General features: G+C 39.4%; 4 protein-coding genes across 18 annotated transcripts; 1 reads left to right on the forward strand and 3 right to left on the reverse strand.

The window, feature by feature from the left end:
* Nucleotides 1-14,075: 14,075 nt before the first annotated feature.
* Nucleotides 14,076-16,522, reverse strand: snai2 (snail family zinc finger 2). Its single transcript, XM_085805594.1, has 3 exons — nt 16,280-16,522; nt 15,544-16,065; nt 14,076-15,065 (listed from the first exon to the last, which is right to left on the reverse strand). Exons 1-3 carry the CDS (start codon nt 16,356-16,358, stop codon nt 14,884-14,886), a joined length of 783 nt encoding a protein of 260 aa, XP_085661720.1. The 5' UTR covers nt 16,359-16,522; the 3' UTR covers nt 14,076-14,883.
* A 5,431-nt stretch (nt 16,523-21,953) lies between these two features.
* sntg1 (syntrophin, gamma 1) lies at nt 21,954-55,104 on the forward strand. Its single transcript, XM_085805595.1, has 19 exons — nt 21,954-22,368; nt 31,548-31,883; nt 32,598-32,647; nt 34,825-34,959; nt 36,414-36,470; nt 36,678-36,735; nt 36,834-36,877; nt 37,324-37,365; nt 37,690-37,792; nt 38,429-38,511; nt 38,815-38,945; nt 39,926-40,055; nt 45,690-45,728; nt 47,387-47,503; nt 48,521-48,592; nt 49,262-49,414; nt 49,590-49,682; nt 52,970-53,080; nt 53,174-55,104. The coding sequence occupies exons 3-19, from the start codon at nt 32,621-32,623 to the stop codon at nt 53,354-53,356; spliced, it is 1,578 nt and encodes a 525-aa protein (XP_085661721.1). The 5' UTR covers nt 21,954-22,368; nt 31,548-31,883; nt 32,598-32,620; the 3' UTR covers nt 53,357-55,104.
* A 1,839-nt stretch (nt 55,105-56,943) lies between these two features.
* On the reverse strand, nt 56,944-73,480 carry pcmtd1 (protein-L-isoaspartate (D-aspartate) O-methyltransferase domain containing 1). 8 transcript variants are annotated; one of them, XM_085805604.1, is made up of 7 exons: nt 73,244-73,428; nt 72,199-72,424; nt 64,784-65,251; nt 64,228-64,330; nt 63,316-63,487; nt 60,689-60,812; nt 56,944-59,769 (listed from the first exon to the last, which is right to left on the reverse strand). In XM_085805604.1, the coding sequence occupies exons 3-7, from the start codon at nt 65,088-65,090 to the stop codon at nt 59,396-59,398; spliced, it is 1,080 nt and encodes a 359-aa protein (XP_085661730.1). In that variant the 5' UTR covers nt 65,091-65,251; nt 72,199-72,424; nt 73,244-73,428; the 3' UTR covers nt 56,944-59,395. The 8 variants fall into 8 exon arrangements, with proteins under 8 accessions (XP_085661730.1, XP_085661727.1, XP_085661726.1 ...); XM_085805601.1 differs by having other exon boundaries at nt 72,254-72,424; nt 73,240-73,428; XM_085805600.1 differs by having other exon boundaries at nt 72,254-72,424; nt 73,236-73,428.
* Nucleotides 73,481-77,282: 3,802 nt separating this feature from the next.
* On the reverse strand, nt 77,283-118,437 carry st18 (ST18 C2H2C-type zinc finger transcription factor). Of its 8 annotated transcripts, none has more exons than XM_085805611.1 (23): nt 118,207-118,437; nt 117,030-117,204; nt 98,935-99,050; nt 96,372-96,423; nt 95,522-95,552; nt 95,092-95,279; nt 90,788-91,498; nt 89,931-90,065; nt 88,959-89,049; nt 88,771-88,863; nt 87,999-88,207; nt 87,488-87,687; nt 85,312-85,557; nt 84,086-84,195; nt 83,429-83,491; nt 83,048-83,116; nt 82,656-82,718; nt 82,006-82,086; nt 80,394-80,615; nt 80,136-80,224; nt 79,931-80,034; nt 79,687-79,830; nt 77,283-79,526 (listed from the first exon to the last, which is right to left on the reverse strand). In XM_085805611.1, exons 1-23 carry the CDS (start codon nt 118,258-118,260, stop codon nt 79,386-79,388), a joined length of 3,387 nt encoding a protein of 1,128 aa, XP_085661737.1. In that variant the 5' UTR covers nt 118,261-118,437; the 3' UTR covers nt 77,283-79,385. The 8 variants fall into 8 exon arrangements, with proteins under 8 accessions (XP_085661737.1, XP_085661736.1, XP_085661734.1 ...); XM_085805610.1 differs by having other exon boundaries at nt 79,687-79,833; XM_085805608.1 differs by having other exon boundaries at nt 79,687-79,833; nt 117,024-117,204.
* Nucleotides 118,438-121,647: the final 3,210 nt, after the last annotated feature.

Here is a 121,647-nt window from a genome sequence, read left to right on the forward strand (position 1 = left end):
GTCGGTGTAAACATGGTTTGTCAGTGACACTCAGTGATACACACTAGTTTTGTTGTCCATGTTACTTTCACCACTGGTAGTCGAAGCTGATAAGACGCAATCAGGGAGTGACAGTGTGTGTGCAAATCATTATTTCCAAAGGTCCCACAATGCTACAATGCAAACCCAGAGTTTTCTAACTGAAATGGAGCCAGAAATGTTCCCAAAAGTGTCAGTTTTCGGACGTCAGGCGTAAAAGTAGCAGAAGTGGTTGTAGTGTGGATTCAGCATATGTATGTTAGAGTTCAATAGCATTTAAAGATGTACATTTATCTGCATTTTTACCAAGAGATGAGAGGACTGATACCATCTGTGTGAAAGCTGGCAGCACTGGCAACATGCAGGGGGATCTGTGAAACAATCCCAGCAACATCTCTATAGCTCACAATTAATACATTACACTGTATCCAGTTTGTTTAATCCGCACAAACTCTATGAAGAGTGTGAGGGTTTGAAAGCAGCACAGTCAATACACAGAGCCAACATAACCGGCATCTGGATTCATGTTTATCATGCAGACATGAGAGCGATATCAATCTTCCCATTCAGCTCTCAGCAACAAAGAGAATAAGCGGATTTCCCAAAATGTCAAACTATTCCTTCAACTTTAGAGAGACGCATTGAAGCTCCTGCTGTGTCAGGCCATGCCTTGTACAAACTACAGCTTTATGTATTCCCTGTGGAGCCTCCTCCCACTGCTTCTCTGTCACAGTCAGCCATGTTTTTGATCCATCTCCCCCCGCTGATCATAAAAAGAAGATTTTGCTTCATTAGCTGAGGGGGGCCCCGGAAAAAACAAAGATTGAAAAGGTGCAGAACTAAGAGGATCCATCATGGCAATTTAAGTGACCCACAGGTACGATAGGGAGCCTGCTTGTGAAATATTTTACAGTCCACATTGGTTTAACTCTTTGCTTGGTTAACCAGAGATTACGAGAAAATTATCAGAGGCTGGAATTCCAGACTGTGCTGCACATGATAAGAGAAGCTCAGCAGTTGTAGAAGATAAAAGCAGAGACACTCACCAATGAAAACACCACAAGTCTTATCAGATTGCAATAGACTTTGTAGATCCTCACTAATCTGTGTGTGTACTTGCTTTGAAAAAGCTTTCGCTGTCACATTAACTCTCAGCCATATGTGATTCCTCACCTTGGTCTATGTGGAAATTCACATCGTTGTTTAATTTGTGGACTAAATCTTCTTTTTTTTTATTTGTGTGTATTGATTTACATTTGTTGAAATTAGTTGTGTGCTTCAGTGCTGTTCAAAGCAGATGGGCAATTACTCTTTTACAAGCGAGAACATCTATTAAATTTGTATAGCAGTCAAGTTTAACTGCAGCAAGTTGAAAGAGAGAGTGACAACATGAACATCCTTTGGATTTCTCTTTTAAAATGCGCCTCTTCAAAAAGTAGCAGTCGACACAGAGAACACAGGATTTCATAACATCGCCCTGTAATACGCTCAAATGATGCACATGATTATAAACATACACCTCACAGGATATTACAGACGATGCAAGACTTGTTTTTTGTGGTATTACTTTGACAGGGAGCTTACACATCGTCCCTGACAACTGCGCCAGGCCTGCAGGGGGATGTCTGGCCTTTTGCAAAGCACCAATCTCCAACGTCATTTTAGTTCCAGATTGCAGAGTCCGTGCTCCGGTATCTGCAAGGCTGGCTCACTACAAGGCTTCGGCAGTATTATATTGAATCTGACCTTTGGCTTTCATGCTAATATTGACATCATGATTGTGTTTGTAGTGGGAGAAAGAAGATGGTAGGACAGGATATATGACTAAAGCATCATCATGTGTTGTGATAGTTAAACCTGACAGCCTGATATATAAATCTTGTTTTCTGTCTTTTCCCCCCCCCCAAAGTAATCTGAAGGCTCACAAAGTTAATTAGTATTCTAAGAGCTACTAAAACCATGTTTTGGCCACTGGGCAGGTTGAAGGGAGGGAAATCTCATTATCAAACTCTCACCAGTGAGCTTGAGCTGTGCACGACCACTGTTTTTGAAATGACTCTGAAAGATTTAGGCGTGTTTCTGAAGCCCTTATTAAAATTGCAGCTGCTGAAATGTTACTAGCAATGCAGCAAAAACCAGCATCTCATCCTAATATATTATTTTGCAGATTGAGGATGTTTCTGATGGGCAGTTTGAACTCCAGATTTGACTGACATGTTATGAAACGACACTGCATAAAGGATTAAAGCAGCCTACATGTCTGGTGGGGAAATTCGACTTCTCACTGTCAGTAAACACCATGAAAAGACCAAAATCTGTCAGATTTGAGTTTTTAACAGGACCCAAAATACAGACAACAACAATACACCACAATAAATATATTTATTTACTTGCAGGGAAAACTGAGGACGAAACAAAGGGCATGGACACAGGGCTGTACAATGCAGATGAACCGACAAAGGACGATGGGAAAACACTGAGGTTAAATACACGAGGAAACGAGACACAGGTGGCGCAATCAAGAGCAGGTGAGACACATGAGGTAATCACAGGAGGGAAAGCAGGAAGACAAGACAGGAACTTCAAAATAAAACGGGAACTAAATAGGGAATGAGATAAACCATGACAGAAACCAATAACAAACTGATTCCAACAAACATTACCTGTGTTTTCAAAGTTTATTTTGCAGTGTTTAAAAGATGTTGAGTTACGTCTGTACTCAATACACCACACTGTAAATCGATCCCACATTCACAATACTGCTGCTGTAAATATTTAAAAACATGCCAAACGTGTATCAGTCCACAGGTGAAACTATAATCCCCATAAATCCACCTTTTACTCATTTTTTGAGCTGTGTTTCTAAAACTTCACTCACTTTTTAGGGAATACCTAAGTCTGTTTTGTTTTAAAGAAAGCATGCATTCATAAATATATTCATGAATTTTATGTATCTGAATTTAAAGATTTATGTCGAACCAGTAGGCCTTGGGCTTAGTTGAAAAATGGGAAAGTATTAAGAGACACTACTGCACTATACGACTCTGGTCTTGTCATGGGATTTGTAGACAGTAACAGAAATATTTACTGTTATTGAATATTGCCACTCTTATCCTTTAACTTAATCGTTTTGGGAAATAAGCGTATTTTCTTTGTCGCCAAGAGTTAGCTGAGTGCAACAAAGAAATACACACATCACATAACCGTCTGTAAAACCACAACATGAAATCATCCAGATTTTATTTTCTACAGGTTAAATAAACAAGATGCAGCAAACAGTATGTAGTTATTAGAATGCTTTCAAATGTTTTATAAGTTGGTCCTACCTTTGGACACAGCAAGGTTAGCTTTTTCTAAGCTAAGCTAACAAGCTGTTGTGTCCTATTTTTCATATGGACAATGAAACAGACTATTTTATCATTTTTAGTCAGTGGGTCTTTATCAACCCCCAGAAACAAAGTGAATAGAGAATGTGTTACTATGAATTAACATGCTAAAATAACAACTTAAACATACTTTTTCTTTGAATTATGCAACAAAAGTGTTTTGTGCTTACAAATTGCACTGCTTAGCTAAACTAGTCTTGGATGTGATACCCCGCAGAGAAAAAAGCACAACGGGCCTGTGCTTCTCGATAACAAATTATAGGACATTATTGGCCATGGTCTTCTTTTAACACATCATGCCCATGCAAGCAGACCCCCTTTGGGAGCTCTCCTTGTCTACACCACATCCTAGTGAGTAAGAGCAGCTCCAGACACTGATGAACTCCAAGGCCCTGCCTACTTCTCCACACCTACCCCACCGTGTCATCACGGTCAGGGCTACTCGCTGAGCCGTAATTACCTCAGGCTGACACACACAACAAGGGAGATGCCTTCAAGTAAACACAGTCCAGATTCTGGCCAAGCTTACTTCAAAGCTGGAGCATGCTGATAACAAAGCAGACCCTGGAGAGTCGTGCTCTCCCCTCCCGCGGAGAGGGTGGCCGGGGCTCACATCAGGGGGGGTGGTGGTGGTGGTGGTGGTGGTACGGGGGTGTAGTGGCAGTGGTGTGAGAGAGAGGGAGAGGAGGTGTGAAGTGGCTTTTGACAGCACAGCACCTGCTGCGTCTTCGCAAGCAGGCAGCTCCACGCCATTTGTCTTTGCTGACCAGTTAGCATAGAGCTGAAGGGGGTTAGGGGTTGTTCAACCAGGGGGCATGTTGATAGGGAAGGCCGGTGGTGTTGAGAGAGGTAGGGGGGATGTTGCTGTGTGATCTGACACACCTTCTGTCATCCCAGTGGAACATTCCAGCTGTATGTGGCAACTAACACTACTGTTGTGGGATGATGACGTGTCCGCCCCTACAGGCCCTTGATTCATATCCACCGCCATGCTCGGCGGCATGTCTCATACTGACGCTATCATCACTGATCTCAAGCCAGTGGTTTTTTCTGTGTCGCCTCAATCACAGAGGCCTAAATTAGTGCTAATCTAAACGTCATTAGCATTATCTCCTAACACAATCCAAATGCTGCTTGTTGCCTTTAAAGTTGATCCCACATCAGTCAGTGTCTTCGTGGTCTTATCAGCTGTGGGTTTTCTCTGCGGTTCATGACACAGTTGGATCAGGTCTCCTGTGATCAGTCCACTGGAATGAAGGCATCGGTGCAGACCAAGCAATCTCCGAAAATACTCAAAGGCTGCGGTGAAGGCAAAGGAATGAACCAATGACAAGACAATATTTATGACAGGGAAGACTGTGACCACTAGTCTGGAAACACAAACAATCTGTTTCATGAAGGGGGATTGTAATATTGATGCAGTGTTTATAAGACTCAAAATTGTGAAATGTCGCTCCATGCAAGTGTTCAGCTGGCTGCTATGTTGTGTTTGAAATCTTAGAGAGCTGAAATATTTCCAACTCCTCTTGAAAAACAGGAAAATAGGAAGAGCAAGTTGTGTTCAACATAAATAAAAACAGGCAGTCCCTGAGGAGGTTTCACTTCACTGTGGACAGCTCTGTTGGATCCAGTTGTAAACATTGTTTCTGTCTGTTATGTCCCACTGATCACAGAGAAATCTTGCATAACCTGTTAAACTGTATCACCTCTGTAGATCCATTATTCTATATCCTATCACCTCCATTGTTACTTTTCAGAAACTGCACAAAAGCAGATAGGCTATACAACTATCAGTGTAAGTAAAAGTAAAATCAAAATACAGGCAGACCTCATGCTCTGTTATTTGGAATCACAGACAATTATAAAGGATATCCAACAACAGAATAATTTATTGCATGGTGAACTTTTTTTAACGTTGGCCCCGGTTCAACTACTTGGCTTCTTGGCTCTTAAGGCTGAATAAGTAGCTCAACTGGAAACTGAAACTGAGAGAAATCAGGAAATCCAATGCTGATATGCCCATTTGATTTTGCTGCGGGGGTTAGTACTCCTCTAGAAAGCATAAATATCACAAATCAAGAATATGAGAATCCAGCTGTCAAAGCCTCACAGTGTTAAGAAATGGATGTGTTGAATATGTGTAGTAGGCTATATTTTATGTTAGTTTGTCCATATAGCCTTGATATTTTTGTTGTACAGAGAGATATTTTAGCCTTAATGTAGAGACAGTCGGGGAGTTTCATGGTAATGTGGCCTTTAATATTACAGGACCTTAACAAATATTGATCATAATATTAATCATCATAATCTTCTTTCTTACTAATTACTGGTTCATAATTTTTCCTCTTGGTGTCATGAGCTCATTCTGATAAAACAATCTCAGAGGGAAGAGTAATTTTTTCACAACCGGTTGACATAGAAGATGTGAAGAGTAAGTACGGAAAGAGCAAATATCAAAATCTTTAATAGGATTCAATTTCAAAGTAGTTAATTCAGCATATTTTACCACCAAGTGAAGATTTTATGTTGAGCACTTTTCACTGCTCGGCTTCGGTGTTACATTGCACAACATCTTACAGGTGTTGCTGTATTTCTAGTTATGACATTTTAATGTAATACAGCTGCTGTGATTTATGACTGGGGTATGTATTATTCATCAGCAAAGGTACAGATTATCTACATAACTTTTTTTTATATATCCACTGAGATCCTTGCCGAGCAAAGGAGTCCTGCCCATCCCCAGAGAAGCTTCTCTGGAGGTTCACGTCCTGTTGAGGCTTGTCAGTAGAGTACAATACCCAGAGTCTGAATAATGTGGCCGGGAGCTAGTTTATTCAAGCACCTTTTGTTTGCGCTCCATACTCACCTTTTCCCTCCACTGATGATCAGATAACCACTAGACAGAGGGAAGAAAAAACAGGCCATCTCTAGAGATGCCCTAGCTGCCAGTGGCTTTTTGCAGAATGTGTCACAGTGGATATTGTAGACTGATTTCATAGCATGTCATGGTTTGAGGCAAACATGCACCATCTAAGAAATCCCAAAATATTCCTCAAAGCAACATATTCAAGTCTTAAATGTGATGTGGATGGCGCCTAATACCACTCAGAGGCCCGATGTCATGCCAAACTATGAGGCGGGCCCCTAGAGTATTCAGTTTCACTATTTACCCATAAGTTAAGGGAGGTCATGCAGTAATGTGTGTGTCCCCGAACAGCTGCTCTTTGATGTCAGTACCTGAAACTCAACAGGCATACACAAGGTCCTATGACAAGCACTCACAACTGTGATCCAGTGTTTTTGAAATGCACATATTTGTTTGAAATTCAGATGACAAGTTTGATACCACTCTTCTACTCAATCTGACCACTAAATATAAGGCCTAGCTAAGTTTAGCACAAAGAATGGAAACAGGGGGAAACTTTGAGTTTGGCTCTGGCTAAATCCACCTACAGTAGCACCTACAGACCCATGGATTCATGGTTGGACCTGTTCATTCATTCACCTGTGCATTAGAGTTGTAAGTGAGTCCATTAGGTGGGGCTACACAAGGTGAATGAATGTTACTAATAAGGTAACTCAATGGCGATTTTCCAACATTTGGTGCTGACTCAACTTGACTCAACTTGGTTTTGGTGACAGTACTCTTTCTCACCTGCAGCTTGTATATCCTCATTGTGGGGATGTTACTATAGTGATGTTGCACACCTTCTATGACATCATCTTTAATGCAGACATATGAACAGAGCAAAGTCTGCACCTGTGGGTTTCCTTACTGAGAGTGTAGTACCATGAGCAGTGTGAAAAATAGTGAGTTTGTTCAAACTGTAGAGGAAATTCTCTCTGACCAACCTTTTGCTATCCCCTCAGCTTTCTGCATGGAAAACTGCAGATTTGAATTGAGTTTGCCACACATGGTAGAAAATGACAAGAAGATAACCCTCCTGCCTCACCACACATTTATATTGTATCATTCTTATGATCTAAATCTTGGCAAGGAGGAGGAAATAAATATTAAATTATTCCTCTGAAAAAAAAAACACACAAGAATATCACACCCCATTCTATTTATTGCATTTTTAAATCCTTTAGTAGCCTCCTGCTCCATTTTTAATACATCTTGAATAAGTGGTAGTAGGCTAAGCGTCAAATCAAGATCCTCTGTGTTGTAAACAGCATCTCTGTTGTGTTTTGCTGTTTTGTTGATGCTGTTCATGCTGTTGCTGTGGTGGAGAGTAAAACCACTTAGAAACGGCTGGTGGCCAGACAGCTCTCCCCACCCCTGATTCATCATAATTAGGTCACCGGCTCGGTCTGCTGGCCTCTCAGGGTTCATCTCACACTCATACTGTCACATACACATGTGCAGCACCGACACAGCTCAGGGATAATCAGTGATTGCAAATAATGCACCATGATGAACGGGCAGAAGGCTTCATTGTATTTACCTGCAATCTCTTTTTAACCCAATGCACATCTTTGTATTGTCTTGTGAATCCATCTTCAGAGAGTGAAATTAATTAAAGATAATAGCTTTTACCTCACACCACCTCATCAGTGGGCATGAAAACATTCTTTACATTCAGAATTCATAATAGCTTGAGAAACAAAACACACATTGAGATGCACTGTGCTTCACACAATCAGTAAACACAGTGAGGATATTAATCTGAATAAATAACTTTGGACACAGCTGTACAATTAGAAGGCAAATCTAATTTCCGCAACGGTTGTTTGGTCTTTTAAAGTCTGGAGCATTCTGTTTTGTAATTTCTCCTCCTTATCTGGATATGAACGTTACGCAGCCACAATTGTGATTGGACCCAAACAGCTGGTAAATATGCAACGGGCTTAGACATGCCCACTGTTAATTTGTTCCTCAGAGCAGAGTTGATTGTAAAATTGTATAATCACCTCTAAAAGCTGAAATCCAGAGTAAGGGGCTGGATGCAGACTGTGCCCAGACTGTGCAACACACAAGCTGGATGAAAATGCCTTAAATATCCCAGGGGCCAAGCAAACAATGTGTGCAACATGTACCAACTCTGCTTTTTTAAAAGCTCTGATGCTTGTTTTTCATATTCCTCTATTCTCAGTATTGTTTTGTTCTCTTTTTCTTTTTGCATCACTGTCTTTTGCTGATCCCCTTACTTTTTTTTTTTCTAATTTGGTGAAAGACAAAGAAAGTGCTGGTGCCTAAAACTCATTATGATAACCAATTACTGACGACCTACCATCTTGTTTGAACACAGACAGTAGCTATATATGAAACTCCAGAGGGATCAATTTACTTCTAACTTCTGATGGCTGTCAAAACATCCCCTGAATGAGGCAAACCAACTTTTGTGTTGTCTCACTAAATGAGGAAAATATTAATATTTCATGTTTTTTGAAAATGCTGCTGCTGAAAATAACGATCAAAACAGTCTTTGTGAATACAAAATGAAATACTTCCAGGGTGATCTATTTATGAAGATAAGGTAGAACAGGTGGTATGAAAATTAAAAATGATTGTGCAACAGGGATAAGAAATAAAACTAAACCAAAAAATATATGTAATTACACATCTTTGGTCAGTATATTTCCTTTTCTAAAAGTTTTACAGGTCAGGCAAAGAAAACTTCTCACTTTTCATTGACACTGGAGTACAAACCCGGACTTTTCAAGTTAATCGCTTTGAAAATATTTCCTGTGGTTGTGTGTGTTGACATAGAGGATAGACAGATTAGAATTTGTTTGAATGAGGATGTGACCTTGCTGGATTATCAATGGATCTTGATTGAAATTGTAGTAAATCAAAAATAACATAGGTACATCTGACAAAGAAGATGCTCTGAAACGTCCTCTGCATGGACCTTGTGGTGAGGCTGTTTTATTTTCAATCTCAACTTTACACCATCATCAATGAGAAGCCTTTAAAGTGCTAAAAATACATTTGAACATCTGTAATTCCATGACAGCTGAGCAAAGTCCACCTGATGAAGATCATGTTATAAAACTGAAAGCATCAGAATGGGATTGTTTTTAAACTACTACGTCCAAACTACCAACTCAGAGTTTGTAGAGATGCTAGAGGCACTGAAGCAGTTGAGTCAATTTGACCATTAATTGGAAATGTTGACAACATAGCAACAAATTATAATTTATGACCCAGAGGGGGAAAGTCGGAGTCGGCCCAAAAATTGAGCCCTGAGGAGCTCCAGATGTTATATTCGCCCAGGTAAAAAGTGAGAGTTTCCACTGGTGAAATAAAAGTTTCTGTGTGAGAGGAGGAGATGAATCAGTGAAGCGAAGGGCAGGTAATACCACCCAGCGCTCATGGCTTTCAAATTCAAATTGGATGATCAACAGTGTCAAAGGCAGCTCTGAGGCCTAAAAGGATTAAAAATGAGCAATTTGCTGCATTTGCTTCTCAAAGAATGTCATCATCATTATTCAAATTAAAAGCAGATTCTCCCCACTTAGTGTGACAGCGGCTTCACATGAAAACCACAGGTCTCCAGCACCACTTTGTGAAGTTGACAACCATTCAGAGGTCCCTGTCAGAATAGTATTTGTACATCTGACGATCGTCCAGCATCACCTTGTCCTGAAACACAGCAGAGAGGACTCTGTGAAAATATCATTCATCTGAACAGACTCTCGTCCTCGGGCAAAGAGACTCAACTCTGGACAACTTCACTGAAATGAACTGACGTCTGTGTCATCAGCAGCAAATAATGTGGTAATATGGTGGTAACATTTTTCAAGGTTCACATGCACAGGTCTGACATTAAAGGTTATATTGAATTCAGATAGAAAAGGCTTGACTGAACCCCAAGATTAATCACAACTGAAAAACAAAAGATAGAAATAAAGTCAAAATAGTCAGACAACACTTTAACTTTCCAAATTTCAAATAAATAACAGGAAATAACCTAACCATAACCCTTTAATTTGTGTTCATTTGATATTTGCCAGCAACTATATATAGACAGTTAACAAATGATCAATAAAACAGTATTATATTATTGTAATTAATATTTCCATGAAATGTTCTGAGGCTAACATAGAGCTATAAGTGAAAGCTAGATTTCTTTCTTGGATCTTACTATGAAATGAAAAGTGTTCATTTGATCATGCTTATTTGTTATTCCACATGTAAGTAAATTAGAGAGTGTCATGATGGAAAAACTTTTGAAACACTTTTGATTTAATTGATGTTTAAATCAGCCTTTGATGTATTTTATTGCAAATCAATTAACAGATTTAAAACAAATGTGGATTTTAGACTCTGGTACTTATAGCAAAACAGAAATGTTACATTGTCAGCTACTATGTGTTATATTTGTGTTAAACTATTTGTTAAATGTTTACAAATAGTAAAACATATATGAGGTTGAGAGTGAAAAACTTCCATAAAATAGACAACTTTCAACCCATCTAATCATCCGTGGCCACAAAGGACCACGTTGTTTACACAGAAGATGTTTTACAGCTGTGGTCATGGGGTTTAGTGGGTTGAACATTAAGGAGGAAATACAATCAAGTAAATATGATCACAGGATCCTTTGACAGCTGACCCCTGCACAACAAGAAGGCAACGAAAAGAGACCACAAAGCTATTGATTAAGACAACACAGCCTCGTCTGTCTCTGCTGGACCCTTCACTTCAGCGTTGTTAATGACACACCGCAAAAAATCTTTTCTGACCTACATGGGGAGTCGGACATCATTATATATGACTGTAGTCTGCCATACATCAAACAGGCGGACAGTACCTTATTTCTTCCTTAATGCAATTTTTAAAAAGTCATTAAACAACAGTTTTCAGCTTTTAAATGAACCATTTTACTTTAATTAGATAAATACGTAAGACTGGAAGAGGCACAACAAAACTTCAAATGAATTCATCTTCCCTGGTGATTGAATTATACTTCCTCAGTCTGCACGAATCCAATTTATCAACAAATAGAGCGCCGATGCAATGGACGCCACACAATTAGAGGCAAACAGTATTATCTGGAGAATATGCACCTCCAGCTGAAAAGCAGCACCATCCTAACTAGCTACCCAGTCAGTTGAAGAGAAAAAAAGAAATGAAATGAAAGTGAATAGTCTTTAACAAGATGCAGGAACTCAATAAACAGGGAAACATTCCTCCAGGCAGTCGGACTAAAGGGGAATATACAATCATCTCCATTCTGATGTGGTGGGGTTAGGGAGGAGGGCAGGGGATCACTTCCCAGCTTGGACAATCATACCTCAGAGGACACCCTTAACTTTATTTGTTCCACTTGATGACCGTAAAGGAATCATACTCCCTGATTCACCATAAAGTCAGCAGCTCTCTGAGAGTCCCGCTTTGCTGCAGATCTACCACGCTGCTCTCTGAGGCTGTTCTGGATTTTCATTTCACCCTGGGGGCACTTCTATGTGCACAGTGAGGACATTTATTTTACATGTGATATAATGTGCATGATAAAATGAAGAGTAATATGAATACAGGCTATAATGACGGTGAGAAATCACATCAAATTAAATGAACGGACAGCTTGAGGACGACGGCAGAAATATCCTACTTTGTTCTAAAGCTGCAAAAGTCGCCAATTAATCAATTATCTGATTGACAGAAAACTTTTGGCAACCATTTGGATTATCAATTAATTGTTTTTAGCCCTTAGTCAAACAAAAATACAAAACATTCCCCAATTCCAGCTTCACAAATGTGAGAATTTGATCCTATCATATTCTCATATGAGATTAAATAAAATATGTTTGTCTGATGATCCAATGAAATAAGCTCTTTGAATACATTGCCTTGGGCTAAGTAGAAATTATTAAAAGGGTTTTTAAATACAATTTTACAACATTTTAAAGACAAAATTGAATCAGAATCAATCAGTTGAGGAAATCATCAGCAGTATATGCTGATGATTTCCTCAAGATGACTGCAGCCCTGATTTGCAGCATATATGATAATCAACTAAATTCATTGCTCAGATATAATCATTGAAGTTGGCTTTTGGGAAAGAACAAGTCTCATTTCATCTTATCTCCACAATAGTTCAGTAAAAGTGAGATTTTTTCATATATAACTGCAAAAACACCCAGAGGACATTTTACCTGCACTTGGCATTCACGGATAGACACACCAGTGCGACTATTAACAGCCTCCACACCTAACAAATATTAGATCTCACATTCTTTAACACGTACTCTAATAGCCATATGCTTTAAAACAAACGAGTTGCTGCTCCCTCGCCTCCCCTTCTCCTCCTACTATCATCACAATGGCTGAATCAAATATTCATGTTGGAGGGGAAAGCATTTAACACGTTGTTGTTATCTGAGAAATCAGTCATGCAGTTAATTGTTGTTGTAACAGGGAAATCTTGCAAGATTATGAAGCTAATTGGCATTATGCATTCATGTCTTCTTGCCTCTCTGACATCAGCATGATAAAATGTTGCCTATGGAAGGAGAGATATGAGATTCTCCAAACAATAGTGAGGACACACAGCTCCAGTATCTCGGCAGTATTAGAGTTTAGAGTGCCCTCGTGATGGCACTTTGCTTTTATGAGGCAAATGATCTGAGTAACATGGACCTGCTGCTCGCAACATTTCCACACTGGGTCGGAGCAGAGGCTCTCTACAGTATCAGTAGACCTGTGGCTGTGATTTGTATCCTCCTGGTTGCACCTGCTTTTCAGCCAGGTTGAAGAGCCCTGGAGCCACCTGGCCCAAACCAAAGCGCCGCGGTGAGCACCTGGAATACCTTGACGATGACTCACATTGAGGAAAATCTACCTACAGGGGAGTTCAGCCCCTCGCAGCCTGAAAAACAAGTGTCTGTTTGTCAGATCACATCTTTCAGGTCAGCAGCTCTTGGGCATTATAGGGCAAATGGGAACACACTCTGGGGTCTGTTAGAAAGAGTTTAACTTTGACTGTATCCCCCAAGGCGCTGCACTTTTTGTTTTCAGTTCTCTATCCGCTACAAGTAGACAGCATATGGTAAAAGACAACAAAATGTAGCTTGAGGAAGTCTATTTAATCCATGATGGCAACCATCCCAGAATTCAAGGAGGTTGTCAAAGCAAATGCAAATGAGGGCTTTTTGAGAAAACATATTAAAAATCTTGATATCCGAGTGCCCTCTGCCCCGGCACTGATTGTCGTGATTGAGCGGGACGATAAGAGAGAGACAGTATTCCTCAGGTTAATTTGATGACATGAGTTGCGAAATTAGAATGACTTTGAATTAGAGCTACGCCCTCACATTTTAAACTTTACACACACTTGGGTAAAGAAAGAGTCATGTGCCCTCAAAGGGTCTAACAAGTGAGTGCAGATCAATATAGCTAGTATGTGTTAAATTTCAAGATTGTTTGATGTCTGGACAGGTTCACAGGGAACAGGTTGAGGCCTGATTCAGAGCTGAGTCACCTCTCCTCTCTTCTTATTTGTTTTTTCTTTCATTTTTTTTTCTTTTTTGCACCATCCCAATAACATGAGATGGTGCAAACTGGATTAAATATCATACACATCTGTGGAGGGTTATTCTGTTTGAAGCTTGTGACAATTAGTGAATCTTGCTGAGCCCTGCTGAAAGAACCAACAGCTCAGCAACAGCAGCAGAGAGAGAGAGAGAAGACTTCACAAATGAGAACGCACCCCAAAAATTATACAAAATGTCATGAAACTTTATTTTTCAAAGTGTCATGAGAAATATGAAAATATCAAAATCATTCAGCATCACAGTTTTCACTGTTAGTATACAATCATGTCAGTCACGCTTACATTCAATATATAAAAATATAAAAAGAAACTGTTGTTCAAAAATACATATTATTGCCAAGTAAAACTGAGGCACTTGAGAAAACTTGTATTGCTATTTGAGTGCTGGCAAACCTGCTTCTAATGACTGTGCAAAAGTTATAATAATTTCTCCCTAAAAACTAAGTTTGCACTTGTTCCCTAAGTAACAATGGCTTCAGTATTCCTCTGGTTATATTTATTCTGTCATTCATAATGCGCCCTTTGGTATCGTTTGTGTGGTTTGTATAAAAAAAAAAAAGTAAAAAAAAAAAAGTGGGAGGACTGCAAAATGACCATTCAGAGACATTGGTACAAACACTGAAGATAACATTGTGAAGGCATATAAAACATTCTAGACATGCAGAAAAGTGCATGAATAGCACAGGTAGGTGAGTACATGGTTTGACAAAGCTCGACAATGATTGCAATCACAGAAACACTGCTTGAGACGAGAAGCACGTGAGCACAGAGCTATTTCGCACTTTGAAATGAAATAGACCGGTGGTAGAAAAAAATAATAATAATAGAAGTCTGTACGTTAGGGATCAACCCCCCCACCCCTCCTCTCTCTCTTTTAGGATGTGATTCCCTGACAGTTCTCCATGGGCTTGGAAAAATAAAGCAATGGAGGGTGGGTGGGTTTTCTTTCTGCTGGTGGAAAAGTATCCCAGTTCAGTTCAGTGTGCTACACAACAACCAGATTCCTCATGCTTGTGCAGAAGAGACATCCTGGAGAAAGTTTTGGAGCAGTTCTTGCATTGGTATTTTTTCACATCCGAATGGGTCTGTAGGTGCGCCCTGAGATTGGACCTGTCTGCAAACGCCCTGTTGCAGTGAGGGCAGGAGAACGGCTTCTCTCCTGTCAAGAAATGAGAAGGGAGACATCGTCAGTGATTGTGCACAAACATTATCTCAATACAAATATTCACAGAGGCATGGTGGCCTGTTGTGTATTTAGCCTGTTTTTTTTCTTTTCTTTTTTCTCTTGTAGCCCATTCTTTGGCAGAAGGCGACTGTGCTGAGTATATTCTCTTGCTGACATGACATTTGTCAAAAAAAAAGAAAAAAGGAGGCAATATTTTTTGCTTTGCAACACAAGCAAGAGTAAACCTAGAGGAAGTAATATCAGTCTGAGTTTTTCACAACACCAACTTGCTTTACCCTCTCTACAGAACAGCTGTAAGCTCTGTAACAGCTCCTACTGTAGCTGCACAGGCTATTAAATTATGCATTAGGCTGAACCTGTACCTGTGAAAGCTCACAACAACTTAACTGCCTCCTCACACATGGAGGCCCCTCTCTTGTCCTCCACCACCCCCTCCTCCCGAGTCACTCACCGGTGTGCGTCCTGATGTGTCCTTGGAGCAGCCACGGTCTGGAGAAAGCTTTCCCGCATATTTTGCAAACACAAGGCAAGGTGTGAGTCCTGATGTGCATTTTGAGAGCTCCGAGGCTAACATACTCCTTCTCGCAGTATTTACAGCTGAAGGATTTCCTCGTTTGGGCGTCGCAGTGCAGCTGTTTATGCTTGAGCAGTCCAGAGTACGTGGAGTAGGACTTGCTACACAAACTACATTGGAATTTCTCAGCCTCCACTCCGTGAGGGTCTGTCAGCTTGGGCAGCAACTGCTCGTCCTCATCACTCCTCGGGCTTTCAGAGCCGCTGTGGTCTTTAGAGGAGGTGTCGGAGAGCGATGAGGGGTATCCAGAGATGGGGGAGAGGTCACTGGGGAGCGGAGACAGCGGCAAGTTGCTGGTAGTCCACACTGTGATGGGGCTGTAGGCTGCCGGGCTCAGGATCTCCGGCTGGGGGATGACAGGCAGGGGAAGGCCCTTGTAGATGTGCGGCGTGAAGAACACTGGAATAGAAAAGGCAAAGTTAAAGTCAAGCGAAAGTGATCGGATGCTGACGAGCGCAGAAAGTGGGCGAAGAAGCTTTTAAAATGTCAACTCCTGCGAAGTAAAAAAAAGAAAAGAAAAAAGAGACAAACTATGTATCAACTTGATATCATGTCAGAAACAACTTCTGCAAATCAAAGTTACACTTTGTCCTCAACTTTGAAAAAACTTTACCTGTTGGACTTTCCAATTCACTATAATTTGGCTTCTTTGCGGAGTTTATGTGTTTCTTGACCAGGAAGGAGCGTGGCATCTTGGAAAACAAGTGGACAACTTTGGCAAACTTTTTTTTTTCTTTCTCTTTGTTCTTGTTAAAAAAAAATACAGCGGTGAACTTCAGTTTAGTGTGTGAAGACGGAAATCCTTATTGCTTAAGTCCAGTGGAGTGTCATGATGCAGCGCTGCGCTCTTGGAAACAGCGCACTGAGTAGCTGTAGAGCTGTAAATACTCCCTATCAGGTGCATGGGAGGAGCCATTCGCTGTCATTTACATACTGGGAGCTCAAACCAATTACATCTCGCCTTTACCACACAAGCTTTAAAAAATGTGCTCTTTGCCTACAGGAGGGTGTGACCTCCCGAGGGGCTGGGTTATTGCACCGTTCACTTTAGTTAGACAGGTGCCTTGTGCTACACTTGTGGGTGTCTCGGGGATGTGAGTGTGCAAGTGTAGGCACCATGGCACCACGCAGTTGCCATTGGTTGTTACCCAGATTGACAGCAAAAGCAGCAGAGTAGAGCTGTTTTTTTTCTTCTTCCTTTTTCTTTGTATATTCCTTCAACCTCAGACATATCATGAAAGAATAAAGTGTTAGAGGAAAAAAAAAAGAAGAAGACATGCCTGCAGGGAGAGGTAGACAGGATTGTTTAAAATGCCATTGCTAATGTAATCATAGCACTGTGTGCACTGTGTTACTGATGACTGTTGTGTTATAAACCTCTGGGGACTTGATTATCCTGCATGGGTGGCACATTTGAATTGGAGAATACTCCCACCACCACCAGCAGCAGCCTTAATGATGATAATGATAATGACTGGAAGACGGAAGATTTGTCGTCTACGTGTTTAGATATTTTCACCCCCACATCCACTGAGGTGACAAATCTGTGGCTCCATAATAAATGGACAAAGCAGCCACACGGAGCAAAACTGCACTGTGCTGCATCCACATTGACATTCTGTGCTTGGCCAAACGGATGGCCCTTTCCTAATGCAGTTGTGTGTGGAGAAAGCCACACATTTCCTTGCCAATAATGCAATAAGGCATTCCTCCTTGAAATGTAAATTTAAGTGTAGTTCCCTCTCAAGGTCAGACATGATATCATAATCAAATTTACCCCCCTTTGCTGCTGCTTCTGCTGCTTCTGCTGCTTCTGCTGCTGCTGCTGAACTGGATGAGGAGTGGCAAACTTAGCAGTCTACGCCCCCTTGTGTTCAACTGGGCTCCTCTGAGAGAGAGAGAGAGGCGTGAGTTGTGTATCCAGAAGTAACAAGGCAGAGAGTTAAAAAACAAAAACACACACAAAGGCAAAGGCTTAGCTATGGTGATATTGAAAAGCAGCTCCTAGAGCAGTTTGATTGGCTAGGTCAGCAGATATGAAAATCTCTGTCTGGAGCAAGCCTTAAGTTAATTGTGAACCGCTTATCTTATCTAGAAAACATAATTGCAGATCATGAATAGTTTCCCTTTGTGCCCGCTTGGATTATAAAAGGAAGGGAAGGTTATCTGCGCATAATAACTCCCGGCTACTGTCACACATTTAGTGCTCCATATGGCAAGCAGGGGTGGCTGAGGGATGATGGTGATCCAGTGGAAAACACTGTGCACCATAAAAGATGCTGAAATCGGTGTCACCCACCAGTAAAAGCCATAAAGAGGAGAGACCGTGCACCAGGTGAAAATGTCATCTTTCAGATTTCATGCTTCTGTCTGTTCAGAGCATGTGGATGGGGGTGGTGGGGTGTAGTAAAACCAAAGCAAATTATATCACACAGTGTGATTAGTTAGCAGGAAGGAAGCTGTGTATTCGTGGCTCTGCAGGATGGTGCAACACCAGGGAAAATGTGCTCAATTAAACATGACCAGGCTTTTGACTCTGGTCAAGCGCAGGTAACCTTAGTTGTCTTTAAGCAGCAGCAGCATCTGTTGAACACAACATGCAGGTGTCACAGAGGCTCCCTTCAAATCCAGATTTTGGAGAATTTGTTGAAATCAAACTTGCACATTGGCCATTATTCACTGTCTTTGTTTACTTTTAAAACACCTTGAACAAACATTGTTTAAGGGATAGTTCAACATTTTGGCATATTGGCCCATTGCCATAATCCCTATAGTCTTGTCTTTAATTGTCGGTGCAAGCTATTTTTAGAACGAAAGAAAGCTCCAACAACTCCAAAACGCTCTGGTGGACAAGTTGTGACCTACAGATTCACCACGCTATGAGATAATAATGGAACGTTACGAGACAGAGTTGTTTTAGAGGTATATTCATGCAAAACTGCTGATGCGTGTTCCCATCGGGGGCAGTTTTTCATCAAGCGGTCTCTGCATTTGCCTCGGAAACAGCTCTGTCTTGTAACGTTCTGTTATTATCTCATAGCGTGGTGAATGTGCAGGTCACAACTTGTCCACCAGAGCGTTTTGGAGTTGTTGGATTGTGTATTTGATGAGTTTGATGAGGGAAACCAAGAAATCCCATGAGCCTCCATAGCATAGCCCTGAACAGCTCGCGGTTCGGCTCCACCGTTCTAACAATAGCTTGCACCGACAATTAAAGGTAACAAACCTACTGCGACTATAGGGATTATGGCAATGGGCCAATGTGCAAAAATGTTGAACTATCCCTTTCAAGTTGCAGTACTGACTAATGAACAACTTGGATGAAAACTGTCTCATATTTATACTGTATATATATTTTTCCTTTGTTGTAGTTGCATTTCTATCCCTAATTTGTTTTTGTTTTGTAATCCCATTTATCTTGTCTTGAGTTTTAGGCGCAGTCTTTGTATAAGCTTTTTGCTTCCAACTTCCTCTGCACAGTCTTTTGTTTACTTTAAATCATGTATATTAGAGTATAGGGAAGTGTTGCACACATGTGAATGTCTTTATGTACATATATTATCTTTTGTAATAAATACATTCTTAATGTGCAAAACAACAAAATAAATGTAGAGCAGGGATACAGTAAATACAGAGAGGCCACAAAGTTACTTGGCATCTGACAGTCTGACAGTAACATTAAATATTCATGACTAAATAGCAACAATCACAGTGGAAGTTTTAGAAAACAAACATCCTTGGGTAATCTCTGCTTTGACTGCTGTGACAGGGCTGTGTGGGTGTGCGCTTTGATCAGATTTGATTGACAGTGGCCTGAAAACATGCGCGGTTACTGCCATCAGATTGTGGTTCAAATCCTCACTGACGCACTGAAATATGCAAGATCACCTTTTCACAACTGAGCCCTGCCCACATCAAACTGGCCACAGTGCTGCTGCCTTTTGGGCGAGGGTGAGGGCGCAGCACACAGAGCACAGGCACCATTTGAATTGGTATTAACACTTGATAATCAAGGCACAGCAGGTGGCAGAGATGCTCAGTGTTTATAGAGACATTGCTGTTGCTTTCCCATCTAGACTCACCCACTACAAGCCATACTAAATATGTATTCATCAGTCTGTATTGTTTGCATTGCCGCTGGTACACTGGGTATTTTGTGCCACCTACTTGTTGCACAGAGCTGTCAATCCTGCGTTGGTTTTGTGTGTCACATTGAAATAGTGTGAAAAGCATGTTGAACTGGAACAATCAGGTCTCGTCAGAGTCTGTTCCCCTGAGATGTCTGGTTAGGGTTATGATGAGGTAAAGCACTGCAAAAGACGACTGCTTGGATTTAGGCAAAACGTTCTACGTTCTGGTGGATATTTTTCATTCATGTATGATCACCTGGAATGAAGAATAATTGTGTTTTCTATAACTTATAATGAACCTTTCATATCGACATAGGGGCGGGTCTCCCTCCATTTTTTTTTACAGGGTGGACAAGCCAACACTGACTCTAGTGAGAGCAGTGTGCATTTATATCTCACATGAGCACCACATTATGTTCCTCTGCACGCCTGGAAAAGGAGGCATGAAGGAAGGGGGATTGAGTTGGTTGCAATTTGCAACCCCAAGATATCTCAAAATCCTACACACTGTCTGGTACTTTAAGGGAAATGGGAAATTATTATCGATGGGGAAATAGTCTTCACCACATCACCAGCACAGTGCCAGTCCAGTTTTGTGGTTGGAATCTCTCCACTGTTCATCACCAAAATAATTCTCACTTTGTGAGATTTTTTTGTTTGTTTTTTTGTTGACCCCCCAATTCAAAAAATACACTTTTAGCAGGAATCAGTAGGCTTTCATCAGTGCCAGCTCTCCTCTCTGCATGGAGCTCATTGACATTGCTCTTATGCAAAGTAACAGGGGCCTGGGAATTGCTAGGGCATTAATAGTGACTCAGCAACCCGTGTGATTTAGTTAATACATCTGATAATGGAACAATGAATCTTTCATTGATGTTGACAAATAAATTGTATTTATTGCAGATCGGTTGTATCATGGCCGGTATCTGATCATTAATGGACTCACTGATCTTGATCTAGCGTATCAGTATCAGATTGGGGCATCGCTGAGTCAGAGACAAGGTTGAGGGTGCAGTAAGGTCAAATGTGAAGCTACATATAAAAGCCATTAGCTGTCTGTTAGCTTTGGTTTGCTAATAGGTCACAGCTAAGCCTTTAGGAACAGGGTAGGAAGCCTCGCACTCTTGTAAGACACTTATAGAGGTTGCTGTAGTAAGTGTGAGATGTGATGTCACTGAGCACTTCCATTCATCATCTCTGAAAGACACCACCCGCCTCGCTGTGGAGAACCAAGGCCATCAGGTCAAAACTGGTCCAGGGCTGCAGGAGGGTTTTATTTTTTTTTAATTTTTTTTTTACCTTTACTAAACCAACCTTTCAAAATAAAAGACTCTATTATGTCTTGAATTGCACACTCACACAGTTTATGAATAAGCACCGCCTGCAACATGCTGCTGAGCTTGGTGGGCAAACATGAAAACGTCAGAGGAGTCAGCTTGCATCATTTGGCGAGAGAGGGGTGTGGGGGTGGGGGGTGCAGCCGGATCTTTCAGCTGGCATGATGACAGCATGGAAAATTAGGTGCACCTGGTCAGCCTGCTCAGCTGCTCAGGCGAGGGCCCTCAGGGGAGAGAGTGCAGATACTACTCAGTGACTGAACGCATATGTAGCCTACACTGTGCGTGTGTGTTCATTGACAACACAAACTGAGTCATGAAAGGTCTGGCTGAGCAACACCGAGCAGATCCACCCATGCTTTTTCTTCTTTCTTTTATATGCCACTTAGCACAGAAAGTTGCAGACACACAACCACACACATTGGCTTTCAGAGTAAAAATTAACTCTCCCATTACTGTAGTGTTGAGTGCCATGAGATATTCTTTATGCATTTGTCTTTTAGGCTACTGCACATCTCAACTGAAACACACACACACACACACACACACACACACACACACACACACACACACACACACACACACACACACACACATGCAGGACCGCAGTGCAAGCAAATGTAATTGGCGGAGAAAGGAAATTAAAAAAAAAAAAAAAAAAAGCTTTGTGAGATGTTAGTGCGTGTTAAGTACGGGTGGGACAGATGTGGGACGGAGCCGCGCGGACGTCCCCGTGAACAGCAACAAAGTAGAGCCATGTAATATTAATGGAGCCGGAGTTGTGCGGGTGCCTTGGGTAAACGAAGTCGATTGACGCGCGCGTTAAACCAGCCGCATGTGATTTCCAGCTTCAGTCATTTTGGCAGCGCGATGCGAGGGGGAGAGAGAGAGACGGACACGGAGCTGTGAAACCGGACCCTCTGCCAGAGATGTCGACGGACAGGAATCCCTGAAACCGCCGCTGCCCAGGAAATATGGACAGATCTGGTTTTGTGTGCGAGTGCGGGCTGTTTTTCTGTCGGTTTTTGCACATTGCTACAGTGTTAGTGGACCAGGATGCCGTGTGGGCGATGCTGCCACAAGGGATACATTGTGATTTCGCAGAGATGTTTTAGCAACCGTTGCATAAATTAAAAGAAAAAGAATAAAACAAAAAAACAGACAAGCCGGCACATGAAGGATTGGAGTCCAAAGGGATCTAATAAGACATCACCACCTGTTACTAGAAAAATCAGGTAAGCCTCACAGACCTTTATTCGCTCTACGGTACCTCCTAATACAGTGCATGATGGACGTAGGTAGTTAATTATTATGCCAAACACCCATGAAACGAAACATTAATCCATTTGAAATGTACTTTTTGAGATGCAATCTGCTTTAATGCTGCGCACCAAGAATTTATGTCCCAACCACCTATATGATCAGATGGCTGATAAAGCATCGCACCCCTCTGATAGTCACATTTGTGTGGTGCACTGAGCTGAACAGTTTACTTATGATGGGCCTCATGATGATACACGTTTATGTTTTAATGTATGGTGTGCAGGAGCGGGCAGGGAGGATATGTGGGCTTGCTTCTTGCAGGAACCTTTTCCATTGCCTCAGTGCAGGTACATATAAGCATCAACCCGCAGTTCCTCCAGCCAGTGCAGTGGCAGCAGACCTCTTTTTTTATCCACAGAGCTATTCAGCAGCGTTAAAGTATACTCCCTCTTTCTCTCTGCCTCTCTCTCTCTCTCTCTCTCTCTCTGTGTCTCTCTCTCTTTGCACTGGATGCCAATAATCGAAAAACATTCAAGAATAGGCCATTTTATAGCTCAAACGTCACTGAACTATTCACAAATCGCTCATCAGTCCTGCCCCCTTGTTTCTGGATCCTCAGCATCAACGTCCATCAGAGATAAACCTGAGGAGTATTTCAGCTGCTGCTGCTGCTGCTGCTGCTGCTGCTTGTCCTGTGTTTTTTATTAGCTTTGCAGAAAGCTCCTGAATCTTCTACTGTTTCACTTAATTTATGTTGCTTCTCTCACATCCCGGTGTGGCAGGGTGCTTATAAGGCAAGCTTGTTTCTCTCTCTCTCTGTCTCTCATTGTGGGCTACATGATGCAGTTTGTTTCTAAGAAACCCACTGAGATGCAGAAATCAGACTTCACAATAACGATCTCAGGTCTAACCTCTCGGCACAGGAGACTCTGTGCTCATGCAGGCATATTGAGCTGAGTCGAGCTGGTCCATTTCCTGGTCATAGGTCATAGCAATCTGTTTGATGTACTGGAGGTCGCACTTCCTACTGAGGCAGAGACGTTGACATGTCATTGACGATTTTATGCCCTCGCACATGCATCCCCTTCCCTCCCCTGTTTCTGCTTAAAGTCCTAAATCACAGAGCAGTTTGGCCAGATGACAGAGGGACAGTGACAGAGGAGCAGGCCTGGGCGAAATGGTGTCAGTCACATGATCTGGTCAGTATGAGAACCAGGGACAACTTGTTTGAGTCCTTCACACTGTGTTGCAGTCTGGATTGGCTGATAATTGAACAGGGGGATGACTTACTTCAAAGTTTTATCATCATGATCTAAAGCACTGTGGCATCATAGTCTGGAAACAAAGTCAGCACTGCACAACATGGAGTTCCTCTGCACTTTATCTTCCCTACTTAGCTAATCGATAATCTGCTGTTTCTCCTGCAGCTGCTGAATCCCAGCATCAGTTGTTTAATAAAAAACCCAGACTGGTTAAGATGTCTTGAAATGTGTAAGTGGGATGAGGTGTCCTACAACATCTCTTGAAGCAGTGATTGTACATATTAGCATGAATAATGTATGTTAGCACATTCAAAGTGCTGTTACACCCAGCATCACGCAGCAGCTTGATATGTAATAGAGTTGTTCTGAATAATCAAGGATTACACTTTCAATACTTGGAGTGAGGCATAATTTCATTTTTTAATACCATGTGTGGCTCTATTCAGTGATTTTGACCATAAAAAGGAGTGCTGTGCTGGGAATGATGCACAAAAAAAATGACAGCAGTGGCAGTTAGAGACAAATTAAGAAGTAGCAATAGCAAAAGGGAAAGGAAAGAGTAAAACCTGAGACACATGCAGCGTTTTGTGTTTTCAAGAAAAGAAACAAGTTGGAACCTGAAAATAGAGCAATCCTGTAACATATTCCTGCAGCAATTGTACTGGCTAAAGGGCAGCTGGGAGAGAGAGCCTCCAGTATGTCACTGTAAGGTTGGACATCTTCATTACAATCTAGCCCCAGAGCTTGACAGCAGAGAGGAAAATGCATCGCACCTGATGTTTCTGTGGGGTTTTTATAGCAACTGTTTGGTCGACCATCCATACAAACTGCTCCAGATGTTGAATTCACAGAGGAGAAGCCATATGCTTTCGTTGCAGCGTGATGTACGAGCTGCACAAATAAAAGCAACTGTAGATAGTTCTCTCCGAGAGGGTGCAAGAGAAATATATTAGTCGTCTGTGCCATGAAGTCACTGTCATGCAACAAGAAAACCATTAGTCTGGCTTAGCGGAGACTGATGGCTAATGAAGCGAATGCACACCAAACTCTTGTGGCGGGGAAGATAGAAGACACAACTCTCATTTATATGCGCCTCATATACCAGCCCATCTGATTTAGAGGTTCAGGACTGCAACACAGACCAACGCACTGAAAGCTACACGTCGGTGATAACTTCCATAAGAAAAGCAATAAGGGGTTAGATTATACATAATGGTTTATGATGCTAACAGGCTGCTTAACATACAAGTAAAAATAACACCCTCATAGATAACATCTGTACCTCCAGTGCTGTATTTCTGTTGAGGACAAGCAGTATTTTCCTTTATGCTTTACAACCTGTAAGTAGCCCAGGCTGGACAATTTTAGGTCACAACTGATTAATGTGGACAGTCTGCTTATTCGTTAAGCACTGCTGCCTTGACAGCACACTATACAGTAGCAGCTCAACCTTGATGGAAGACAGTCTTGTGGACGGTGTGTTGCATTGCTGTGTCTCTTTGGAGCATTTGAAATTCACTCAACCATTAACTTCACACTTGTCATTTTTTGCTTATGACAGCAAAACAAACTATGTTGGTATCATAGTTTCTGTTGACTGTAACAGCTGTAACACGGGCTGCATCGATTCATTTTTCAAGTTAAACATGAATACCAAATATTCCCTGTTTTCAGCTCCTCAAGCGTGAGGATTTTATATCACGGTAAATCTAATGTTTTTTCACAGAGTTAACAATTTATTGATCCATCCACAGATGAATCAATAATTAAAACAGTCATGAGTCGCAGTCCTACATTTTACTGCTGGAAATGACCCTGAGGGAACCATGCAATTCTTCCAGGAAATGAAAAAAAGAGAAAACTTCCTAAACTGGTGCTTTTAACTACAATACAATTTACAACCTTTAGGGTTTATGATCTACAGAACTCAGTTTATCTCCCTAAGATAGCAATTTGTTTCATGTCACCCAGTTTGAATTCATAAATAATTTTCCAAAGCTATTGAGGGATAGTTCTATATTTCCCTGCTTTATATTTAGTAAGGGAGCAGATGTGCCCCTCGAATGTGTATAGCTTTATTTCAATGTAGCCTAGCCTTCAGCGATATGCTGAGCTTTTTAATCCTTTCATGTACTCCACTCACAGCGTGGGGCCATTTCCAGGCCTGTGAGCTTTTTTCCCGGAGGGCTGCTCAGGCCTCATTGGTTCAAACGACAAAAAAAGCCTATATGCATACGTTTACAGTATGTCACATGCACTCATTCATATATAGTACATTTACAAGAATGCTAAAATTCAATAAAGGCCATGTGCTCATTTGCTGAGGCTAATTAAGACCCCCATGTAAGATAACATGCTTGACTTGCCCAATCCAGTCATCCACAGGCAATGCACCATAATATCATTTGTAGAAAGGAAAAAGAAAGATTACAATCCAATTAAGGAACCTAGTGAACAGGCTGCAGGATCAGTTTCTTCTAGCTATAGTTTATTATGTCTATTTCTGCTCCCTGATATCTAGTGATATAACAGGGAACCAGTTTGTGAAATGATTCTTACTGATTTAAGTTGGCACCCAGCTGATATCTGGTGGCTCCCCATTGCCAAAACCCATACATCATAGTCAGGAGGGTCAGGAGCTCAGTCTATAAATGTGTCCATCACTAATTTACTCCTCTGCCTATCATTCACGAGCATCTGGCATGGAGAGCGCCACTGGCTGTTACCGGAGCCGCAGTCGTTGACTTACGAGGTAATGAAAGACTTATTTTTTTTGACAAATGCTCTAAAAGAATTGAAAACACGATGAGATGCTCTTTTCCATTTTGCCAGGATGATCGATCTTGAACATAATCTGAAAGAAAAGAGGGCGAAGTAGCACCTCCAGCAGCACCACAGCACAGGCCCTGTTGAATACAAGATGTGCTCTGTAAATACAGTACTGTTCAAACAGCTGCCTCTCGATATGAGTGCATTCACCCACTAAGACCGGGGCGTTTGGTTTATTAATGTGTTGCTAATTGTCAGGTGAAGAGGAACCTGCAGACCTCACAGGTTACAACACTATTCTTTACATTTAAACCATGGAGACCTGAAAATACTAGTAGACAGAAAATAAATCTGCAACAAGTTTAATGATCGCTTGATTTTTAAAATCAAATACCCCACTTTATAGAATAGATATGTAGAAATGTGCAATGACAATAAAGCATCTTACTTTTACTCTTTTCTGATATATCGAACAAGAAAATGTTTTTTAGACCAAAAATTTGAAAATTCACTGGTTTCAGCTTCTCATGTGTGAATACTTACTCTGCTTTTTCTTGGACGTCTTCTTAAGTGGAGCTCATGTGGAAACTCTTGATGACTATTTTCCAAAATTTGTGACATTTCACAGACCAATTGTCATTGTGGAAATAATTGGCAGATTCACAGATTGTGAAATTGATCATTAGTTGCAGATGGCTACTAATCACAAGTCACTGAGCAATGAAATGTTGCATATGTAAATAGTCTTTTGTCCTCTATGATAGCAAATTACACATGCACTTTAGACTCTGAGAGCATGTGGTCAGTGTTGCTGATATTTTTTGACCATAATGGTTTGATCATTCCAATTGTAATTGTCAATTGCAGGCTTTAAACCAAGCTGCAAAGAGAAAGATGTTTATTCTTTTCCCATGGCCAAAAACAGATTATAGCACCCACACTGAAATCAAGCTCAGTTCCAGCCCATACCTGTAGGCTACTACACACCTACTAACCAGCCACACAAGCTGTAAGCATTAAAAAGTATTGAGACGACTATTGTATGACATCATCATGTGAAGAATACAAACAATGCTAACGTTGTTTTTCTCTCAAGGCAATAATTGTGATAATTGCAGCCTCCGCACCAACTCTGTAACACTGTTTCAACAAAAAAGGCTTTATGAAAGTAGGGTTTTATGGAAACCTGTTGTTATTAGACAGCATCAGTAAAGTTAATACCTGACACTGTTGTAATGATAAGCAGGCTTTATATGAACATATTACATCTCACTGGCATGTATTTTGTATTACCAGAGGTTACAATGCAAGAACTGAATAACCCGAACATAAAAATACAAACACCGCACAAAGAAAACCGAATTACAAGCAAGCTTTATTTATATAGCACATTTCATTCCACGTGGAAGCACAATGTGCTTTACAGAACATTCCACAGGGCAGTTATAGTCAATAAAAACAGTAATGGGCCACCAAAAATCAAGATTAATAAAAAAATAAAAAAATAAAAATAAAACACAGTTAAAACAATAAAACACAGTAACAATAAAAACAAAAAATTAAATAAAAGTAAAAGTAAAATAAAATAAAAACACAGTTAAAACAATCAAAGCGTAAAGGCACAGCTAAAAAGGAATGTTTTCAGATCTTTCTTAGAAGATAATAATGTTGGGGCGGTGCGTGGCGCAGTGGTTAAAGCGGCCGCCCCATGTAGAGGCTGCGGTCCTCACCGCAGGCGTCCCCGGTTCGGGTCCCGCGTCGGGCGGACCTTTCCTGCATGTCATTCCCCCTCTCTCTGCCTCCCCCTTCCTGTCTATCTCACTGTGTGCTGTCAAGTAAAGGCAAAAAAGCCCAAAAAATATACTTATACTAAAAAAGATAATGATGTTGGGGCGCATCTGATGTGCGATGGTAGGCTTTTCCATAATCTTGGGGCATAGTAACTAAAGGCAGCCTCACCAGTTTTCATGCTGACCCTGGGAACAGTCAGAAGGCCTGCTGCTGATGGCCTAAGGGTCCAGGGTCTACCTGCCTCATAATATGAAAGCATGTCTGACAGATACTGAGATGTCAGATCACGCAGGGCCTTAAAAATCAGGCTTAAAATTTTAAAATCAATTCTAAAATTTACTGGGAGCCAGACCTGAGAACGGATCATACTTACTTTTTCTCGTTAAAACTCGAGCAGCTGCATTTTGAAGCAGCTGCAGTCGAGCGATGTGCTTTTGTGGTATCCCAGTGAGCAATGCATTACAGTAGTCTAGTCGATTTGATATAAAAGCATGGATGAGTTAACCCAAACCCGAATAACCCAAACATAAAAATACAGAGAACACAGCACTGTGATAATTGATCATGTAAAAATTCAAATTGCTGTCGAGTGATAACAAAATAGATTTCTTTGCAAAATAAGTGATCAGAATCATTTCTGTGCATTTTCTGTTATCGACAAAGGAAGAGACTAGATAAGGCAATGACAGAGGGACAAGAGAAATGTAATTTTGTTTTATAATCTAAAATTGGCAAATCTGTTAAATTTAGTTGTGTGTGTAATACTGTTGAGGCAGAGTAGGACTTATTTGGGCTGCCATAATGCCTGATCAACATGGTCACTGGCCAACTTAGAAAGCTGCACTCCCAGGCACCATATGTTCCAGGTCGGAGAACAAGTCAACATACAGTAAGTGAAAACCATCTCAATTTTCCTGTAGTAAAACTACATTTGCTGGAGCTCTCTGCAGACAGCTGCTCCACCTGCATGTACAAACGGCCATTCATCATCCTGTGTGGGCCACAGCTGTCCTCAGGTCTAAGAGATGGAGATGTCAAGTTACAATCTCCACATCAACCAGGCACTCTCACTCTGCTCCTCTCGCTCTATTTCCTGCCATTGTGTCAAAGACAAGAGCATTATATGAAGGAAAAAAAAACACTGCTTGGCAAATTGGCAGGACTGAAAATATCTGATGGGGTAGTTGTAAAGGGAGTTACGCTGACTCGACTTAAAAGGCACAAAAGGTTCGGCTAATTTAATCTTCGGATTCTCATGAAAAAAAAAAAGAGTGCTCGCATCTTCTGACAGGATGTTCAGGAGGGCACCTGCAAAGACAAAGCGCTCATCTCAGACCTGCAGACACATTTTTCAGCTGACCACGTGAACACATTCATTTTTAAAGAAGGTCCACAAATGATGTCAGGATTTTCTTTTACATCCATTAAACAGAGCTGGCTCGACTCCGACACAGACAGCTCACAGTGTAGGCGCAGTTGGAGACAAAAACTCTGATTGTGTCTCTCAAATTGAATTTCCAAAGTCAATAAAGCTCAAATAACAAATCTATGAAACAAACACACCTTGATATACATTGTAAAACCTTTTAATATGTTAAAAATACAATGCACATAGGCTATAGAATATGACTATAGTCATATTTACATTACCCACATATTACTATATTGAACTCAGGCTGCAGCTAAAGATGATTTTCATTACTGCTTTTATTAATTTATCAGTTAACCTATTTGCTGGATCTATGAAATGGTATAAAATTGTGAAATATGCCCCTCATGTTTCCAGAGCCTAACGCACCTTTACAAAAATCCAAACATACTTGATTTGCAATCAAGTAAAACAAAGAGAAGCTGGGAGTCAATGTCATGCTACAGTTTTGAGGAAACATTAGTTGTAAAATCATCCCCAAACTTAATTCTTGAGCTCACTTAGAGCTGACTCCATGAGCAGTGGAAAGTAATGCCATTGTTAATGTTAATGTTAATGTTACTGTCTGCCACATTTTTCTTCAGCTGATGTTAGCATGCTAACAAGCTGCAGATTCATTTGACTATTAGCCTACAGCTACATATCAAATTAGCAGCACAATTTCTGTCTACTAGCCTACTACCCTCATCATACAATTAATATTACAAGTGTTTTTAGTGAGCCTAAACCTAGCCAAAACAAATGTGGTCTAATGAATATAATTTCACCAATTCAGCCCCAAATTTTCAAACATCTCTTTGTAAAATGCAGCATAGTCAAACAGCACCGTGACACTGTTTCAACAAAAAAAGCTTAATGAAAGTAGGATTTTCTTCAAACCTGTTTTTATTAAACTGCATAAGTTAAGCTAATACCTGACACTGTTGTAATGATTAGCAGGCTGAACACATTACATCTCACTGGTATGTATTTTGTATTACCAGAGGTTACAATGCAAGAACTGAATAAACCAAACATAAAAATACAAAGAACACCGCATAAAGAAAACCGAGTTGAAACCTTGACTTGAAGGTCAAAGTTTTCTCTTTTTTTTGTTTAATTTCGACTATTTTCATGGATCTTTAATTTTTTGAAGATGCGGTGAATCCTTTATTTTTGTTGCTTTCTCCCCTCTAGCGCTCAGACAAATACATTTGCAAGTTTCATTAGGGGTAGTCTTTCCATACAATCACAAGTTGCTGATTTAAGTATGAAATGTAGCTTGAAATGCATATAGGCTGTAGGTTTTTTTTTTTGTAATCCTGTAAAACAATGATCATAGTAGCAACACTGCGGCTGAACAAGGAGGTGCCGTGGGAGCCAACAATGCATACTAACGAGCAGGATTTCTCGAGGGTATGCTGTTGGAACTTAATAAACACTTTTGAGAGTCATTTGTGCTTGGCATACAGAAATCCAAGAAATGGAAGAAAATGAGTTAATTGCATTTTGGCATTCGTGCACATGAATCCACAGGTTTATTTTTATTTATTTTTTTCATTTAGTGAAGCATTCAAGAGGATCCTCTATCATTGACTGAGAGATGGGATTTTTTGAGTTTTCTTTTCAATCCCTGCTTTTGTTTCGCCCCCCCCCCCCCCCCCCCCCCTCTTTGTACTGCTGCTTATTTGAGAAATAAATATGTGAATTGCTTCTGACTCAACAGCCCACATACATGCAGCAGTTATATTGACATCACACTTATCTGTGTTGCTGGCAACTGTAGATTGCATCTTTTCAGCCACAGACAGAGGCATTTAACAAACAATATCCAGCTTTGTTTCTCAGCTTCATTTGAAGACTTCAGTTTTTTACTTTGTTTTTTCTTTCTCTCTCTCTCTTTTTTGCTTCTTCTCTCCAGCTCTTATCAGATCACAGCAGCTACTCACCTGCAAGTGGGTTTAGTATCAGTATGATACCTTAGCCACATCCTCCTGTTACTGCAGCACAGCCACCAATTAAGCACCGCCAGGACTGAAACCTCCCTGCACGATAGCCCCATCCTACTCCTCGGCATCAGCTCCACAGGGAATAATCTTGCAACACCTACAGCCATCCAGGAGAGGTGACAGCATCGCTCAAAGTCTTTGACAGCTATGATTTGGGGAGGCCCTCTGCTACAGCTCAGACCAGGGATCAACTCACTGCTCGATGGCTAGACCTCACCATATGAAGAGCTGGGGGCCTTTCTGCTGAGGTAAGTCTCCCACTGCCTCTGCAGCACAGGCTCTGTTGAACCATGTTTTTTGTTCTGCACTTGTTTTGTCGAGTCAAGTGGCAGTCACGTCTGATTAAAAGTGAGTGGAACTGGTTTATGTAAATGAGGCGCTCACGCAACATTCCTGGAGACTACTTGTGTATCTGTCTGTATAGAGAAAATCAGGTGTTTAAAAAGGACGGGGTATTTATTAGTAGTGTCACGCCATTATTTTCTAAGCACAGTACCTCTCAGGTTATGGTGCTTTTATTGTGGTGTTTTCTCCTGCTGTGGTTCAGTTTTATGCTCTCTCCGACGCGGCATTGGTTGCACTTACACAGTTCATTTCTGGGAGCACTGGATTCGATATTGAAACATTTGTAAGGACACCTGGGTTCTCACCTTTTTCTAATGAATTATTCATTAGCACTTAATGGTCTCTGGTTTGCTCCCAAGATTGCTCAATAGGGATTTTATTTTATTTTATTTTTTATTTTTGCACAGTTGCGTTTGAAAGAGGCACATTTCAGTGAAACATCTACTCCGTCGTTGAAGTTCTAGATGAGAAAGGCAGGACTATAATGAAAGTAGGCGTGCTGCTAACAATGCTGTTTTAAATTGACTGCAGTTTGCTGCAGCAAGTCAGTCATGTCATTAAGCATTTGCCTCCACAGTCTAACTCAATCTTGTTTCTTTTTTTCTTCTCCTTTGCAGTATCCCTCACTGCATTGTAGCACATGGATTTCAAGACTTCAAATGAAGAGGTTGGTAGAATTCAATGATTGTAACAGTCTGACAGGGAATTGACTATGATTATAGAAACTGTTTGACATTTCCAAACGCTGGAAAGCAACATTAAGCACCACAGCACATCTGAAGGCGTGTGGCTACAGCAGTACTTAAGTCCATCATACACATGCATACTCCGTGGGTCCCCGTTTCCTTTTAATGCATGCATTGTCACACCTGTACAAATAACTGATTCACTCTGGCTGTTAACATTAGCAAGCCATGTTGAATAGCAATAGTATAATCATTCATTAACACTTCTAGCAATCTGCTTTCCCTCTGATTATTTCCCCTCTCGCTGTTTTTTGTTTCTTCTTTGATTTTACTTTAATTTTTAAAATGACATGTACAGCTTTACACATTCACCTAGGGTCCTCAATTAGCTTGGAGACATATTTAAGGCGGAGTTGGACTGAACCACATGTCGAGCCTCTAATTTTAATACATGCAGAGCTCAGTGGCACCCCTCCTCCGAATCCCTACTCAGATACATCAATCATCTTGCTCTGGGCTCTGACACTGAGTCACTGTCTTACTGTATGTCATAAAAAATAAAACATCCAAAGATAAGTTCAGTTGAAGCATGATCCCAACAGGTACTGGCCCAGTCTAGTAAAACTTATAGTAAGAAACAACGAGTCTGCTGTCTGTCTAGATATAGGGTGAGATGTTAAATAGTAGTCTTGCTGTGCAAGTCCACACACGCTGGCTAAGGTTTGTTTGTGAGCACAACAGCAAAACTGATCAAAACACAACAGTAATCTGGTCATACTGCAAAACCTACTTCACATTTCAAGCATCTCAAAATGATTTAATATTGTGTAATACTCATTCTAGAGGAGCGGCTGTTGTGATACAGGGAATTTAGTGTCACATTTATTCAACCTGTCATAACTTACTTATAATTCTTCAACATTCATTTCAAAATTGCATTAAAAACAAACAAACTACTTTCAGGCTTGGTCTTCCCCCATATTGTGGTTTGGTGAAGTCCATTGTTACTCTGTAAAAGGTCATGTGCACCCTATCAGGTTGGAGGTGATGATTGGGATGATAATGGACGTGTTCGGGGGGAGAGAGATAAGGCTAATTACACACAATGGAAACACAACAACAGGTCCAACAACGCTCGACCACGTGAGACACTGTCTGACCCGTCTTCGCACAGTTATGGCACTACTGCCCTCATTTTGCTCAGCTAATGACTCTCGCACACACATTACTTCAAATAATGTGAATTAATGCCCCCCTCTCCCCTCGTGTCATTCCTCACGCTGCAGCTGCAAGCGAAGGCTCATTTCTTCACATTCCTCATTACAGGGGTATGCTTCATAAACTGACTTTGATTCAAGTTTGACCCGCGGTTGAGATCTCTCTCTGCGCGAACAGCAGCCGCGCAGCCGGCTGTCTGCTTAACTGATGATCGGCGTGTCCCAGGTGACAAGGATGCTGACAGTGGTGGCTTCTTCTTTTTTATTCTTTATTAGCAGTCTTGTCAGGTGAAGGTGCTTCTTTTTATTTAGACCTTTTTAAGTCAAGGACAGGACAGGCATTGCAATTAAGCGGGTAGGGGGGGTTTGGGAGGGAGGAGGATATGCAGAATGCAAATTTATGCGGATTAGCATGTTTTAAATGGATCATTGGAAACACACACAGTCTTCACACTTGCTTGTATAAAAGCAGGGAAATTCAAATGTAGAGGGCGAGCATGATTCTAACCACTTAATTTCACAGCTTCTTAATTTGTCATCATCATCATCATCATCATCATCAGCCTTACACATGGAATAAGTAGCCTAGGTTCTTTTCTCTCTCAGAGTGCACGCAGGGGAACAAAGTGTTGACTCACAAAAGCTGCCTCTCACACACCCTTCTCATTATTTAATAACACAAACAGTTTTCATATGTTTTTTTCCTTTTTTCTTGTCTAAATATGTGTTTATTACTAATAGTGTTGATTATTGTTATTTGTTCCAACATTAGACATAACAAGCAAAGTAATAAAAAAAGAAAATAACAGACACCACCAAAACTGTACTCTAATTTCCATGTTCATCCTGCAGCGAGCGCTCTCAATGACATTTCATTTCATGGCCAGTTAATTTAGTCACGGTGAGATGATGAATGAATTTATCTCTCTGACTGTTCGCAGACAAAGACTGGGATTTATTTGATGCAAGAAGGTAATGAGGAGCCGTTTAATATTCGACTACACTTGGCCAAAGATATTCTGACCATTCAAGAACAAGATGTCATCTGTGTGACAGGAGAGCCCTTTTATTCAAGTGTAAGTAACACCTCTTGCAATTACTGAATGCTGCTTCACCTTCATACAGTAGCATGCACTGTGCACAGCAAAGGTTACAGCACAGCGATGCAGAGAACACCGTGAATGTCAGCTAATGAAAAATCTGCATCAGTTAATCTATTGCTCATAAATCAAATGTGGCTATTAAATAGTGATTCACCCGCGGGATCATGATGTATAGTCTTTTACATTTTACATTCCAAAGAAGGAGTTCAGTTCCCAGCACAAAATGCGTTGAAAATACATTTCAATCACAGTCCTTTGACAGCCTCGCAATATGTCACAACGTCTTTACAGCAGATTGACAGGCTGCCACAATCCATCCAAAAAACATGTGAAATCGCAAACACCCGAGGCAAATTCAACATCAAAATCTATTAAGAAACATTCCCACAATAAGACAATGTTACACAAATCCATAGAATACAACATAGAAAAAAGAGACAATATTATATTAAGATAGAATAAAAAGGTGATGGGACAACAACCAGCCCCAATCTTATTTCCAGACTTTGACATCGCAGTGAGATGTGAGATGTGAGATGTGGATTGGCCTGATCCTCCCTCCTCCTGTCTCAGTTTCACTTTCACCTCCAGCTTTTTTCAATTCCAATTTCTCTCTAACATCCTATGGATTTGGACAGACTGTGTCAGGTTTTACGGTTGTTTCCTCCCCAACTACTGACACTTTAATTGTCTCTTGTGTTCTTACAGTAACTCAACACTTCTCTGATTGGTTGTTGCAGCCTGTGGCTCTCAAACAAGAAGATGTTGTTCCGCATCATGAATTTGATGCCTGCGAACGTCGATAATGTTGCATTTTCTGTACATTTAGTGCTGAGACTGTGTGAGAATCCAACATGTTCTTTGGCAGGATTTCATTTTTGTGTTTGTTAGTTTCAACCCATTGTCTCACACAGCTTTTCTTGGATGGGTTTAAATATTGTTAGTGGCAATGCTCAGTTGCAATGAAGAATTTGATGACATTTAAACATACTCTATAAAGAGATGTGCGCAATATTACATTTTCAACATCAGTAATTGGCAAGGTTTTGACATCAAAGTGATGGGCTCAACTGTGAAACAACTACATGTTGATCATAATTATTAATTTCTACAACCAGCATATGAAGAATGGCAACATATTAAGATTATATCATCATATGTTTCCGCTGAGCATCTAAAGATACTGTTAAATATTGACTGCTTCCTATTGAAAAAATAAGCTGTTGCACAGTGATTCCTTTAAATGTGCTGCACTCCACAGAAACAAATAAGCATAGTATGTTGCATCATTTAATCAGCAGTGTTGTTTTGTGATAAATAAATTCTAGTTTAGAGACAAACAGTTGCCCCCATTTGTTCTGTTGTGTGAGCTCCCACAGGTTCATCAGCCTGAGCTCATTTGTTGGCTGTAACTGAATCTCTTCCAGGAGAGGACTGTAACGATCAGGAGGCAGACGATTGGAGGGTTTGGCCTGAGCATCAAGGTAATTTAGATCCTGGTTGATTAGACCACTCCTCCTGAGCTCTTTAAATTAAGCCTGAACAAGTGTTATTGATCATTTTCTTGTAAAACGGCAACAGTAACGTTAGCAGAGGGTCCCACTGAAAATTGAGTTGATCTTGAGTGTCTTTGCCTAATTTTGTGCTTGTGATACCTTTGTAATTCAATTTGATGTAATTTGTCTCCTTAGGGTGGCGCAGAGCATAAAATCCCTGTTGTTATATCAAAAATATCAAAAGAGCAAAAAGGTATATTATTATTCTGGAAAACATTGCACAGCTACTGCCATTTGTTATATGCTAGTTTTTTTTGTTTTTTTTTACCAAAGTGATTTTCCTGTTTCCAGCTGAACTCTCTGGGCTGCTTTTCATCGGAGACGGCATCCTTCAGGTAAAAATACCAGAATTCACATTAAAGCCTGTCTACACAACTCGTTCTATACACTGCGCAAAGTAACATGGACTGATTCTTCAATAATTCATGTGCCACATTCACAAAACTGTGTTCGAAGATTATACATCCCCATAGCTAAATGTCACATCCCAAATCTTCCATTTGTTATATGAATGTCACCAAAAAAAAAAAAAAAGAAACGAAAAGAAAAAGAAAATCTCCCACATCTCATCTCAGTCAGCTCGTACGATGCAGAAGCAACAGGCCAGCCAAAGATATTCAGCATTCATGGCAACCATGGACATGACTCTCTTGTTTACAGTTTTCAGCGCAGATGCCATAACAGTTATTGTGCTTGCTTCATTAATCATTTTGAAGACAGAGCTACAGTGATGTGGTGCCAGCCGTATTATTTAGGGTAACCCTGTTACTGTTGTTTCTAGATAAATGGAATAAACGTAAGAAGCTATCGCCACGAGGAAGTGGTAAGCTGTCAGCTCATATCTCACATTCTCTTACACAGCAACAGCTCTTTCAGCAGCTTATCTTGTCTCACTTTATGATTTGTATCTTTTTGACATGTAAAGCCCAAAAAAATTTTTTTTCTGTTTCATCCCTTCGTAAATGTGACTGTAAAAAATGTGTGTGAGGAGCATAAAACTTCCAGTCTGTTTAAATCCCTTATCTTGGATTTCCATTCTTAGCTAGACATTGGCACACCATGTTTCATCACAGCAAGCCATCAGCAGAGACGCCTCACAGTTTACAGCTTCCTGCAGTAAAAATATTCTCTTGTTTTTACCTTCCAGGTCCAGGTTTTGAGAAACGCTGGTGAAGAAGTGACTCTTACCGTCTCTTTCTTAAAGAAGACTCCGGCCTTTTTGAAACTGCCCCTGTGTGAGGACTGCACATGTAAGAGTCCTCACACACACACGCACTCTCTCTCTCTCTCTCTCTCTCTCTCTCTCTCTCTCTCTCTCTCTCTCTTTAATTAAAGTATATAATCACCTTTACTGCTGTGCAGAATAATCAACCAAGAGTATTTATAGCTGGTATTATTTTCTGTCTGGGCCTGGTTGTCCTGGTGACAATAAACCAGAGCCTGAAAATCCAAGTATAAAAAAACATAAATTCAGCTCCTCTCTTTTTGACTTGCTTGTCTTGACAAGCACTACTGTAAATAAACATGCTACTTTACCATAGAGATGATAGGACACATCTTGAGCTCCACAAAAGATGCTAAAGACTAAACAGAGAGAATTGACATCGCTCATTGTGGTGCAATTGATTGCTCTCACATAGGAAAGCTTCAGCCCGTCATCAGACATGAAAGCTTTTATGAAAATCCTTTCATATGCGTATGTAGGCCAGGTTGACTGGCCAATCAACCAGTCAACTGAATAGAAGCTGGCTGAGAGAACAAAGTAATCCATTTTTGTTGAGAGCTCTGATTCACTGGGGTTGGAAACCTTGAAATAGATAGAGGTGTCGCACTGAGTTTCAAGTGTGGTGATGATTTTCTTTTGTGTACTCCTGTTGCACTTTCAGGCATTCCCAGTGACCAGAGTAGTGGGACGTCCTCCCCTCTGTGCGACAGCGGGCTGCACTTGAACTATCATCCTAATAACACGGTACTTTTTCGTTATTATCCTCGTGTGATTGACTGATTCTATAACTGACCCTTTGTAGTCGTGCAGCGGCCAGAAAGTTGTTTCCATGCAGCTGTCACTGCCGGCTGATAACCGGGATGCTCTATCTTTATCCTTTGAGGAGGGTGATTCAGCTTCTCTGCGCCGTTATAGGCCGGTGTCTGTGCACCTGCAGCAACAGCAGCAGTAGCAGCAGGACTCCAGCTCTTGACATGTCAATTGTTTGAAATGCGCAAGGTGGGAAACGACAAGCAGCTCCTAAATTGTGTTTCACACTTCATGCAGGACACGCTGTCCTGTTCGTCCTGGCCCACGTCCCCGGGGCTTCGCTGGGAGAAGAGATGGGTGGATCTGCGCCTTATTCCGCTGCTACACTCACGCCTGTCACAGTATATCCCGGGCTCTGACGTCTGCAGGTGAGCAGCGGGGACTTCATCTCGAAGGGTCGTGGGATCTGTTCTCACTCGCAGAGCTGGTGTCATCTTCTTACATTTGAAGTGCTCGGGTGTTTACTAATGGAGCAGAAAATATGTTTCTGCAACACATTAAGTCATCTGCTGTAAACTTTACTCACACCATGTCTGTGCCTCTGCCATGCTGCAGAACAGAACTATTGAACAGTGGATGAATGATGTAATAAGCCATTAAGCTATCAATAAATACATTTCCATTTTTCTACACTGTGGATGATTCCAACAGCAATCTTTTGGATTGATTCTTAATGAAGCACCCTCGTGGTTTGGCATGTTTTAGCATATTAGCTGAAAAATGCATACGTTTTTAGATCGATCATCCTTATTGCAGGATTTTTTAAAATCTTATTTTACAGAAGAATAAAGATTAATTTGTCCGACTTGACCGAGTTGTGAGTGTGCTCCCAAAAATCTGTTGATACATTTGAAGGAATATTCATTATTTATTTATTTTCCTCAAATGAAAAAGATAGATCCCTCTTTCATCTGTGCATAGTGCCAATGCTAGCAGCCAGTTAGCTTGCTTAGCTTAGCACAAAGATTAGAAACAGTCAGCCTGGCTCTGTCAAGAATACACCAACCTGCACATCTGAAACTCACTAATTCACAGCTATGTGATAAATTAATGAAAAATGCATTAATATTTGCACTCAAACGCAGTGCAGTGCTGAGATGTTGCAGAGATGTGGATATCAAATGTCAGATTTAATTCCTCACAAAAAGAGAATTATCCAATACTCTTTTTAATTTTCAATTATCGTCTATAATACATTTTTTTGTTATATTTAAATGGCAGGTTGTGTGTCTGATAAATAAATTCATAAATACTTGCACAAAAATGTGGTACGGTGCTGATATGCTGCAGAATTTGGGATGAACTGTAAACTGAAATCTCAAATATGCATATTTTTTTATTCTTTCAGGAAAAATGCTTTCCAGGTCATAGCTGTGGACGGAGTTTGCAGCGGGGTTATACAGTTTCCTGCAGCTGAAGACTGTCTGGACTGGCTTCAGGCAATAGCAGGCAACATTTCCAGTCTCACCAAGCACAATGTGAGTAAGAGGCAATAATGCTTGTTGGGGCTGCAGCCTCACTCAGTCACCCATGTAAACCAATAAGACGTTGGGTTAGGTGTTAATGCAACAGACTTTCAATTTGTGGATTGTCTAACAGTCTCTTTGCAAATGTCATGGCATTAAATAGACACACACTAATGCCTTTTCAGCCCGAGGTCACAATAACAGAAAGCGCACTGTACTACACTTACAGTACTCCCCCCAGCTATACCCGTGCACTTGTGTAATCTATAATGCATCATAATATATTATAAAATAATGATAGCAGGAGGCAGCAAGAAATAAAGAAATAATGAAGCTGTATTCTTTGTCTTATTGAGAACATATTTTTCCAGCTCCATCGCAGCTGATGTGGAAATAAAAAGAAAGGAAGTGTGTCTCTGTTTCCAGACGGGCGGTGATGCTCAGCAGGGGGGGTCAAATACAAATGCTGCTAACAAGCTTCATCATGTGTGGCAGCTCATACAGAAGCTGACAAAAAAAAATGTCTAATTTTGACAACATGCAGTAAACTATAATTTCATATTTCTAGAGAGCGCCAGTCGAGCCGTCGTCAAGGAAAATGTAACTAGACACTAGCGCCGAGTCCCCACATGACATGAACACAACATGGAGGGAGCGGCAGTGAAAAATAGGGATTTGTAATTATCCTGTGTCCACTGGCGTAGATGTGTGTGTGTGTGTGTGTGTGTTTGAGCGATGGCCCGTGTGTGCGAGGGGCTCTGGAGAATAATGGAACCCTGGTTAATTGGAGTGGACGAAGTGAGGGACGTACTTAACATAACACCGATGACTCACTGCCAGCGAGGCCTCAACAATACAGAGTGTATTTCTCACTCTGGCCTTGGCATTCACTGAGGTGTGCGAGTGAGCTTGTAATGTGGCTACATGTAGGATGTACAGATCTGCTGAGAGAACAAACAGTTAAATATAAATATACGTGTGCATGTTTCTGACATTAATTATTAGTAAGTGTTGACATTGGTCAATTTTTAATGGGAACAGCTGTTATTTTTAAAGAGAGTAATGGTTATTATCACCTGAATGTAATGCTTTAATGTTCAAAGGCAGCTCCAAATAGACTTCTAAGGAATGAACAGAAAAAAGTAAAAGAAACGGCAAAAGAGCTGCTTTACTTGAATCCTAAAACAAAAAGTAAAGTCTTCCTATGAAACCTCTTAACTCACATTCCTGAGGAAAAGATAACAGGATACATTATACACACAGACGGACAACTGATAGGGGCTAGGCAAGACACCTTACCCACCTTGCCTTGTGTGAATGCGTATGAATGATCATGGTGGTGGTCGGAGGGGCCGTTCGGTGCACATTCCGTTAGTTTGCCCCAGGGCAGCTGTGGCTACACACGTAGTGTTCAAAGCAACAGTGACTATAATACATGTAAGTTGTATATTGCCTTTTAACATGTACACAAGTGTATAGTGACTCTACAGAGTTATTTACAGTTATATTCTAATGGCCTAAATTGAAGTTTTTAAACCTTATATTTTTACATCCTATTTACTTAATTTGAAGTTTTTCAGTTATGCACCCAACCCATTTTTATTTCTGCATTGTTCTGTGCATATTTACTGTGCATATGTTTTTGTTTTTCTTCCGAACCAGCAATTGACCTTTAGAGGCAAATAAAGTGATTGGCTGATTGATTGATTATGTTGCAGATGAGTCCATGAAAGGCCTTAAAAAGACAATGAAGTGAAAAAATAGAGATCTATTTGGAGGTTTTATGTTTATATCAAATTTTTACCTTTTGTTTTAAAGGTCAGATAAATATTCATAGATGGACCTTTTTTTAAATTAGTTTAATGGGACCAACTTATTAAACAGGACACATTGCAAATGAGATGCAAAGCAGTGGACAAATATAGCACCAACATCTGAAAATATTTTGAAATGAAGGACCCAGGAAAGAGCAGGGTCAACCTTTTGCTTGCAGAAACGTGTCAGTCTCTCGTGGTTTGCTGTCAGACACTTGAACCGAACCGTTTGTAGTCAAACATTGCTCCATTCGTCATGAAAAAGTGCCTCCAGTAGTCTGAGCAGTGATGGAGGAGGGGATCCGCTCGGCTCTCTGCGCTCCACAAACCCCCCATAAAGGTTCAGTGATGTTCAGGTCTGGTGAGTGGGGACGCCATCCTGATGTTCATGAAACTACCTTTGAATTTGTTTAGCGATGCATTCGAAGGCATTATGTGAACATTATGAAGCGTGTGTTTGCTCCATTGGTCCTAATGGCTCCCACTAGTCGGCTACACAGCAGAGCAGCAGAAAAAGTGAGCTGAAGGTTTCTTTTGGTTTTTCTCCAAATGTGACTGTGCATCAGATCAGAGCTAAGAAACCCCATTGAAGTTTGACTCATAGCTCATGACTCATGTCTTTCTTGTTTAAACATAATGCTTCCTCTGACAGGTTAGGTTATGTGTCTCTGTGCCTTGGCTGTGAATACAAGTTGTGTCTGAATTGCAGCTCAGATTTAAGTTTCTAACAAAGGTCAGGCTGAAGAGCTTCTGCTCAGACTGTGCTGATTCACTTCTGTGGTAATTTTCCAGTGCTGTTTCTCAGTGGCCTTTAGCAGCTTCACTGTTAAATGTCTGTCTACACCCCACTGACCTGTGATCTCTGCTCATCTTTGTTCGGTTATATTTGGCATGCACCATAATTATTTTTCAAACAACTCACCTCCACATTTTAAATAATTTAACATTTTCTAAATTGGTGCTCTTTCCATTAGTGTTTCATGACTCATTTGGCCTTTCTGGTCCGTGGTTAGTTGTTATATTAGTTGTCTTCTCAGATGCTGGGTGGAAGTAAAGTTTGAACAAATAGTCTTACTTTAGGAACTTAAACTTTCCTAAAGTAAAATACTTGTATGAAAGATCCTGCCAGAATAAGAATGCTTTTGATAAACCCACTATATTATTTACTTTCTGGATTAGTTAACAAGAACAGTGCACATTAATAAACATTGCTTTAAATGGGGCGGTGCGTGGCGCAGTGGGTAGAGAGCGGCCGCCCCATGTAGAGGCCACAGTCCTCACCGCAGGCGGCCCCGGTTCGAATCCCGCATCGGGCAGCCCTTTCCTGCATGTCATTCCCCCTCTCTCTGCCTCCCCCTTTCCTGTCTATCTCTACTGTGGACTATCGAATAAAGGCAAAAAGCCAAAAAATATACTTAACAAAAAAAAATTGCTTTAAATGCGCCAGAATTAAGCAGAACTCAATTTTTCATCTGTGTTGAGAACAGAGGATTAAAATTGGAAAAGGTAGTGAAGAACTGTGGAGAATAAAATAGAATAGTAATGTTAGTAAAGGCATTATACAAGACATCAATCTGCTACATTGTCAGGTATTAATTAAAAGTTGTAAATGTCAATGCTTGTTTGAAATGACACAGCTACTGGAGAAAACAACCAGCAGCTGTACAGTGATTATCTGACAATGATATTCTCGCTGAAATAATCGAGACAATTCTCCAGTTTCAGTTTCTAAAACTCTTTTGATTATGTTTCTCCAAAGTGCTTTGTGGCTTTTATGTGCTCCTGAGATGTTTGTATTCTAAGTAAAGACTGCATGTTATAAACTCGCCTCATCTTGAATGTTAATCTGCAATAAACCTAGTAAAAGCGGTAACAGTACTGTATCTATCCTCAATCTTAATGCCGGTTCTTAATGCTCTGGCAAAATACAGATAGATAAAATTGCAAAGTAGAAATGAAAACAAAACATACAGGAAGGTGTATCTATCATAATGTAACAATATTAATATTCTCCTCAAATGTCCATTTCAACTCAAGGATGAATTGCTCAGATTTTAGTGAACAGAGGTCAAAGGTCAAGGTCACTGTGACACTGCATCCTTGGGAATCCAATATATCAGAAACACTCAGTGGGGATTTCATTACATTTGGCAATAACATTCACTTGGACCCAAGAATGAGGTGATTAGAATTTGGTCCAGGTTTTTGGCCATATCTCACAAATTCATGAGCGTATTATGACCCAATTTAACAAAAAATGTTTAATAGGATAATATTATGAAGTGATACATTTTTATATCCAAATGGTCAGAGATCAACTTTGCTGTGACATCATAATGCTCCACAAAAACACCTCTGGATGTTATTCAGCACTGGAAGTCAGGAGGGAGATTGTGACCAATTTTCTGCAACTTGGCTGCAGCACACAGCTCTGAGTTGGTAGTTCAAGACGAAGTCTGTCTTAGATGAATTGTCAGTCACCTATATCAGCAGAAACATGTTGGGAAAAATATACACTTCTGTCAAATGTGGATTCTAAAAAAATCCCTTATTTTTGTTACTATCTCCCTGCAGCTCAACACTATATGTGTGGAAACATGAAGAAGGAAGGTTTTCATTAAAAAGACCACAACTTTAGCTTCTTTGGTAACTTTTGATTTGACTAGCTCTGACCCTTGAAGCCTCATACAGGCTTTAGATCTTCACCTGTGCTGCTCTGGCCTCCAGGTTGTGGAACATCTTTCCTCTGGAGGTCAGGTGGCAAATTATTTGTTTGAAGCACACTGTAACCCTAGTTTTGAAAAGCGCTATATAAATAAAACCTTACTAATGAAGGGATATTTTAATAGCCACTATAAACAGAAAGAAGTCTCCATATAAACAGAGATACGCTGCTTGTTTCTATCCTTAGGGCCATACCATTTATGGTGCCGTATTTAAATGGAGTGAAAAGAGCATGAAATGCCATAGATTGGAGATATAAAGTCTCCCAGAGTCAAAACACAGTGATTCAGTAGGTGGTTCTCAAGTACTTCTCACCTATAGACTCAGTCAAAGTTTCCCACTGTGTGTTATGAAATAGACTGAGAGATGTGTGAGTGAACCCCTCAGCCTGATTTATGTGTGGGGTGGTTTAGACCTGCAGTCGCTGTGACTGGCCTCAACAAACCCTCAGCTGAGTGTGAACAAAACCACCATCAGTGCTGCCGCTGTATATCCGAGCCCAGCTCACATCTTGACAGTTATCTGGCTGTTTCCCCCTCACTTCCTCCGCTGCAAAAGGAAACATCCTGTTTTCTCCCTTGACACGAACTTCAGTAACTTTTCACAATGAGCAGCTGCGACTTGTTCCTCTGCCTCTAAAAGGAGGACAGGATCAGGCCTGGATGGCTTAATTTGGTGCTCGTCTCCTAAGAAAGAGTTACATTGATGGTATAGCATGGATTAGGAGCGAGTGATACCTGTGATCTGAGGAGAATGTTTTAATTTAAAGCCTGACTGCTCTCTCAGTAGTTTCCCTGCTTTTATTACCACAGAGAGAATGGATTTTTTTTTTTTTTTTTTTTTTAGGAAGAGCCTCTGGTCCTTGTGGAAATGACTCTATCTCATTTTGTAATTTGCATGCCTTGAATAAATGAAGTTTCTCTAACAACATTCCTTCAGTGCTATGGCTAATATGTTAGCATGGATGCTAGTTTATTTCTTCCTAGACTCTGATTGTGAGTCCCTGAAGGGTCCTCCAGATGTTAAAAATTCTGCCGGTAATTGGTTTCCTGCTTGTTATCATGGAGATGTTTTGATGATTTACTTGATGTTTTGTTACATTTAACAGGTGAAGAAGATTAACCGAAATTTTCCAGTAAACCAGCAGGTAAGACATTTTCTGCATGCAGCAGCTGGACTCCTGCTCTTTGTTTTGATTTTTGTTGATTTTGATTAGTTAATTTGTGCATTTTACATTTAATGTAACAATCAGAAGTAAATCTAACCCGGCCAGTCAGTCAGTCAGAGAAAGGACACAGGCTCCATCTTGCCAACTATTGCAACACAGACAGAGTGTTTGCATCATTAAAGACCATCCACTGAGAGATGATCAGAAAACAACTTTAGTGTCTTCAGTCAGTTAGGGCTCGTTGTCATCTTTCAGTTCAAACATGGGAAGCAGATGCGACGGTGGGATACTTTCTGTCTTACTTATTTATTCTGGTTTCTGCTTCACGAAAATGTGTGAATTCACTTGACAATTCATTTAAGAAATTTAACTGCATGAGATGTGACGACTTGTCCCAAATCTTTCACTCGCTTGTTTTGCAAATCCATCAAATAAAAAAATAAAAACAGAAAAAACAAGCAAACATTTTACTTGGGCTGCAATCTCCCTGACTTTAATGAGTAGCGATGGTGTGAAACACTATGTCTTAAATCATGCCTCAGAACATCTGTAGCAGAGGCTTTGCTTTCTGTCTCTTCGTCTCCCTGTTGGTCTAACCTCTTTTTTTTTCTCTTGGAAACTTTATACCTTTTGCTTTTGTGTGAGAGACGGTGATATGACGTCATGTACACACACTGTTACATGCTTATGGCTTCTCCACCTTCAGTGAACCTCCCACAACTCACATTTAATACATAAATAAATTGCTTATAACTCTGTGACCTTGCTCTGAGCACATAAAGAACATTATAAGTGTCGACACACTGCTGTCCAAACACGAGTCTTTGTTAACGCTGCAGCTGTAATCTTATTTAATGTTATGTCATAACACACATGAACAGACATCATTGCATCATTAACAGTTTATTACACAGCGGAGGGTCTAAAACACTTTGGATATATTTAGACCACACTAAGACATATTGAGATTAAAGGTTAATCTCTATTTTAAACAGTTTAAACAGTCCAAGAGCTTTCAGATTAATGTAATGACCTTGAGTTTTCTTAGCTCTCACAGAAAGTAAAAAAAAAAAGTGTTTTATAAATAAATAGGCCTACTTCAGAAAAATACAGATACAAATATATACTGTTATTTGTGCATCAGTTAAAGATTAACACTTACACAATACAATACTAATGACACCATTCTTGTCAACCATCAGAGATTCTGCTTACTTTTTAATTTGTGGCAGCCATATCTTAAAAACCAATGAACAGAACTCCATCATTGGATCTTCACAAGATTTTTGTGCAATAAAGAACCTCGATTCATCAAGTTTAGCTGGTTACCTTTAACTAGGTATCTTAAATGAATTTGATAAATGGTTAGATCAGCAATGATCCAGAAAGTAAAAGTTGAAAAAGAAAACAACAGATAATAGACTGGACCCCACTGAAAAAATGGGCTAAATTAGCAAATCAAGCCTTTAAACTACTTATCAATTGATTTGACATCGAATTTGAAATGTTACGTCACAATATAAAACAAGCACAATAAAAGAATTTATCAATTTTACTCACCACCTCTTGATAGGCTACCTCTTGTTAAATTCCTCGACTCCTGTTGTCCATGTCTGTTTTGTTTTATCTTCTGACAGATTATATACATGGGCTGGGTGGATGAGAAGGAGCAGGACTCTGTTCAGGACCGAATGTATTCACCAAAGTTCCTCGCTTTGAGGGGTTCCTCACTCTTCAAGTTTTCAGCACCTCCTGTAAGTTTTGACTCCGAGTTTATTTGTCTTAAACCAGCCACTTCAACCCACCAAACTTCTGTGTTTAAATTAATGTTGCTCAACTCCACGGGAGGTTTTTCATTTGATGTTAATGTATTGTTGAGGGAGAAAATGCTTCCCTGCTGGAAAAAAAGGGAAGCAGTTCAGTCATAATCATTTGTGTTGCATTGATCTTTCTGTTGATTGATGATGATCATTAAATCTGTTTACATTCTGCCAGCCACTTAAGTGATTATGACAAGAGGGATAAGCTGTCGATGGTACTGGAGATGGGAAAAGATTGATAGATAACTGAAAATTGCCTGCTCAACTTGACTGCGCTGATATAAATGGAATATGCTAATGTGAGTGGATGGTGGGATATGGGAGCTTCCTTGTTCAGATGTCGAGACAAGCTTATTTATTATTGAAGATTAGTTTGAGGAATATATCCCCTCAAGTGACTACACAAGCCCCGCCCCTAGATAGTGACCCAACACAACTTAGCAACCATAACAAGGCACTAAGCTTCAGATGAGATAACAGCGACAGTTGTCTAAAGAGTTCGAATGGTAGATTTTTTTCTTTTAGAATAAAAAATTTCCAAAGCAAATGAGTGATGAATGGATTAGCCTCCCCAGTTAATTAGCTTACCACTATACTGAAGGGTTAGGGCATGTCATTGGCTAACTATAGCCTACTACATAATTAATTATTATAAATTGCGATTTCATCCGTTACGCTATTGTAGAATATATTAGGCCTATAGCTCTGACCTATGAACACACTTTTCCTCAGTCTTCTTCTACGTGCCAATCAGAGTTTTAGCATTAGCATACACTAGTTAGCTACAGCTGTTTACAGCTGCAATAGCTATGTATAACTATCCACAAAAAGATGAGTATAGTTTAAATTGTAGTTTAAGTCTGTTGTTACACAGTTATTTAAAGGAGTGCAGGGCCTCACAAACGTTAAACTACAGTGTCATTAACCACCTATTTACAAACATATTTTCAGGTGACAACATGGGACTGGACCAGAGCAGAGAAAAGCTTTACAGTGTATGAAATAATGTGCAAGATTTTAAAGGTAAGGCCCCTTTCATTCATTCATTCATTCATTCATTCATTCATTCATTCATTCATTCATTCATTCGTTCATTCATTCATTCTTTCATTTGTGGCATTCATTCATGGCATTCAGAGATCAAAGGCCCACGCTGTAGACACTAACAGAATACAAAGCAGCAAACAGAATCTGATCTGAAGGCTGCACTTACATAACTCACTTAGTTACTTGCGTGTGCTCTTCAATCCCACAGAGACGCTCAAGGTTCAGATTGCTTTGTTGAGTCTCTGCAGATTCGAGGTCACTTTGAATTTGATTGCGCAAATTTTTTTTTGCAATTCATTATGCAGAAACTCATTATAGGTAATTTAATTTATACAGACATATGAAATCAGACATATTAAATGAGGTAGGCTATCAGTTGACCCTCGCTGCCATACCTATTACACTGTTATTTGTGTTACATAATGGTATTAAATGATACATTAGAGTGAAACACTCTCTGTTTCAGCTTTTACTCACCTATTACTTAAACGCAAGTGTGGAGGATAGAGACAATAACAGTTGCTGCTCTTACACCTAGAGTCTGCAAACCTCCCGTTACCTTGCATTGCTGTTACTCGTCTTATCTCCACATCACTCTGCTCATCTGTACCTGATCAGCATGGCAGCCGTACTGTCTTATCTTAGGATAATGACCTTCTGGACAAGAGGAAGCATTGCTTCAGCGTCCAGACGGAGAGCGGGGAGGACATATTCTTCAGTGTCGAGCTGGAGTGCGAGCTGCTGATCTGGGAAAAGGCTTTTCAGATGGCCACCTTCCTGGAGGTGGAGAGGATACAGGTCAGCACCTGAACAGCAGGCAACGTGCAGGGAATTGTGATGATTTTAATCTTGCACCGGGTTCCAGCTCAGTCGTTTCAGTACAAAGATTGATAATGCTTATATGACATTTTCACAGGAGTAAAAAGAGACTTTTGTGTCCTTGTGGGTAACGTCTTGTTCTCCTATTCTGTAGAGTAAAACCTATGCCTGTATCATGGAGAGCCACCTTATGGGACTTACTATTGACTTCAGCATGGGCTTTGTGTGCTTTGATGCAGCTTCAAAGGTGAGTGTAGGACAGTCCTTTCATCACCAGTAAGAACTGGAGAAAGGAAAACAGAGCCTTTCAGTTGGAGTTCAGATTGTACACAGTGTGATGAAACTAATCACGATGCCTCAGTTTCCCTTTTTCTTTTTTTGGTGCTGCTAACTTATTCTGCAGTGTGTGCATTTTGGGAGTATGAGCACATTTGTTTTGACGGCTGGTTCCCCCCAGCTCAAACCTCTCACTTCTGCCTGCAGTTCATTTTGGCCTTTCCCCAAGTCTGAGAACCATGCAGACTACTCCACTCACTGGTGCACATTATGTGGCTGAGCAGGACACGAGCGTTGCCATATTGTTCTCTAAGATTTTGGCCCTAATTCCTGCAATGTGAAGCAACAATGTCCCCCAAGGACGATAAAAATGTTGCCAGCATATTGTTTACAGAGTAAAACACGCAAAACACAATCCATATGTAAACTACAATCACTGACAATACACGGGGTGGGATTACTGCATAATTAAAAGCTGCTATTGGCAAATTTGAAAACCCATGTTAGAATTAGTTTTAATCGAAAACAGCACAAATAAAACTCTGTACAACGAGTTGAGCTGTATTCTGCTGGCTCAGGATCCAGTGACATGTTCCACAGCTCTAGTTTTTTTGTGCCTGCAATAGCTACTCAAAGCACTCCATTTTAAAATTAATCTTAATCAGAACTTGTAGCACGTATAAAACAAGGCTGACAGAACAAAGGTCTCTACTACACAATGATTTATAATGTAGAAAACTCTAAAGGTGCACAGAAGCAACCTGCGAGAAAGTGTGAGTGCAGCTTCAGTGCTCCAAAACCTGATGGATGGATGGAGCACTTAGTATCATCTATTAAATAAAAGGCATAAAATGTAAAGACAACACGTACAACATCGGCATCACAAATGAGGACTGTGCATAGAGCAATTGAGCTGTCAAGACTCAGAGGGTACATGCACTGGTGGCAAGTGCTGACACTTTTAGAGTCAGCTGTTAAAGTAATAAAGCTAAAGTGTAAGAAAAACTAGAGAAACAGTGACCAAACATAGAAAAAAGGTTAATGTGAGTATTGCTCTTTGCTTTAAGAGGGGCATCAAAAATACTCTTCGTAGGAAAGTTCTTTCTCTGATCTTTACAACAGAAAATAAATGCACCAGATGAGCCAAATGTACAAATCACCAGTGCATGCCTGAGGCGGAAATACTTGTTGAGAGAGTAGACCGATTAATTTGAAAAACATAAAAAATATAGCAGTCACGATTTGGAAGAAAATAAATGCGAAAAAGGATTTCTTGTGGTAAAACTATGAATACAAAAAACAGACTGAACAAAATGTCATTGCAACTATATACTCTTCTATGTTATTAAGAGTTTCAAATGACATTTAGTTTAAAATCTATTTAAATTAAAAACATTTGAAACCTACTGTTGATGTCGATGAACGAGCACTTTCACTTCACAATCACATAACAACAATAACGCAACAAAAATGAAGCCGAGCAAAGCTCATGAGAATGTCTCTGTACCAGGAAATGGAGTCTGATATAATCCTCCACATGCTACAGATATAATATCAAGTGGCTGTGACTGACATGAAAGAGATGGAAATATCATCACCTCTCTCAAGGTTAACAAGAGTCAGACAGGTTTTTAAAGGCAGAGCAGATGAGGTGACACTCTTCCTGTTCCACTCTGATATCGCTTCACGAACATCTGAACTCATTTAAGGTGATTTTTTTGCCAAGTTAGAAATATCACAGTCAAGTTTCATTTATTCAGACTGTTTACTTAAAGCAGAAGTAAGTGATATATTTGTGTTAATATAAGTCTTAAATAGTTATATCTTCCGACAGCAATCACTTACATAGAGTGTTTGGACCGAAACACGGGTCTGTCAGTCACTCTGCTCTGCTCTGAGCCGAGGAGAAAACATTTATCGTATCCTACAGTTTTTATCCAATGAGGAGAGAGAACGGCATGCAGGGCTGTGTGTGCAGCCAAGGGACGCCGTGAATGTGGCGACGTAGGGACGAGGACTGTTATGGTGCGTTCAAGGAAACTCGTATTTTTCCGACCGTGAAGTCGTACCAGTTCGATCTGGTACGAGTTCACCGGTCGGAAGTTACGAGTGGCCGTTATAGTGACTTTCACCGGTAAAACAGGTCGGAAAAACACGAGTGGGTTGCCTGGAACGCTACAAAGTCGTAAGTTGTGACTTGAAGCTGTAATTTACGATTTCAAAAGCCTGCCTGGAACGCAGCATTAGCGAAAACGACCGGACCACTTACTTCTGCTTTAAGTTAATATCAAACTGTGAAAGCACTACATCACAGTCCTGTATTTAAACCCTTATTTCTGAGGTTAAAGTACTTGAGTACTTGATTAGCAAATTTGCTTTAGTTTAAGTACCAAAATGAGCAGAAATATGTTTTATTTTACTTTATTTTACTTTACGTTTGAAGTGTTTATACTGTAGCAACTTGGGTTAGAGTCTGCAGAAATGCATCATATTCTTTAAGATTGTCACGTGTATGTTCTGTTGTGTGGTGAGAATCACTTATCAATCATAGATTAAATTAATTACTCATCTTAAAAAGCAAAATCATTTTATCATTTTTTCAAGTATGAAAAACACCAACATCACCACCAGCTTTGGAGATGCGTTGGTTTTCAATGGTCAGGAAGAGTTAGGAACACTGAAAGGGGACTACTAAGTAATTCTCTATTTACGGTAATCTAGTGAAGTATAAAGTATAAAGTAACAGATAATGTAAATACTCCAGTAAAGCAAATACTAAGTAATAATAAATGTACTTAATTACATTCCATTACTGCTAATTAATCAGGTTGGTGTTACAGTGATTATTACAGCACAGCATTGTAATGAACTGATACTCATGTGAAAAGAGTGGCCAGCTGTCGACCTAAGGAGTCAGGCTGGAAACTGACTGTCGCTTGGCTCACTGCTCAGCTTTTGTTTATTCAGTTCAACACTAATTGAATCACAGAAGCTCTGCTATTTCAGGTAAAATTGCTGTGGCTTGTTAAATTTCCCAGTGGCGAAAGTAACAAGTTTATATCTCACAGCAACCGGTAGCTGGTTGATCTGCTGACGTGCCCCATTTCTCACCGGATCCATGTGGATTTTTACATGAATTATTCATGGAACAGAGACACAAGGAGGGATTCACAGATTAGATTGGCATAAATAAGGACATATAGTTGTACTTTTGTTGTTTGGTCGACCCATATAATCGCTGTAATTCCTACATTTTAGGCGGTACTGTGGAGATACAAGTTCTCCCAACTAAAGGGATCATCTGATGATGGAAAGAGCAAGATCAAGTTTTTATTCCAAAATCAAGACTCCAAATCTATTGAAGCAAAGGTAAGGAACTTTGAGAGATGAAAAAAAAGAAGAAAAAAAAAGCAATGCAGTTAATGTTACAGAAATGATAAAAAAAGGTTTCTTCTTTTCCAGGAGTTGGAGTTCTCAAACCTCTTCGCCGTGCTTCATTGTATTCACGCTTTTTTTGCTGCCAAAGTTGCTTGCCTGGACCCCATGTTTGTGGAGAGCCACGGCAGCGCGACTACCACAGGGATTGCTTCTCTTTCCAGTATCTCATGTAATTCACAGACACCGAAGCTCAAATACGCCACTTGACAGGCACTGCCCTCTCCAGACCCCTTTCAAAAAGACACCGCACTTAGTCGTAAACGTGGCCTAAACTGATGGATGGGAGAAGTGGAAAATGTTCAGACTCTGACATTATGGAGGACAGCTGTATACAGAGGAGCTCTTAGGGGATCATCTCTGAAGAAGCATCAGATTCCTATGATTTCTTGGAATCGTTGTGAACTTAAAGACAAACCTCTTCTTTGAATAACTTCACAGAAACACTCTGTGAACATGAAATGTGTAATTCAACAATGTTTTTAAGTGAATTTGTCCTTCTCTTGATCCTCAGACATCCTTATAATCGACACGACACAACGAAAAATGGAGTTCTTTTCCCAGGGTAGTCCGCTTTTCTATGTCATTTTACTGATGATATGGGGTTTAAGAAAAACAGATTTTTGCCCTTTTTTCCCACATCAGACAACACATCATCTGCAGCTTTGCGAGGATATTTCTTGGACAATGGATATATATTTCATTTTTGTTTTGTTTGTTCTCCAGGTGAAAACTTTTTGCCTGCGTATATAATTCAATTAGCAGTGAAATTTATTTTCCACTGGAGTGTGACGAGGCCAGCTAAAAGCTAAATGGCAACATCAGTCTGATCTTGCAACACAGAAACACTTTTGTTTTGATTGAATTTAATTACTTATTAATTTGCTGGAGCATTAGTGGAGGAAATGAATGGTTTCAGACAGGCATGTGTGCGAATATACTCAGTAACCTCATTTCTTTTTCTCTGTATTCGATGTACACCCGTGTTTGAGGTCAGGATATAGCTGTTTCCCGGATAACCGGATAGGACGGCTTTGTGAAAGTGCAGCTCTGATATGGATAAGGAACGATGGACGGATGGATGGATAATCAGGGTCACCGTCCACACAACCATAATCTGACAAAAAAAAACCTTTAAACATGATTAGAAACATCTTCCATAATGTTTTTCCCCTATCAAAACTTGATTATGTAAATAAACACTGACATTCAAATGAACTCAAAGAATTATGAATTATGGCGAGCAATTACTTGTAGGGATTACTGCATTTGTTAATTTGATGTGCACCAGAGATGACTAGGTAGATAGTGCATAACCTTGTACTCTCTTCATTATTTACTCTATGGACCAATTTAGGAGAATGAAATCAGCATTGGTGTATTTTTGGAGTATTATTATTTTTTTCCTTCTTTCTTTTACTTCAGCTTGTAAATATAAGAAGAAAACTTTACATTTACAAATGAGAAAAACACACCATGAGGAAAGTAGAAAGAAAAAAAAGTAGCATCATGGCCTCTAAAGGTTTGAGATGCCCCTTTAAACTTCACTAAACTGTTTATAAATACAAGAGAGTGACGGCTAAACTATCATATTCAGAAAGAGTTCAGGTCAATTAGCGCAATTAGTCATGCTCTTACCTTCCATTTACAAAGTAGGATCCAAACACAAGAGGCCCATGGCTCAGTAAACTCTAGAGGATAGTAAATTAAATGGGGTCAGTAAAGTGCTTCGTACAGTGCGGGCTTGTTAAGCTGATGTGAGTGTCTGAGGGAAACTAATGGTGGTGCAGTCTATGCAAAGAAAGTCTGAGAGATGCTTTTGTGCTTTAAAATTATCTTGGTCGCATATACCCTTATAACACAGGATCTAGAGAGTGAGGTTTATTTTATTTTTTGCAGATGTTTTATTAACAAATATGCTGTGTGATAAATTAATAAATAAGACCTTTTATAACATGTTTCACTCGTGGCTGGTTTTATTTCTCACAACATCTGGATGTTCTGCTTCTTGTGTTCTCAGAGGGGTGGTAAGATTTCTCTACTTAGTGTTCATGATCCTATTTTGAGAAACTTATTTTGCACTTGACCTCATTTAAAGCCTAAATTACTCTTATATCAGTCATGTAAATATGATTTGACAGCTAGCAGTTAGCTTAGCTGTGTTCACAATAGGCCTATCACTAATTAACACAATTTTGGTCTCCTATTTCAGCTTAGCTGTTTCCTGTCTTTACTCTAAGATAAAATAATATTAGATAAGATAACTCAACCCAAGGCCGTGGTTTCATTCACAATTAATGCACAGAAGTGATTAGAATGAAAATAAGTTAGGATTTGATTTTCATCTAACGCTTGGCACGAAAACTGATAAAGGTGTTTGACTATTTTTCTTCAATGACATGTAAGCAGGAACTTCATACGTGGATGTGCTTTTACTACTATATTTTGAGACACAGCATTTGTTGGCCTGCTTTATACAGGCATATTTATATTATGGTTTCAGTTTCCTCAGTGACTATTTCAGATATGATATTTGCACATTTTATTAAACAAGTGTTTTTGGTGAAAAGGTCCATAATTAAAAGAGAAAAAATAACTTGAACACACAGTGAATTAATAACTTCAGGGTTTCTAAGTGCACTTAGACATAAGTGACGTCAAGTATCTGTCAAATTGCACTTATTGATTATAAGTGCAGTACAATTAATACAAAGTACACGACTAATATGTCAGAAACACAGACCATTCGTGATTAAGTGCAGCAATCGTAAGTACTTGTGATTTTGAGGAGGGTGCTGCTTTGGCCGTGGTGAAGTCTGAGAAACGTTCCTGAGCATGGTTCACTTATTGTAGCGTGGGCTTGGAAACCTGCAGCTGATGAAAGATGCTGCTGATCCGCTTTACTGGGAATCGCTGCATCCAGACGTTCTGGAGCTGGACCCATACTAGAGTCTAGAAGTTGGGATATCTCAGCCTCAGCTGTTTCTAGTTTCACCATTCTTCTTTTATCTGTCTTTCATCAGTCCCCTGAGATTATGGAAATGCAGCACTGAGTCTCTGAAGTATCCTTTTAAGTTCAGGGTATTCCAGGGTCTGAAACAGTAGCTTCCCAGACATATTCAAGCATGTGAAACTATTTTTCATGCAAGGAAACCTTATTTTACATGCAAAAATGCATCTTGAACCACAATTTCACACAATATAGAATATACAACATCATACATTCAGACTGTGGAATAATATGATTTGAAGAATCTTAAAAGCTACTTGAAAGGAAATGAAAAATGGGAGACAGTATGTTAACTGAATGTCAAAGAGATATTATAGATCTGTAACACGTACACCCTTGGGTTTTATTGCGGATAAAAACCCGTCTACTTGTTTCTGGTTGTCATCTGTGCATGTTAACACTGCACCATGTCAAAGAGATGTAATTGAAGTTTATCTGTTGATCATGCAGAATGAGCCTAACTTTAAAAGTTATGGATCTGCTGAGACAGCAAAAGCAGCATCTGAAAATTAGTCAAATTAACCCAACATAAAAATAAAAAAGGAAATTGGCACTGATAAGGGTGTTTTATAGCGTTCCAGGTTTGAATCCATCCTGGGACTTTCGTCTCGTAAATCCTCACTCTGCTCTAGTATTTGAGGTCACGGTGGCAGTGGATATCACATAGGCACCTTTACTGTTTCCACATGGCATTTGCCACAAAGACTCATCTGACTCCTTGACCGATGAACAAACTCATAATGGGACATAAAAAAATGAGCGGTTACAATGATTAGAAGAGGCATGATGTGGTTGTGACCTTTATTTTTGTGCCAAACATTTACGGAGAAACAACACATTTTCAAATGAACTGCACACACTATGAGAAATCAACCTAAGCCCGATAAAAAAAAAAAAAAGGAACAGAACAGTTTTGGCTCTCAACAAATTAACTTAACTTAAGCACAGAGCAGAACTGGTTATGACTTTACCGGGTGCCATTTCTGTGGTCGAATTAAATGAAATCACAGCAGTCCCATTAACTTTGGTGCAAGGCGTGACCTGAGAGTCGAGGTTGTAGGTCCCCTGCTTTCAATTCTTAATGTCCTCTCTAATTAGCTATTACATTTTAGATAATGGTATATCAACTGTTTCATGCCTGTAATTGGTTATGTGAACTTTAATGGATACTATGCAAATCAAATGGGACTATGTTTTTATTGGTAATTATGTGATGAGAAATAATTCCATTATTGCTTAGTTGCAAAGCTTTCTGATGAATGAATGTTAAAAAAAGAGGAAAAAAAACCTTACTGAAAATAAATGTTACCTCTTCACACACAAAAACTACTAATAGAATAATCAGCCCGTTTTCAAACAAAATATTTTTTCAATACACCAGAACAAAATGAAGACCTATAGCACTAATATATCTTATCTATTTAACAGACAGCAGTGGAGTTTTGATCTACAGAGTTCCCAGTGTCAAGATACAGTACAGCAAGAGGGCGCTACAACAAACCGAATGCAAATAAAACTGTATGCAGAATCATATGATAACAATACATATATATCACTTTTATTGTATAGAATTATATCAACAACATTCAACTCAGCTTTTGGAATACTAAATTATGCATTCAAAGTAAGATGAAGGAAATTTTCAAAGTCTGTGATGGTAAAGCATGACGAAAAAGTGTGACATCTATCAGTGATGTGCTGTTTTCTTTTTTGTTTCGTTTTTTTTTTTTTTTTTTTTTTTTTAAATTGCCACTGTGGAATGTTTTTTTTTTTTTTTGTAGAAATATAACATTGCTTGGGTTCAATTTACTGTACTGTGCCAGAAAAACTCACAGAAATCCTAATGTGATGGGGTACGTTGGCACTTAAAGCCATCACTATCAGGGACGTTCTGCAAGCAAGTTGTACTTTGATTTAACAGGATTTACATTTACAGCAAGTTCAGTCCACAGTACAAACTAAGCCACAAAAATGGCACCTTTTTTTTTCCAAAAGTTTTGTTTTTCTCTGCTTGAGGACTACAGATTAAGGTGCTTTGTTGGGCTGGACTCTTCTACAGCCCAGGATACGAAAAGGCTTCAAAATCCTCAGCGATTCTGATTTTGCATTGGTGTCGATTTAAAAAAGAAAAGAAAAATTAAAGAAACAGAATTTGAGATTTGTCTCAAGGCCATCTAATCGATTAATTGCCATTAAATCCTTTTTTTTCCTATTGTCAAAACATTTCCTAACTTGATCACTTGGGACATCACCTCCAGTGACCAATCGTAAAATGTGAAGCAAAGTCAGGAACACCCAAGACATATACAGTAAATTCATGCATGTACTCAATGACATCTCCCCGTTAGCAGCTCCCTCTAGAAAAAAAAAAAAAAAAAGCTGAAAACACCTGACATCAGTTTCAGCATTATTTCAAACCTCTGATATGATTATGGAAATGAATGTATTATTTTCATTGACAATGGAAAGGAGACCATGGAGAAGAGAGGGCCTACAACACCTTATCTAATCAAGTAGGATGTCAGCTACTCATATGCAAAGTGAGAAAACTCAAGCACCCTGTAGAAAAAGTTACATCAAAAGGGGCCCTGTAGAAAAAATGATGAACCACTCTGGTCTCTCAATGCTCTGTTGAAATAGGAAGGTAAAAACACGTTGACCTAAAACCAAATATCCAGAAGAGTAATGAGCCAGTCATGATTATACAAGAACATCTTAGTCTCTAAACTCAAAATGGGAGGATGTGGCCTTATTCGCCTTTCAGTGTCTTTTGCTGCTTTCAGCATCATCAATTCTCCAGACACTGGGAGTTAAAGCTTCTAAAAAAGGTGCAATAAAAGTCTTCATCTTAGCATGATGATCATATTTTAACAAATATAGTAAGAACTTTGTTGTTGTTTTTTAATACAATTTTTATCTGCACACTTCTGCAGAAATTTTGACATATTGTGATAAAATCTGAATCACAAAACGGGTTTTTGGAAACTACTTTCATTTTGAATACTTTTTTACATAGTTTTTTTTGTTTTGTTTTTTTGATATACAAATCAAAAGAAAATGTCAACAAAAGCCAACAAATCATGACAATCATAACATTATTATCCAATATTATCTATGACGTCTCTTTCCGTTACAGTTTCGCCATCAAGATTCAATGGAAATAATGCTACATTTGTACTGAAAAGGGTGAAGAAAAGCATTTCAGCAGGAGCCTCACCCATAATGATCGAGGGAATCAGTCATTTCTCTCTGTAATACAGCAAATATGCTTTCAGAGACTCAGGCAGCGGCAAAGCCATTATTTGTTCTCTCAACATGTTCACTTGCTTGAGGATTTCTATGTCTCCAATGTCTCTTTCCTCCTCCTCCTCCACTTCCTTGTGTTCCTCTTCAGGGTGCTCCTCCTCCTCGCTCTCCACCATTTGGGGGATCAGCTGGTTGCCTACAAAAACGTAGGTGTTGATGCGTCGCCGCCGGCAGCGTCTGCGTTTGCGCTTCTGGGGGACTCTTTGCACCATCCCCTTCCCCTGACTGTCCTCGTTGGCCAGGTTTCTGAGAGTGCGACGTATGTAGATCCGAGACAGATCCTGAAGGCTGCGGACAGTCACTGGGGCTGAGGACAAACACAGATGACACAGTCCTTCAGGGCAATGCACCACAAAAAAAAATAAAATAAAAGGAATAATCCATACAACTGCACCAGTCCTTCAACTAGGTCAGCATAAACAAGTGAGGCTGTCAAAGAGAAAAGTGTGTCTCAATATATCATAGAAAGGAAATAACTGGCTCTGCAGCTGCAGGCCAAACTTCATATAGTCAAAGCAGATATTGCTTTAGGAATCATCTCGTCACATCACTTTGAATGGACTGCTTAAAGCAGATATCAGTGGAATGTTTTTGTTAATATAAGTCCTAAATAGTCCTATTTTCCGTCAGCAATCACTTACATTAAGTATTTCAGCCTAAACACGAGTCTCTCCGTCACTCTGCTCTGCTGTAACCCGAGGAGAAAATTTTCCTTGTGGGATACAAGTGTTATCCAATGAGGAGAGAGAACGGCATGAAGGGCTGTGTGTGCAGCCAAGGGATGCGCGTGAATGTGGTGACGTAGCACGAGGACCAATTGATGCCTGACAAGGGCGGGGGCTGCTAACTCATGGTGCGTTCAAGGAAACTCGTACTTTGTGTTTTTCCTTCCTGTGAAGTCATACCAGTTCGATCTGGTACGAGTTCACGGGTCGGAAGTTACGAGTGGCCGTTATAGGGAACTTTCACAGACAACAGGACGGTAAAAACACGAGCTACGGGTTACCTGGAACGCTACCAAGTCGTAGTTGTGACTTGAAGCTGTAACTTACGGTTTCAAAAGCCTGCCTTGAACACAGCATTAGCCGAAACGGCCGTGCCACTGATATCTGCTTTAACTTTAAAAGATTTCCTGCTTTACAGTGCAGTTAAGGCGGATAAAGCAAAATGATTGAAAGAGTTTTTTTCTCTTTTCGACGATGCTTGGTTGAGGCTGGGTAACTTACGCAGCTGGACAGCATCAGGCTTCTCTCCATCAGCTCTGCTCTGCTGGACCAAGGGGGCAAAGGACACCGCCAAGATGTTTTTGCTCTCCCATGTGCACTGACCAGTCCGGGTTATCTGGGTCAGCTGCATAAAGAGGCAAAACCTCAACTCAACACTGAGCACTTCTAAAATATGAAATACTGTTTAACCCAAGGGAACAAGGGCTAAGCTCAACCACTATAGCTCAGCAAGGTAACATATTAAGGTGTGTGAATGTTATTTAATGAGTAAATATTGTTTTTACACAGAAATAATTGCTGCGGTGTGTTTTTTTGTCTATTGTTGACACCTGTAGAGATCAAAATGGTATATATGTATGTACCTTCAGTATGTCACCTGCATACTAATGATTCTCAATGTTGATCACTAAAGGTGTCAATAATAAACAACAAAACTATAGCAGCAGTTATTTCTGTACAAAAACTGTATTTGCTCATTAAATAACACTCACACACCTAAGAATGTTACTTCATACTCATAATGTTGGGCAGATCTATGCACATTGAGAAATGTAAACCATGCCCCTGGAGAAAAAATGAACCCTTCTTTATATCTGCATATATTCCATCACATCAAATAGGTACATCAAACATTCACTTCGTCTTTGCACTTGTGAACAAATGGAAATTTATATTATAAGATAGGGTAATTCATGGAAAAAAAAATCTATTGAAAATGTGTTAATGAGAAGAATATATACAGACAGAAGTACCAGTTTTTACCTGACAAATCAAAGTACTTTGTTCCACTACTGCAAAAACCACACAAAGTTTCATCTGTTCTCTCACAGAGATTAACATCTCTCTTTCAAGAGGAAATAAAAAACATGATAAGACACCTGACAAAACACAAACGCCCACACACAGCATCAGAAACAATCACAGACATCTCTTTAAAAAAGTCCAGATTTGAAAGTTTATGTTCATCCAAAAGGGCGAGACTCTGAAGTTTCCATTTCTATCCTCTTGTGTGTGTTTTATGTTTTGTGATGTGCTATGTGACTCATTCTCTTATATTCAGATGATTAATTTGCAGCACTGGCTTTTTTACTACAGGAGATATTAATGGAACAGCTTCAATGTTATGAGCAGTTCAGAAATGTCTCTGATGGCAGTGATTAATCAGTTATCGAAAAACTTTAGCAATTAATTTGTCAATTAACTAATTGTTGCAGTTTCAGTATGCAGGCTTTTGTCATATTGTTAATCCCTCACTGACACATCATCGAAACTCAAGCCCTGAAGTGACACACTTACAGAGCCATTTGTACCAGCTGATACTGTCTTAAAGTGAGGTTCGTCCATTCACAGCCATCTTTAATGTACTGCACACCCAGGGGAGCTCTTCATTCAGCACTAAAACACCCACCATCTCTATGCAATTACTCTTTTTTTGTCTCAATATAGCCTCAATATAGGTGTTCACATTTTCCTGCTTAAACCAGGCAAATGTACAATTGTACTGTATTGAAAGCGACATGCTGGCTAAGGCTAACAGTAGCTCCTGAGCAGATGCAAGGCGCTCCTCTCCTGTTTATGTCTCTAAAGACGTGTGCCAGCATAAACGTACAGCGGCAGTATGGTAACAATGACGTGTGTGTCATGCGATTTGTCATATGGACATATAACATGAGTGCAAACAGGGAGAGTTTACACATTTCAAAGCTCGTTTCTTATTGTTGCCTCCACACATTAGCCTCTGACTTTGAAGATAATCAATGACACGGTGCGTTAACATTTTCAAAAGGATCTGTTCTCTCCCCAAACCACAATGTAATGTTTCATTTTGGTCGACTCTGGAGAGTCATTTCAAAAAGGCTCTGGTGGAGATGGAAGTGGAGAACGTCAGCTGGGTGCTGATGAAAGCCCACAACAAAGAGAACATGATGTGTTTCGAGAATCATTTGCATTAGTGTAGACATGGCCCGAGTGGATATGGGCTGTAAGCACTCTTTAGATTTTACCAAGATCCATGATCAAAATGATATTTAATTACATTCGCCACCATGACTCATAAGTGTGCAGGCTGTTTTTGTTCTTATTAGTGCCATTCACTTTCTTGAAAAACGCAGTATATCATCTGATTGATATTTTTAAGTACATTGTACTCCAGTGGATTCGGGCCTTTGGTAAACATCAAAACCTTTGGTTACAATATCTACTCTAATCCAGGCTTTGCTTTAATTCAGCTTCTTTCTTTCTTCCTTTAAATACCTTAGATTGCCCGTAACCCCGACCATGCCTCAGTCAAAAGCTTTACCCCCCCTAGCGAGGAAAGGTTCCTGTCAACTATTTCTTCCACCAGCATCCCAAAATATCTTGAATGCCCTCTTACATGGCCCACACTCTGTCCACACTCACCACGAATTCACAATTTTAAATAAAATATGTACTTATATAGCCCTTCCTCTGCTCCTTACCCAGCTGCTCAAATCCAGGGGCAGTTGTGGCTCAATAATGCATGTGAAAGTTGCATAACCAGCCTTGTAGGTCAAAGCTATTTTACCTTGTTTTCCCTCATGTGTTAGCATTTTGAACAGCAATCAGGGTGTGTTGATTCTGCATCATTCTGGTGGCTTTCCACTTACCTGATCCTCTATAGGCATCACCAGAATGCCTCCAATTTTGAGCAGTACTTTCATGTAATTTTCATGGTCCTTCTGCACCCCGGCGCCACAATAAATGCGGTCGTATTGATGACTGTCTGTTGAGATTTCAAGGCAATTCCCCACCACAAAGATTGGTTCACAGAACTCAAACCTGTGAAAAAATAATAACACGTAAAGTGACTAAAAGACGGTGAACAACCACGGAAAACACATTTTTCTTTCTTTCGGGCTCATCATCATGTTTGTAACTGTGACAGAATCATGCAAAAAACATTGAGTTGAATTGGAGAGATTTCAATGCATCTACTTTGCTAAACTTGAAGTGCAAAGCAGCAAAACTGGCAAACTGTTAGTAGTGCTGGGGTTTGAATTCTTCCACCTCTGGTTGAAAAAGATGATGATTGATTGATTGATTGATTGATTGATTTCATTTAATTCATGCTTGCAGTGAAGCCAGGGCTCCACTGAAAAACTGCAGAACTTTACAAAAAGCAAAACAAACATTTAAAAATAAGCTACATACAAACAAACTTCAGTGGCCCTATCTCTGTCTGAAGATTTTTAAAAATATCTGCTAACCAGCACTTAGAAAGCTCAATAATTAACAAGATATGTCTTGCCTGTTTAATCTGTACAAACGTGTAAAAGTCCAAGTTGGAAACCTGTAAGCTACGCTAAATCGCTGCTGGCAGTAGACTTACATTTAATGGTCAAATGTGAGGAAGAAATCTACTTTCTCATCTGACTCTTGACTCAGATGTGATTGGTAACATGTCTAATCCTTTAACAAGAAATGAATGTGTTCACTCTTCTGGTTCCAGTCGTCTCACCTTTACTTCTACATTTTCATCTAAGTCTAGAGAGAGCGTATTCCCCAAAGCATGTACTCACTTATCAAAGCTGTCGCTATTCTTTATGAAATCATCCAGCTTCTCTCTGGCATATTCAACCACGTCCTTATGGAGCTCAACTCCATGGTTCACACCAAATGGTCCTTTGGGAAAAAAGAAGTCGTGTATCATATATCATAAAACAGCATTACCTACTACCTATTATGATATGATGTGGAGCAGAATAATTACTTGCTTGATTGACAGACAGATAATTACGTGGCAACTTCATCAGTCATTTTTCTAGTGAAATGCAAATAACATTATCTGATTTACTGCTGTTGTATCTTTTATGTAATAGTAAACATAATATTTTGAGGTTTTGCACTGTTGCTATTTGTAGGTGGCCCCTTTGGTTTCAGGAGGTTGTGATAGGAAAATTATACTATTTATTTTGAAATGTGATGGAACACATGATTAGTTTATGAATCAAGTAAATAACTGATAATTGTTTTTTTTTTTTTTTTGGTAAATTAGTAAGGTAGGTAGATTAGTTTATACAACATCTGAGAACATCTCACATCTGGAAAAAGAAGCAGTTGTGGAGAAAGGCTTACCAATGATAAGGCCAACCATTGTGCTCAGGTAGCCAGTCCCACTGCCCAGATTGAGGAAAGAAAGTCCTGGCTGCAGTTTGAGGGCCTCCATCACCTCAGAGTATATGCACGGAGCAGACAGGTGTATGTTGCCATGCTTCCACGCCAAGTCTTTGTAAGCACTGTCCCGGTAGCCGTCCAGGTAGTAGTCACCGCGGTCTATGGCCCGAAAAGCCTGTTCAACTTTTTCTGTGCGAATATACTGAGCTTCTTTCAGATTATCAATGAGGTCGTCGTTGTCCTCCCCAGCGCTCACGGCTCCCCCCATGGTGAAAAGAGAAGAGACACAACACAAGGGGCGAAGTCGGACTCAGGACGAGCGGTTCCTCCTCACAGTGGCATGAAGATGAATGGCTGGCTGAAGGATCCGGCCGCTGTGACTCCTCAAGCGTCACTTCAGACGACGGACATGTCCAAGTAGCAAATGACCTGAGAAAAATCAAATCAACATGTTATGGCATTACACTTACTAAAGAATATGTCTCTGCGAATGGAGTGCAGATTTAAGATGCTGATATAAAGAAAGATTTATTAATAATGCCCCACAAGTGGGACCGACTTTAGATGAAAAATTAACATCTGTGAGCGAAACAGATTAAAGAATCAATGACATATTATGCTACAGTTTTCTTTTCCTAATTAGTTCCCCTCAGGATTAAGTTGATGTTTTGAAATGCATTAGCAATGTGCCAAACGAAATAACTTCTCTTTATTTATGAAAATGTTGATGTATTCATCAAACTGGCATGTTTGAAAACAGCCCAATAATACAACATCAATGAATTTAAATAACATTGTTTGTGGCCTTAATAAGGCAGCACATCATTTTCTTCTTTTTTTTTCTATCAGCATAAATTGTGTTGTGTGACACGAGGAGAAGCACAGGTGCACTTGAAATCCCTCATTATATCTGCACTGTATGTAGATTATGCGAGTTCCAGGACTCCAGTGTTACACACTGGGCCGTTAATATAATTAGTTACACCTGTGATCCTCCTGCAGTGATGTGTCAATATATCGGCCATGAAAAAGCTCCATTCATCACATTAACAAAGTAGTAGTAGTAGAAGTATGAATCATTTTTATGTGTCACACTATCTCCAGTTCTAACAAATGAGTGTAACATGCTGCATATGTAATGCTTTGAGAACCTACAAGAGAATTGATCTGCTTTTTGTTAGCATTGTATTTATTGTTTCAAGTCAGGAGTTAGTTTCTACACTGTTGTCTGGACAAAACAAGCAACGTTAAAGTGTGGAGCTGCCTGAGCTTTCCTGACATTGAAGTGTAAACAATTTTAAAAGGCAGGTGAATGATAATTATTCTGACTATAACAATAAATAAGAAATACCTGCAGTTCTAATATTTTATTAATAGACTGAATTCACCGACTGCCTCAGACACTGTCACAACCAAATCCCGGTGTAAAGCTGACACTGTCAGCCTAAGTGTCTCAGTTTTTACGTCAGTGGAGTCTGCTGTCCACAGGGTGAGGGTGGGGTTGTGTAATATAAAGCTGACATCAGGGGTGAGGACTGAAATATGGATGAAATCATCTATCATAGCACACAGAGTTTTGTTTTACAGTATTAATACACATTGTGTTGTTGTGACATGTTTAAGTTGATGGAAAATCTAGAGAGAAACAGTTGGATGAAACAACCAGACAGGGAATTACCAACAATATTATTATACGTTGCTTCTACTCATAGATTGGAGGGACTTTGTTGCTGCCCTATGCGCCATCCGGCGTAATGGGGATAAGAAAGAGCTACTCATAGATTAACCGCACAATCACTTATTTAAATCTCATTCACCTGGAAATATAAAAAAGGAGCATCTAGGCCATACACTACTACAGTTCATTAGGTACACCTGGCTAAAATTAGAGCAGTGTAACACAACAGTGGGGCAATAACTCCTACTATCATTTTGTTTGTTGAAACCAAGACTTTCTGATCATTTCCAAAGCTTTTTTTTCCTGGTGACACTTAACTCCACATCATCTCACCAAGAGCTGTCTCTACTATTTAGTCTTTCCTCACTGACATAATGAGTTTCTGATAGGAAACTCCTCTCACAGAACATTAAACTCATTCTAATCACGTCCTGATGAAGCTTTCATGTCGATACAAGAATCAGCGTATTAACTAGAAAAAAGGCCCGTGTGGAGTCCTGTTTTCTGAGGCAACACTAAAGTTTAGTGTTGCAGTGCACTGCAGTGTTTCCTCTAAAGAACATTATAACCTTTGAGAGGGTGGGATCTATTGCATCTGTCTTAGCAACTCTAGCCATCTCATAACATACATGTCTTTTAAATGCCAACTTGTTTTAGCGAATTTCTCTCTGGTTTCATGCCTTTTTTCTCTTGTAAAGCAGTAAATACTTTCTGCACACCACACGTGAAACAATCTGAGAAGGTAAAACGACTTTTTGGTCTCACATCTAATTGCTACACTGAGGCCATAACCTGTAATGAGGGGTCACAAAAAAAGAAAGATAGTTTCCTTTTAAGAGGTCACAAACCAAAAAGGAAAGCTCTGGGATGTGTTTTTGCAAAAAATATGCCCTTATCCCTGGATCTTTGACAGTTATTTAGATAAAAAATATGAGCTACTAGCTTTACTGTGTAATACTTCTTTATAAAAGCACCACATTGTGACACTTAAGAGGTATTTAAACGTTTTATAAATACTCTGATAACAATAATATCCCACACTGCCAAAGGGTGAATGGGTATACTGAAGCTGAGGGAGACAAGTCTTGAAATCGCTCTCTGCCTCCTCAGCATCTCCACATCTGACTCAGCTAATAAAGATTAAATTCAGAGGTGACTTTGTAGTGGGAGGCCTGGTAAGGTAATTTTCCATTGGCTGTTTCTCGCAGGCAAAAAGAGCCATTGATTCGCTCACCATCGCTGATTGTACAGCAGTGTATTTTTTATCCCAGTTTTTCCCCTCGTCCTCTCTGTAATGCATAGTCCTTTGAATCGCCTGCAGTTGAAAGGAAATCCAGGAAAATGGGTCAGCAGAGGTATTCTATAGTCAAATTGCTTTCGGGAACTGCCATGCAGTCTTAGCAGTGATAACCCAGTCTTGAAACAGGTCATTATTCATCCAGTCCTTTAAGACAAATCAAGAAAGGCCGGATAGGTAATAGCATGTGGTGCAGCAGTGAAGCTAGTCTCAAACTGGAAGAATTGGTCTCTTTGTAAACAGGAATCCACTGGTAAACACACACAGGAAGTCCTGGGGTGACCCCCGGGGAGTATGGAAAGTGCGTGGATGCCATTTCATCTCATGACGGGCTACCGTGACCCGTTTACAGCCACCTGACTAAACCAAGCAGGATGACGAAACTAGAGACAGATCCTCCAGCAACACGAGAACAACTCTGGTGCTGTAACTAAATACCGAAGGCCTGTCTAGGCAGCACACCCAAGACGTGTACACATACACACCGCTGATCAACAGCGGTGTGTGTGGTAAAGTGATAATCATCACGGCTAGCTGCATTTACTCTGCACATTTTATCAGACAATTTGTAGCGCTGCTAGCAGGGTGGAAATTATATTCATACCTATGTGGCAAAAGCATTTTTCCAATATAACGTGTATTAGTAGAAAATAATCATGTGTGAAAAAAACTCAACTCTTCACAGTCACATACTTCATTTTTGCTATCGAGGGGATACAGGATTAATTTGTGATGCTGCTCTGGCAGATTTAGGCATTCGTAATCACTGACTTGTTTCAAGCAATAATAACTGTGAGATATAAACACTCAGTGGCCACTTACCTGCATAGTTTATAATATAATCCAATACAAGTGCTCTGCAATGAAGTCTAGGTATACTATTCTGTTTTTATCGACACTGTCACAGAGGTTTTAATTAAATTCTTGTTGTTCGTTCTGGACTTCATCACTTTCCGGTGTGTTTCTATTATTCTGCCAAACAACAGTAGCTTTTACTTAGTGATGAACACATACATAGTTCATGCGGCACATTCTGGCAACATGAGCAATAAACCTCACAAAGGTAGAATTTACAGTAGGACACCTAAAGTACTTAATATAGTGGTCACTTGTGATTAATAATGTTCTTATCTTTTAATTCTAATTTGCAAATCTTGCCTAATGTATATTTCTTGGAGGCCGTGTGTGAATGTTTTGCCACATTTTTATAGCGGCAGAACATGTGAGCATCTAAAGTTCACATTGAAGGATGAGGCCGAATTTGCACTGACATTCACTCTGCGAGGAAAAAACATAGCTCCGCTCATAAATTTAAAATTGGGGAACTGAGGGGGCCTACAGGGGAGGTCCATCCAAAACGCCACTGCAGTGTGTGGCACAAAAAAAAAAATGTATGTGGCTTTTCTGCTGAAGAGATAGTTGGGACAAGCGATGACAGAACTACTGCAGTACTAACCTCCCAGTGTTGTAAAACCCTGTCTGTGAGTTAAACAAGCCATTTTGGCATCTAATAAACTTTTTAAACACATAATCCTTTCTGCCAACTTGACTTCCAGTATCTCACTGGTATAAGAAACAACATCTCTCTACAAACACAACCCACCGGCCTCCCATACTATCTAAAAGAAGACAGCAAAACTTGAAAAGGTTTAATTAATTCGATCTGGCTGTACAAAAACAAATTCTGCGACAAATGTGTCAGTGAAACCAAATGTATTATTAATTCAACATGTGCAAACCCAGTTTGTTCTACAAATGCAAATTTCATAGAGGAGCTCATGTTACCTGAGAGGAATATGTTATTGAAGTCATGTATGCCAGAATATTTCTGTGTGCAAAGACTGTGACTAAAAGGTAGTGCGCCGCATTCCTCTCCAGACTGAGTGGAATGAAAATGATGAAGCACCTGTAGACTGTAATTCATTTCAACACAACCATCCTGTAATAAATATTACCTTTGTGAAGCTCATGCTAATTTATAGCCACGGTAATGGTACTACTGTATGTGTAGCAATGTTAGTCAGTCAGTTGGTCTATTAGTGCTAATGAATTTGATGATTGCCTCATCTGGTTGATGAAGTCTCATCTACCGCCTCGTCTTTCCTAAAGCATAAAATATATGAAAAAAAATTCTGATTTTACTTAAAGGTGGAAGACTATATACTATTTTCTGCATATATTCATGCTCCTCAAAGGAGTAATCTGTCTGTATTTTGTTGACCTACTGACCTCATCAAGGCAAACTCTTACTACACTTCATCTCTCATTACATACTCTTAGTCACTGCAGCCACTTAATACGGTCAAAAAGGGGGAAAAAAACATTTAATTGTTTTGACCCCATGACCTTGGGCCCATTTTCCTGCTTCTACTGTATTAAAGGTTAAGGTAACAAGCATGTCAGTATCTTCTGACACAACAGAAGAAAGCATGTCATGATGAATAAACATGAGGCTCACGCATAACCTCCATTTACATCTCTACTTTGTCAATTCAGCCATTTACTTTGTTATAATTTTTTTTTTTTGTCTGTATAATGTGTTCACAAGATTCATTTCTGTTAAAAATATATTTGCCACGTTAATGAGTGTGTCTCCCTTTGCAGTTAAACAGTTTTGGAGCATGTTATTGAAAGTATTTCATCAGTAAAGGGAACTATATTGAGTTGTTCAGCATAATGAACCTTATTTTAACATCTTCCTTAGATGAGAACGTAGGAAAGAGCTGAATATCTGAACTTTTTCCATGCTCAGCGGGAGATAAACCCTCCTGATTTAGGCAACAGTAAGGCTTTCTATCTGACTCCATCCTCAAGCTAGTGGTAATGATCTTGTGGTGCCTTCAGACTTAATTACAACTGTATCTGCATCACTCTTTATTTATGCAAATGTGACCACCAGACTCTGTGTTAATTAGCCAGAAACAGCCGAGAGATGTGACAGTTAAGGCCTGTGTTGTGCCAGGCTGACAACAACAACAGGCCCCACTTCTGCAGTTCTCTGCGTCTCTTATGCTCCTCTGGGTTCTCTTAGTTTTACTCCTGCTGTCTCTGTGTATCCAAGGAGGCATCGTATAGGTTTGGATTATGATTATAATTTTGGCTCAAATTAAAACATTTTAAACTCAAGCAATGACGTTTTACCGTTAGTTTGCGTCATCTGGATAAAACTAAGACAGTTTGTATCACGCCATTGATTTTCTACACAGTCACGCCGCCTCCGAGGATCACTTGGAAACTGTAAATAGTTTATCCATCTTTTATCTTATCTGATGTGTGATGAGAATGTCACAGCGCTGCCAGCAAGGAAACAGACTAAACTGCTCTCAAGTTGGGTCACAGAGATGTTTGTGCAACTAGGGCTGAAAATGGTTTTTTTTAATTACCTGATCTACTGAAAATAAATTATTAACAACTCATAATTACCTAATCATTAAAATGCCTTCTTTTTTAACAAAAACATAATTGGTTTCAGAGTCCTTAATGTGAATATTTTCTGTATAATAATACAAAACACCATCCTGGGAACTGTGAAATTATAAGTGATATTTTCTATTATTGTCTGACATTATAATTAAGTATCATTTGCAAAAATAACTGGTAGATTTTGGGGTATTTTCAGAAAGCATGTTCAGAAATGATTTTAGCTTTTCCCTTGTTCTGTCCTCTATGACAGTAAACTGAGTATTATTGGGTTTTGGACTATCAATTTGGATTTTGAAAGAATTTAGAGACTAAACACAAAATTAATCAAAATTAATCATCTGGTGGTAAACATTAGTTGCAACAGCATAGATGTTGATGTTGTGTAGGCTAATGAAGAAAGTAAGAAACCAAGAACTTGTTATTCTGTTAATCAGTAAATCGGACAGCTCCTCTCCACCTATGCTTTAAAGCACATGTTATTAAAAAAAACAACAGACTGTCACTTTTGCTCCAGCAGAGTCAGTCAAACTTTTCATGTAGCCTATGTCAAACCAATAGTTTGAGTTCACTCACCGTCACCTTACAGTTGAAAATTAAACCTCTATTAGTTGGGTCAAGTAGCCTAGATACATGTGCTGTAAAAGGTAGTGCCTTATTTTCAATTATGTCAGTTAGGCTATATTAATTAATGCTGATGTTAATCATATTAGTAGCTGTCACTTAAAACTGTGGTGTTTCTTGCTTTCAGCACAGCAACAGGTAATGCTCACAGATCAAAACTTATGAGTTGTGTTTTTTTATATAGGCTATATTATTCATTAAGTGACAAGAGCTTAATAATTTCACAAGATCAAACAGATGATTTTGATTTCATTAGATGCCATGTGAGCAACCCGACTGTACCAAAACATTAGGAACACCTTCAGAAACAGTGTTTCTTCCCATCGCACAGGTGTTTCTAATTTTCTGATCACTCACAGATGTTCCTTGATTCCCCACAACTGACACCTGATGAAGCCAATCAACTGCCTACCTGGTCACGTGCTGCAGTTGCCACACAGACGGCAGCCTGTCAGCCAATCAGAGGCCGGGACACTTTCCTCGCACTGCGTGTGACGACGGAGCAAAACAACAACAGTGTTTTTCATGAAACGTTGTCAAGCGTTAATAATCACGGCTGCTCCTTAATCCCGACCGTGCACATCTGCGAGAAACACACAGTCAAGCAACTCAATACAAACACATGACAAACACTGAGAAGAGGCTGTTTGTGTATGTGTGTCTGTGTGTGTATACGTGTGTGGGTTTGTGTATTCATGCAGCTTTTGTTCTCCACCAAAAACGCAGTTACCGTCCAGAGCTTGCTCTCTGCAGTGCGATTAACCTCAATCTTTTAGCAGCGACTGGCTAAACCGGTTTGTGGAGGAGAAGAAGGAGAAGAAGAAGAAGAAGAGGCTCAATATCACCGCTGCAGCTTTTATGAGCCAGTCCCACCAAAACAAAAACAACCACGAGAAAGGACAGCGTTCATTTCTCGCTGCCTCTTCCGCCTGATGTAACTTAAATCTCTGTTTGAACAGCCTGCATAACACACACTCATATGCACGCATTAAAATGAGGGACACGGTGTGTTTATATAATTTAAAAAAAAAGTCTGAATTTTGCAAACGTAAATTATAATCAGGCGATAAACACTAGGAGCCGTGCTGCTGCTGCTGCTGCTGTTCTTGTTGTTGTTGTTGTCGGGCTCATCGGAGCTAAAGTTAACCCGGGCTAACGCTAGCTGTAGTGGGCCCGAGTGCGCCATCATCAAAACAAGAGACAAAGCAGGTTAGGTAAGCCCGTCTCTTCATGCTGTTCATGCACAGACAGCCAACACACAACACACACACTTTGTCCTGTCACATTAACACTAAACTAACTCAACTACCACCATGCAGCCACGACGGCGGCTCTGGCTGGCTGCCTCCCGCACACAAGCTGCAGTTAGCGGAGGAGAAATTAAAGGTACTCACTCACTCACAGACGCTGTGGCGCATTAACTCAACTCCGCGCTGTCTGTGTGTGCAATGCGACGGTCACCGACAGTCACCCAGAGACGTGGGCAGCCCGGAGGACTAGTTAACGGAGCTAACCAGCTGCTGGTTTGGTCGGTTTGCCGAGAGCGACTAGTTAAAGGACGAGCTGCTGCTGTGTCGAAGCGGACGAAGAAAGAAACAGCTGAGGAGAGGATGTAAACACAGGTCACGTGGTCTTTTCAATGTTGTCGATAGAGGGAAGCACTGTTGCTTCACATCTATCTATCTATCTATCTATCTATCTATCTATCTATCTATCTATCTATCTATCTATCTATCTATCTATCTATCTATCTATAAGCAATATAACAATATATAATAATATTTTAATTTGTATTTTAAAAATCAAATATTCATAGTTTGCAGGTTCCTGTTTGTTTGCTCTGAGTGTTTTTCCCCCTGCTTTTTCTGATATGTCTGATATGATGTAACCATAATATTTCTGGGTTATAGGTTGGCCGGATTAAACAAGGTATCTGAAGACATCATGGACACGTGTAACAGGTATTTTTCCATGGTTTCTTTTTTACAGACCAAACATCTGGGAAGTATTTATCAGATCAGAGCTAAATAGATAGTTAGGTTGCTTGAGAATTTCCATTTCTTTGCTTGTTTCCATTACTATATCAGAGAGAAATATTGCATTTATCTATTTATCTCAAAGCCATAGTGTGAAACTTCATCCCAGATTAAGATGATATATTTCACATTTCAAACTTTAAAGCAGTCATATCGAGATGTTTGCCTAAAAAATAGTCTTAAGGGAGAATGCTATTATACTTTGGATATGAGCCTATTTTTTATAACCACTATCACAGTATCACACAGCAGCATGTCTCTTTTTACCATAGCAAATTTGTATTTTCTAGTAGTTTTCAGACAGTTATAGTCAGGAGTGGTCAAAAATATGTCCTACACCACACCGCACCAGTTACTGTGAACACATGTTGACAGGTTTCAAAACTGACTAATGAAATTAATTTAAAAGTTTAGACAACAAGGCCCTATTCTCTTTAATCTTGGGTTAGCTGCACAGTCCAGATGCTGTCATCTAATACAAAAAATAACAAACTATTAAGCTAGAATCACTTTCACTACAGTCTGAATGCACTTGTCGCTCAAATGATCCAAAATTAAATAAACCATATTTAACATTGACCTCTGTTGATCTAAACTGGTCTCTGGCAGCTAAACCGATGAACATCCTAATTACAGATGAGCGTTAACCAAGAAAACCATATGAATAACAGAACATGAAAGGGCTAATATGGCTGTGATGATAGCGTGGCTCATTTTCATTGCCTTTGACAAGAGAAGTGATTCCTTGGAAGCTTCTCCCACCCTGTGACCTTGCACAGTTCCCCTGAGGAAAGGCCTAAATTTGTCCTGCAGTTGGTCTACTCTGGAAATTATATTATTATATCAGGTTTAATAAGGAGGCGGTCATGGTCAGCTCAGCAGCAGACAGGTCTGGGTCAGTCTGATTTCACTAAACCAGGTTTTTGTCGTCCTGCAGCTCACACACAGCCACAGTATCAGAGGCCTCACTTCACCTCATCTTTTGCTATGACCTTAGATGACTTACTGTTCATGGGGTGAAGATTTTGTTTGCTAAATATGAAAAAATCTTTGTCCTGTTTATTGAGTTGTTTTAGAGACACAGTTGTTTACAAAACTGATGTTCTGTATTTTAACTCATATTTAACACAGATTAAATCATTTCTTTGTTTTCTCCAACCCAAACCTTTTCTACTGAATGCTCAGAGTGAGCAGCTGCCCAAGTGTCTGGTAGAAAAAGTAAGTTTATCAATCCATCAACATCATATCAGGATGTGCTGATTTTCACTTTGTGGCTAAGCTTCCTTTTTTTGTGGTGTTAGGTGCTGTTCTGCTGCACATTGTCATCTGAGGTGAAGCATTTGTTTACTTCCTCAGAGGGTGGCTTTAATTGTCTTAACACTGAGAGGTATTGAGCCCTCCTCACATGAACACAAACTATTAAAAGCGCATAATACACAAGGATGTAGAGTGTTTAATTTGGGTTCATTCAAGTCTCTCTGGTAATTGAATACCTACTCAGAGAGGATCATTAGTCATGTCACTCATGGCCTGAAGAGGCCTGACTAATGATTCAAACAAGATCAGCATCTCCAAGTCTGACCTGCTTTTAGCATCATGATTAGTATGTGACACATGAAACCAGGGCCAGAGCCAGGATCTTAGACCTGCAGAGGTCGGGAGTCTCACACCCACTGAGAAAGTTTTAGCCAGCCACAAAAAAATGTATTATTCATTGAATTGTTAAGTTTTAGGTAAACAAAAAAATGGCTCTATCTTCCTACACGATAGTCTGTGTTCTAAAGTCATTTATGTTGGAGAAACACTGAGTTTATTTCCTTTAGATTATTAATTATATATATATTTTTTGGAGGGGAAAAGTCAAATTTAAACATAGTTAATCTAAAACTATCACAGCTTTGAAAACATATCACATATAGCTCTTCCTCAGATCATTATACCACTGAATACTGAGGAAGGAGTCCTCGCTGTCATAAAAGCACATACAGCACACACTACTAAAAATAACACTACATCATGTAAACACAGGATCCTTAGGTCACACATGCTTGCTATGTTTTTCCTCGAAACCAAACAATTTCATGCCAACTGCTTAATGAGATGAATATAAAACTGACAGTTTACCTAAGCAGGGTTAGCTGAAGTCATATCCCAGCATGCATGTTGTGTATGTGTGTGGGTGGCCATCAAGTATACTTTCTTGATCGTCCACGTTGTACATACACACAGCGTGTACATTATAGGAAGACAGGGTCGTATGTCACGTGACAGGAAATGTGTTTGTGGTGCCTGAGCGGCCTCTTGTGCTGAAGGATGTGTTGTTACTACACTATTTGAACTGCAGTTTAGTTTCGCTGCATGATGATGATACTGTATGTGTAAATAAACTATATGTGTAAACATGTACTTCCGTAACTTGCACCATAATCTATGATACACTGCGAGGCTGCAACTACCAGTTATTTTTAATAATTGTTCAAAATTGATTTCTCAAATGATCAAATTTAGGGTCCAAGGTGACATCTTTAGACAACGTGTTTTATTTAAGTGCCTTAAACTTGGCTTATCTCTGACAGTGATAGGCCCAGGAAAAACATGTTTATTAAGGAGGTTGGTCGATTATTGGTTTCATTTCTAATTCATTTAACAATGTGTTTGAGGATAAGAGGAGAGTTTAAACCATGGTAATGGTAATCTTCTAGGTTTGTTTGTTTGTTTGTTTTCTGAAAAGCTTGATAACAGGTTGGTTTTTAGTAGATAAGAGAGAATACCATGTGACGTGCTGTTTCATTTCACAAAACTTCATTTTTGTTTGTTTGATATCACCGCTTTTACAGCAATCTGATTTAAAAACTGAGACAGAAGTGGAGCAATAAGTTGATGAACTGATTAGACAAATGGCAGAAACTGTTTTTAATGTTTTAATGAAAAATATTTGGAGTTAATATTTATCAGTAACTGAGAGGTGAGGATTTGCTGCTGTTGTTCAACATGTAACAGGTAAACTAATCATTGTTGGGCTTTTATAGACCACATGATTAATGAACTTATTCATAAAATATTTGCAGCATTAAACTGAGTGCACTATTATTATTATTTTTAATTTAGGCTATTTTAAGTCATTTAGGGGGAATTGTTTGTTTTTGTGAATGGGGATGACATATAGCAAAGGTATGAAGCTGGACTTCAATTGTATCTATGTCTTTATTTTACTTTGTCAACCCATATAATATTAAACTTTATGCATGTGAACACACTGACCACTCCCTGTTGTTTTAGATGTAGTACCTCACATTCACCACTAGGTGATGCTAATGCCTAAGGAAAGCAGCACTACCTTTGACTTCTGAGGTAACTGGGTTCATGTTTGACTGACGGGGGACTTGAGCTTTGAGAAACCACACAACCATTTGAAAAGTTTATTTCTACCATACACAAACTGTACAACACAGCGCATATCTGTTTATTATGAAATAGTAAAAGTAATAGGAAGTTTCAATTTACAAACTACTTCAACTGAAAAAAGCATTACATTTTAATGTAAAAGAAAAGAAATACAATACAATTTCATATCATACTAATATCGGTCCACAAAAAAGCATTTCACATTACAAAACATCAAATACTAACAGGGAAAAATAAATATTATTCACAAAACTTCCTGAGCAAACGATGTGTGGTATAGGAATTAAATATACAAAATTATAAATAAAGGATTGTTAGGTTTAAAGAATGTGATTCAATTTTTTTTAAAAGATTAAAATTCTTTAAAATGTATTGAGTATTTGGATAAAATAGGGTCTTATTTTTTTCTGTAATTTGGCTCTTTTGCTGTTACATTTGTTTCTTCGCAATGTCCTAGGCTACATGTCTTTGACTTCTTTTTGCAGAAATGAAAAATGTATTGCTCAAATGAATTACTGTTACTTATTTATTTTCTCTTTCTTTTCTTGGGATTAGCCTCATGTTAAATTGAGACATGTATAGTTTGGTTATAAGACTACAGTGTCCCATTTCTCTCTTTTTGTTGAAGTCAAGGGCAGTGTGGTGGAATCTAAAAATACAAAATAATCAAAATATAAAAGTGCAATTGATGCAAACAAACAACTGATTAGGCAACAACTATCATTTGTCTATGTTTTCATTTCTTTTTTTCTTTTCCTTTTTTTTTGTATTTTTTTGTTTGTTTTGCATTTAATGATCAAAACGGAAATGCGAGTTGTAGTGGTAGTCAGCTCGGTTTTTAAATAGCTACTATTCAAATCTGCCCCAAGCGTTACAAGAATATTCAAACTGTAAGACTGGTTGAAATGTTAAGGCTTGTAAAGCAGTGTAAGATAGAACAGAAGAAGATGTTTTTTGTTGTTGTAATACACTCCTTTCTTTCTCCCCTCTCCATGCTAGCAAAAGTTGAAATAAACACCAGACTTTTCGATCTCAGTCATGATATTTCAAAACCTGACTCTGAGATTACAGCTACTGAGACAACGGTATTTAAACAGTCATCAGGAACATTTTCCTCCTATGAAAATAATTGTACTGTATAATAAATTAGACACCATCCACATAATACTGTCCTACCACAAAACATAGTACTTGTATATTTTTATGGATTCATATACATTTAGGCACATACTATATGCACACTCCAAAGTGTGTGCACAGAAGGCAGTTTAATATCTATATTTTAAAAAAGAAAGACATCTTGACAAAGTGGATTCTTGATTTTTGTTGCACTCTTCTTGTGGCACACTATGCAAAGCAGAGTTGGACATTCAGTTCACCGAGTGATGTTGCATTTTTTTCTTTTTTTTTGCTCAGTGTCACCTCCTGGTTGCATTCAACTGTTATTGGTTAAGAAGAAAAAGGTACAGTACAGTTGCATTGCATTTTTTTGATCTCAGTGTTCACTATGTCTTACCATACATTCAGTTTCCAATAAAGAAAGCAAAAGCAATGCTTAAAAATATCGATGCTTAATCGTTTTAGTAAGTTTTTACTTTGAAGGGAGATCCAACTTATGGTCTAATAATAATAATATAAGTTTTTCAACACTAGATGGCAAAAGTATGCCATGAAATTGGAATGTGCTTCTATGTAATTTACAATGTGCAGAAAGTCAAACAGATTTCTCAGATATTAAGCATTTACAATTCCAGAAATAAATAAAAATCAAGGAAATAAATACACTGATGAACAAATATAATAATAAATAGCAATAATATAAGAATGACATGAACACATACAGATTAAAATCAAGCAAACCATACAAAATAATTAAGTGCAAGAGGGGTAAAAATCTCACCAGGATAAACATATCAAGTGAATGCAGAAACAGCAAAAGCATTACAAGTCCGGCTGGTAATTTTCTCAGTGCAGTGTATTTACCGGGAAATGCCAAACACATTTCCAAAAGCCTTGTCTTATACATGCAGCCAAGCCAGCACTCTTCAGTAAAATAGAGCTATCTAGTGCCATTATCCCAAGTCAAAGAAACCTCTTGGTAGCTTAAACATGGATGCCCTTAATAGCCTGTTTGATATTATCCAAGAGGGCCTTGCACTCTGGAGAGTATTCATGCTCCGAGTTGTTGTACATATCAGTTAATGTGTTCACATAGGCTTCAAAATTATGCTCACTGATGGGTCCCTGCAACAAAAACATGTGGAACTATTAGTGAAAGCAGCACAGAAGAAATGGCAATATATATACTGTATATATATATATATATTTATAGAAAATGACATCTTTCCAGGACAGGTTATATATAATAAGTTGTGGTGGGGTCTGTGGTCAAGGCTTACTGTACCATTTGAGGCAGCTGAATGTCTGTTAGACTGTTAATGAGAGCTTGGCTAAGGCAAGCAAGCTCCTTCAGAAGGCTGTCGTTGTGCTGTTCGATCATCTTGTTCTCCTCTTCAATTGTCTTCAGGTTACATTCCATAGACGAGATCTGCTTTCGGGTACAAAGGAAAAAAAAAATCATCAAATTCAGCGAGCAAAGATCTCCAGCCGGTGTCCATAAAAACCAACTCGTGAGAGTAAATATTTACCTGGGTTTGGAGTTGCATCATGTCTGCTTCTATCTTCATATTGGATTCATTCAATTCCTTTATTTCATGATCCAAATGTTGAATATCTTCTTTGTTTTCAACGCCTGAGTTAAAACAGATCTCTTTTATTATGTTCAAACGATAAATACTGATACTTTTTTTTGTAAGCATTGCTACACCACACAGCATGTCAAGAGTAGCCTACCACTGCTGGCCTTCAGTTTGATAGTCATCATCTCCTCTTCTGAGTGTTTTTTCTTGATGCTCTGTGCGTTCAGTGGGCAACCCGACAAGCTAGTTCAGCAGGTCACAAATGACAATGTTAGGAGCGAGAACATCCTCAAACTTAAACATCTACAGATACTGTGAATGGGAGTGCAAACGGTGCCCATTGTACAGTAAGAATGTAACATGTCGACCAGCAGTATTGTTTAGAGATAAAATGGAGGACAGGCGACCTCACCTTCTGTGAGTGGCAAACACATTATTGGCATGTCCAAGGCCGTTGCAGCCAGGCAAGGGACAATGGGGTAGTTCCTGTTTATTGGCCTTCCAAGCAAAGGGCAGCCCATTGATGGACGACTCCTTCTGTCTTTTGGCAGCAAGTGGACAACTGCCTGCACTGCGGTGGGATGTGTATTTTCCCGATATATGGCCCTGTCCGTCACATCCAATAACTGGACACCTACCAGAGAAACAAACAAAGAGTCGCACACGTTCTGAACCTGCACATACCATGGTCCCACATGGGGGAAAAAACAAAGAAATTAGCATCTCTATGCTCCGGACAAAACAGAGACGTTCAAGTGCACGTAAATAACAACTACTTCATTGTTAAACTGCAATTGGGAAAAAAAGAGCGAAAACTAAATCATTCTGTGGTATAATTTAAAAAAAACTCCCTTTCAATAACTAGACCGGAAGATTTGTTAACCATTAAGTTGATTAATCCAGTCAAATGCTGATTAAAAATGAAGTCGCCAAAACTAGAGATGGAATCAAATAATCGCATTAACTATAAGTTACTAATCCACCCAAACTTGAGTGAGAACGAGTGCTGTGTTCGGTGCATACATTTCGAGGTGACTGATATTTGTGCTTGAAAAACATAAGCACAACTCGCACTGAATATCATTAAGAGTTTGTCGGTTGTATTTCCAGGCCTGTTTTCTGCAGGTCAGTAATGGAGTGACATGAATTACAGATAATTGTCATGTATCCCCTCATGCGAAAGAATGTAATTTGAAGGTGGCTAACCCTTCCCTTATTGATAAAGGTGAAAGGTCACCTGAGATGATACAAATGGCACACATGCTGTAGAGTGCTGCTGCAAAAAGCCTGTTTCAGCATTTTGTTGCTCAACAGCACAGCAGCACTTAGAGGACAAAACAACACCAGTGCCATTACTTACATCTACCACAGGTAGGTAGCTTGATGCAAGGCACCAGGACAATGGAGGCATGCCATATGGCCTACTATTTACAATAATCTAGGGACATTTGCTACCCTCCCCCTGTCTCTCCCTGTCTCTCTTAATGTGTATGAGATCTATTCCAGTATAATTCCTAAGCTCATGCCCTTGCATTAGTAATTAAAAAGAAAAAATCAGTGTCCAGATGTATAAGTAAACAAGGGCTCATATATCTGACTTTGGATTTAACCTGCAAATCAATTACATTATTTTTTTTTCAATAACACTTTCACAGACAACAGTGATTAAGCCGCAAATGAGTGCAGTGCCATCGGAGCAAGCAATTCAGCATTTTCTTAGTATACTATAATTATAAGGAAAGCACTCAGTGAAGAGTGATAAGCCAGATATTCCATTCAGAAAATATGAAAAATACAAACTCTGGGAAAAAAAAAATCCCTCAAAAACATGCTGCTAATCCTTGGAAAATAATTCACTAATGTTCTGACAAGAGAAGTATTATTTTTCTTTGTTTAACTTAATGGCCTCCAGGTATAATGCCCTGGGTACAAAAGCATGACGCATTTCAACAATGTTTTCTTGTTTTATTTTTGAAACAAAAAAACATGACAGCATGGGATGAGAAAAAAACAACAACTCTTACTTAAGCTCTTGCTCATCTTTGTCATCCTTGTTTGGTGTGAGCTTCAAACCTCCCTTTCTGGCACGTGGACATCCTGACAAGCTGGAAACGGTTGGAAACAGTATGGGTTAACTTGAAGGGAAACTAAACTGAATTAAGAGTGAAAACAAAGGCTAAAGGCGAATTAGCAGCTATGAAGAATGTGGAGCTTCAATTACCCTCATTTAATTAAGCAAATCTAAATTTATATATAATTCAATGTTTCCACAGTGAAAAGTTGTACTCTATGGGCATTTATCTACTCTAGCTCAGACAGGTAGACACATGTATTACATTTAATCAAATCTAAATTAAATAACTGATAAAAACTCTACTTATTATATAAGTTGGACCTGGTGTTAGCACATAGCAGCCTGACATAAACTTGGACTAAAACTGCACTGATATGTGAAATAGAATATGAAACAGACAGCCTTCAAACTGCATGTAATTTGGATGATAAAATAATAAATAAATGCATAGATGAAAGGCAGCCAACAAAATCAGTAAAAACAAGAACTCAAAAAGTGCAGCATGTTTGCAGTATAAAGTGAGACTTTCACCATCTGTTTGAATGTCATGCATCTGACAAATGTATTTCATGCTCAGTTGCGATGATTTTTCTCTGCTACCTTCTGTGCGAAGCATAGTTCCCAGTCACGTGTCCAGATCCATCACAACCAGGTGTTGGGCACCTGCAGGTTGGGAGACACAGAGACCAGGTGCTTTTTACAGCAAAAGACTGAGAGTAGAGAGCAGTGAATTCAGACTGATATGTAGAGATGTGGTGCAAATAGCATACAACTTCATGTGGAGCAGATAGAGACTGTGCCTAACGTGAAGCAGCAAGGAAAAAAGAAGAGAAGAGAAGAAAGGAAAGGAAAGACAGGAAAGGAAAATGAAAGGAAAGGAAAAGGGAAAAGGAAAGTGTTGACCTGAGCTGATCTCCACTACGGCAAAAACAAACTGTCTAGTTTAATGTGTAAAATCCTTTTGCAACAATAACAGTTTTCAAAACACATACTTTAGTTCCTGAGAGTTGGCTGCCATCAGTGATTTGAGTGTTTTGTCAGCCAGAGGACATCCAGACACACTGAAGAGGATAAAGAGCTAACAGTCATTTTAATGCACTCTTTGATCACAGCTGAATTAAATAATCTTAATACAATGTCTCAACGCATATTTATACAAAATTGTTTGAAAACACAATTCCACTTCCTCCTCATAAATAAAAATCTTTTTCCTGTCACCAATACGGGGGAAGAAATGACATAAAAATCTATCCATACGAGCCGTGGGACTAGTTTTCAACTGTAAAAATAAACATTATTAAACAATAAGCACAGGTTCCCTTGTCTGTATATGCGTTGGCTGCGTCTAATGAGAGTGTAATTAATTACAGTACCTCCGATGTGAAGCATAATTCCCCGTCACATGGCCACTGCCGTCACAGCCTGGGGTCGGACAGCTGCAGGGGAACACAAAGCATTTAATACACAGATTACTCTATTTCCCACAGACTCCGCAAAGCTCCAACTGAATCTTTCTTTCACATTGAGAACCTTTTTTTTTTCATATGCATTAAAGAAGTTAGTACAGCGGGAAGTTTAGTAGAAAATTATTATTTTATTGCTCAACATTCAGTTTAAAAATGTCTCTGAATGTCGGAGGGGGGTGCTGTGCTGTGGAAACTAGAGGGTCCTACTTTTCTCGTGTGATTCTCAAGAGGAGACCCAGCAGAGCATGCACTCTAACTACAAGAGTCAAGAGTTGTAAGCTTGTACAGGACATACAGGGAGACAACTCACTTTTAAATAGATACATTTCTTCTCCACATGAACCTGCAGACATACCAGTTACAGTCATAGATGTAACACAGTGAGTTTCATATGTGTGTTTTGACTCACTTATATCAATCTGTCCTACTTAAACAAAGGTACAGTTTGGAGTTACACTTTTTATTATTGAAACTGACCATCTGCCAACTCAGCGGGAGGCCCACATTATGCACGGCTGGCTGAATAGAGATGCCTCGAGAGTTTCGGTCTTTAACGTGACATACCTCAAAAGCTCTTTCTTTGAATCTCGTAATAGCAGCTTGGTTTTGGGGCTTATCATGCTGCCGTCTCCTTGATAGTGCTGGTCCTCCAAGGAGACCTGATCGTAATCCTCCTGCGGAGAAAGAAAAGATAAAAACATGGCCTTAGCTGTCCAAAATATTGAACCTGAACACAATGTGCAATGACCTAAAAGTGAATAATTAATGAAAAATCCAGTATAATACTCTTAAAACACAAGCCCTCAGGGTTAGAGTGCAAGGAGAAGAGATTATGCTTAAGGATACTTAAACTGTAGTAAACCATACATCCATTTAAAGTCATACTTAATCCAGATAGTATTTATGATGTATGGCCATGACGTATGGATTTCCTTTTCCTTTTTTTTTTTACACAGACTAGACTGGTGCATGCAGTCACCAGATGTTGTGTATGATTTAAGAAGCAGGTCAAATGTGACAACTCCTGATATCAACTACAAATGAATACCACCTGTGAAGTAATGAAAAGAAAACCCTTTGAAGTCCAGATTAAGCTTCACTGAGGCCCCTGGGCAAGAGTGATATGTGGAGACTAGATTAGCACTATAGTCCTCAGTGTACTGTATATTTACTACATGATGTAGATGCACAGATCTGACTGCACAGAGCTTTGTTATACGAGAATTGTTATTATAACGTTCTTTGTTATAGAGATTGCCTACAAATTACAACATCTGTATTTCATATCAAACTTCTCTAATCTGAGTCAAGTGCCTCTAAACCAGATTTCACACCATAACAATTTTTCAAATGGTAACACCTCATTACAATTCATTAGATCCGTAAAAATCACTATCAGGTTTCCTGGGAAGAAGTCAGACAACTATTATAAAATAGAGTTCTGAGATTTAGGTGAGTTCAGTTTAGTTTGATGTGTTGAGTTTATCAAGCAGAAGTGTATTTGTAGGGCAATCTGAATTATCACAATAGAAAAAATGGTTTCAACGTTTCAGAAAATATAATGTAATAATAATAACCTCAGTATTTATAAACTCCTACCTGCAAACCAGTCTGTCAATGTGTTTATTTGTACTTTACTGCACTGAAATGTCTCCGTTTGGTGACTCCAGAAAGCCTCAAATCAAGTTCTCCCCATCCATCTCTAAACATTTCTCATGTTTTTAATGCAAATCTTATATTTTTAGATGCCATGACATTACAGGTGTCAATTGTCAGTGTTTTCTTTTTACCTCGTTGTCCTGTAAGAGATGTGCTTTGCTGAAGTTGACCGGGATGGGGCTCTCCCAGCTGTCTCTCTCAGACAGCGGCTGGTAGAAGGCGGGGCTGATGAGCACACTCCCGCCTTTGGCCACAGTGGACTCGGGGGGAGAGATCGGGTCGTCTGAAGGTGCCTTCGTCTGGGCTTTCACATTCTCCTTACATTTCTTCATGCTTAAGTCCAATGTGCCATTTTCATCCACTTCTATAAGCATGTCCTGAAGGGAATAAGTTCAATTCTTACATAAAGTAACACGTATGATAACATGTTGTGGAAGAGCACCGTAAATAAAGTAATATCATAGCTGTGAGTGCTAACATATGAAAACAAGTGACTCAGAGGATAAAAATAGAAAAGATATTTTCTAATTACTCTTGAAGGAATGTAAATAAAACACCATGATGCCTCATTATGTGACAGCAGCAATATGGTAAACTTAAATCCAGCAACACTTCACTGTAAACGTGAAAAATTACTTTAGAGTTCAGAGCACACAAATAATACGTACAGTGGTTATCTCACACTAGACAAAGTACCAAACTAAGCCAGCGTTAATTCTGCTGAACACAAAAAAAAAATAATCACTGGTGTGTAGTTTTTCAGTGACAGCTGTGTCATCTGTTTTCTAGGACACACAACCAAGATGGCAGCTGGGGGTTTGGTGGGGGTGGGGGCTGGTTTTAGGTCATCATTATTATAGCAAAAATTAAAAAGCTTAATGTGGCATAAGTTTCCCCACTGACAGATGTGTTTGTCGTTTTTGCGCTGAAACGCAGTAGCATGATGACTTATGGCTGTTTTATGGTATTAAAAGTTTTACCTCATTAAATGCTGAAATCCTTTTCCATAAATGGAACCAATTATTCAACGCATATGTTTCATTAAAGCCTATACATCATTATTTTTCGTAACAGAGGGGAGCCTTTCAAATTAATTAAAGGGGATAATTTTCATGAACGTTGGATGTGGCTGTCCACTTTAATTATTCAGCCATTTGATGTGTGTGTACCGAATCAAAATAACACCAGTGTAAAACTATGGGACCGGCGAGACTTTTTGTGATTTACTTTGATTTTTATTTGTTTTTAGCTCTGACTAAAAACTAAGACTAAGGATTTTTTTTCTGTTTTGTTTTATTAATTAATTATTGATGTAATTGAAGCTGTTTTGTACTGTTAAGCACGTAAAATCAGCTTGCTTTCACGCTTTGAAGGCCAGCTTTTGGGTGCTTTTTTTGTGTGTGATATTTCAACGTGTAATATACATATGCAGATAAGTTAAAGCATCCAACACCATATAACACTCTAAATATGGCCCCTTATTTCAGACTTGAAAGCTGTTCTTTATTTTGTACGTCCCTCCAAGACAACTAAGCTGTAAATGAGAACAGATGATTAACTTGCTAACACTGTTTTATTCATTCAGTGGGCTGGTACCTGGTACAGGGCCACATTCTCAGCTCAACAAGCTGGGAGACAAGGATCTGTGCTGTGTAGGTGTGGAAACCTTGAATCATCTACAGTACAGTGTGCACGTATGTAACCCACAGAATGTGATCAATATTAATCACGGAGAGTTTGGAAAAAGTTGAACACAATGCCGGGTTGCAGATAAAGACAGCTGAAGAGATTTTGGATCTGTGCACATTTCCAAGAAGAGTTTGGATTTTGTGTGAATTAAACTTTTCAGATGTTAACGCCTTTAGCTGATTGGCTTAATCCATTAAAATGCTCTTAAAGACTATCTGGTGTAGACACACAGCCTATGCTGGATCATATAACTAAGCAAAATATCCTCTGCCATCTGCAGCGGGCAAGATGCATTTTCAGACAACAGTTCAGGGTTTTTACATGCCAGCTGATGTCGAAACTAAATACAATACCACATGTTTTACAAAAAAAATAGACAAGTATTCGTAATTGGAAAGGAAGGCTGATTGTATTTCTTCTTTTGATGTGATTACACAAATTTTCATTTGTGTACATTAAAGCTTTATGAAGTGGAAACCTCCTTGTTTTTCTGCCACCAGAGTGCCAAGCTCCCTTTGCCAAAATCTGTCTTTTGATGTCTTCCCTTTTTATACACAAATCAGAGTTCCTTTAAAATGACCACATTAAATACCTTTCCAAGTGGTCTAATTTGATTACCTTTGTGGAGGTTGCCAAGGGCCGGCCGGCGACAGCCTCCATGTTCTTCCGGTAGCGAGTGGAGAGGTTAAGGATGGCGGCGGTCGCTGCTGTGGCTTGGAGACCATCCTCTTTTTTGAATTGACTCGGCGGGCTGTGCTGACCAGGGGTGGGCAGGCGGCCACCTGGAGCACCAAGGAAGCCAGGATACGGCTGAGGTGCTAAAAAACAAATAATTAGCAAATAAGTTTGTCACTTTGACACCAGGTGTTCCGCCTAAACTTAATAAGAACGCAGGTTGTAAGTTGATTTTTGTTTATTTTAATGACAAACCCTGAGATAAAAAAAAAAAATGCAGACAACTCCCAAGCCAAAACAGCCTCTGATATACGATGAATATGGCAAAAAAAATATTATAATTCAGCAGCTGAAACAACATGTAAATGCATAAAACATATGGCAAAAAATGCAACATTCACTCGTTAGATAAAAAATTACTTTTTTCTTTGGTTAAATAAAATGTAAAGCTTACAGTCAGGGAAATGTGACATTTCCTGGTCCTGGTTGGTTCCCATCAGAGGCTGTTTGCCGAAGACCTGTGCATCAAAGCTGGCGTAATCAAAGCGGATTCTGCTGTACTTGTCCATGTCTTTTGTGAGGCTCGTTTGCAAGGCTGCTACTGGATGAGAGAGCCTGTAGTTCAGCTGGTTCAGCTCAAACTTCTTTATCAAGCCGATGGCTCTGCAAGGAGGAAAATGAAAAGAGAGGGGGAAAAAAAAGCTCAGTTTTATTGTGTAAAACTTGTGGAATAAGACACTACACAAGTTCATATTAAGCAGTTAAGTGTAGACATTGTTTTAAACCATCAAGGGACGCCAGTGCTTTTGCACATAGAGTCTGGGATCTGATGTGTGTTGTAGATCCACAGCCAGGTTGCCAGACTAATTAATATAGTAGGAGTGGGCACCCTGCCCATGATATATCCACGGGGAACAAAGAGTTCTGCTCTTTTATCATCTCTAATAGAAAAGAACTCACAGGACCAGCAACCATTGCTTATGTCTGCTTGGAAAGCTGAAAATAGACTGTGTGTTCTGCTGGGATCACTGAATAAAAATATCCCACACCCTCTCCTCAACAATAATAGTGTTTATCACTTTTTTGCATAACCTCAGTTAGGCTTTTACAACTTCAGTCCACTACAGAGCTGAACATGGATTTCTGGGTGCTTGATGCAATTATTTTTCTGCACATGTGACCACACTGAGAGCAGTGAAAATCCCGAGCGTTATCTGGCATTATACCTCGGTGAGCGGTCAGGTGTTTGTCTGCATTTCAGGCTGTCGTCCTGAGGTTTGGAGACTTTCACTGCAGCAGCGATGGGGCAGCCTGAGAGACTGGTTGGGGAGGAAATCAAACACATTAGCCTAATACTGTAACTCATCTATGAACAGGGTACAGATTTTCTAATGGCTTTCTGCCGTGGATGTACCTCCGGTGGGTGCTACGGTTGCTGTTGACATGGCCTCTTCCTGTGCACCCGGGTGTAGGGCACTTGAGGACGTTCTCATGCATGGCCAGGACTGAGGGGAGACGAGATAAGCTTGGTAAGAGAAACATGTCCAGAAATATTTCAACGTGTGAGATAATGCAGAACAGAGCAGGAAAGATTATAAGATGGTGAAAAAATATATATATTTACTGGGCATTTTTGTAAATAAACCAAATTCATTTTCATACATTAAACATTGGTTTATGTAACTGGCTGCTACATTAGAGCCTATAGAGCAAAGATCCTACAGAGACAGAAATAGGAGAAAAAAAAGCAAAAGGCTCTCTCATTGTGAGGAATGCTGTAATGTCGCTGAAATGTAAATAGCTTAGTGCAAAGAGGAGCGTAACAAGACAGCTGATTATATTCTTCAAAACAAACGCGTCGTTAAAGGTCCGCTCTGTATCCTTAGAAACTTCTTTTCTGTACATATTCTCCAATTAGTTTGTTGGAGTTGTCTATTTATTTTTGAATACTGCGTTAGCTAGCCCTTTGATTTGCAAATACTGCCTCCAGTCTAAGAGCACACGCTTTTTTGAAAAAGTTAATTACTTTTTCTGTTCCTTTTGTAACATTACTGTTTAATGTTGAATGTTTGTTGAGTTATATTGAAATGACTTAACAATCGCCAATGTGGGGGAAAAAAAAAAGAATTCAATATTCACACATTACAACGCATTATGAGAAAGAGAGAGGGAGAAAAAAAATCCTTTAAGTTTATTTGAAAAGTTTCATGCACATCTTTGAATTGAACTAAACATATAAGCAGGTCTTTCTTGTCTTTGGACTTGTGCTAAGAGGATTTCAATTACTGCGGCTGATTTTAAATCCTGAAACCGTTTTTGGCAGTTTGTATGGGTAGAAATCATCAATTATACCGAATGTATACATACAACTGCTGGTGCAACTTACTCTCAGGAGGAACTCGGACTTTATGAGGACAACCAGACAAACTCCTATGATGTGGGTACAGGCCGGTCACATGACCAGTGCCGTCGCAGCCAGGAGTGGGACACTTTATATCCTTTTTATCTGTGCGTGGAGAATCTGTGGACACAGAAAAAACAAGATTTCACAATGAAAAAAAACAAAAAACAATACAACCACTGTGCTGATGCCGTGACGTGCTAAATCTCCTCTCCTATCTAAGAAATGTGGACATAAATGAAACATACACATAATGCACTTGTCCCTTATTGTACATAGGTCAACAGATTGAAATATCATGCAAGGCCACACACTTTTTTCACAAAACGCATCTATTAATCTGTCATTTTAGTTAAGGCTGCAGTTCAACACAGAGCATTCACTTCTTAATGCCCATCCATCGAAAGATTACATCTAGGATTACACATTTAGCCGCAGTCATTTGAAGAATCAGAGGGAAACATGAGAGGCACTTTAGGAGGATTTAAGACTTATGGTCATGGTTAAATATCCAGTTGATTCCTATCAAAATCCAATATTCTGAGTAGTAGCAATTCCATCAGAAAATTTTGTTCTTCTTTATTTTAGTCTGTTTATTTATTACTTCACTTGTTGCCAAAATGTTTTTAGTATTTAAGAGGATTTCCTCCCTCTGATCCCTCCCCACCACCGTGCGTATGCTTCTTTTATTCCTTTTAATGTTTTTTTTCTTTTTTTGAGCACCCAATCATTGAAAATCACAAGTGGTCAATCTGATTTACCCCGAATGAAGGTGCATCTGTTTGTTCTCAAACTGATCACTATTTTTTTTTTCTTAAGACTTGCACACTCTGTATTGTTACCTTTTCCACCATGATAGTTGAGTCTGGGGTCCATGTCCATCATCCTGTGCTGCCTCCTCTCATTGGTCATCTGCTCCATGAGGAACCGGTCCATTTCCCTGTAAGCGTGGTGTAGGACCTGCCTTTGCTCTGTCTGCAAAGCTATGGCCTGCTCCAACAGGCTGAAGTTAACCCTCCCTCGGCTCATTTCAAGGCCCCTCTCGTGGAGGCCCAGGGCCCAGCCGTCAAGCCTAGGTGGCCTCTCCACCTCCGTCTCACCCTCGCTGTCCTCCTCTGCAGGCGGAGGCCTGTATCTTAAAGACTCGGCCTGAAAAATACTCACTCTACCCACTTGACTACCTAACTCTGACTGAGGCTCTTCTTTAACATGGCCGTTCCTGCCTGAAAGGTCTTCAGAGGCTCTGGAGGGACTGCGGCTCAGGCCGTTCACCTTGGCAGACAGAGACAGAGGCTCCCACTCAGCTTCCCTCATGTCTCTGTATGGACTCTGCGGCGAGGATGTAGCGCTCATCCTCTCTTGACTTTGGTCTTCTTCATTATTAAGCAGCTCCTCTTCATCTTCATCCATCAGAGGTTCAGACGTGTCCGGCTCACGCTGTGGAGAGTCATCAGATGTCACTTCCGACCATCCAAGCGAATCGTTGGACTTAGCTGCTGCATCGTGGCAGCCATTTCTGTTGGCCACGCCGTTGATTGTATTTAAGTTTCCATCTAAAACAACAAGAAAACACATATTATTCTCTGTGTTTTCAAGTGTCTTAAGGCCACATACAGTATGTTCTCTTTCTGACCATTCACTTACACACAGGATAAGAACTGTATGTCCTTGGTAATCTTCTACAAATCCTTTCAAGGTTTTAAATTTTGCATTACTTCTCAATGAATAATATCTTCAGAAAAACATGTTTTTATTACCATCTAGAGGATTTATATGAACACATGTTACAATGGAAATAATAATAATGAGGTTGCAAGATTTCCAAGCAAGTATATTTGAGAAAACATAGTATATGACCCTTCTCTCTGCTAGTTTAACATGAAAGCAGGAGATGAAGAACACAATTGTTTTCTTCTTCCTTTAAGTCTCCAATTGGAGAAACAACCCAAAATAGATTTAGGACAAGATTATGGGGGGATTTACAGTGTGTTGGACAGTGAACATCAGCTTTTAATTAATGATGTGTATTTTTAAGTGCAAGCTAAGCAGCAACATGTTGTCATCTGCACACACACAAGAAAAAATGATTTTAAAAAACACATAATTGTTGTTTCTAAGGACGGGAACAAGGAAAGTGAAGAGGATTCCTGAAAACACAGATGGCAGAAACCACAAACACGGAGATAAAAGAGAGGAATTTCTGTGAGCTGCTGCTGTCTGTGTGGCAGGACTTGGTTTAGGAGAAGCCAGCCAACCTCAGTCAAAAAATTGACAATAATTTTGTTGGATAAAAGTGTTAAAGGCACAGCAGCCACCAGCTACAGCAGGACTGAGAGGCCTGCCTAGTGAACGTGACACAAGGTAAATGCACAAATACAAGTGAGATTAGTTCTGGTTAGATTTTTTTTTAAAAAAAATCATAATAAAAATCAAACTGTAGAAAAAGAAATGAAAAAGTATTAATTCAATTGAAATGCAATTATTGCATTGTTATCCCTTTAATTACAACAGGCTGTTTTTTTAAAACTTGTAATGATACCTGTGTATTATACCTGTCGGCCATGGTGAGGTAAAACATTTGTGGCTAACAACACATCTAATTATCTGAGAGTAAACAGACATTTAATTTCATTAAAGAGTTTTAAAAGCTTTTGCAATAATACAGCTTTTCTCATAGAAAATAAATTCTAGTAATTTTAGGTTAAGTCTTTTTTTTAAATGCTAGTGAGTGTAATAAGATATTATATATGATATATGTAGTGCTATTAATGCAGATTAATACAATATATATGTGTTTCTTCTTGCAAATTTACACTCATTTTGTATAATCTCTTTTCTCCAGCTTATTTTGCTGAGTGCTCTCAATAATTTAATTAGCATTGACCCCTGGTCCGCCATCTTTTAGAATAAATCCAGAAATCCCGGTCACATGTGCAGAAAGCCACAAGACTGAGTGAAGCCTTACGCACGTCTGCTCAGTGGAGCAGACAAAGAGGGTTAGCTTTATCTTTCAAAATGCATCTGAAACAACACTTTATTAACACCACTGATAATATTAAGTCATGGTCAGTGATTAACAATGGAAAGCTGTCATCTGGATTGATTCAACAAAATCTCCTTTGATCCTCCAAAACCAGGCAAACTTATGCTCGATTAAGGCTCTTTGGACTGTGAAGGTTTTTACTTTCAGCAGGCTGGACTGTATATCCTCTTAAGTGGCCAGACATCAGAAACCAAACCAAAAGAGAGGTTGAGGAGATAGATAGAGATGGATTGTTAGAATCAGATCACACAGTGCTGAGGATGATACAGATATAGGTATTATCAGACTGCCACCACAAAAACTTAATCCTCACTAAATGAGCTTTAGAAATGACAGAAATGATCAAGCACTAATAAAAAAAGGTAACTGCTTGTGTGATGTATTAGTTTGCGGTGGAATTTGACATGTCTGGTTTCATGTGCGTTGTACTCGGGCGACATTACAATGTGTTACGATGTGTTCCTTGTTGTGAAAAATATTTGAAAAGAGGCATCTAAAGACAAACCCTGTTGAATGAGAAATTAAAGCCAGTTACACGTATTTACATTTATGAGGCAAGTAACAAGGGTTTTGTTTTTCATCCAGATGGACTCCCTGGCCTGACACAGCCGCATACAGTCAGACAAGCACACAGACATATACACACACACAGACAAAGACACACACATAAGTGCAGTAAAAAAAAGAAAAAAAAAGGAAAGAGATGGAGGAAAAAAACTTGGATCCCTCCAGTGGTTTGTGTGTTGGAACAGGTGAACAGTTTGTACTCCAGAATAGCCATTACCAGCACTCTGCAGCAGGGCTGCAGTTGGCTAGAGTTGAACACAGTGTGGCTCGACCAAACGAGAGGCTTATTTTTCTCCCTTTTTGTTAAAATGCAGATATGACTAGCTTCCCACTGCAGAAATTCTTACTGCCTCCAGTCCACTTTTTTAAAAACAACAACATTTTCTTTGTTTTCCTACAGAAAATAGACCCTAAATCTGATCACAACAAAATATGCTCTGAATATGTTTATCACTATCTGTATTCATTTGACACCTCTATACACTTTGTTTTTGTTATCTGGCCAGATTTTTTGTTTTTTGTTTTAAAGCAACAGTCCACTGAACATCAGGTTCAAATAGGGAAAAATATACAGCAGTCAATCAATGTGTGATGATAAAAAGAAAATGTATCTAGAATTCACAGCAACAAAAGGAAAAACTGTTGATACACAGTGAATTACTTAGATAATTGTAATGTAATATGAACCCAGGAAACAAATAAATTCCATTTCCAATGAATCCACACAATTCAGTGAGCTACTCTCCTGGTCCATTTAACTACACACATGTGTACTATAATGAGCTGTAGACATTATGCCTAATTATGTATTAGACTGTGTTAGAGGGCCTAACAAAAGCTTTTGAAAGGGACAATTACGTTTGTTGCTTAGTTACATCGTTAAAAATATACCAAATCAGTGCAGATTATAGTGGGCGAGAATGCACATGTACACCACGAGCATTGTTGCCAAAATGCACAAAATTCAATTCATTAGGAAAAAAGAAAACATTTTCGCGCCTGAAAAGGACAGTGGCATAAGTGAAAATAAACACTTTTTAACTGTTGTTGATTAAATTCTCCTGTTGTTGAGTAAAAATCTTTGTTGAAATAAATCGAAAACAAAACATCAAAACACATCAGCCTCTTAATGTTGACGACTCGTTTGATTTTCACAAAAGGCAACTTGGAGGAAGTTTAATTTGAAAATCAAAGTGAACTGGTGCACACCGCCATTCAGTTGTTCATTCTATGGATTCAATGGGTTTGGACTGGCTATTCAAAAAGGACAGATGAGGGGTCTGAAATCTGGCCTCATCAAGAGAGGCTAAAGCCACGCCAAAAATATCATGGCAGATCAGCTGTCAAAACTTCAATTTGTGGACGTGAGACACAACTAATGTGGACCCAGCAGTGTAGTCTTTCACTTCCACTGCACAATGACTGCGGCTGCTGGCTGATGGCAGAGGGAGGGAAATATGAATGCAACAGATGGGATTTTAAAATTCAGCGTCAATTGTTCATCAAAACAGACAAAACAACAGGACATCTGTTTACCTGCTGGAGTGTCAATGTTCCTCAGCTCTTCTTTGTCCTGTGGCGGTGCCAGGTCCTCGCTCTCCTCTTCACATGCCTCGCTGGGGCTGTAGTGGCGGGGCTTCATCAGCAGGGACTTTCTCTTGTTGACGGGGGCGCCCTGCACCCCTTCCTGAGCACTCCTCTTCCTCGCCATGGACCCATATGGGCTGAAGGGACGAGGGGGGAAGGAACAAAAAAGCACAGCAGGGTCAACAGAGTCTTCTGCTGGTTCCTTTCAAAGGTCCAGCTACTAAAATTTCAGACTTTTTTTTTTTGTTTAAATAATACATCATCAAGTGAGAACCCTAACAAAGAATCACATGTTTGATCTGGGAAGAGAATACTTCCCATCTGGCTTAAAGATGAAAAAGGTGAGAAAATTCAAAGTGTTCACATCATAAACTCGTACCTGTGCGTCTCAGTGATGCAGTCGGCCAGCCCTGTGAAATAAAGGCCAAGAAAGAACAGATAGAAAAAGTCATGTTTACATTTCCACTACAGCAGCGGAGCATCTGTCGACATATTCTTCATCAAAGGTTCAAGGCGACTCACTACTTTTGGGGAATTGCTAATAAAATTTTACGACGCTCTGTAAATATTTGTTTTGTAGATACTGTTTTAGGGATGACACCACGAGGACGACTACTGCTTCACGCAGCCTTTCACCATAGATTTTATTCTCTTTTACAATGCCATCGGGTATAATCAGCATAAGGATGGAGAAGTGGTCTCTTCATTGATCTGAAAAGCTTTTCATTCAGTCTGGCTCGTTCTCTGGGAGACAACACTGGCTCATCCTTTGACAGCAACGACAACATGATCTAAAAGGGTAAATCAATTTTCCCAGAGGCCTGCGTCAATCTCATTCACAAGTTCTACCCATACTCCCATGAAGCACGACCAATAATAACACTTTTCATGAATTTCCCCAGATGTAGTAATAGCTTCGATGTGAGCAGGCAGGCCTCAGAGGCCCCGAACACTTGCATAATGACATATCCAGTCTAGAGGTTTTCAATCACACAATATATACACACTCCTTAACTAATTTGAGCCAGTGTTCCAATTTAATGAAGTTATTCCCCTCTGAATAATGAAATGGCAGTGCAGTGCTCTTCAGACCGGTAAGATAATACATAAAATTGACAGTTATAAAGTTGGATTGTTGAACTGATACCCCTAACCCATGACGATAAGTGGAATGTGTGTGTGTGTGCATGTGTGTGTGGTTAAAAGCTAAAACTAAAAGCTGTACTCACCTGTGCTACTGTTACATGTTTTCAGGGTTTGCTCCTCACCTTCAGAATCCATCTGTAAATAAAACACTAGATGTAAAGACGAGACAGTAGGTGACAGATTGTAATGTGTTGCCCGTTTTCATTAATTTCTTTTATTTAAAAAAAGAGGTAAACAGGTTCAGATACTTCTATTAGTATTGTTGATTTTTGTCAGTCACCCAGAGCCAGTGAGGCTTAAAATCAATTTGTGTACAACATCACAAAGAGCACCTAAAACACCAGTAATATGCAAACACATGAAGTGTAATGTCAGGGGAGGAAAGTTTCAAAGGTGAGTAAAAATGTAATGACACTAAATAATGACATTAAAGCACGGACAGCACCTCACTGTGTGTGTTTAGACAAAAATAGTTGCTAAAATCCATCCACTCTCGCTGGCTGTTGCTTGTGGGTCCCAAATAAAACCTATTAAACATAATTATTCCAGGCTGATGGTGGCGTATAGTGGTCACAGGCCAGTGAAATCTGTGAGTCATAGGATATGCTGTTACTTTTCCCTGGTAATGGGAAACATGACTCCTCTCTCTCGTTTGCTGTTGTGATTGAAGGCACTGACCTGTCATACATTTATAATAGGGGAGCAGGTGTGGCAGTGATGGACCTTAATTTCCTTTAATAAACCTTTTATGTGCCACACTCTTAATGCCACGCCGGGCCCTCAGAGGTCCTGCTCATAATAGGTTCATTACTTTTGATTACTACAGCCTATTGAGACAAACAACTCCCAAACACTATAGATTACATTCTGTAAAAACGAATGTACCTCATTAGTTTGTAACACTTTTCCACACAGACATGTTTCAACATTTTGTATAAATTTGTTGTTCAGAAGGCAAAATGTTGCTCTTACATGCTGCAATCTGTAACGTGGACATTAATCAAAGTTCAAACGATGTTATCAGTAAATCTAAATATCACCACTGAGTCACACATGTTTATTACCAAGCTGTTTTTTTTTAATGATTATTTACGTGACATTTTGGACATGCCATGTTACACTTTTTCATACTATGCTGAGTTTGTTATAGTTATAATTAGTGTAATAATAATAATAGATTGATAATTTAAGTTTAATTTAAAAAGATGCAATGTTCAGCCGTGTGACTGTTTAACCGCTGAAGAACAACCAGTTTCAATGGGGCTTAGGTTGTATCATGTGTCTAGCCATGACTCCATTTTCTTCCTCATTACACTCTGTACACTATCCATATTCACACATTACAAAAGTATCACAGCATTTAAACCTTTTCTTATGTCAGCACTAACGTGCATGTGTATTTCTGACATAATAGTAACAAACATTAAGGAGTTTGAGTTTATAACTAATTCACATAACAACGTGGAACAAGACGAGGAAAGACTTGCTAGATGCTGCGGTGTGGAAACAGGTAGTCCTGGCATAGCAACAACATGGACAAACATGTGACGCTGAGTGTTTACAAAAGCAGAACAAATAGATACATTCAGGGTGAAACAGGAGATGTTGTTTAACACTCTCTGCATGATCTAGCTGAAGACTTACATATATAATTTACTTTTCTATTACTATTGTATGACAGCTCTTTCTGGCAGTGTATCATGCATTTTTCAGACACTGTTGTATGTCATGAATTTGATCATGGATATTTGAATGAACACACTTTACTCGAACACCACACATTTAGCAATTACTCACAGTAGCCTATATAAACATTCAATCAATTATTATGAAATGAAATGTGTCCTAATATGATAAGTTTTCATTTCTGACATTTACTTTACATTAAAAATATTTTAAATATCTATTTACAAAGATACTACTATTTACTGTATGTAGGCTACTAATAATAGTTTCAGTATATGAATATGCTGCAACAATTGTATTAAATCTTGTGCAGTATTCAGTTTAAACACGGGAATAAGGCCAACGAGTTCAACGGTTAAGCTACACACAGTGGTGTTTTTGTAAGTTTTGCTGTTAAACATATTCACTTTGCGTCACTGCTGAGTATAAGGTTTTAGATTTCACACTGTACTTTCTGGGACTGTCATTGATTTCCATTAATTTCAGTTTGAAAAACTTGAATGTAAAACAAACATTGCATTATGTAAACCACTGCGTCTGCTTTTTGAAAAAAAAGTAATCGACTGTCAAACCTCAGAAACATGTACTGTAATGAAATAGTACAGAATAAACATCTTTCTGAAGTTTTCTCATTTTTTATAGGTATAAATCCAGACAACATGACATCTAAAGGCAACCATCACTAAAGAAAAAGCAGACTCAGCAACACGTTTTTAAGAGTACTATATTACAGTATCTGCCAACCTCCCACAGCTCTGCATAAGTCAAAACCAATCTCAGGTTGTGATCAGTGTGGTCAAAGGAGCTGTGACACTCCACCACTTAGTGTGCTACTTATCCAAAACACTGTTACACAATCACTGATCCCCAGGGAGGTTTTTTTTTTGGTCCCTCGCAAAAGTTATTTTTCCACCTTGTGTTCAGAATTAAAAGCTCCCATTCGTGTGTCAGCTTATTTACCTTTGACTGTAGTTTTCCAAGCGCTCTGTAGGATAAGATGCCAGATCCACACTGTCCACCCTGGTTGATGCTTTCACACTTCTTATCTCTCAGGAGGCGATCGTGTAATTCATTATCTATAACAGAATATACACCAGACACAAATACGTGTAAACTTATTCACTCATAAGCTTATTGGAAATCAAATATATGTCTCTAAACCAGCTTTCTGGAGCTTTTTAATTATCATATTTCCATATTCTGGGACGAGAATATGGAGTCAGAAAAAGGTGGAAAGAGCATATTAATACCTCACATGGAATACGGAGTACAATACAAATTGATTGCTTGACAGAGATCAAATTGCTTGCTTCTAATTAATACAAAACATCCAAGAGGGAAAACAAGGATGAACACAATGAGTACATTAAGCCTCTTCACTTCACAGATCTTATTATGGAATTATTTATTTCTGTTAGCTTTGAAAAAAAATAAAAATAAAAAAAAAAAAACAGGAAGAAAAAAAAACCCAACATCTTCTTAATTATAGCTCACAGAGCATTTCCCCGGAAAAAAACAAAACTGGGTGAAAAAAAAGAGAGAGTGAGGGAGGGAGGGGTATTCACTCAGTTTCATTAGCATATGAAAAAAGACTCACTACTATTTGAGCTGGTTCGTCATCTGCTGAATCATATTTATGCACACCCCCCCCTTCCCCATAAACGCACATACACAAACCCCAAGTCCAACACAAATAATGCTTCTCAGAGGACTGTTTCCCTACGTCTAGGGCAGATTTCTCAGGGGGGAAAGGAGGCAGCCTGATGCTGAGGGTCCATGAGATTTTCTATGTGTTAATCTGGCTGCTAGGTGTCCTTGAGCCCAGCCCATTCCCCCCTAACCCCATCTGCCAGCATTCCCACCACAGAGGAGAGAATGGGCTGCGACTGGGGGTAGAAAAAGAGAGAGACCTTCCCAGTCCAGCAATCATGAATAACCATTGCATCGCACCATTATCAGAAAAGGGCTGGATCCAAGATGAGATGATGGAGGGGAAATATCTGTAAAACACCCCAACGCTCCTGACATTACTCTAACCACACTCTCGCATTTTGCTGAAAGTGATGCTATTATTATTATTTTCATATAATGCCTTATTAATACCGTGCAGCTGCTGTGGATATTCATCACTGACCTTGAGTCTTTGTGTCCCCTTGTTCCCAGCTTATCCGTGCACTTGGGATGCTCTCATGTAATTAACACAGACATTATTGTGATGGAGTGAAAAACTCTGTGCTGATACCTCATCTTGAAACCAATAAACCAGGCCAGAGTAGCAAAGTAAGATTCTGGAGACCATAAAATTAATTACATTATTTACTTTTTATTATTTCCTTTAGATAGGTTGTACAGGCGAGATGATAGAGGCAAATGAGATTAGACAAAATAAGATTTCAAAATGTCAGTGCTGCACACTCAACCAACCAACTGTTATGATTAGATTACTCTTTTAATATAATTACTGTCTAAGGCTGTGTGTGGAAACAATGCATACATAAAAAACAGAGGCTGTGTCTTAACTGATTCCCATCCTTTTCTCCATGAGCCTTTTTCTCTTAACCTTTCTTCAACAGTATCATTTTGAATTATAGGGAACGGATGGGTGCTCTGTGCAAGGTCACTGTCTGGTGTGTACTCACCCCTCCACCCTCCCCTCTCTCTCCTTGTTTTTGTTTCCTCTTCCAGAAGCACACTGAGTGAAGGGTTAAAACTGGAATGGATTTAATTATGGAATGAATGGAATTATAATGCGCCTGCAGCAAGTTTTCCTCCTTATTTATTAAAGCAGCTGATGGGCCAGGTTTGATGAGCCACTTCTGGCATAATTGAGTCATCACACAAAGAGGGTTCCTCGCATTCAGAGTGGTTTTATCAGCAGCAAACAGACCTGATTACTGGCAATTACACTCTGATCTAGGGGAAGGAGAAAAAAAGGGTAAATGTGCGGGGTAACTTCTGTGTTTATAGTTTACCCCGGGAATAATTTTCACATTAATTTTACATGCTAAGTGTATTCTGTTTATGTACAATAAAGAGCAAACGGCAGGAGATAGCACCTTTTACTTTCATATTTCCTTGTAATGAATGTCTGAGGATACAGCAAACTGATCACAATTTATATTTACCCCATAGGGGGTTCGAGGTGTGCAGAGAATCAGCCACACATGCAGCCTGAGACTAGCTGAAAGGGAAAGGGTGAGCTAACAGTAATGTACCTGCTGGAAAAGTGTTCACACCTATTTCGTAGACAGCAGGTAAAACTGTACACAGAGAAAACAGGTGAGTGCTTTTACCGATTTTCATTGAGATGCAAATGCTTCCGTGGTGAGTAAATTAAGCTCTGCTCAGAGATTAAAATCAGCTTCTGTTTAGAGAGTATTTAGATAAACAACTTTTCTTTCTTGCCCTTTTTTCCCCCTTTTTTTTGTGAGGTGACTAGGGAGCCATCAGTCCCCTAAATACCAGCTGGACATCAGAATAATGGCTGGGGTATAATAAAAGAGGGGGGAGGGGACAAAAGAGGTCTAAGATGTCAGATTTATGGCTGAAACTTGACCTAAAACCTTTCTGTCTTTTTCTTTCTTTAATTCCATGATGTTTTTATTGGTTACCTAAAACCTAAACCTTAACAACACCGGATAATTAGCTCTTTTACATAAAAGAAAATACTTAATTGAATCAAGCGACAGATAATATTGAAATCGCTCTTTATAAATGAACTCCGTTTAATGTGTTAGATATCAAGATGACATCTCAGTGAAAGAAAATGCTGGGCTTTTATATGCACTGTAACATACATGTATATGCCCTTGAAATTAAAGAAAGAAAAAAACACACTGTATCTCAAATAAAATTATTCTGCCGGCAATTTATGAGCATTCCTCCGACTGATGGAGGTTTCTGGATTCACGCAGACAGTCAAAAATCTTGAAGTCAACTGCGATTTCAGATATAACAGCCTCACAGCTACCCTGACGGCCAAGCAAAGTGTTTGTGCCTTTTGCCAAAGAGTACTTTTATAGAGGAGCGTATTGGCATCTTATCACTTCTCCAAGACAGAGATGCTTCAATAAAAGAACACAGCTCACAGAATTCTTAACAGACAATTAGGAGCCTGGCTAGCCACTATCGCTTCAATGATTTGTTATGATGGCATAACTACAGGGGAAACTTGTTATTGGACGGAGTTCGCAAGAGTCCCATAAAAGAGTCAGATGGTGACACCTTTGCCGAGGTGATTTATGAATCTTGTAATCGCTTTCCAAAGTCATCCCAAAGCCTTCCCTCTAAATTGAGTTCATCTGGAGCCGGACCACACAGAGGCACCAAGTCCAGATTGTTTCTTCTGACATCAAAGAGCCAATTTCTGTTTTTGACCAAATTTCTGGTGCTTTTAGTTCTCTTATCGTATGAAAGGGGCCCAGATGATATGCTATTTTATTTGAGAATTTCAATCCAATTAAGCACACCAAAAATATTGCGACAAATAAAATTAGTATCTTCTTGCACTACAATATGCATCAATAGCATAATAAATGGAGCAGCAGACAATTCATCCGTTGGCAAGTCTCCAGACGGCCAAACCACTCTCATGTTAGTTTGAATCTTTGAATTCTGTCATGAACATGGTTTTTCAAACCTGTCTAATTTAGGGGACAGGTGTTTGGGGAAAAAGAAGTTCCAGCCCTGGTGTAACAATGAGCAGAGTAATCCTGCTCATTGTTCCTGCCCAAGGAGGGCCTTTCATGGAGGAGGTTGCATGAATGCTACCAGGTGGTCTGCAATTTGGAGAAACGTAGTAACCGTTCCAGCTAATCCCCCGTCACAAAAGGCAGGTCTCCAGTGCTCTGGGGCTCTCTGGGGCAAAGGGAAAAGTTTACCTCAAACACACAGTGTCTGAAAGGAGTCAGGGACTCGAGCAGTGATTCCTAATCAGATTGCGCTGAAGTGAACAGCTCGCATGGCAGCTGTAGTTTTCCCAGGGTTAATTACCTTTCACTGCTCTCTCTAAATGAGTCAGCTGTTCCTGTCATTAAACAACTCCACTCTATCTCTGCTCCTCTGTCCTCCACACACATGTGCACATGTGCGTGCAAGCACACGCGCGCGCACACACACACACACACACACACACACTAGCACACACACATACAACTATACACACAAATCATTGTTTTTCACCCAGTATTGTCTACATTTTGTGTATGATGATCAAGCTAAAGTCCATTAAAAACATCAATTACTTGGATATTATAGCGACTTTGATCAATTTACTTATGAGTCAGTGGCTATTGAAATTGAGGTTGCTGTCTTTTTATTTATGCTACTGATGTTTATGCAGATAGAAGGCAGTATTCCCCATACACCTCCCCTACCCTGTTAAAGGAAAATAATACCAATCTGTCAAGGTCTTATTCTAAACAGCCCCTTTAGTACTAATTGAGTATATATAGGAAGCAAACATGTTCACATATGCGCACACACAAACACAGGCATACGTGCATACACACAAACACGCGGATACACATACATGCACACAAATACAGAGTCCAGCTCCGATATAGTTGTTCTGTCATCAATTCTGAACAATCTGTCTGCTTACTGAGCTCAGTGGCTCAGGATGTTGGGGGAGTTTTAAGTGATTTTTGCCACTGTATGGTAAAATCCCTTGGCCACCTGGATTACAAACTCTAGTCCTTTAACTCATGCCAGTATAAATCCGTGTTAACTCGGATTTACCTCTGGCATATGAATTCTCAATCTGCGTAAGCTTTGTTTGGAATGAGCTGAACATAAGTATTTCATGCAGTAAGGATGCCCAATGGTGAATTCCTATTTCTGTGAAACACACAGTGGGAGATACTTCAGGACTAAATCAGTTATTAGAATAACTAGAGAAGCCTTAAGCAGTGTTTTTAGTACACTCAAGAGGTGAGGCCCGTCGAGCCGTTCAAAACCAGGTGGAAGTGTGCAATGCTGCACTGTGAAATCCACGTAACCATGGTGACAGATATAAACTCAGGGCTGTACGCCGTGGTCAAGAGTTTAATCAGATTCCTTATACCGAGATTTCGCCTTGCTTATTGTCAGACAAACATTATTTGCTCAGTTGTTCAAACACAAGCCGTGCTCTGATACCAAAGCGATCATGATAAAATAAAATATGGCATGAGCAGCCTGGAGGATCTAAATTAAGTATTATCCAATATCCATACAATCTCTCACACTCACACACACACACACTTCTGGGCTAGCAGAGTTAAGCCAGACTATTTTGTACTTAAAAGGTTAGCAGGGCTGTTTTGTGAGTTTGATCCATGCTTGCCAAATCAGCAGATGGTCCATGAATATGATTATATGCATCAATAAAAGGAGTAATCTTTAGCAAAATGTAAATTTGACTTAAGTCCAGGGTTTAATATACGCAATGGACTTTAACCCACTTTCCAGCCTGACAGTAGAGCATGATAAGCTAATGCACTTAATTTTTTTTTTGTATTACAGCAGTCACTACTGACGCTTCAGCGCCACTATCCAGAGATCAAAGATACAAGATATCTGCTCAGCGTTCAAAACGTGAACGATTGTGTCGAAACGTCATCTATTCACTTTTAAGTGAGTATCTAAACAGCCCAGCAATCGATACAAACTGAGTCTAGGTGCTCAACGAGACCCTTGAACTGCCATCCTTTGCTCTGTTACACATTTCAGTGCTTTTTTAGATAAATCCTTGTATAACAGCGAGTCAAGCTATGCTCAAGGATCTTTGAAGAACCACAACGGTAACAGGCACAAGCAAAGACGAGCAAAAAATAAACCTGTCTGTGAATAAAAGCCAAGTCATGGCTCCGACACAAACTCCAATGATAAAATTCAAGTTTGAGGCAAGAAAAGTGTCTCAGAGAAAGAAATGGAGAGAAAAGTTTTAGCAGCACTGCCAAAGTTAAGGACAGTCAAGTGTGTTGATCTTCTTCTTCCACACAAAACAGCATCAATGTTAATGACCCTTCTATGAATCTATTTATCTGAGCCTGAGGCTTTCACAGCACAGCACATCCTCACACAGACAAACACAATCACTTGTCTCCTACATCTAAATGTACTTCATGTTAACATGTCCGACAGGGCAGAATCGCAAGCTCGACTTACCATGCCCCTTTTAGCCTTTGTTGTGCATCTCATAGTGTCATCGGGGAGGAGACGGAGCAGAAGGATATCGAGGTGGGGTACAGGGTAGTCCAGAGTCTCGCTGCTGAGAGAGTGTCTTTGGTTGGTGTGTGTGTGCAGGGACACTGTGATATTCACCCGAAACGCTAAGCTTTTTTTTTTTTCCTCTCTTTTTTTGTAGCCTTTGTGTCATTCACTTAACAACCAATCTCATTAGCTGCTGGGCTACAATGGGCTGAATTATTTTCTGTGTAAATACACCACATGGTGATCCTCAAGGTAAGACCTCTGAAGGTCTTTTTAATCACACAAAAGATAGTATAACCCAGAAAAAAAAATCAACGACTACTGCAAAGAACAGACTGCTCCTAAAAAGAATTGAATGAAACACTCATTTAGAGTGATTTTAATTGAGAAATGAGATTTATATTCCTCAGGGTCTGTCATGATGAGAGTATAAATGTGCAATTATGTGACTGTAATTAATATAGCATGGTGATATATACATGCAGGCCTGACACTGTATGTGTTGGGCACGTATAGGGTAATATGAGAAAGGATGATTGGATGTTTAGAGATGCTCCTTATATCTTGAAGGTAAATAATGTGATGAGAAGTAATTAACACACATAAAGAACTCAGTGTTTCAAAATATTGCACAGGTTTAGTCCCCCCCCCTCCCAAAAGAAAAATAAAAAATAAAAAATAAAAAAATAAATCTCTTGCTGCTGTGCTTGTTGGTGCAAAACCATGAATGTAAAATGTAACTATTGTAAGTACTTGAAGTCATGACAGCTGTCTATAAGCATCAGGGACATGTCTATTGGCCAACTTGACCCTTGTTAGAAAACAAAACAAATACAAAAAGAGAATACTGCAGCCTGGGACTGCCGAGCCGGGTCACTGGAGATTTTCCAGACAAACGCCGCACAGGGGAGGGGAGGGGAGGGGAGGAGAGGAAGAATAAAAAGGACAGGCTCAGAATCTCATTTTAACAGACCGCACACAATCTGGGCTCCCACAGAACTATCTCTGCCTGACCGCTTTCTATTTATCCCTTATCAGTGTTTACCAACCGCTAGTTTTCTTTCATTCACACTGTGAGGCAGTTCTCTTACTATCAGTCAACAGCTGACACCGTGGAACAGCCTCAAAGGCAAGAGGAAGGGATCAAAACTAAACCAAAGCTGTTTAAACAATACAACAGAGGAAATAAATTCATAAATCCTAATTCTTCCCAACCCACAAGGGTATAAGCAGATCCTTTATAGTTAGGCCAACAAACAAAACCACAGCCAATGAGGTACATTACAATCAAGGTAAATTCTGAAATATATTTAGAAAAAAGAAAGGCGGAAAAAAATCCCATGTAATATTAATTGGGAACATTTCATAGTCTTGCCCTGTCAAACAAATATAAGTATTCACTAAAAGGGTTTTTCTGTTGTAGAAAATCCCCCCATGATCCTACCTTGTTAACATTTTACATCATTTTTCTTTAAAGTAGCACTAAGATAGAAAATATGACTGACATTATAGATAGTACTAACATCTGATTAACATTTGTTTTCTTATTCATGACTAGTTTTAACATCAGCCCAGAATTAAAGAGAGAACTATAATGAAATAATCAAAATTCAAGTATATGCTAAATTATTATTAAAATGAACATTAATTTTATCTAGATTCTATAAGCTTAATCATATATTAGTATATTTAATTTACAATGGGATGAATTAAAATGTATTAAAAACGTTATTTTAAAGTGATATATCTCAATATCTCAATTGTAATAAATTCCTGACAGTATATGTGTGTATGACATTATATATTTACACAAGATGAATTTGAAACAAAACTACAATAAAATAATATTTAAATTTAAAAGATAAAGAATTGAATAAATTTAAATTTTTATTGTTCACACTGTTGCTTTACTTTTTTCCAGTAGGACACAAACAGCACAATTTTTTTTCTGGAATACTGTTCAAAAGTTAAGTAATTAATTACATTTATCCTTTCACCAGCTGCTCAACAGCAGATGGATCATTTCTGAGACCTTGTTGAATTAAATCCACATAATTCATTTTCCTGGATTAACTAACTGAAGTTTGAGTAGGGCAAAAACAGGTAACATAATGTGTGTGTAAGTGTGTGTGTGTTTTTAGACTGACATGTATGCTTGTGTTTTTTCATGCAATTTCGTTGTTTACATTTTGTTTACCCAGCGGCAATTGACTTAAAATTAATATGAGCTATTTAATTTTTTTTTTTTAAAGATCACAGAGCCTGAGTAACTTTATTTTGACGTCTGGTAACAGAAAATCTAATTTTCCATCACAGACGACGAGTGTTTTGCAACTCTGTGAATAAGTTTGTACATCCAGTTTTGTTGGGCAGCAGGTACCATGGACAGTTCCTGGAGGCGAACAGAACTTAACATTAATGTGTTGTGTAGCAACTAACATCCCTGTCCTTTGAAGAGGAGGGTGTGGAGCAGAGAGGAATAATGCCTCTTACTTATCACTGCTCTACCACACATCCCTGCCACAGCCTGCACTGCTATTGTAATTAAAACAAAGCGAAGGAGAGCAACTTTGTGACCTCGCTAATGTCTCCTGCCTTCATGAGTTACCATCTCCAAACGACTTGCAAACTTTTCAAAGGGTTATCATCGTGTGACAGAATTACACAATGCTGTGTTATCTAATGTCTTTTGTTGCTCTTTTCATGTTTATTAAGAGATGCGAGCTGACTGAAATAAGCTGATGGAGTTGTGATTAAATGGAGGCTAACAGGCAGAATGACAACTGGCATTTCAATTTATTTTACCCCCCCCCAAAAAATGTACACACTTCTAACAGGAATTCTCTGAATATAAAAATGATTGAACACCTCAGTCACAGAGTATAACAACACTGTAAGACATGGGAATAGATATGACAAGCAGATATAGGGAGATGTTAGTTTACATAAATATTTTGACTGCAGGCTATACTGTTTATTTCCTGTTGTTCAACAGAATAAAGAACAAAATCTAACACAATAATATCAGGAGGACTATACGTTTATCCTCTATCCTGGGCTCTTGTTTAAAAAAAAAATCCTACTTTTATTTAGCGATGATCAGCTTAAAGTTGGGTCATACAAGCAGATTTGAGACACTGGTGCGCCGCAAGTTACTGGTAAATGATGAACTTTTCTAACCAGCATCCGTCGTCCTAAATCAATAGTTGCTCCGGAGACTGTCGAGTGCTTTGGCCCCACAGCATTTGTTCAAAGCTGAGACTTATCCACATATAACACAAAAGTTCATGGTCGACTGTATTTACTGTCACACCACATTCAGTATTAACTGAACTAGCTTCCAACTTTAACACAGTTACCATGCAAATAATACACATATACAGAAATTCAGGAGACGACGTTCAGATGTGGTCCCACTGAATTTGTTCAAATCTAAGATTTACCCACGGAGTTTAACACAAAAAGCTGATTAATAAATTATTCTGCTGCCATGGTACATTCAACGTTCGCCTGTAGTTTTCTAACTTTACTGGAGTTGCGATGGAAATTACAGACAGCCAAAACAGGATGCAATAAAATACTTCACTGACTGTTCAAATATGTTACTGGAACACAGAGTCAATGTTTAAGTGCATTAGGCTCAGTGGTCTTGTATGTACAGCTGTCACTGTCAAAGCCACAGGCAACCTGACAATGCTTTGTCTCTGCACACAATACAAACATGTGTTCTTCTAAGACAAGCTTATACTCCACACAAATGCCGTGAATTTAATCTAGGTAGACAGTATCTCATGTTATCTGGATGATCAAAAATAGGTCATGCATCTCAAAAAACAGTTTGAGCCATTTAATCTCCTCTCAAACTGTCTGTCTGAAACCTGGACAGAAGCTACGCTCACTTTCCAGCAAAGATTTTAAGAACACTGATTTGTGTCAGACAAACAACGATCATCACCAGAGAGAGAGAGATGGGGGGGAAAAAATCTAAATACCCCCTGACACGGTTCAAAACAGATGCCAGCAAAAAATCTATCTCCCATATTTCATCACGTAAAATCCACAGAACGCAGAAGTTTAGCAGCTGAGTAGAATCGAAGTGTAAATCTCAGTAACTTTCTACCACTTGCTCGTATCAGCTCCTCTTTTGAATTCCATATGACAGCATCTAACAGCATGAGCTAAAAGGCTTGTCGTTCACATATGCGATACAGAGTATCAGTGATGATAAATGCTGACCAAACCAGACAGTGTATTAAATAAAAAGAACTTTGACACCAACCTAGTGCTGTGATCCAAAAAGTTTGATTTTCTCCCAGTTTCTTGATAGCTGAGCTGGTGCTGTGGCTTTGAAAGGTAGTCCCCAGGAATATGACATACTGTGCCTTTGACAGCCTCGAGATAAGCACCTGCGTTCGGGTCCCTTTTTACGTCACACCTCCCCATTCACAGCCCTTCAACATGATGCACATTTGCACATCAACAGCCACCAACCCCCCTCCTCGCTCTACTCCCACATCCGCAAAACACACAAACAGGCACACAAGAAGGCAGATGCGCACTAGCCTCTACTCATGCGCGCGTGTACACTCGCACAGACACATGCACCACAGATTTGTGTGCGCTCACTGAAGATGCGACATACACGCAGGCAAACACACACAGGCACTCACAGGTGATTTAGTCCTTTTTTTAACTCATTCATCCAGCCTTATTCATGTATCGATCCTCATTCTGTGGGTTTAAAAAAAAAAAACTTTCACTTGCTTTGTCACAAGACCGGGGCATATGCCCTCCCAAGCTCCTCATACATCACTCATCATGCAAATGAGAGGGAATGTCACTCCTCAGCAGCAGATGGCCAGGGATGATAACAATGGCTCAACAGACCAGTTTCAATGTCTGCGACTTTATCGCTACGGCAACAACAAAAATAGATGATATGAAATCCTTGTCTGTTAATTTGATTTCCCCCCTTTTTAATGTTTGTACCTGTCAGTCTGTTTCATTTCTCCTGGACCATTTGAATGTAAACGCTTTGTCCAGGCTTTTCTGTCACAAGAAGTCTGGCTATCAGTAAAAGGCAGAGACCTGGAAATGATTTTTGGTGACTACGGAAGGCTGCTGCCTCGCAGTTATTCAAGTAATTAGGTGTAATTCCTCCCTGTAGGCCATGTTAGCCTCCTGGGTTAGCTCATGCGTTCGACAGGCCTGGATAGAGACAAGGAAGAATAAAAGAAGAAAGGGGCCCCGAGAAATCACAAATGCAGCTTTTCAAACACCCCCCTAGCCAAAGTGATGTCACCCTGCGTCCTGCTGACTCCTGTTCATACAAGCCCCCATAGCAGAGAGTAAACAGTGCAAGCGTTTAGCAAACAGGGCCAGATTACAATGACAAAGGCAACCACACTTCTGGGTGGAGCCTGGGGCGAGAGGGGCAAAAGAGGGGGGTGGGTTGGTGTGGCTCAGGATTTAAAATAAGTGATACCCATGAGGGGGCCCCCCCTCAAGATCCAAGCGTAGCCCTTCCCCAGCTGATGGTAGGGGCCACCCAAACACGCTTATCTCTCGGTGATGTCCCCCCAGGTCCCTGGAGATTGACGTGTGAACACAATATGTAATAATAATGTATTTTCAGTTCTTTTTTCTGTGATTTGTGCATCTGGTTATGCAAGGCTGGGGACTTGAGGATGGAGAATATCATTACTTAAGGTTTGGCAGTTGACCATCACCTTGTTTAATGCCTCATTTGAAAGTCTAATTTCAACTGTCTTCAAGAGCCAATTCATGGTACACAGTGAAAGAGACGTACAAAGAGAGCAGACCTGCTACGTCCCCCTCTTTTCAGCATCGCAGCCAGATAATAATATACATATAATGATACAAACACATGAAAGTAAAGAATCATCTGTCTAAGCATCTTATCAAGTAACATGTTCTTTGTTTTCTGATGCAGACAATCTCGCTGTGGGGACACTACGAGCTTGTTCTGGGGATGATTATTTCATGTCCTGGACTACACATCAGTATTGCTATGGGGGAAAAAACAAATGGAATTAAGTCATGTAACGCAATCTTGACAAATTGTGAGAAAGCAACATATTGAGGATGATGCTAACACCACTGTAACAAAATGTAACATTTTTTTTTTTTTTTTTTTGCTCTAACATCTGTTCTCAAAAATGAGAGAGACCTCAGTCAGAGTCGACATAGAACATAAACTAGTGTTTTGTCAAGCTATTTCATCAACTGAAAATGTGGGCATAACTGGAGAGAGCTGATGGAGAAATGAAAGAGGAGTGGGTTGGACAAAATTACATGTCAAACAAGGGTTCACATTTAAAAAGTCCTGCTCATATTTGTAGAAAGTGTTTGATTGCATTTAGAAAGGTATTACAATGGGTCACATCTGTGTCTAAAAGCTTTTTGCATTCTGCTGCAAATTATGTAAGCAAAGTGAAGTGTCACAGCACCCTGTTGTTTTGAGCACTATACCTTCCTCCTGTGAAACCTACACAAATATGTTTAACTGAATTCTTCTAATGCACTGCAGGATCAAAATGTCAGCAGTATAACTTCAACAAACCCCCTCACTCTACACCCCGCCCCGTAATTTCAACAAAGCAACGCGACTAATTTCGCATGGCAGCCCGTACACCAAAACAACAATACACATTCACACTGTGCCATTGAATATGATAGACGTGAAAAAATCTATATTAAACTGTGGTTAATTTCAGCTATAATGCTTTAAGCTCGGTCTAAAATGGCACAAATGCCTCTTCTTGGTGGTACTGAACCCTCATTGTGCAACCACTTGATGCCGCTTGTTCATCACAGAAAGTCACATAAAAGGACTGAATTAAATTTTAAAAAAATTATTTGCATATGCAAATACGATGAACCAAACATAAGTACATGTTGTTGATATGGCTCCAGGATGTAGAACTATCTTTATGTTAATGTTAGAAGACAGGGAATATTCTTTTGAAAATATAGTACATTTTTCATGGGGATCATTATCTACACTGCATGTCACAGTGTCTCAGTTAAAAGAAATGATTAGATTACTTCCCTGCAATTCCCTTTGGGGCAGTTTCTGTGTGACAGTGGGCAACCTTATAATATGTTTATTCAGTGTCCTTTGAAGATACTTCAATAACATTTCAAATGTTTTATGGACAAATATAGGATGCTTTCTGTCTCTGCCTTCAACTGATACCTTTACAACAAGGACTCCGGATATGTTTGACTTTGTTCTCCAAAAACTAACAATATAACACTTTCAGGTCAAACTCACGAACACATAAAATGACTACCCAGCTGAAGACAGAGGTTTACTTGATGTAACAGGTGACCAGATATCTTCTGCTGGGTAAAACTCACACTTAAGGATGTACATAGTGTGCAGGGAACCAAACGTTCACTGATAAGTCGTAAAACTACATGTAAGTAGATCTATTAGAAATGTAGAGTATTTCAAACAATTTCAGGTCTTAATCATCAACTTTATCAGCAACAATGGAATGTTTAATGGTCACTAACAGTTTTCCTATATGTACAGAATGACTTACATCCGAGAAATCTGAGCTTTTTGGTACCAAAAAAAAGCATGGGCCTGCGCTGTACCAGTAAAAGTGAAAAGCAGCACTCATTTGTGGTCACGGCTTGTTCCCTACACGCACAGTCCTCAAATCAGACCATCTGATTGCTTACATCTAAGAAGCCCATGCTTGACTGGTCAGTTGATGTCTGCCTTTTGTAGTTCAGGGGCCGAGGACACATTGTGTTGTGTCATTGAGAGGTTAGGGCCAGATCTGGGTGTCTCTAGGGTTCCCTGCCCATCTTTTCTACTCAGGCAGGGGAGACAATGAAGCAGACACGCCTATAAATGGCCAGATAGGAGCATGGATGTTCAGCCAAAACGAGCATCTAAACAATGGTAACAGGTGTGTATAATGTGTGCTTTGATAATGACCTTGGTGGCTGTAATAGTATGTCTAGACACAACTAACAGGAGGCATCTCTGTCTGGTCTCACAAGTCCCGCGGGTGCTCAATTGGAAGATTCAAGGGAGCTGATACTGGTTAGCTCTGACCCGTTAAAACTAAAACAGAACTGGACATATACTATTTACTAAGACAATGCAATGAGAAGCCTCAGAAAAGTTAAGTCTGCCACTCATCAGTAGTTTTTTTTTCCCACTCTGTCTTTATTTTTGTAGGGCAGTTTGAGTTTGCATAATAAGCTAAAATCATCTTGAGTATTCAGAGATATGCACTTGAATAAACAGAGAAAAAAATTCCATTAATGTGGATGGCTTGCGATTTTTGATTGCGCCAGATACAGGAAGCTTGCTGACATGAACTAAAATGCAAATGGCCTTTGAGCAAAACAAAGAAATTGATTATGAAGTAAGTTTCTTCAGCACAAGTAGCTGGTTTTGAGTGATTAATGGGGGTGGGTCATTGATTTCCTTTTGTTTAGATCTTGGTTAACTTTCTGGAGACACAATTATAATTTGTTTCCAAACAATAAATCCAATCTAGCTTGAGCAAATTAAATTTCCCTATGGCCTCTTCTGTGTCATTTTACCTCTGAAATGGGTGGTTATCAAAAGGCATTGCATGTAAATGTGTCTGCTGTTTCTGTTTATATTTGTTACATTTCTGATTAGATATTGTTTTTCTCTGTATAATGGAAGGTGAGCACCTCCTAAGATTAGAAAGAGCTGTTTACAGAGATCTGCATGACTTGTCAGCCACAGTGCCAAGGGTTAATCTTCCAAATCTTACATCAATAGCTGTATGTCACACACATCAACATTTCTGATGAGCCATCTATCTACAGTATATGACAAACGGTGTCTATATGTTGTGTGCAACATGCCAAAATGTTGTGTATTTGTTGAATGAGCACACATTGTCTGTTGTTACATTAGCTCTGCCAAAGGTAGGTGAAATGTTTTTGACTTATCACAACACAATGTACTTTATATTTCTGTACATTTGCAAGTCAAATCGCAGTTGTACAGACTACTTTATTGAAAGGCTTTTGCCATATTCCTCAGCTTTACAACTTTGAAAACTTCTACAGATCCAGACATTTATACTTCCTGATTTCTCGCATCATCTCTCCAAGATAGTGATAATACGATTTCTGTGTTTTTCGCTGTTGAGAAACAAACTGGATTATGAACAGATCACTACATAAACAGCTTTCTAAAAGGAGGCAGCTATTTTAAAAAAGGCTGAAGAAATGCAAAGAGGGATTTAAATTTTAATTTGAATTTATTCCAGCAAGTGAAAGGTTCTTTTGAGAGGGGATTTCAGCAAAGATGATGGTATTTAAAAGTGATAAACAAGCATCTAAACCTCCAGTGGAAAACAGTCATTTTGCTCCTTTCTAGTGTAGGGGAGGAATTGGGCTTGCTATGGCCACATCCAAAAAATAAGAATAAGTAATAGTAGTAATTAAAATGTAAATAAGCAAGATCCATGGAGATATTTCAACTGATTTCTGTCATAAATTGTGTAATTAACATTTTGTCTTGACACACCTTGTGACTCTGGATGTATAGCTATATGTCCTCAGGTGCAAATTCATGTTCTCTGTGTACTTGGCATAGCGTACTTTATACTGTATATGGATGCTTAAAAAATCTTTCACACTTATCACATGGAATTTAAATCCTGTGCCTCAACACCAGAGAGGAACACCAGGCAAAGTTCAAAATTAAATGCCTTTCAAATTAGGACTTGTGTTAATTAAGGATTGTTGTTGTGCCGTTCGAGGCAGTATCTGCAAAATTCTAGTGAATTTGTGGTTGAGTGATTCACTCTGGGCAGTTACATGTCACATTTGTGTGACAAAGGCTGTGATTAACCGAGGCTGTCATCTATTTTATTTGTAATATATGGATTATGAGGATGTGACTGGATTTCAAATGTTTCTATTCTCTTGTGGATGACCACTAAACTTAAGCAGAGAAACCTATGCCACACAAAAAAGACAAAGAGTTACATCATTTTGTAGAACGGTTAATCCGATCATGGACAGTGTTTGTGCATTTGCTATCTTCGGAAAATGCCAGCAAAGGCGCTAAGTAAACCTATTTTACAAGACTCCCTCACAAGGATACAGTGCCAGTATCGGGATAAAATTTCACACAGCGGCATGGCTCAGTCACATAACCTAAGCAGGCTTAGGAAAATGGAACACTACAAAGTATTGCACTTTCTTCCTGTATGTCTGTTGTGGCACAAAATGTTCGGATGACTGATGTGAGTTTGAGCATGAAAGCCAAAGTGAACTAATGGCTGAATAGCACATAGATACTGTTGTTAATGCTCTGAGTTGTTTAAAATGGTAGATTATGGAAGTGTGCACCTGGCATTCTGCAGGCTAGCCTGGCAACACTCCTCCCTTATAATTATAATGAACACACAGTAATTCAGGGTTGAGGCTGAAATACGAATGATGTCCTCTGAGACAGCTTGTTTTAATGGTTATGCAGAAGAGTTCCTAGAAGTGCAGATGGCAGATGCAATGCCTTTGAAGCTATTTACAGATTGTACATTACAAGGTATGGAAAGACCCATAGTGTGAGGCCATATTGCTCTTTTGTGCTGCTGAATTAGACATTAGGCTGGCTCATGAACCACTAATGAAAGCTAAGATATATTTTTATAGAGTATATTTATTGTAGTATCAATACTAACAGCATAGTAGTAAATAGAGACAATGGCCTGATGAGGACTGCATGGCCTGTGTGTTCCATCCAAATACCACACTGTTCTTACTTTGACCACATAGGGGTGCATTTGCTTAGAGCTCATGTAGTCTTTCATTACAGGGTGACAGCAGCCTAATTTTAGTTTTTTGGAGAGATAAAAATCCTCCACTGTAAGACATTACACTGTACTGAACATTTTACACAACACGGGGCACAATAGGCTACAAAACCAGACAAGAGCCAAATGCGACATGAGATAAAATTATCATTAAGGAGTACATATTTTGTTTGTATAGATTGATTAGATATCAATCTCCACTTCAACACTAGGCCACAAAAACTGGCACCTCTAGGCATTACAGTGACGGTGTTCATATACGTTCACTGTAAGAATCGTGTTTCATAATCATACTTTTAACGCACATTGTGATCCGTTCATTTTCTCTGTCTGGTTCATGAATTTAAAAGCCATATGTTTGGACCTGTTTGCACTGAAAATATTCCACCAGTCTGTCTTTATGTACAGCATGGTTTGCATATATCTCTATCCCTGGCACGTTCCCAGACTTATATAAAAGAGTGCGGAGCCTTTGAATCAGCCCACTACTGTGATACAAGAGCAGGTATTGAAACAACAAAAATGTTAACTCCAAGAAAAAGTTTTACCGCATTAAAGTCACATAGGAGCCACATTAGCATGTGAAAAGAATAAACAGGAGCATTCTCAGTTACACACTCCACCTGGCTGCTAACCAACGTCCTTGTCAGAAGTCCACCCACCGCACTGGCTAACACTGAAAGACCTCCTGGGGACCGCAGTGACCATTCACTCGGTTCTCTCTTTTTCCCATGCACCTGTGACTGTTTTTGTGTTTGCTATTTTTTGCTTTGTCTTTTTCTGGCAACACTGTATCATCGGAGACACACTTTCCCTCAAAAGGAATTCTCCTGCCCAACAATGTGGTTTGTTTGTTCACCGGATATGGCAGGCCAGAGAGTCAAATGAAAAAAAACAAAACAAAAAAAAAAACAAGTCACCACAGTAATAATTAAAATTGCCACAAGAAAAATAAGCTGGGAGACACAGCAGTATGAACGGACTTGAAATAAGAAAATAAGGTACTTTTACCAACTGGTTTCTTGCCGAGTTGGGGGGCTTCACAGGTGCAGTTGGATAGGCTCTCCTCCTTACTCTCCTCGGACGGCTCATCCGGCTTCTCCATGGTCCTGGACCTTAGAGAGCTGCTTTTCCATTTTCCAAAGGACTTTGCCACAATCGCTTTGTCCGCTCCTTTCATTGTTTTCTGTAAAACACATTTACAGCATGACTTCCCAGGTTTATCCCTCTTGTGAGCCATCTGCCCCCTTTTTTGGCTCTCAATAAACCTGTGCTCATCTTTCCCAAACCCAAAGTAAGAGAGAATTAGGGCATTGTGTGCATATGCATTCTCTTAAGCATTCCAGAAAATTTCCTGATTGCCCTGGCATCTTTTTTAGAGAGCGCTTGGACATTGTTTTTCTCCTGACATTTTGCAGTCCTGTGTGGAGAGAGTGGTACTGATTGAAACAGTATAAAACAATACTTTGCAAAGTACCCACAGTTAACAGTAGATGGAAACTGAAAAAAAACAAACATGTTTTCACATTTAATCCAACTTAAAGGAAATAAAAATAGCACATTATGCCCTAATTGAGTGCTGTACAGTCCGCAAATACTATTACAAGGCCGATCAGGATTAGCAGTGGAACATACCTAGTTATCTATTTCTGAGTGCCAAGACTGCTAGCAGTGGGCAACTAAATTTCAAAAGCTGGCAAATCCAGTTGTCTCCTAAATACAGAAAGTACTTAAATCCAGAGCTAACAGAAGAAAAAGACGGATAAAGGGTGCTCTGCATATCACCGAAAAGCTTGTGCACTTTTCAGAATCACTGGCTAGGTTAAACAAATATGCTAAGTAGAGATCAAAACAATCCTTTGATCTGCAGCCTAGTTTCCAGAGGAATGGCTTGGCTGTTGTTGTAAATAACTTGTATAAATCTATATACCATTTGCCTTCAGGTAATATCAAAAGTGCCAGGGATTCGCAGGCAAATACCTTGTGGTTAGGAAATAGATCAGATAAAAGCATATAAATATTTCAGCAACACTGCACTCTGTCATTTTCTGTATTATAGCTGAGTTTCTAACCCCATATGACCAGTTTACTTGTTTAGTTCTACCACAGAAACATGACTGAGTAATATCTGATAGAAAAATTACATTTCTACCCGTTTCTATTCTGTAGTTTGTAAAAAATGTCCTACCTCCAGCACGCCATTCAGGTCAAACACAGTGTAAAACATTGTGCTAAACTTCATACAAAAGAGGCTTGAAGAATCAGAATGCAGAAGCTATGCAACTTGCTGACTAACTTTGCCCTCTGTTTTGATCGAGCACACAAAGAAAAACGCTGTCCATTCAAAACAGACAGCATAACTCTTTTCAGAGAGGGGGGACTGTGAACAAACAAGGCCATGTCCTGAGCTGCAGTCAGTTTCCCGTCAGGCTTGCACAGTGCACGGTGAGGGCTGCAGGGACTGGGACCGGCTGTCACCACACTCACAGGCAACAGTACAACTTTTGTGTACACTATCCTCCTCTTAGCTTCTTCTTTTTCTTTTTTTTTCTACCCAAATTTGGTTAAGTGTGCTTTTTGATTTAAAGCTCACTTTACTTCAACCCCTTTGGTCATACTTCAAAAACATGATAGCAAATTTGTCATGTTAATACTTTCAGCAAACTAAATTACGAGTAATATATTCCCCTTTGGGCAGCAGCTTCACATCATCATGATAAAACATGAAACAATTCAACAACGACTAACTTATGTTCTCAAACCACAAAAAAACCTTTTGATATTCACCACATAAAGAGACAGCTACAAAATATCAGTAACTATTATGAATATGAATTCAGCTTTGGGGATCGTTTTACACGCTAATGAAACATAAGAAGTTAACCCTTTAGCCCACTCACAGAGATGCTTTGATAACATACTGGATTTATAACTATCCTACATTCAACTGAATTGAACTTAATTCAAGACCTGCTGTATCCTTACCATTATCAGATCTGATAAATGAAGCAGAGCAGACAGGTACAAGGCTGAGGTGGTTGTAGGCCACTGTACACCACCGGCTAAACTAGGTAACAGAGCAGATAACTAGATGCTAAAAGACGGAGATGTTTTAACTGAACCATTTATCAAAAAATGCTCCAGTACAGACTGAACTTCATGTTCAAATGACAACATGTTAGTAAAATTCTCACGAGACTGTGTTTCCCTTTATTTGCAATAGCATCATGAACAGGCAATAGCCTATTACCTAACTCAGCCAAACACATAAACATGGAGATGTTAAACTCAGCATATGAAAACCTGCTGAAAAACAGACTGGTCTTATTACAGTTTGACATTGCTGTTAAAATTATAAATGTTCTTGTTTGACCAGTGACAGTCAGGCCCGGAACGTAATGTCTCGATTGTATGTCCGCCCATCCACCTGCCTCATTTTTGAGGAAACCATGGCTCAGCTACTACACCTTGAGGGAATTTTGTCAAATTTAACTCAAACATTTAATTTGGACCAATAGGTGAACTTATTAGGTTTTGGTGGTCAAAGGTCAAAGTCATTGTGAGTGCACAAAAGCACAGCTAGAGCTCAAGGTTTCACATACATTATAACACAATGTCACACAAATCCTTTAACCTATATTTATGTTTTATATGATATGGATAAAGTTGTTTTTTTTGTTGTTTTTTTTACATTATTTTTCAACTTTATACTTCATTAGAAATTCAGCACCCAGTTTTTGTTTTTGTTCATGTGAGTTGAGCGCGTTGTCTCCCATTTATATGATATGGATAAACAGGGATGTAACCTGAATCTTGTCAGTCACTTGTGTTGGAGACACAAGTGACAATCAGGAGGTGGTAATTCTTGTTCATAATAATTAATAAGAATTTCTTGTTCAAAATTTATATTTTTACTTGGCTATACACATTGCAAATGGGAAAGTTTGGCAAATCCTTATAATAATTTATGAGATAAACTTGGAAAACTCCACATTTCCACATTTTATATAGCTTTCTCATTCATGCTCTCTCTCAGGAACTATCTATCTGTCTGTGAACTATTTGTGTGTATTTAACATGCTGCTGATTTGACCACATCTCTCTTGCATAAGAGACAATACATCTTTCAGACTAACACCCATGGAAACTAGACACTAGACAGGTATGAATATGAAAGGTAGGAGATGTTGCATAATATCATTGCAAAAAAATATTTTTCATCTGATGAGTGTGCGTTTAAATCCTAAAACCTCTTCTTAGGTGTTTGAAGGATATCATGGGAGCTTTATCTAGTTTAGTCCTGGAAAAAGCAATTTTAGAGAGAACAGAATGTACCATATTCTTGACCCGTCTGCCTCAGATGCTTGCTGTATATGGAACTGAATACTGGACGTGAATTGTATCATTCTCTGTGTCAACTTGTTAGATGGCAGTTGCTGTAGTGGAGTGGTGAGAGCGGCACATATGCATTATAGGAGAAAATTGTGAAATGACAGATTCCGGGTGTGATACTGAGGGAATGACTAACTAATAGGAGGGGTGCTCCAGGCTGTTAGCTTTGAAAAGCAGTTTGCACATTACTTTATCTTGTCAATCAGATTCCTGGAATGGAAGAGGTGACTGATAACTTGAATTAATTATTTTCTTATTGCATGCATGTGTTAATTCATGTTAATTTATGTCCCTTACAGGCCCAAGCCAGAATATCCAGAGTAAAGCGCCACCTCTGGCACCCAGATCACCACACCACTCTCTTTGCATATATTTATATCAAATGAAAGACTTTTTTTTAATCCTGTTGGAACAAGGACTGACTGCCAAATTTGATTTTTAAATGTACTTTTAAGCTGTTCATGGTTTACGTTTGCATTTTTTCTTAACAACTGAACAACATGGAGCAGTGTTTACGGCTGTGATGGGATTTGAAAGTTACAGATTATTTTCTATAAGCAAATCCTGCCTCTTAAAACATACCCCCTTTCTCAAAGAACACAGCAGAATAATGTAGTGCGAGGTCAACACTCAGAAGGCATACCTCTTCATTCTCTGATATTGTATGTATCCAATATAATTCAATTGGCGGTTCATCATCCAAATCAAGGTTTGCATTCATAAATTGCTTTTTTGCCACTGAATTTGATCACAAACAAGACCGGCAGCTATTCTGAAGAATGCACAGAGCATCCTTTAAACAATTGCATTTCACTAAACATCTTTAAACATTTTGACAAATTTAACTTCCTCTGAACACAGAGGATAAGAGGAAAAACATTTCTCTGATGAGAACAGAAACAGCAAGAAGTTCTAACAAGGAAAAGCCTGCCAGGTGGCGAACTGGCTGCACCAACAGAACGCACAATCTGTCTGCTTCTCCTTCCAAACCATTGACAGCTGCCATCACCAGCCTTGCACACTCGCACTCAGTGGCTCCTCAGCTCCCTGCCCATCCCTCTTTAGTGTTTCCTGCTAACCTCAGAGACAGGGTCACCTGGCCCCCTAGTTGCCCGTCTGTGGGGCCCTGCTGGCCCCCTGGAGACCTGCCTGCATGGGGATGCATGGCTAACAGAGGTCTAGCAAAGCCTCTTTAATATGCAAACCAAGGGGCTATTCCTTTGACCCGAGACCATAG

The sequence above is a fragment of the Trachurus japonicus genome, chromosome 17 (assembly GCF_045865225.1).
Source record: "Trachurus japonicus isolate A0001 chromosome 17, Traja_1.0".
Classification (NCBI taxonomy): Eukaryota; Metazoa; Chordata; class Actinopteri; order Carangiformes; family Carangidae; genus Trachurus; species Trachurus japonicus.

What these genes read in the sequence shown, in the direction of transcription:
- snai2 (XM_085805594.1), bottom strand. Translation starts at nt 16,358, where the DNA reads ATGCCACGCTCCTTCCTGGTCAAGAAACACATAAACTCCGCAAAGAAG. An exon ending in TGAATTGGAAAGTCCAACAG is followed by an intron (nt 16,066 to 16,279) that starts GTAAAGTTTTTT and finishes TTTCTATTCCAG; the next exon opens with TGTTCTTCACGCCGCACATC. An exon ending in ACACATCAGGACGCACACCG is followed by an intron (nt 15,066 to 15,543) that starts GTGAGTGACTCG and finishes ATTTCTTGACAG; the next exon opens with GAGAGAAGCCGTTCTCCTGC.
- sntg1 (XM_085805595.1), top strand. Translation starts at nt 32,621, where the DNA reads ATGGATTTCAAGACTTCAAATGAAGAG. An exon ending in GGTTTGGCCTGAGCATCAAG is followed by an intron (nt 36,471 to 36,677) that starts GTAATTTAGATC and finishes TTGTCTCCTTAG; the next exon opens with GGTGGCGCAGAGCATAAAAT. An exon ending in TCGGAGACGGCATCCTTCAG is followed by an intron (nt 36,878 to 37,323) that starts GTAAAAATACCA and finishes TGTTGTTTCTAG; the next exon opens with ATAAATGGAATAAACGTAAG.
- pcmtd1 (XM_085805602.1), bottom strand. Translation starts at nt 65,090, where the DNA reads ATGGGGGGAGCCGTGAGCGCTGGGGAGGACAACGACGACCTCATTGAT. An exon ending in AATGGTTGGCCTTATCATTG is followed by an intron (nt 64,331 to 64,783) that starts GTAAGCCTTTCT and finishes TTTTTCCCAAAG; the next exon opens with GACCATTTGGTGTGAACCAT. An exon ending in AATAGCGACAGCTTTGATAA is followed by an intron (nt 63,488 to 64,227) that starts GTGAGTACATGC and finishes ATTTTTTCACAG; the next exon opens with GTTTGAGTTCTGTGAACCAA.
- st18 (XM_085805608.1), bottom strand. Translation starts at nt 118,260, where the DNA reads ATGAAGTTTAGCACAATGTTTTACACTGTGTTTGACCTGAATGGCGTG. An exon ending in GAACATTGACACTCCAGCAG is followed by an intron (nt 91,499 to 95,091) that starts GTAAACAGATGT and finishes TTGTTGTTTTAG; the next exon opens with ATGGAAACTTAAATACAATC. An exon ending in ACATTCAGCTGCCTCAAATG is followed by an intron (nt 79,527 to 79,686) that starts GTACAGTAAGCC and finishes TTTTTGTTGCAG; the next exon opens with GGACCCATCAGTGAGCATAA.